The following is a 128,026-nucleotide window of genomic DNA, read 5'->3' on the forward strand; positions in this document are numbered from 1 at the left end:
TGATCGGCAAGCCCAAGAGGCTCAGTGGTTTTGACCACAGCTCTACCCACATCTCTTCCTAGGAGGTAGAAGAGAGTGGGAAATCTGAGGTGGAAAGAACCAATGACCCCTTTTCCTTTTAATGCATTTCTTACAGAGCTGCGAAAAGTCCATTTTTAAAAGTTGATTTATTGCACTTTAATTGCACATGCCTAAAGTTTCAGCATGTATTTGAAACCCTTCCACAAAATACTGACAGCCTTATACCTTTTGTTGCTATGCAGATTTATTTTTGTAAAGAGAAAGGCACTGTATACGTTTGAGAGGAAAGAAAGTGTATCACTTTTTATCTCTGAAGCCATGTTGCTAGTACAATTTGAATTGAGTTTGCCCTGTTCACGCATCACCAGGAGAGGTAAGAGACATTGTCTCGTTGCTTAGCAATCACAGGACACACTCCCTATTCACTCAGAAACTTTATTGGAAGTCTCTTCAAAAAAATATGCACAAGAAACTGCAAAAACTACAAAACCACAAAGAAAACAGCAAAAACCACTCTTTTCCTTGTATCAATGCCACTGCAAAATTTCTTTGGACAGTTAAAACTGTGATAGAAAAAATATATTTTATTATGAGTGTGTATTTAGTTAATTAAAAAGCATTTGTAAACTGGTTTGGTGCTTAGAATTTCTAAGCAGTGTGCACAAAAGTACAAACATAAAAACGGTAAAACAGTATCAGAAAAAGAGATTAAAAAATCAAATCTAATAACAGGATCCAGTCTTACAGATCAAGGAAAGCCTGGAGGAAAAGATAAGTATTGTAATTAAGGCTGCAGTCCAATGATCCCTGGGGCCGTAGGATTCTCAGGATTGCACTTTCCAAGGTTGCATACACACCATACCTTTAAATCACATCCCTGCCTCCCAAGCATCCTGGGATCTGCAGTTTGGTAAGGGTGCTGGGAATTGTAGCCCTATGAAGTGTAAACAACAGTTCCCAAAATTCTTGGGGAATGTGTGTGTGTGCTTCAAATGTGTGGCATGGGTGAAGTCCAATAGAGAGGCGCCCAGCCTTGGAGAGGCAGAACCAGCTTCATACATTTCCTCTGTGAAGCTGAGTTAGTGCCCCTCCAATGCTATTGGGTTCTGATGTTGAGAGGGCAAAACAAAGCATTCTGGGAGCATGATGGGAGAGAGCTGCTGAATCTGGCAGTTTCTTCCCCCTCTACACAAACACCCCAAAATGCATTCCCCCACTTTCTGTCTTGCTGGTGTCAGCCTTCTGTTCTCTCCCCACCACACTCTGCTCATAGATCACCCTGTAAGCGATTGTTAACCAAAGAATTAATGACAGAGGATAAATTTAGATGGAAACAGCTAATGCAGAGGATCCAAGTACAACTTTCTTAAGCATTCAGCCTTGAATTGGAAGCTATGCTGTACGACACAGTTATAGTTAAAGACTTTTTCAGAAGGGGACAATCTTTTACCAAGTCAGGTCATCCCGATATTATTCATTGCCTTTTTGAACTTCTCTTACCTGAAAAGTAACGAGATTCATTCTAGAAACCGGTTTTCAATCTCAGCTCCAGTACTACAGATGTTTTATGTACACACTCAGCTTCAATAACATGAAGCCCACATGGAAATCCACCAGGTATTCAAAGAAAAGACAGGCTTTGATTAAAATTTAGGACTTTTCTCTTCATAAGCTGATTTCTAGAGGTATGAGAGATGTCACACAGCCCAGCTGTATAGTTGTTTACTCAGACATAAGTCTCGCTGTGCTCAGTGGGACTTACTCCCTAGTAAGTGGTTTGTTTGTTTGTTTTTTAGGACTGCAGCCGAAGTAACTTCTGAAAAGTTTTCTATAGTCATTTGTATACTATGAGTGGTACCCAACTAATTTATCCAACTAAGTCATATTCAGAGAAGACCCATTGAAACCAGTGGATTTACCTTAGTCAGGACTAACTTAAACCTATTGATTGCAGTGGGATTACTCTGAATATGATTTAGATGGATATCATCCTAGATGACCTGTAACTTTCCAAATTTTGTAGGACTAACTCCCATCACCCCTTTCCATTTGCCATGATGACGGAGTTTGATGGGGGTGAGTCCAGCATCTAGAGAGTCAGAGGTTCTCCATCAATGATCTATAGATAAGGTGAATCAAGGTCTTTTTACTTTCCTTAAAAGAAGGTCTGTATTGCCTTCGGTGTTTTTGAGGTTGTGCTGTTGCCTTAAAATGATTATATTGCAGAGGCTAACACTTGCCTTTCACAGTGGGAAAAAGCAATTAGAACTAGCCCTGTTTGCTAAAGCAGGCAAGGTGCCAGGTATCTCGAAAAAGGTTAGAATTCAGTTTGCTAACAAACAAAGCAGCTTAAGTTATGACTTTCAACCTCCAATAATGTCATTTTGCAGAAAAGATAATGGCATATATAAATTTTGTAGATGCTCTAGAGACTCAGTTAATCTGCAGTTCTATACTTAGGGATAAGTCCCACTCAACGTGAGGCTTTCTGATTAACAAGGTTGCACTAAGTGAGAAATAGTTGCCAGCACCCATTGACAATGAAGTTACAAACTTTATTATGTTGTGCAACGAAGCACTTTCTTCTGTGCCTGCTGATCCTACTACCTATCATTTTTTTTAATAGGACAACACCTAAAGTTCTACTATTTTCAGACATAATAGCTGTGGAACATGTTTTTGTGCCTTCAGTTGCATCCATACTATACATTTGATGATAAATGAATATGGGTGAATTACAGTTCCCAAAGAAACATAGGAACTGTAGTTCACCTCTCACAGAGCTATAGTCCCCAGCACCCTTAAACTACAGTTGTGGGATTCTTTGGTGGAAGTCATGTGCTTTTAAATGCATGGTGTGGATGTAACATTCATTGTGTTTTTTGGTATAAGATTGGGTTTCTTTGTGATAGCATCATACACTATTGATTTCACATATGTGCAGATACTACCACAGCATCTTCCAGTATGTACCAAAAAGCAAACTACAGTCATACCTCAGGTTAAATGTGCTTGAGGTTGAGCATTTTCAGGTTACGTTCCGCAGCGACCCGGAAGTAACGGAGCGCGTGCATGCGCGGAAGCGGTGAATCGCAACCCGCAGACGCAGGTTGCTTTCGCTTCAGGATGCGAATGGGGAATGGATCCCGTTCGCATCCAGAGGTACCACTGTATTCTCATTTAGCCCTATAATGCCAGCTCCCAAGAGACTGCGATCTACTTTCAGAATTAAAAACTGGCAGTGATCTACCAGCTCAAAGTTGTTGACCTTTTTTGGGGAAGGAAAGCCCCATTTTGGGTTTTGTGAGGGTTCATTTCAAACCCCCATTTTTTAGGGGTTAAAGAAAAAGCTTTTGGGGGGAGTTCTGTTTTTTTTTGGGAGGGGTTAAGGGCAAGGAACAAAGGGGTAAAGTCACTCACAAAAAAGATCAATATGGATGAAAACAGCAGCACAGAGTAAGCTCCGTCTTCCCTTCCAGAGATCAAACAACATTGGAGGGCTGGGTGAGGGGGCGGAGCAGGAGTCAGTTTTACCAATGCTAAGGAAAGGGAGCCAGAGATCGACCATGATCTACCAAAACCTCATGGGGATCTACCAGTAGATTGTGATTGACCTGTTGAACATCCCTTACTTATAGGAACCTGCAGAGTGGTACAGTTTGTACTGAGTAATCTGCACCATCTCCTACGTTGTGGTTCCAGTCCAAATTGGACCTATCCTGTGGTTGCTTTTAGCCACATACTCACAAAAGTTGGGCGATGCATTCATATATCTTTGGTGTCATATATAGCTTGGCCCTTAAGAATACTGCATTTGTTTCTTTAGAGCTGGGGCACTTGATTTGGACCCTTGACACACTTGCAAACTGGAGAAACTATTGTGAGCTCCCGTCCCCCTACCAATTCTATTGGCTATATCATAATAGGCCTAATTTCAAAGGGGAGAGGGGACCCTGTGGGTACCAGGGGAGTTTTCTCCATGCCCATCTGCATTTACAGGCCTCATGCTGGCAACCGCTGCCTTGGAATGACAGAAGCTGGGAGTGAGGCATGAGGAAGATTTACTATATGTATTTTCTCTTTTATATCTGTTTAGCAATCTTTCCGATGTTTGACCTCTACAAGCAGGGTTAACTTGCACTATATATGGAATGCACTTCAAAATTCATTAAGCATGAAAAAGATGTGGACCACAGCTTAGGTACAGAAGTGATTATTTTTCTAAGTGACTGTTTTTTATGCCTTCGTAAAAAAATAAGTAAGCTGGTGTCAGCCCAGCCCTAGTGAACTTGTTCACCTCTTTGTCTGGTTATACAAGGAACATGATTTCATTACACAGTAGAAAAGGCATAATGGCAGTGTAAGACTTACAATTTCCATTCTTAACCATTCTGGGGTAGATTTAAAGAGGAGGCCTGGAAAGATAAAGCGAAAAGAAGGTGTTGGAAGGTGAGGCAGGAGGGCAATAAAAGGTAGCATGAGAGCAGTGATAGGATGGTCCCGATTTTCCTTTACATTTAACAAGACAGTGATTCAACTCTGCCTCATTATAGGAACCTTTATTATCTCCCTGCCACAACAGTTTCGTTCCAGCACATTGTATGCAGGCAATGTGTCAGTTAATTGAGGATTTTTGTTGTTGAATAATCTGCCTATTAAACCAAACACAACTCTAGTTGCATTCTAAATTGCAACCAAAGCATATGTAAAATGGGGTGTTTTCCTTCATTTCTTCAACCTTAAGCAAAAACCAAGCAACCCAGAATCATCTAGAATGATCGCAGTTATTACCCATGACAGATAAAGTATTCAGTTCAGTATAACTATGATTAGGAGTAATAGATTTGAAGTGACCCAGCTTTTCCTGTGTTACAAATCAGAGTTCAAGGGAAGACAACACATTCACTGTTGTCATTTCAGAACAGTGTGCCGCCAGTAGTTGTACCAATGCCAACAACAAGTAAGATGACAGGAGAAACTGGTTCAGTGCTGATTTTCCACTAGGACATGCTGCTAGAAGATGAAATTCTGCACTGTACTGGGAAATTCAATATACTTGGCTGATATAAAAGGTCACCTCACTGGAAGGGGCCTGTTTCATACAAAAATGATGGAAATGCCAACTCTGTCATTCTTTCTCACCTTCCAGTACCTTCTTTCACCCCTCTAACTTTTCGCTGTCTTTTAGGCACACTGATTGGTCCCAGAAAGCCTGCTGCCAAACTCAATTCCATTCTTGCATTGCAAGTGTCCTTCTCTTGGGCACTTGGAGCAGATGATTGTTATACTACCCTTCCTCCCCGCTCCTCTATGAGATTTAACATACTTTTAAGCCAGTAAACATGCGGCGAGACATCCTTAAGCCAGCTATGGACTCAAACCCTTACCCACCAGCCTTTTCCTTATGGTTTTATTATCACATGCCCGAAAGTGGCCAGGAGAATTTCCTGCGCTGAGAGAACTTTGCAATTAATAGAAATATCCATTCCTTAGCACAGTGCAGTACCAGCATGAAACCTTTCAGAGACATTGCTTTAGGCTTACGGTGGAGAGCGTTGTGTTGGTGTCAAACAAAATTACTTGCAGATTCTTTGTGACTGCAGCCAACAGTGAAGCTTCAGCTACTGCTTTTAACAATGTGCTGTGTGCTTTATGGTACACAGAAGTACCAGCCTTGAGTTCTTCTTCAGAAATTAGACTTGAGGGTGCACACATGAGATCATGAACCTTCTGTATTGATGAATTCAGTATAACTGCTCCTTCCTGGTTCTACATCAGTGGTCTCCAATATGACACCCATGGGCATTACGGTGCCCTCAGATTACTGGATCTAATTTTTACCCAGATTTCCTGTAAAAATGAAGTATGTGTGCCCCTTTTCTCTTTCTGACTCAGGATCGGGGGGAGTGTGACTCAAATGTGCCCACAAGCCTTTGGGGGGAGGCAAACTCTGTTCTACATATACGACCAGTAACACCAATTATAATCCCTTATCTGTTATCAATATTCATAGAAGAGTAGCAAGAAATCAAATCCACCTTTCACTGCTTCAATTATGAGTACCCCAAAGTGGTTTAAATGTGTTAAAAGGTAGTTAATATGCGCTCAGCTGTTTCAAGTAGGCACCCTAATTTTATACAGGCATTAGTCAGAACTGCTAAATATAATGGGAAATAAAAAAGCTATGAGATGCAGGCATGTGATGCACAAAGCTCTGAGACAGAATTCAATAATCACTTATCAATTGTGCAGATGGTTTTCTCCAGTATGTCAACATACTAGCCACAAAAGCCATCAAGGTGTTTTCCAAAACAAACTGCCCCTTTGAATTAATATTGCCTTCTCATATTCTCCAGAGTCCTTTTCATTAGCCAGTGCCTGCCTACTTCTAATTTCATCCATTTTTGTGATATCAGATGTTTCAAGGAACGTTGTGGACAGCTGCTATTATTATTATTATTATTATTATTATTATTATTATTATTATTATTTGCAACAGTTTGAACAGTTGGCTAAATCTACCAGAGAGACGAAAAAATTAAAGATTCTGCTTCACATGCTATCGGAAGTTGTCTAACAGGGTAACCTTCCTTTGAAAGGACTAATGGATGTGCAAGTCATAAAAGATTTTTGAGGAGACAAAAAGCATGTACACCAACCAAGACAGAACATGCCCACCAGTGAAGATGGTAGGCAAGAACACAATGTTTATTAGATGCATAGCTCACCTACTCATCAAGGTTTGGTGTGGATAAAGGTTTGGTGCAGATATACTTTTCGTTCACCTTCATAACAGCTCTGTACTGTGGGCCACTGTTACTCCAGATTCACAGGTAAGTAGTTGAGGCAGACAGTTGGTCTCCCTAAGAATTTACAGAGTCCTCAAGTGTACATGATTTGGATGTCTTCAAAAGATGCCTTTGCAGAGAGGAAGTCTATCAATGGCCAATGGCTATTGGCCATAGCGGCTATACAGAACCTCCAAGTTCAGTGGCAATATACCACAGGCTTCCTCTTCCTGGGGTGCAGAATAGGAAGGCTGTTTTTCTATTCTGCTGGTGGTCATCTCACTAGTTAACACAGCAAACAGGATGCTGGTCCAGATCAGAGGTAGCCAACGTGGTGCCCTTCAGATACTAACGGAAACCCCCATCATCCTTGACCGGTGGCTGTGCTGGCTAAGACTGAAGGAGTCAGAGTCCAACAATACCGGACGACACTGCATTGGCTACCCTGGTCTAGCTGGACCTTTGGCCTAGACCAGAACTGGTAAGCAGAGAGGAAGGGAAAAACTGAATTGGGCCATCCTTATCACTTTCCACCCAACACCTCCATGATGTCACCGGTGTAATTATTAACACTTTGGGGTCCCTAGTGGTGTGTGGGGGGAGGGGCAGGCTGCCTCCTCTCCTTTTGTGAACGGGGAAGAGCAACCGAGGTGGAACAATGCGAGGAGATAGCAAGGGGGAGGGAGCGCTCCGGAGGCGTGGCTCGGCGAGTGGAGCACTGGATAAATAGAGCGCGCTCAGCGGAGATCGCCCAGGAGTGACTAGCCCGGGCGGAGAGTCAGCACCGCGGACAGCGACATCTCCAGCAGCTGCAGCAGCACCACCGCCACCACCAGTCGCCGCCTTTTCTCCTTCCTCCACCCAAAGGTGCACGCCATGGCCGCGGAGACTTACCTACAAGGCGTGGAGATCTCAGCAAGCCAGTTTTTCGAGATCTGGCGTCATTACGACGCTGATGGTGACTACAACCCCCCCCACCCCTTCTTCTCAACCTGTCCCACCTTGGCACCCAAGAGCGGGTGGAGAGGGGCTCCGAGGGCTCAGCTGGGCAGGGGACACAGAGGCCCCCCGGGGGGAAGAGGACTTTCCTCGCCACTCCTCTGCCGCGCGCAGGAAAACTTTGCCCCGCGCGCGTGCCAGAACTTTTGCCTGCGAGCTGCAACGACCGGGAAGCGTTTGCGAAGACTTAACTGCACCGTTCGTCTCTCTCTCTCTCTCTCTCTCTGTCTCCCTCCCTCCCTCTCTCTGTCTGTCTGTCTCTGGGTGCCTTGGGAGCAGGGTTCCTCGTTTTCCTCTCTGGAGGCACCTCAAAAGTTCAAGCGCACTCACTCAATAAAGAATGCATAGCCTTAGAAGTTACCTGGCGATGTTGCTTTTCTTGGGGACAGAGAGAGATGAAAGTTCTGTAAACACGTTGAAAGGCACCGCTGTTTTTCAACGCGCAAATGCCCCCCCTACCCCCCACCTTTTCCAGCTGGTAAGGGAGAGTGAGCTAAACCTCCGCAGCTGTAACGAGCGATGCTCTCCCTTTTCTTTGTGTTGCAGGCAATGGGTACCTGGATGGAAAGGAGCTGCAGTGTTTTATCCAGGAATTGCAGCAGGCGCGAAAGAAAGCGGGCTTGGTAGGTTAAGATTTCTTTCCTCCCATTGCTTTATCTCATCTTCATTAAAGTAGAGGAACTATCCTCAGGTGAACTCCAGCAATGAGGCGGCACCCGTTTTGGGTGCATACCTCTCGTGTTAAGTGCAGGTGAATATGACCTAGCAATTATCAAAGGAAAAGTGACTTTGGGAAATCTGGGTGAGATGGAAACTAGATAAGAAAGTTTCTTGGGTCCTTCTACAAGAGCAATCCAGGTGATGCTGGAGTTCTTAAAGTGATGTACAAAAATGTTCAAGGAAACGATTGTTCTGTTGCTTCCTCAGTTTTCCCCACCCCAGTGGTTAAGAAGAAATTCAGAATTAGCTGGATGCATTGTTAATACTTTGGTTGAAATACATTTCTGCCCCTTGGTGGCCAATAAACAGATCTGCAGATTAGTTGTAACTAGAACTAACTAGATATTAGATAATAGTTTGGTTTTAGGATAGTGGAATATTAGCACAAAACAGGGATATCTGACTGTTGTAGGTGATGAACATGTTTACTGGGAAAAATGGGGGGCATTAAAATGGTAATCATTGATGTGTTATTTGGCGTTAAAGGTAGGAGATGTTTGGGAATTTTAAGCAAAAAGTTTTTAAATAATGCAAAACATATTAACTGCTATCCCTATTTGAAATAAGAAACTATCTCTTATCGGAAAAGGAAATGGGGAAAATAGACTTGCTAGTTAATGAATATATCATTCAGAGAAATAAGAAAAATGAAGTATTGAGAGTCAGGCTTAAGATTATGTGCCAAATACAATGAAAATCCAATTAAGAGAGCTCAGCTCTGAAAGATAGTCAGTGTCCCTTGAAATAAAGCTGAAGTTATCCAGTGATATCTGACCAAGTCACACTTGGAATAGACTGACTGAAATAAATGAATTTAAGATCATTGAATTCAACTGATCAGTGTACTTCAAATTTGACTGATGTTGTGTATTACCAATGATGTGTATTTGTAAAATATTTACACAGTTCCTGTAAGATTATTCCAACATTAAAATACATTTGAGCTGTCCTTTAATGATTGCGAGTTGACTGCATAAGTGAAAGTTTGAGTCTATCTACAAGTTTACAATTTATGTGCGTACAGTTGAGGCTGCCTACAAAAATTGTAATCAAGCATTATAAAATACATATTTATGATTGCTATCAAGGACCTGAAGATGTGATGCAAAAATGGATTTGTAATAACTTCAATTATTTTTCAAATGAAGTGATGGCTGGTCCCTATCACATACTTTTTTATTTTTGAGGTTTCTGCACTGTTTTCACTTTTGGCTTTGCAATATGAGTCATTGTCTACATCTCCAGAAGAGAAAAATAGATTCATAATTTATTTTCCGAAGCAATCACTATTAAGTCTACTCTCTGTTTAATAAGTTCTTCATTCAACTGAAAATATTGCATTTTTTATAAGGCATTCATCCCATTTCCCCCCAGGTCTGAAAATGGTGTCAGACTCCTATTAACAAATTCAAGTGCTCTCAAAGTGATATATAAAATCTCTGTAGGCACTTTCTTTTGTGCCACCCACAGTGTTATATTTCCCTTTTTATGCCTGCTTTGAAAGTGCTCAGGTGTTCTTGTTCAGTTTTCCATTGACATTGCTTCTGGGCAAGACTATTTCTGGAATTTTCTGAAAAGAACAGCACCAAAAGTTCAGTTCACTCATTGGATCATTCTTAGCTTCTTGATCCTTGAAGCTTTTCTTTTTTTCTGGACTAATGCATGTCAGACTATCGTGGTTTCAAATCTAAGCTGATTCTTGGATTTAAAAGGCTTGTTTTGCAGAGATTTCTTTAGTTCACACATCTTGTTTCACTGGATACAATTTCAAGCAGCTTTTGAGTTTCGTGTCCCTTCTGAAAAGCGATGTGTGGCAGAATTAATGTATGTTCTAAGCAATTTTTGTGGTTTTACCATTCTTTTCGTACACACGCAACAAAAACTTCGATTTTGCTTGCATTTCAGAAAGCTATTGTTCCTTTCCCTTAACGACAGTACTTAATGTATTTTTTACAACTTCAATTTAAATCTTTTTCACCTTGCATATCTTGTCTATATTTCCAGTTTTTTGTTTCTTTGTTTCAAAAAGACTGCTTAATTCTCTTTCCTCCCAATATTTATGACTTGTAATATGTTTGTCTTAATTATGTTTTGGCATAGACTTGGTGGGTAGGATTAATGGGTGAAAATGAATACTCCCCTGTAGGATATGCAGCATATATTCTGTAGGTCTGCCAAAGTCGCCTCCCCCCCCCCCCCCGGGAAGAACTTCTTTCCTTCTGCAATTCTTAACCCCTAATAAATTAAAGAAAAGAAGGCTTCTACAATCCTATGTATGTTTGCTTGTGAGTATGTAAGTAAGTCTCACAGAGTTTGGTGAGTCTTAAGTATTTATAACAGTCATAGGACTGGACTGTATGCATAGTAAAGGAAGGTGTTTCAGAAGCTTCAAAAATCTATATAGTTAATCTTCCATACTTCAAATTTACCTCATCAATAAATTCTGAAAATGCATTGCTTTGTGCATCATCTTGCTGCCCAGAAACAATTGCCAAAGACATCTGGGGAAGATTTGTCTTAAGATCTGCTTTCAGTTGTGCTTTATGCCTGACTGACAAGTGCCCAGTACAATGAAGTGTGAACACAGCTGCTTAGTAACAACTTGATGCTTAATCATTAACTAGTTGTTGCTTGGATATAATACTCATAATGTTTCTCTTAAGCCCTGCTTGGGCATTCAAAGAATGTATGGAGGAATAAAGCATGGAGTATTGGGGTGGCAGCTCCTCAGGGGCTCCTCTTTAACCTCTCAACATTGAACAGGAAGGCCTGAAGGAAGGGATCTTCATGCACTCATGAACTCCCTTAGAATCCTCCCTGAAATCATGGTTCTGATTGCTTAGAGTCCCTGATCTGGGAGGCGATTCCAAGCATGTTCAAATGTACACATGAAGAATCTTTCCTTCAGACGTTTGGCCTCACTATGTGGACATCAGGGAGGAGGTGGAGATGGAGATGGAGATGTTGGAGCTGACCCAATGGCCTTTCTGGGCTTTAATGCCTCTGCGGTATAGGTGCCTGAACTCCATGTGGAACATTCCATTCCTCCCAAATAATATGAAAAGTGGTAGAGGTCCCCTTGCCGAGTTACCCACCTTTCTGTACTTGCTTGACTTTTCAGTACAATGCATGCAAGGATACAAACACATCTTTCTTATGGGGGTGGGACACACACATTAAAAACTCAAACTGCTCACCACAGAATTGGGAAATAGACCATAGCGAAGTGTGTATTGTTCAGGGATCTATTATTCATGGCAAATAAGATCTAAGAAAATATTTCAGCGGCGCCTGTAGATGCCTTCCATAGTTGTGCTAATTTTATACCTGCCAATAGCAATCTTTTTCACTTCAGTATCTTTGAGAATACAACGTTATATGTTTTCACTGCACATTTGAAATAACTAGTGTGGATTTCTGGTAGGAAAATGGAAGTGAATTCAACGGTGCAGGACATCTAGCAGCTTGGTCCTATGCAAGTTTCTCAAGAGGAAGTGCCCCTGATTTCAGTGGTACTGACTTCCAAAAAAAGCATCCTTAGGCTCTGAGTCCAAAGGCTGCAGTCTCATGCACAGTTGCTTGGGAAGAGGTCCCTGTGAATTTAGTGGGACTCACTTTTGAGTCCATACACAGGCTCAGACTGTACAGACATTGACACTCAGCTGACAATGAACCACTGTCTCATATATGTGATTCATCTTAGATATGTGATTCATTTCATAGCCAGGTAGTGGAACTGTGGAAGGGAGGTTTTTGTTTATTAAACTGAAGAAAACACTGATGGTTATTGTGAACAAACTCCTTTTGAATGAAATTTGTAGTGATGATGAGAGACAGTGTATGCTACTGTGAGTGTCCACAATTTGATCAATGTTAACAGTGACAAGTGAACGTGGACAAGCCCAGACAAATTTCATAAACGTCAAAAGACTCAGAGATACATCTGTCAGAGTTGACAGTCGGTTCAATGTGATTGTCAACATTCACTGCTATATGTTCATAAAATGGCATTCTACATACATTTATTAAATTTGTCTGAGGTGGTCAGAATTCATGCATGAATGTAAAATCAGGACAAATTTTGGACATTGACTATAACATAAAATGAATTATACTGATGTTTTATGAGTTAAGAAACTTAATGCTCTAGAAACTTAATAGTTTTTATATATTTACTTGCTTGGAAATAGTTTTAACCATCTCTGTGTTAGCAGGGTGGAGAGAGAGAGAGCAACTGCATGTTTAAATTGGGCTGAATTTTTGTGAGGTTGAATTTTTGTAAGGAAAAACAGCTGTTCTAAGGCAAGTGAAACTGTGAGTGGAAAACCTCTACCTTTTCCTCTTTTGCACATTTCCTCCAGCCTGTTTGTGTCCTTTGTGTTCTTTGTCAGCTAGTGCTGATTTTTGTTTTTACTGGAAAAGTCCTCTTCATTGCATGATTCTCGTCTTGGAGATACTGTCAAGAACATGGTGGCATCATGGGGCTATGTAGCCAATCAGATTTTACTGTGTGACAATATCACTGAGTGCAAATGGAACCCTCCCACTGCCCACACTCTCAATGGGGAAGCAAAAGGGACTCTGCCCACATTGCCCATCTGGGGTAGAATGAATGATAGAGATGCATATTCAGATGAGGATGTATTCCGTACTGACTGCATCATTTCCAAAGGAATATTCATTTGGATATGAATCCAAATGCACATGTTGGTCCATATCCTGTCCCAACTAGTCAAGTAGGAAGGACTGAAGGAGTGCTCACCTGGTTGCCTCAGCAACATGGCTGTGGCCTGTTTTTCATGCCCTTTTGCAAAGTGATGCAAATAACACCAAGAAAAGGGGGGAAACTTTAAATAGCGGGAAAGCACAATAGTCAATGTTTTTGCATTCATTGCTGGATATAATATTTTTTTATATATGCCACTGATAGATAGATAGATAGATAGATTCTTTATTGTCATTACACAAGTGCAACATTGCACAAGTGCAACGAAATTGGATGCCATCCCTTAAAAACAACAAAAGCAAAACAACAACAACAACCAAACAAACCACATTGCAGCCACACCCACACCCACACCCATCAAACTCCCAGGTCACACTATCGAGTTACTGCATTTAAGAAGGCCACAGCTCTTGGATAGAAACTATTTTTCAGTCTATTTGTCCTTGACTTGATGTTTCTGTATCTCCTGCCAGAAGGCAGTAGTACAAACAGACTGTGTCCCGGGTGAGATGCATCCTGCAGGATATTGTTTGCTTTCCTAAGACAACGGGAACCGTACAGTTCTTCCAAAGATGGGAGGGGATGACCAATAATCCTTTGGGCTGTGGTTATAACCTTCTGGAGCACCTTCCTCTTCCTAGCTGTACAGCTGGAGAACCAGGCACAAATACAGTATGTGAGAATGCTCTCTATGGAGCCTCGGTAGAAGGACACCAGCAGTCTCTCACTCAGATTGTTCTTCTTTAAAAGTCTGAGGAAATAAATTCTCTGCTGGGCCTTCTTCACCAGAGCAGTGGTATTTGCGCTCCAAGTCATGCCCTGATCGATAGTCACTCCCAAAAACCTGAATTCCGCCACCCTCTCCACCCGTTCCCCGTTGATATACAAGGGCTGAATGTCCGCCTTTTTTTTTCTGTAATCCACCACCAATTCCTTGGTCTTAGCCGTATTAAGAGCCAGATTGTTCTCTCCACACCAAGCACAAAGCCGCTCCACCTCGTCCCGATAGGCGGACTCATCCCCTCCTGAAATGAGCCCCACCACCGTAGTGTCATCAGCAAACTTGATGATTTTGTTGCTGGAATAAATGGCTGTACAATCATACGTATAGAGAGTATAGAGCAGGGGACTCAACACACAACCCTGTGGTGAGCCGGTGTTAAGGCTAAGGGCTGTGGACATATGTGACCCTACTCTAACCCTCTGAGAACGTTCTGACAAAAAGTCCAAAACCCAGAGACAGGTGGAGTTGGAGAGTCCAATCGCCTCTAGCTTGGACACCAGTCTATGGGGGAGGATAGAGTTAAAAGCAGAGCTAAAATCCACAAACAGCAGCCTCACATAACTCCCCGGCTGCTCCAGATGGAACAGAGCAGCATGGAGAGTGGTAGTGATAGCGTCTTCCGTGGATCTATTTGCCCTGTATGCAAACTGGTAGTTGTCAAAAGTTGATGGAAGACAGGAAATAATGTGACGGCGCACCAGTTTCTCAAAACACTTCATGATGATTGGAGTCAGTGCAACTGGTCTGTAGTCGTTCAGACTACTGATTGTGGATTTTTTAGGCAGAGGAACAATAGTTGACGACTTCAGGCAGGGTGGGACAATAGACTGGTGTAAGGACTTGTTGAAGATCTTAGTAAAGACCCTCGCCTGTGTATAACTTTACATTTAACAACATTCTGGAAAATCTGAAAGAAGAAATTCTGCAGCTTAGTGTTTAATTTTGGAGCAGTTAAAGCCCTTAAGGCACATGGTTTTAGGCTCAGGATATTACTAGACGTGGCAGAACCATCAGGGTAGGTTCTTAATTAATTATATGACTCCTTAGTTTTAAGAAACTGCATAGGGTACAACCTACTGGGAAGCTCCTTTAGCACCATTCATTTCTGTGGAAATTGTGCAGGAGACATTCCTGCAATGGACTGTGTCTTTGGCTTTCTTTTAAGTAATAATCATTGTGTTGCACATTTATAGGACCTGACCCCAGAAATGAAAAAATTTGTGGACCAGTTTTCAAGTTCTGATGGAAAGATAGGAATTGTAGAGGTAAGCTAACTGGTTTACTTACTGCTATTTAATGAATTTGTTTATTCATGTTGGTCATAGCTCTGCAGTGATATAGGCCTGTCTGCAAATATTTGTATTATTTGCTTTTGATGTTTCTTGGGAAATGGTTTTCTTCATTTTATTATCTTTTATTATGAAATTTATGAACTTATCATCATTTTAATACGAAAACATTTCAGTGTTTTCATTCTGAAGTTATCCATGTAAACAACAACAACCCAGTTCTTGATGGCATTTAATCTTGAGACTGTTTTGCATAACAACAACAACATAAATGCAAAATCAAGCATAAACAAACTCATCACAGAAAACAAACACAGAAATATCAAAGCAGAGACAAAAAGGGGGCATCTCTTTTTAAGAAATTCAAATTGCCAAAAATGTTTAGCTGCTTGAATAAAATTTGGTTTAGGCTGACATTTTCTAAAACTGCTTTTCAATGGAAACCTCACAGCAAAAACCTTTCTGGTCTGGACTTAATTTGAGTAAACAATGATATGAAGAATGATATTGTTTCATTTTTGGAGTTTGCTGCATATTGTTCAGTGAGGCCTAAACATGCTTAGGTATGGTTAAATCATGCCCAGTGTGTTGGATATGGTTTTGTATAGCAGCTTCAGCCATTGACTGGTTATATAATGCCCTTTTAAAATGTTCATTGAAACTGAAGTATAGAAAACAGTAGATCTTGCTTTGCAAACCAGCTTAGCTTGATCTTGAAACTTACTCCTGTTGTTTAAAATAATTGTAAAAATACAATCTTCATCCGAGAAAGATGTTGGTCATTGTGATAATAGGCAAGAAATGAGAGTTCTTGTTTCTAATTCTTCTCCAATAACTTATCACTGGACACTAGTAAAACCATACAAGGTTGATTCTCGAACGATGTGATTATCTCACTTGTGAATGCTCTCAATAGCCATTGCTGTCAGTAAGAAAGGTTAATAGGGACCAAGTATCTGATTGCTGATATAAATCTGAATATTAGAATAGCCATTCATTGAGAACTAAGATGTAGACTGTAAATAAATGTGGACTTTTGTCCAAGTAGACGTGCATAGAATGAAGCTTCACAAGAGTTGTGTATGTGAAGTCCTATAAATACATTCATAGAGTGATGTATTTATTTTTATTGATTCAACAGTGAATTATGAATCCAAAAGTTCAAGGCAGATTCAATAGCTTATGGTACAGATATTTAAAAAGACATCTCTAGTTGCAAAGCCTCATCCTTTGAAAAAGGACGAAGGGAACTGGAGAGTCAAAGGGAAGAGATTCTATGAAAGATGGAGGCAATGAATCTTCAGGCAAAAAGAACCACCCATCAGAACTACTAAAAACAATGTCAGAAGAAGATTAATTTAAAGAAAACCATACAGCAGGATAAAAGCAGTAAATAGCATTAAGAATCACTTCTTTAGGAGTAAGACCACTTGAACTCACTGAGACTTACCTCAGTGGGACTTACCTCTGAGAAAATATAATGATGTAGAATTATGTAATCTTTAGTACAACCATCATTCTTGATTAGTAAATAGAAAATGAGACTGGCATAATTTATTTCCTAGCATAAATCACCTAAATGCAGTTTTAGGAGGGTGTGGGTTGTAGTTTGCTTTGCTTTGTTTTAATTTAAAGGAGCATTTAAGAATGCAGGCTGGCTCACCCCTCACTTTCTGTGATTTTTCTCCTCCTCCAAGGTGGCCCAAGATACCTTCTGTTTCCAAAATATGTTTTCTTGTGAGACAATATTTAACCTTCTTAAAAGTCAAGCTGAATAGTTTAAGGCATTTTCAGCACTGCTGCTGCTGCTCAAGTTAAAGGAAATTCTGGGAGCATCTTCAGGAGCCTGCATTAGTGTGTTTCCTCCCTGAGCTTTTATCCATTGCCCTCGGGCTAATGTGTAGAATTTGACAAGCCACTTGTTCTTCTAAAAGGCTCCCCCTCCCAGCACTCCAGCTTATTTGTTCAAGTCACTGCCTGCACCAAGATGAGGTTTCAAAAGCCCATCCTTTAACATTATCAGCCTGCAATCATTCCATGTTTGAATGATTCAATAGCTTTTTTTCTGCTAGGGAAAGGTGGTTGGGTGGTAGGAGGAAGGGATGTAATGTTGGAAATACACCTTTTCCTTGTTTTGCTTTTCTTTTCTTTTTAAAAGCGTGTACACAAGCACTATTTATCTATCTAATCATTTCATGACAGAACAGAATGCAAACTAGAGGTTCATTTAGTAATCCACATAAGAAGTAATTTTTAAAAACTGTTTCACTACAGAACAGAATAAATTCCTCTCTAGAAATAGCATTTTTTTCACAGCACTTTCACTCCTAAAGGCAGACCTGCATAATCTGTAGCCCATTAGTCATCCATGGTACCTATGTGGTGCTTGGAAACCCTGTCATTTTTCAGATACAACCACACGGCAAAGCCATGAGATTTACTGATTCCCTACTAGGCTGCCGTGTGGCTAGTTGATTGCGTATGGCTTGATGTGGGTCATAAGGCGCTAATAATCAGTGTCCTGATTTTTTTCTGGGACTGCAGAAATGAGTGGTAATTTGTTGATCTGTAATGCATGTGTTGGTGGAAGAACTGTTCTACCAAGTGTACCCTTCCATAATATAGGAAGTTGGGTTGTTGTTTTTGTTTTAAACCAGTTCTGTTTATCCATCTCGCGTAATATTCTGAGTAGCAGTATCTCTCCAGCTCTCAGATGCCTTTCCAGTTGCCAAAATACAGAATCCTATAGACTGGGTATACTGTAGCTCAGTATACCCTGTAGCTCAGTAGAATACCTGTTTTGCATGCAGAAATACCTGTTTTGCAGCAGAATACCAGTAGAATACCAGTTTTGCATTGCATTCAATCCCTGGCATCTCCAGCAGGGCTGGGAAAGAATCCTGCCTGAAACTCTGGAGAGCTGCTGGCAATCAGCGTAGACAATATTGTGCTATATGGGCCAATGGCCTGATTTGGTATGAGGCAGCTTACTAGGTTCCTATGTAATGAGGATTGAACCAGAAACCTCCTCCATGTGAAATACGTGCTATGATCCATGCCCAGTAATTGATTGGCCCAGTTCTCTACATTAGAATCTTAATTCTGTCGTTCCCTCCATCTTTTCTTACTAGTCACCAGTTTGAATCTAGGCTGGGATGCAGCTATTTCCAGAGCAGATCCAGGACTCAACAGGTTTTGGAATTTTGGAGTAATAGCACAGTAACTGAGAATATAATACCCAGAGGCACAACAGGCAACAATATATTGGTGGTGTTTTGGAGACTTTAAAGGCATACTGTAGTTCCATTTGGTTCCCTATCTTCCCCAGTGCCATTTGGGCCAGTCTCAGTGCCAGCCCCACCATTAGACAGAGTGAGGCAGCTGGTGCTAAGGAGTGATGAGTGGACAGAGCTGGGAGCGCAACTCTGTGCTAGCCTGCTGCTCTCTGGTGCAGTGTAGGATGCTGTGCCATTGGCAATGTACAAATAAGATTCAAATGTACATCTTCTGTACATTGGATGTGCATGGATGTGCATGAGTGTGGCATTTTCCTGTATTTGACTTGGGCAACACACTGTCTTGAGCGGACCTGGCCAGCTTGTGTCCAGAGCGGCAAAGGGGTGTTGTTGTTACTCAGAAGATTCAGGCTGTACAAAGCGTAATTAACTTCCTGTCACACTGAAATCTGAGCCATGATGAATCCATTCTGGATTATATAATCCACTCCAGCATTTTGGCTCTACCAAAACTTCGCACAAGGACTCATTTCAATCTTTGAAACATACAAAAGTTAACATTCAGAGAGACAAATTAAAATGCTGAAAGTAAGAGATACACAAGACTGCATTGGCAGCAGTTTATTTCCAGTTATACTAAGGCAGATTCTCTTAATTATTGCTATTATATTTCAGCTGGAGTTTTGCACTGTAGCTTGGTAAATGGGGGTGGTCAGAATCCTGTAATCTCCAGTAAAAGGTAGAGACTGTTTCTTAAAAGTAATCTTGGCTGCTAGATCCATCTTTCTCAAGCAGAATTCCAAGAAAGACTGTATAAAGAGAATTTTTAAAAATTCATATCCATACCAATTTCTAAAGCTGCTTCCTTACTGATGGCAAAATTGTTGCAGTTGCTGCATTTTCATATATAATCACTGTTGCAGGCTGAGAGAGACGTAAAGACAGGTGACTTAATTAGCATGGTTTGTCATCTGTATTCATATATTACTGAACTCTGTGCAGCTTCTGTGCAAGAACACATACACAGCAGTATAGTGTTTGGACTAGGGTCACTTGCAGTAGCACAGAAGCCCCAATAAACTTTGCAATATGTCTGTCTCTCGATCTATTTCATAAACAATACTGAATAAGTCAACCCAGGAAGATTCATTTCTTTAAAACAGGTGTGGGGAACCTTTAGCCACCCAAAAATGCCATAACTCCCTTCATCCCCTCTTGGGCTGGTGGGAGTTGGAGTTCAGTAATATCTGGATGGCGAAAGGTTCCCCACACCTGATTTTAAACCTCCAGAACTGTGAGGGGTGGATGCATTTGGATGTTGTCTTGCGCTTTTCTGCTAGTTCCAGATTTTGTGGGACCTTTGCTTTGGGGAGCCGCCCTCCTCCTTTCCTGTGTTGCCACTGGCCATTTGCTTGCTTCTCCATGGGGGCCCAATGGGGGCCACCTCCCAGAGAGAGAACCATGTGTGCAGAGGTTGCTGCTCCTTCTCCTCGCTCCTTTCACTATTTGCTCAGAGAGGGCAGGTGAACATGAAGAAATCACAAGGTGGAGCAGCAACAGGGCCAAGAGGCTCCATGGGCTGGCAGCAGGGCAGCTGACTTCAGGGATGGAGTATGTGACAGACGCCCATCATCCTTGGTCATTGGCCAGGCTAGCTGGGATTGAAGTAGAACTGGAATTCAGAAACGTTGGAAGGTCCACGGATTCCCCATCCCTACTGGGTGAGGGGCTCAGCAGGTGCCCAATGATGCCAAGCTCTGATAGCTTTGGTGGGGTTTCCTCTGTTCCCATTAATTGAATAGAAGGAGAAAACAGATCTTTTCAGCGACATCTCTCCAATTGTGAAATGCTCTCCCTGTGGAAGTTCAACCAGCACAAACAATGTCAACTTTTAATCACTAGGCAAAGACATTTCCTGTTCTCCCAGGTTTTTAAGATTGTTATATGAGATTATTTATGGCCTGTTTTGGTGCTCATCTTTTAGTAGGGTGGGGAATGATACTTCTCTACGTTGGTGGATGAGCACTTTTAGCATTTCTATGTTTTTATTGTTTTGTGTGTGTGTATGTGTGTACTTTATTATTTTTGTATTTTAAATATTTTTGTCACCCCCCCAAGAAAAGGTGAAAAAAAAGATTGCCATCTCATTGCCAAGCAGCATTCTTTAAAAATACAGATAGAAAGTTGGGCCTTGATATCAACCACTGAAAATGTTCTTAATATATATCAATATATTTGAAGGAAAATCATTAGATCAGTGTTTCCCAACCTTTTTTGGGCAAAGGCACACTTGTTTCATGAAAAAAATCTCGAGGCACACCACCATTAGAAAATGTTTAAAAAATTAACTCTGTGCCTATATTGACTATATATAAAGTAACTCTCTTTAATAGGAATCAAATAAACACAAAGAAAGTATTTTATAATTACTTTATTATGAAATAGTAAGTACCGTATTTTTCGTCCCATAGGACGCTCCGTCCCATAGGACGCACCTACTTTTTTGAGGGGGGAAATAAAGGAAAATTTTTTTTCCTTTATTTCCCCCCAAAAAAACCAGGTCGGGGAACAGTGGGATGGCGGTGCTGCGCCTCCCCGCTGTCCCCCGAGCTTGTGGGGCTGGCCCATGTCTGCCTGGCGCGAGGGGCGCTCTGCTTCAGGGCGCCCCGCGCGTCTGGCGGCAGGCTACAGTCCGCAGCATGGGGAACCCTCTGTTTCAGGGCGCCCCATGCGCCCCCCGGGTGCGCAAGGCTTGCCAACACGAGCGCGGAGCACGGGGCGTCCTCCGAAGGGCGCCCCGTGCTCCGCGCTGCCAGCTGCCGCCCGCAAGCCTTGCGCTCCTGGGGGGAGATCCCCCGGGTGCGCAAGGCTGGCCAACACCAGCGCGGAGCACGGGGCGTCCTCCGAAGGGTGCCCCGTGCCCCGTGCTGCCAGCTGCCGCCCGCAAGCCTTGCGCTCCCGGGGGGAGACCCCCCGGGTGCGCAAGGCTTGCGGACACCTGCGTGGAGCACGGGGCGTCCTCTGGAGGGCGCCCCGTGCTCCGCGCTGCCAGCTGACGCCCGCAAGCCTTGCGCTCCCAGGGGGAGACCCCCCGGGTGCGCAAGGCTTGCGGACACCTGCGTGGAGCACGGGGCGTCCTCTGGAGGGCGCCCCGTGCTCCGCGCTGCAGGCTGCTGCCCGCAAGCCTTGCGCTCCCGGAGGGAGATCCCCCGGGTGCGCAAGGCTGGCCGACACCAGCGCGGAGCACGGGGCGTCCTCCGAAGGGCGCCCCGTGCTCCGCGCTGCCAGCTGACGCCCGCAAGCCTTGCGCTCCCGGGGGGAGACCCCCCGGGTGCGCAAGGCTTGCGGACACCTGCGTGGAGCACGGGGCGTCCTCTGGAGGGCGCCCCGTGCTCCGCGCTGCAGGCTGCTGCCCGCAAGCCTTGCGCTCCCGGAGGGAGATCCCCCGGGTGCGCAAGGCTGGCCGACACCAGCGCGGAGCACGGGGCGTCCTCCGAAGGGCGCCCCGTGCTCTGCGCTGCCAGCTGACGCCCGCAAGCCTTGCGCTCCCGGGGGGAGATCCCCCGGGTGCGCAAGGCTTGCGGACACCTGCGTGGAGCACGGGGCGTCCTCCGAAGGGCGCCCCGTGCTCCGCGCTGCAGGCTGCTGCCCGCAAGCCTTGCGCTCCCGGGGGGAGATCCCCCGGGTGCGCAAGGCTGGCCGACACCAGCGCGGAGCACGGGGCGTCCTCCGAAGGGCGCCCCGTGCTCCGCGCTGCCAGCTGCCGCCCGCAAGCCTTGCGCTCCCGGGGGGAGATCCCCCGGGTGCGCAAGGCTTGCGGACACCTGCGTGGAGCACGGGGCGTCCTCCGAAGGGCGCCCCGTGCTCCGCGCTGCCAGCTGACGCCCGCAAGCCTTGCGCTCTCGGGGGGAGGTCCCCCGGGTGCGCAGGGCTGGCCTACAACAGCGCGGAGCACGGGGCGATGGGATGTGGGAGGGAGCTCGCTCCCCGCCCCGTGTGTGCTCGCCGCCGCCGCCCCGCCTCTCGCCGCCCGACTCGCCCGCCTCCCTCCCACGGCACACCAGGCAACGTCTCGCGGCACACTAGTGTGCCGCGGAACACCGGTTGGGAAACACTGCATTAGATAAAGTGACATATTGATTTGGAAGTATCCCGAGTTAGCTTATGCATTGATTTTACTAAAACATTGGTTCACCAGTCTAATTTGAAGCAGAAAATTAAATATTTTGAATTCCAGTGTGGCATTAGAAGGTTGTCAGCTGCCATTATGTTCGTTTGCCTGTTTAGTTCTCTCAAACCTCATGTGAAAAGTCAGCATCCATTTCAAGTATTCTTTTATGTGAAATAAAACCTTGAGTTTACTTTTTTTAAAAAATAATCTAAATACCAAACATTGCAATTCAATACTTGGCTTTCAGTGTTTCCCATTGGTCTGGGCAACTTGAATAGTTCCTTTCTGAAATACTTAGAAAAGCATGAGGATATTGAGGTTATGCTTTGAGAACTGTGCTTATAAGAAACCCTTTGCAAAGACAACCCTCCAGACAAAGGCATTCTATTTCTAGCTCATCTAAATGTGTTAAAGCAAGAGCCTGTGGATTAGGAGACGGGAGCTGGGGACAACTAAGGTCCCAGTGTACTGCAGCCATGTAGCTCAAGTAAAGGCAATAAGCGAGGAACTGAACTTGGGGTTGGGACAAGGGAGAAGGTCAAAAGTGACATAATTTTAAGTCCAAATCTCAGAAGTCACTGAAGGACAGTTTTGGACATGGCACTGATGTGAGGGAGGAAGGAACAGGAAGCACGGCGGTCTTGTACTTCCTGTTCCCTTTCATGTCCATCCTGTCTGAAATAGAACATTCACACCCTGCAGTCCTGGTGATGCAGAAAGGAGCTCTCGATTTAGGAACAGTTTGCTGGATGTGAAATGTGAATATTATGTTTATGAGACAGCAGTGGAAGAACTACATGGTACTTCCTTTTCCTCCATATCTGTATCCCATCAAAAACTGTAATTTAAAGGGATTCTTGGAATGCAGTGAAGATTCTCCCAAATATCACTTTGATATGGATATCTGAAGCTGGTTGAAACCATTAGACCATTTCAAAAGAAAGTTTTTGATCAGGGCTGGCCCACTCCTGAGGCAAGGCAAGGCAACTGCCTCAGGCAGCAGGATCCATGGGGCAGCAGATCCCAATGTAGATATTTATTTCTCCCCCACCTTTTTCCTGATAAAGATCTTCATTCGCCCCTTCTTCCCTGGAGGAGAGAGGGAGGCACCATTTTGTGGGTCCTCTTCAAATACAAAAATGTATTGGGCTGGCCTTGTTTTTGATTGCGCATCAAACACCATCACCACCCCTGCATAATTGAATGCAAACTATATTTTTTATGCCTTTTCAGCCATGAAAATTATATAGCTCTGAACAGAAGTTACAGGGGGTTAACAGCAGAAGGGGCCTATTGTATTCATGTCCTGCTTGTGGGTTTTTCCTAGATATTTGGCTGGTCACTGGGGGAGCAAAATGTTGGACTAGATATATTCTTCATATACTCTTACATTATTTGAAAAAAATATGACTATTGTGACAAAATTCAGGTTTATTAAAGGAAAACATGCAGCAGTTTTAAAGTTCTGCAGCAGCTTGGAGCCAAAAGTGGAATGGAATAATGTCTTCCACTGAAGACTCTGTCCGCAAATATTATAGATTGAACTTCTGCTTCCTTCCTTTGGCAGCATAATTACATAGAATATTTCAAAGTTTCAGTTTATCGTGCCACAGTTTGTTTCAATGTGGTATGCACAGAAAATCCTGGTGGGATTGTACTTGGTATTTACAGACCATTGATAAATATGCAAGTTATTTGAATTTTCAAAACATTTTTTTCTCTCCTAAAGCCTTAGTATGTATTATATTTATTTGACAAACAATTGATTTAATTCGGTCTTAAATATTTTACAGCTTGCTCAGATATTACCAACAGAAGAAAACTTCCTCTTATTCTTTAGGTGCCAGCAGCTGAAATCAAGTGAAGACTTCATGCAGGTAATCTATATAAATGTTTGCATTTTGTAAAATTAAATTGCCAGGTTGAAAGAAGTGTTTTTGGTTGTGCTTGATTTAGTTTTAATGGCTAACTTCTCAATTCCAGACATGGAGAAAATACGATAGTGACCACAGTGGCTATATTGATGCTGAAGAACTTAAGGTAAGAAGCTATCTATGTTTATTTATTAATATGCTTTTCCTGCCCCTACTCCAAATGCTTTTTACCTGGGGTGGCAGCAGAATAAATTGCAAGAACAAAAAGACATAGTAAAACATACAATATATTAAAGAAATTTGGTGTGGTTTTTTTAAAACCCTTTCCTGACTTAACTGTTGAGCCCCTCAAAATGGCCCTGGCTGTCTTGCAGTGTTCCTTAAGGCACTCAGGGTCTGGGCAATTCTGCAGAGAGTTCAAGTTCCCCTATTGTGGTGATTGTGGTGGGGACCCACAAAGCATGCATCTTTTTGTATCTTTGCTGTTGTAACGTGATGTATGGCTGGTGTCATTGATAAGAGGCACTTTCAGAAGATCTGAAAGATGCCTGGGAAGAAGCTGTCTCCAAGGCATTTTGGGTCGAAGCTATTCAAATTAGAGGGCTGCACAACCCAATGCAGTCTTAATACTGTGCTCTTCGCATTCCAGTGATACAAAACCGTGAATGTTTAAAGACGACAGGATTCTTCAATGTTCCAAAACAATAACTCACATACCTCTGTATCATTTTTTTAAGCATTGTGGTTTTTGTCAGTTTACTCCCTTCCTCCTGGTATCCAGAGCTGTCTTTCCCATTGGGTTTACTGGTGCGTTGCGCCAGGGCGCCGGCCTCTCAGGGGCGCCCCAGTGAGTGGGGGAGCTGCGCGGCTTTGCTGGCAGCCTCCCCTTTCCCTCCTGCATGCCCATCAGCTGCGCCCCGTCAACCATATAGCTGGTGGGTGGGCAGCTTGCCTCCCAAGCCTCCGCGGGAGGAGAGCAATCCCCGCAGAGGCCTGGGAAAAGGCTGACAACTCTGGGAAACGAGGGGTGGGGTACCGGAGGAATCTTTGCACCACTGTGCCAGATATGCTTAAAACAGCTCTGCTGGTATCATCATCATTAACTGTTCTGGATTATCCCACTGCAGACCACAGATGGGGATTATATGATTGAGTAGTCACCACCGCAGAGGTGGGTGGGTAGTAGCTAACTAGAAAGCTAAACACTGTGCTAGCCTTCTCTCTGCCTGGCTAGTTTCTATGCATAGGGAAATCATTTAATCATGTCATATGACAAATTAGGGATGCAGGTGGCATTGTGGTCTAAACCACTAAGCCTCTTGGGCTTGCCAATCAGAAGGTCGGTGGTTTGAATCTGCACAATGCAGTGAGCTCCCATTGCTCTGTACCAGGTCCTGCCTAACCTAGCAGTTCGAAAGCACACCAGTGCAAGTAGATTAAATAGGTACCGCTACAGTGGGAAGGTAAACGGCATTTCTGTGTGCTCTGGCTTCTGTCATGGTGTTCCATTGCATCAGAAGCAGTTTAGTCATGCTGGTCACATGACCCAGAAAGCTGTGTCTGGATAAATGCCGGCTCCCTTGGCCTGAAAACTAGATGAGTGCCGCAACCCCATAGTCACCTTTGACTGGACTTAACCATCCAGGGTTCCTTTACATTTACCTTACCTATAATGACAAATTGACAAAATGATTCCTCTAGCTAGCAGGATCATTGGCCAGGGATGATGGGAGTTGTAGTCCAAAAACGTCTGGGGACCCAAGGTTGAGAAAGGCTGATCTAGAGAGTCTTGAGCTACAAGCTGGTTGGCTGGCTGGCCAATATTTGGAAAGTTATTCACTGATGGTCTAGGAAAATCCCTGTTGATTATCCCAGAGTTTTCTGGATATTTTGATACAAACCAAAGTGGATTGCATAGTTGTCAGAAGGCGGCGAAGGCCTATAGCTCACTATGAAGCACCTGCTGTGTGTGTGTGTGTGTGTGTGTGTGTGTACAAGGTCCCTGGCAACTCCAGTTGAAAGGCTCTTGGGAAGCAGTGCTAAGGGCTTGAGATGTGGGAAGTACTGCTGTAAGGCCAACAGTCTTGGACTAATAGTTAAGCTTGACCAAGGGAAACTTTATATATCTGCCAAGGTTGCCTACAGGCTGCTTGGTGCAGCTCAAGGCCTGGGAAACTACTCTGGCTTGGTGCTAGTGTGGGCTTAATGCTTCCCTAACCAGCTACTCTCAAGATGTTTTGAGCTATAGCCACCCTTGTCCATTGTCTATGTCCCTGGGAGCTGACATCTAAACCATCTGGAAGACTGCAGATTGGGGAATGCTGGCACAAAATTTCGAAAGGGTAGTTGCCAGAAGAGCACAAATCAGCTGTTCGATGGGTAAATTCTGCACTCACTGAATGCTCTTAAAGCTCTAGATTTAAATCTGCCTGCCCCGCCTCCACTGAGTGGCCTGGTTTTAAAACTGTTATTAGACTGGCTGCTCTTTTTCTCTTGTGAAGAAGAAAGCAGCTGGAACATGGCAGTGAAGCAAATCCACGCTGACAAGCCTTTCTTGAAAAATGGCTTTGTGGGAATCACTGCTTACTTGTTCCACCAGCTTTGTGCTACAACGTGGGCCTTGTACCCCCCCCCCCCAATCAATCTCTGCTCCATTTTGTGCAAGACTCTCCACCCCCAACTATCAGAACAATCAGAAGATCTTGTCTGAAATAGGAAAAGTAGCAATACTCCAAAGACTAATATTAAGAGGTTAGAACAGGTGTGTGTGCTTGAGAGATGCTTCCAGGCAATAGGCATTTGCAATTCCCAAGCTCTCTAGACTTCTTGCTTAATAAGGATTTTAAATGTCATTATGAACTAGGACAATTGACTGGTCTCTTGGGAAAACAAGTGTCGTTTCCTAGATGAAAAACAGTATTTTTTCAAAGGTCAGCAAAGCAACTTACTGCCTTCCTTCGGTTTTATTGTCTTTTTTTACACTTACCACTCATGTTTGTTTTCTTTCAGAGTTTTTTGAAAGACCTATTGCAGAAAGCAAACAAGCAGATTGAGGATACAAAGCTGTCAGAATATACAGACATCATGGTAAGAGTAGGAAGCTATTTCGTTCGGGGAACTTAGCTCCCTGTCTACATATTAAGGTGTATCTGTTCGAGAAGCTAGGATCTTCTCTAATTACTGTATTTTCCCCATCCCTTATTTGAATTGTGACCTAGCTTGCTGCATAGGCTTCATAGATACCAAGTAGCAAAAGGAGACTCTGATAGATATACCATAATTCGAAGGAACATAACAGGTATGGCTGCAATGTAGCCTTAATTCATTTCAACGAAGTGTGTGCAAGTTCTCATACACAAAATCACAATACATCTCTTGCTATGGAAAACCAGTGCATGTGAATGCCTGGCTGGTTTTGTTACAAAGACAAAAAAAAGGCAAATTTAATAGATTTATTAAATTGGCAAATTATTGTTTGACTGTGATATTTATGTTCTCTGTCCCTTCTTTTATTGCATATGAAATGTTTTGACATGTGCTTAAGGTGTCTCAGTTTTTTAAAAAATGGTAAGACAATGAAGATGGACTATTCCAAATCAAAATACGGTGGACCCTCCAGATACGATCTTAATTTGTTCCAGGGGTCCATCTGCAACCTGAAAAGTCTGTATCTGGAGGTACTGCTTCTGCGTGCGGCGCAATAGAGCGCTTCTGCGAATGCGCATGTGGCGAAACCCGGAAGTATACACTTCCAGGTTTGCCGCATTCGCAACTCTAAGTTTATGCATCCAGAGGGATACATAAGTAGAGGTACAACTGTAATAGATTGCACCCAGAAGTGCCCTTCTGTGAACCAAATGGCTTTGGAGGCAGCAGAGGCTTCCATTAATGGTGGAGGGGAAACATAGGGAATCTGTTTGTATACCAAGTCAGATCACTGGTCCATCCAGCTCAGTATTGTCTACAATGATTGGTAGTGGCTCTCCAATGAGCTACAATCCTTCCCCAGATAGTAGATACCTGCCACTTCCTTTTGTTGCTCACTCCACCATCTTCCATGCTTTTCTGGAGGACTCATCAACCTTTCAAAACAGATTTTCTGGGGACACAGGCAGAAGCCAAGAGCAGGACTTTACTCAATGAACTTTGGGTGCAGCCCAATGAAAAGAGTTATAAAAGCAGCCATAGGGTGAAAGCACGTTTGAGGAAACCTAACTGTAAAATGACCACAGAAACAAGGCATTTTTTAAAATAGCCACCTGTCTCTTAGAGGCCAATTCACTTGCACTAAACAGGCATTAAGAGACAGGTGACGATGTTAACTGTTTTTGGTTGTTGTTTATTGCTGTTATTGGAGAGAAAAAAATGTTCACACAACCCCTCCCTTTTCAGCTCAAGATGTTTGATGAAAACAATGATGGGAAACTGGAACTGACTGAAATGGCCAGGTATGTATTCTTCTAAGAGGGTGAGGGAATGAAATGAGCACCAATCAGCAGATGAAACATGAGAGGGGGAAATGGCCATATGTGGTTGAGAAACAGTTTCTATGAACTGCAAAAATTTGGGCTAGAAACCTCTCTTCTTCTCAGTGTTCAACTCTTTCATTACAAAGACGAATCCTATATTGTAGAAAGAAAATGTGCTGAATATATATATATATATATTTGTTGTATGTTGCTTATCAAAGCAGTTTACAAAGCATATTGCACCCCCCCCCCTTAAAATACAATCCACAAGTGAATTAAATAAATAAAATTTAAGGGAAAGTTTGAATGGGACAAGCAGCCTACAAAGAAGGATTTTACGGTGGTACCTCGGGTTAAGTACTTAATTCGTTCCGGAGGTCCGTTCTTAACCTGAAACTGTTCTTAACCTAAAGCACCACTTTAGCTAATGGGGCCTCCTGCTGCCGCCGTGCCACCAGAGCCCGATTTCTGTTCTTATCCTGAAGCAAAGTTCTTAACCTGAAGCACTATTTCTGGGTTAGCGGAGTCTGTAACCTGAAGTGTATGTAACCCGAGGTACCACTGTACATGAAAAAATGTACTGGGGTTTTGCAGCTCATTTTAGTAAACCATTTCCCAGTCAGCTGTCAAGGTCATCTCCTCTCTCGTTTCTTGAAAAGGTTTGCCTTTATACATTTTCCAGATATGCAGTTCAAGTTCCTACTGTAACCACTCAGCAATTGTTCTGACTTCTGCTTGTGTTTTTCTCCAAAGATTACTCCCAGTACAGGAAAACTTTCTCCTTAAATTTCAGGTATGTAACACGATACTCCTAAAAGTTTGAACATGCATAATATAAACTATATGTGTGAGTAGTGATCCAAACCACTACTGTTCTAATACCTGTTTTCTTTTTTAAAATTAGGGTGTCAAAATGTGTGGGAAGGAATTTAATAAAGCCTTTGATACATTTGATTCAGTAAGTAGACTGCCTACAATATTTATAACTCATTTTTATTTTTAAAAGATCTCTGACCTTACGTGTTCTGCAAGAAAAAACAATGTAGCTGAAAGCAGCTGAAAGCAAAGTTATAATTGCCTTTTGTTTTCAGGATGGGAACGGCTACATAGATGAACAAGAATTAGATGCTTTGCTGAAAGATCTCTGTGAAAAGAACAAAACGGTAATTCTAATTTTATTTCCATTAAAAGTGCACTTAAACTCTGCCCTCCCCCATCTAGTCAGTTAAGGTAGTTGCTCTGAATTCAATATATTTCAGTTTCTGGATACAACAGGAAGATAGGGTTGCCATATTTCAAAAAGATAAAACCAAGAAAACCCCAAGTCACTGAGAAATCAAGAAAACATGATTTTTCAATTAGCTTATCTAAAATTCAGGACAAAGCACCACCTTTCAGAGACACCCCCCCCCCCAGATATCAATTCCCCCTTTGAAATCCTGGTAATATCCTGGAAAATCCAGACGTATGGCAGTCCTACAGGAAGGTGTACAGATAACTCTAATTTCACTTACCTGCCATGTCCTCTGGAAAAAAATACACTTTCTGTTTTTTTGGCACAAGATCAAGGCAGCCATTTTGAGTGCCACGCAAGATCTCACCCTGAAAAAAATGTTTGGGGGGTGAGAGCGAGGCGTAGGTCATGTGACTCACCCAGGGTTTCAAAAGTTGGATGGTATGATATCATGACTTTCTGCTGAGTCAGGCCATTAGCTCAGCCTTGTATACACTGACTAGCCATGGCTTCCCAGGATCTCAGCCATACCTGGAGACACCAACAACTGGCTGGGACCTTATGGATGCAAAACAGATGCTCTATCTCTGAGTTACAGCCCTTTCTCCTATCAAACAGCAGTAGTTTTACTCCCAAGTTATTTCCCATTTCTGTATAGTTCATACTACCACTTCAGTGGGCAAGTGTTGTCAATTCTCTGACCTTTGTCTGCAGGCGGAGTAGAAAAACACTACTTGTCTTATGCCTTTCTTTGTATTAAGTGGGCACTGATGATACTGCTTCAAAAAAAGGGACACTTTACTACCTGGTTTTGCTCAGTACAGAATTAGTTCCCCTTCTCCCAAACCACTGGCACCATCTCTTTCAAACAGCTCAGAGGATACAGCACATGAGTGGATTACTGTATAGCAACGAACAAGCTTACAGTTCAAATATTTTCAGGCAGCGTAATGCAGTCCTTAACGACAGGACTCCAAGTTGATCTTCACACCTGCATGCTTACAGAGGAGCAGATTTTCCAGAGTGTGACTCCATAGTGCTGTGGAGCGATACCTCAGCCGTATGGATTGGGGCTGCTGTATGGGATTTCCCCCCTTGATTGGCACTTTGCTGAAAGAAAGGACACCAGTTGTGGGAGGCGGGGAGGCAGATACCATTGGCCTTGCATAGGTGGTTGCATAATTTACTCATGTGTGCAGATCATCCGTAGAACCAATCTAGCCAACACTCTCAAAACCATTTGTGTTCTCCACCATACTGAAAGTGCATGTGCTTGGGCTCGGCTGTCTTTTCTCGTGTAGCAATAACACTTTGTGTACCCACGTTAGTAACTGAACTGGGTTATAAAGCATTCTCTCTCTCTCTCTCTCTCTCTCTCTCTCTCTCTCTCTCTCTCTCAAAAACCCCTCACAGGAATTAGACATTAACCACATTGCAACATACAAGAAAAACATCATGGCCTTGTCCGACGGAGGAAAGCTTTACCGAACAGAACTTGCTCTCATTCTCTCTGCTGATGGGAATTAGAGCCCTCTGATTACTTCCACTTAACTAGTGATATATTATATCTTTAAAAAAATGACGACAACAACCCAACAACAATAACTGTGCACTATAAGAGGGTAGGCTTTACTTTCTTTTATATCTTGTAAATTTAACACTGCATATAGATAATTAGCCAGGATATGTGGCACATTCTTTTCAGCTTGTTTCTATACTGTTTGTAATGTACAGTTTTTTGTAACTACAAGGTTGATAAAGAGGATGTCTATGTTTGGGCCAGTCCGATTCATTTAAAGTAATAATAATAATAATGACTCTTAAGACAGAGAAGAGTGGGAGATTTCAACACTCAGATTTCACGGAGACTGTTTTTGGCTTGTTATGTACTTTGACATTTGAGGCTGCAGCAGCAATAATGATCTCCATTCATGAAATGGTTCTTCTCACTGTGGTGGAGAGAAACTCTGGGGTGGGAAAACTAAAAGTTGTCGGATTGCAACTCCCACCAGCCCCAGCCAGCATGACTAGGCATGATGGGAGTTGTAGTTCAAAAACTTCCAGAGGACTACAGCTGCCCCACCTGTGGCTTATACTCATACCCACCTCTCCAGAGCTGCCCTGCTGCCTGTCAGCTCAAGTCAGTGGACCATAAGGAAAACCACTCTTAAGACTTGGAAGGGCTACTTATTATAAGCTGTCCTGGAGTGGCAATCATGCCCACTTCAGACTTGTCCCGTGGCACACTTGCTGAAAAGTTTGGCCCTGACTTTGGAGTTACTGGAAGCTATAAAGTAATGATCAAGAAAGCAAGTCTGTTCCTTGCAAACGATGCTAGACGCAGTGTTTCAACTGGGTGGCGGGGGGAGGTCCAAGGCTCCTGGCAAACAAGCAGTGATATTAGAGAATGTAGCAGCGCTGTAGTTAATTGCGTTAATTCCCAACGAGTCTTGCAGCTTTCCATTCCCCCCTGACTTCGGATCCCAAGGCCACAAGTACCTTGGGACACTGAGGAATTTAACTTCATGAGAAGCCTTTAAGCTACCTTGGTAGCCTAACAGGTACAACGATGTCTTATTGTATAAACTGCAAGCTTGGCAAGAAAAGTGTACAACAGAGGAAAGGCAGGCAGAAAAGGTACCACAAGCCGGCCTCTTTATAACTTTTAACGTTTAATGATTGCTGCTGTGTCAGAGAATATAACAATCCATTTTCTAAAAACTATTTCCACTTGCAGAATATTATAATTCTAGCAAACTGCTGTTTTTACATCATTCTGTGTAATCTATAATTAAATTTAATATACTAAGACTGCTGGTGTCTAGTCTGTCTACTTCCTATGTTCTGTTACTTTGGCAGGTGATAAAAGAAATAACTTGCACTTTTATACAGCTAGAATCCACAACACTGTTAAGCTTGCATTTTGCCCAGGTTAATCTCAGTCGTCACAATCTAGCCCAAACTCTTGTTTCCATGACAGAGATAATCAGGGATAGTCCTTTCATTTCAACATTGCATAGCACCATTCCACTGAAATTCATATTACTTACTAAGTTATGAAAATCCTATGGATCTTTATATGAGCACGGCTAATTTTGTTCATGAGCTGGGCATCCCATTCAATTATCAGCACTGGAACTTAAACCACCTTTCATTTCCCCCCCTGGATTATGTCCATTGGTTGCAAAAGGAGATACAATGGCTGATATCCAAGTACTATCGCCCTGAACGTTTTGAAAAAGTGCATCCTGTAAGATTTCTGGACTACGTTAACAATTGTATGAGCATTTAAAATTGCATTACTTCTAGAACTCCCATGTGTGCAATGCGTTCAGATCTTTGGTTTAAAATGTGGGCCCAATTTTAGAAAGTTAAAGAGGCGGTGGCTGTACATCCCAGTTAAATCTATGTAATTTCTCCAGAAATCTAGAAATGAGAGGGATATGAAATCATGCATATTTGCGTTAATTAAATGGGGTTGTCGCTGCTTATGAACAGGTCTGGGCTAAATTTACTCCATTTAAAATGCTTACAAATATATATATATATATATATATATATATATATATATATATATATATTTGAAGGGTGCTGATTTTATCCTTTCACCACCGGATAGCTCAGTTGATTAGAGCATGGTGATGATAACACCAAGGCTGCAGGTTCAATCCCTTAATGGGACAGCTGAATATTCCAGCATTGCTGGGGGGTTGGACTAGATGATCCTCAGGGTCCCTTCCGACTCTACGATTCTTTGAAAGCTAGAAGTCATTTCGCAAAGATACAATATGGCCTCCAATGAGCAAGTGCCTTGTTTCATTTCTGAAAATATGTACTAAATTAGGAGTGTCTCTAGGTGAAAAAAAGGCTTAACACATTAAGAGGCTTAGTTAAGTTCGGTGGCCTATTTTGACAATTCTGCTACAAGCCGAGTGAGCTAATTCTTCACCTTCTCACTCACCTCTAACTTCTCTATGCAATGTAAAATATGACTGTATTCTGAAAGAGATACAATGATTTGAATATCTGCCTAGAGGCATGATTATGAATGGCAAAATGATTAAACTTAGATTGACAATTAAACCATTGATTTGTCTCTTCATGCTCAACTGAAAAGGGGAAACCTGTGAATGTGTATGACGCAAGACCGATCAGAGCAGTGCTGGGCTTAACTTTTTCCCAAATGAAAAGCATTGGAAATAGGATTCCATCTTTCTTTGCAAAGGATATTTTGGACCCCACTGTCTCCCTGGGATATAAAAAACTATTAGGGTGCTACCTTATTATGCCAAAAGCAAAGTATTGCAAATAGACGTCACCGTAAGAAAACACGAGAAGTCTGAACATGGAGGAAAGTGTGCAAGACACCCACCTTATTTTCATTGATGACTCTGGCTCCTTTTAAGGATCATGTTCTATAAAGTTAGCCTAGGCTTCCAGAGGCTGACTCTTATTGTGACTGTATTAAGGCAGAAAGGTGTTGTTGGTGGGGAAGGTCTGAATTATCACCCCAAGTAGTTGCCACAAAAATTAAGGGCTTCCATCTTCAATTTGTTCTTTGCTGTCCTTCAAGCACTGACCAGTGGCGGTTATCTCACTGGGTTGAAGTGTGGTGCTGAAAATGCCAAGGTTGTGGGTTCAATCCCAGTATGGGCCAGCTGCATATTCCTGCCATGCAGAGAGTTGGACTCGATTATCCTTGGGGTGAAGGGACGCGGGTGGTGCTGTGGGTTAAACCACAGAGCCTAGGACTTTCCGATCAGAAGGTCGGCGGTTCAAATCCCCGCGATGGGGTGAGCTCCCGTTGCTCAGTCCCTGCTCCTGCCAATTTAGCAGTTCGAAAGCACGTCAAAGTGCAAGTAGATAAATAGGTACCACTCTGGCAGGAAGGTAAACAGCGTTTCCGTGCGCTGCTCTGGTTCGCCAGAAGCGGCTTAGTCATGCTGGCCACATGACCCAGAAGCTGTTCTCCGGCTCCCTTGGCTAATAAAGCAAGATGAGCGCCGCAACCCCAGTTGGCCACGACTGGACCTAATGGTCAGGGGTCCCTTTACCCTTTACCTATCCTTGGGGTCCCCTCCAACTCTACAATTCTAATTCTTGGGCTGCATAGCCTGCCAGCCAGAGCAGATAGTATTTGGCTTAATGAAACAATAGTCTGAAAGCAGCTCAGTGTGTTCACCCAGCTGTTGGAGCTGCATAATGGGAGTAGACCAGGCTTCCACAACCTCGGCCTTCCAGATGTTTTGAGACTACAATTCCTATCACTGGTCCTGCTAGCTAGGGATCATGGGAGTTGTAGGCCAAAAACATCTGGAGGGCCGAGGTTGAGGAAGCTTGGAGTAAACCAACATCTGGAGAGCCACAGGTCCCCCACTGCTGCAGATGGCCTGGTATCTTAACAGCCTCTGCTTAAATGCTTCCAGCAAACGTCCATCATATGTCTATGGTGAAACTTTTCTGCTGGCTGATAAATTACACAAAACATAAGCAAGAAGACTGAAAAGCTGCATATGCGGATGTCATTGGGTGAAGCAAAATCTCGCTTGCATTTTCATCACCTGCGCTATTAAAAAATTATATATTGCCATCTAACATTTAGCAATCACAACCGGCATCAATATTCATGCCGATCAGAACTATCAGTTCTAGATGAGCAACATGTTGTTCAGCAATCCATAATTAAGCACCTAAATATAAGTGCCCCATTTTTCCCAGCTGCTGCGTGGCTGCAAATCCCACCGGCATCAAATGGGAGCAGCCAGTGCTGTGAATCTCTGTAAATCAGGCCAAGGCAGATCATTTACCATTTTCTTTTACTGCATTTTATGGCTACAAGTTAAACTATAAGGATGCAAGTCACACTACGCTTAGTAGTTAAGTCCAACTTACATTCATACGAAAAAGTAGAAATTCCACAAGAACTCAGAAAGCCACCCCCTCCTCATTTGAAACATCAAATGAAGTTTTTCTTTTGTCCAGTCCAGGAAAATAGGGTTTCACTTACCCACACTGATGTGGTGGGTAGTTGCAAGCCCCATATAACGCCAGTGTGTCAGTTGCCTCCGGTCAATTTCATTCCATTTATCTTGACTCTTGGTAGCTCTCAACTATATCAAAGTTTGCCCCTTCCTGCATAGCCGTTAAAGCACACATTGGCCACTGCAAGGTACGAATTGTGCCTCATCTCCCAGTTGCCAACCTGGAGGCAATAGGAGTAAATGAACATTGTGGTGACAATGGGACTTACTGGCTGTTTTCTTTTCTAGAAGGGAGGTTTAGCTTTTCAAAGTGGTCCTCCCATATATCTAACTGCTGGACAACACATTTAAGTGCCTGTTTTGTGTTTCTACGAGGTTTTTTTTTTTTTAAAAAAAACTCATTTCAAATATTCTACACATTTTCAGTACCATGGAATTATGCTGGTGCCAGCTCAAGATGCCCCCTACGTTTTACTGGGCTCATTTCCCTACAGCAATTCAGCTTGCATAGGTAGGGAGGCTGAAAATCGCACAGGTTGTGTAAGACCTTTATGAGTTTTCATAACCTGAAATGTGCTTCTGGAGGTTTTCCTTCCTGTCTTATGGTTCCACCTAGTGGCCACTTTTAACTCGGAAGACCAAGAAGAAATCCTTAGCATCTCTGGTTCAAAAGACCGTCTTAAGAAAAACAGAACTGGGAAAAGCTTGAGATTATGGGAAGCTACTGTCAGAGCGGACAATCCTGGGTCTAGAATGACCAATGGCCTCAACTCTAAATAAAAGAAGTTTCATATGAATACAGCTGGTCCCAAAGAAGAACAATCCCTACCAATCTCTAGGGCAGAGGTGGGAAACCCGTTTCAGCTGAAGGTGCATATTCCCTGTGGAAGACACATACCTTGTGGGTAGGCATAGCCACAGACAAAAGCAGGAGCAGCAATGCATGTAAAATGTACCTTAGTGCAGTAGGCTAGTTTCTACAAACATCCCTCTATATCAGGCATAGGCAAACTCTGCCCTCCAGACTACAACTCCCATCATCTCTAGCTAACAGGGCCAGTGGTCAGGGATGATGGGTATTGTAGTCTCAAAACATCTGGAGGGCAGAGTTTGCCTATGCCTGCTCTATATCCTCTCTCCTGGTAAGCAAGGGGCATTGTCACAGTTCAAACGTACATTCTGCAATAAAGCTGCTAGGCATATTTGCAAAGCTAAGAAGGGTCCAGTACAGTTTCATAGTGGATGGGGGAACATGTATTGGGATTCCTTCATTGCAAGGGGGGTGGACTGGATGACCCTCAGGGTCCCTTCCAATTCCACGATTTGAGAAGAGAAGAGTGCAAAAGCAGGACTGGTGAGGGGTGTGACCCAGGAAGATTTCTGAAGGGCAGATACAGAGGTCTGGAGGGTTGTGTTTGGCTCCTGCCCATCTGTCAAATTTTGTGGAAAGATTAAGGATCTGGTCTGCCAACTAGAAAAGGTTCCACCTCCTTGTTCTATTGGTATAGCTGCTCCAGCTCTTGTGTGAGTTTCCCCCCAATCAAATTCACACTTTTTTTCACAGAAGCTGTTTGGTTTTGTCAACATTTGATTACTGATGCAGTCACCTCAACAATCGTTCCATGATATCACTGCATCTCAGGGTCACAGATCAGATGATGACCATATTCTCACGATATTGCCATATTGCCACAAATATAGGGAGTTGGGGAGGGATGAAGTGTTGTCTCTCTCCTACTCATATACGTAGTTGCCTGATAATAACTGAAGTTTCTCCTGAGATGCAGAACTGCTTGACATAAATGCTTGACTTCAAACTCTATAACCAAAACTCAGGCAAGATACAAGGCCTCATTCTAAACTGGCATGCTAAACAAAGTTGGTTTTTTTTATAATATCACATACCAAACCAGCCCCCCAAATGAAACCACACATTACTGATCAATTTCTGTTACGATGCTTGTTTAAAAAGCATTTAATATTGTGCTGTATGTAAATTAAAATTGTTCAGCCTTGAAAATGTATAAAAGTCAGTCAATTAATACCAACATTAGTGCTTGGATTTCTATATAAAAATATAGTTTGAAAGAAAGTTATGAGCCTTTTGTTTTCCTTATCATTTCTTCCATCTTATTCCATTCTTCACTGGTAACCTAGCATAGAAAATAAAACATTTTAGATGAGATACTAACTTCAGGTTTTTCCGTCTTTGAGTTTTATGCAGACATAATGGGCACAATCAAGCATCTTTCCCCATTGAAATGAATGTGATTAAAAGCTTACTTTTGGCGGGACTGAACTCTAAACATATAATTTTCTACATTTCTGATGTTCAGGTGTGAGTGCCAGTGCTTACATTGCCAAAACATCATTATCCATGCACAAGAGGGAGGTATTAGAAGGGGGGGGGGCTTACAAACTTCGTTAAAGGGGGGGAAAATAGTGAAGACATAAACACCCTGAAAAAACTGCCCAATGAAAACTGAGCATTGTTTGGTGACATTGGAAGACAGAGTGACGATTTCAAAAAGGCACAGAGCATGCTGCGACATTTTCTTTGCCGATCCGACTTGCAAATTATTACCTTGGTTAGGTGATTAAACTCTCCAGCCATAGAGACGTATTCACCACCATCCATTCTAATGACCTGCAAGATTAAAGCACATTTTCCCCCATTAAGCCACTCCCAACAATAATTTGAACTGGTTTCAGTTGAACCAATATGCTAAGGAAACCTAGTACGGCCAAATAAAGCACTTTTAAGTCATTAATGTTTTCTATTTAGTAAAAACATAATGGAAAGCATCATTCAACAGAACTAGTTATGCTAGAATATCCACAAACTGCTTTTTCCATCAACTAAAGCCGCAAATAATTTTAAAGAAGTCAAATTCCCAATGAATTTGCATGGAGCTTGTCTAGCCCCAAAGAAAGCATTTAGCCCCCTCTAATGGGACCAGGTGGAAATGGCTTCTGGATCACAATATTCTAGCATCAGTAGCAATGAGATTCGGGCACCCCTAGCAACTAGAATGATAACTTACTGCTCCGTTAATCCAACTTGCATAATCACTGCAGAGGTAGGTGGCAAGATTGGCAATCTCTTCTATTGTTCCCAGACGCCCACAAGGAATTCTCTTGAGCATTTCTTTCTCAAACACACCTTCTGGGTCCAAACGGCTGAAAGCTCCCTGAAGAAAATTATCGAGAGAAACTATTGCTTTCGGAACTCTGCTAGAGGCCATCTGAAAAAGTTTTATACTTAACAATCATGGGTAAAAGTAAACGGACTGTGTAGCACAGATCAAGCAAGTGTCAACTGGGGATATAATGTGGGTAACTCTAGTAGAGTTGTATCTACTGAAACACTAAATGTCATACATTTCGCCCAGGCAACCATATCACGCAGAAAAATACTCCTTAACAAGCCAGAAAAACAACAACACAAAAAACCTATGTTAGATATGTATAACGTGTAAGTTAGATAATAACTGGGGTAAGTAGATAATAATTTATGCCATGAGATTATCTATGTTAATAAGTATTTATTATTATAAATTGCATCTATAGGATAATTTTATTTTTTGAATTGTAAATATGTTATATTACTTATTGACATATATTGTTTATCATGTTCTATTTCGGGACGTGGGTGCCGCTGTGGTCTAAACCACTGAGCCTCTTGGGCTTTCTGATCAAAAGGTTGGCGGTTCAAATCCCCGCGACGGGGTGAGCTCCCATTGCTTTGCACCAACTCCTGACAACTTAGCAGTTCAAAAGCACACCAGTGCAAGTAGATAAACAGGTACCACTGTGGTGGGAAGGTAAATGATGTTTCCGTGTACTCTGGTTTCCGTCATGGTGTTCTGTTGCACCAGAAGCAGTTTAGTCATGCTGACCACATGACCCAGAAAGCTGTCTGTGGACAAATGCCGGCTCCCTCGGCCTGAAAGCGAGATGAGCGCTGCGACCCCATAGTCACCTTTGACTGGACTTAACCGTCCAAGGGTCCTTTACCTTTTTTTAACCTATTATGTTTTATTTATTATGCTACATTGTAAACTGTCCTGTGGCTTTTGATGAAGTGGTATATAATTTTACAAAGTTGTTTTTTTTTAAGAGAGAATGAAGGTGGATAATGATTATATGTGCTTCCAAGTTCTATTTAAACCAGTATTTATTTGCACCTCTCCTTTTCACAAAATGGTGCTCAAGGCAGCTATGAGATCTCTCTCAAGCAGAACTTAAATTAGGCTCAGAGACCCAGTCACTAAAGTCAATCTGATGTCTCGGCCAATTCTTTAATGGCTACAAAACATGATCATGTACCTTAGTCTTTATTGGGCCTGGTTGAATCACATTGAATCTCATGCCATATTTACCCCATTCCGCTGCAAGAGACCTAGAAATTCATTAAGAGACTTTGTAAGTATTCGGCATATAAAGAGGATTAGAAGTAAAAATAAAAATGCATCTGGGCTTACAGGTTTTCTGTTCATAGGTCCCTTCCCAATGGAGAAGAACTACACACAGAGGGAGAAAACACTTTCCCAAAAATCGGGGGGAAATAAGGAGGAAGTGAATAGGAAAGAAGGAACTCTGATGGGATAGACAAATGAAGCAGCTTCAGCAGGTGTTGGGCTAACATGAAGTGAGGTTGCCCCTAGGGCAAAGGTTGCCCTTCTGTGCTGTAACCCTACCCTGTTTGTGGGCTACGTCCACTGAGGATAATGCAGGAATTCCTGTAGGTTATGAATCACGTGGATCTGTTTTAATCATAGTTCAAGCAGAGGCAGATTTAAGACTGGTTCTGCTACTGGCTGCTGAGCCAAAGGGGCGCTGCTGGGCAACACAGCTATGGTCTGGTGAACTGAGCAGAACAAGAGGCAGGGGGAACCAAATTTTGTTCTTGCACAGGGCACTGAAAGGCCAAAGTCCACCTCTGATTCAAGCACAGTTTGGGGAATGCATTCGACAGCTGGAATGCGACTCTGGTCATTTCGATACCTTTGATCAAGTATCCTCTTGGACTGCCTAGGCAGAATGGGTATTGGGGTTAATATTTTATCCTGCCCCCATAGGTAGGGGCCATGTCCAGAAAGCAATAATGGGAGACTGTTGCAGCACCACGGTCCTTGTACTATGGTCTACAGCAGGATACAATCTTGTCCACAATACTGTTTAACATCTATATGAAGTCATTCAGATTTGAACTTCCGGCACCTGCTGAATAATTTGTTTACTCCAGCAGGCATTTTATCTGAAGCCTGATTTTATAGTTCTAACCACTGTTAGCCTTTTTTGTATTGTATTCCTTGTAAAACATTTTGAGGTTACTGTGGTTAAATAGTATATGATTTGTTAAAATAAAATAAAAACCCAATGAAAATGAATTTGTTGAACCCACCACAATGGCAAACAGCCACTTCTCACTCCAATTCTAAGCTGTCTCTTTTGGGTTGGTCTATTTCAGCCTTAAGAGGGAGTGTTTTTAAAAAATAAAAATAAAAAAATGAGGGGGACGGTTGCTAAAAGATTACTTACTTGCACAGGCCTTCAACGCCAGCTTTGGCAGAAGCACTTGGCGACACAAACCCTGACCCACTTTCTGCATAAATTGTGGTGATGGCTAGAAAGGCTGCTCCTGGAAGATGCAAGATTTTTTAAAAATTAATTATATGTATTGCTCTTGCTCTCCTTTCCAAATTATCAGTTTCCTAAAACAGGTCAAATCAACGAAGGAGAGAGACAGAGAGACAGTGGAGGCTGGACTCTACAATTCTATAATTCTATGAAAATAAAGCTTGAGGTTTTCAGGGTTCTAAGAAGGCTCCACCTCCCAAAAAATCTATTTCTTGTCCAAAATGGTATTCAGTAAGAAAAGGACAAGCTCTGTCAGTCTCAATTTACCTTTTCGTGCTTTAATCAGTTCTTTTCCAATTCCCAGAGTTATATAGGCAGTACCGTTAAGAACAATATCTGTGATTGTCCTCCATGCATTTGGGGAAAGACGTTCAGAAGGAGATACAAAATTTCCAGCTGCATTATTTATTATAACCTGAAAGGGAGAAAGAAAGCTTAAATATTTGCCGAAATCAGTCTTCTGCACATTTAAGATACTCGGTGGTGGTTTCAGAAATTCCAGGAGAATTTTTACAGAAAAACAGAGTGGCCCAGTTCACACATGGTTTAGCACAAATACAAGAGTGCAGGTTCCTGGAGGGAAAATCAGAGCCATCCTGCTCATTCCCTGGTCCTGCTGCCACCCCACTGCTTGGGGCTAAGGCATGGTTTGCCTCTGGCTAGAACTGAACCAGGGCTCGTGGTTTGTCTGGAGCAAGACAAACTACAAGCCTGGGTTCAGACGTAATGCTAATCCAAATTGTGGCTTAACATCAGCTAGGGAGGCAGCAGCAGGACAGTGTTTCAGGTGACAATTTCAGTCCAGGAAACCACATCTTGGTTCATGTGTGCTGAGCCATGGTTTGGCTTAAAGGTACACACACTCCGAGTCAGTATAACCTACCAGCACCTTTTGCAACAGCAAAAGATCAGCAGCGCAGAGAAAAACCAAGTAACCATTTTGGTTTTAAAAGCTTTTGCATCAATTCCAGTATGCGTTCCAACCAAGCAAGCAACGCCAGTCAACCACACTTGTCCTCTTGAGTTTAACTCACAAGACACGAACATAGAGATGGTGACTTTATCTAACTGCCTTTTGGCCAGTAAAAAGTATCTGAGAGCAGTGGAACCCTCCATTAACAAAAAATAAATCTCCTATCCACAGCTTTCAAAACTTTTAACAAGCTAATTCCGACAGGTTTGTGATGCAAGTTGGAGCTGCAGCAAAATGTTGAAGCCGTGAGTGCTGTCATGTGGAGCTTCAGGCAATCAGCCATACCTTCTTCCAGGATAGTCCAATCTATTTGCCTTCACAACTGTCAGTAAGCACTGTGTGGCCACTGAGCATGCTCAGTCCTCACTGGGATGTGGGAGAAGCTGGGGGTTCATGTGTACACACTGGTGCCCATCCCAGTTACATCAAGGTCATGTCGACACCAGGCAGTTAAAAGTCCACAGCTTCCTCAAAATACTGCTGTGACCTATTCCCATGGATTTTGTTATATGGGTAGATTCAACTGAACATTACTTTTGAAAATATTAAAATCTTTCAGAATCCTTTTCAATTCATTAGCTTGCTTACATTTAGAAGGTTGGTTTTTTTTTAAATGCACACTGAGTTGGATTTTTCCAGTAATGATTAATTAAAGTTTTGAATTAGGATACTCACACTTGGATGTCCAGCCACTTCAATTAATTGAGAAATTGCACTGCTAACAGATGCTGGATCTCTCACATCGCACTGAACTGCGTGGACCTGTATAATAAACTATTATCAATATATCCACTACCAATAGCAGAAGAGAAAAAGAAATAATTAAATATATTCTTACATACATAAAATCCCATAACTGAATATACCATTAATAACATTTGTTATTTAACAATACCTTATTTCCTGTTTTAGAAGAAATTTCTTCTGCTGTTTGTTTCAATACATCAAGTTTCCTATAAATAATTACACGTTACGGTTGAGTTTCCATTACAGCCATATACTGTACATCAAACTTCTGGGGTTTCTCTCTTAGCGTTTTGGTAAAAGCTTAGCAGTGATTTCATGTGTGATGTGGCAGACTGACAATGAAGAGCTTTGTCCAATGCTTGTCCCATTCACAGCAGATTGACTGAGATTAATGGATCTAAGTTATTAATGTTCATTCATTTCAGTGGGTTTACTCTGAGTAGGACTAGCATTGGACACAACGCAGTAAATTCTATTTCAGACTGAAGTTGCTGTTGTGGAAACATCTTATTAAATACAAACAGAGGTTTCTCATTGGGGAGGCAGATATTCTTAGTGCTTGCTCATTTATTTCTGAGGCTCAAAATTCATGTCCCCACTCCCCCTGCTCAATTTAAACCCCATAGGATGTGTTACACTTTGGGAAGAATATTACCTGCACCCTTAAAGGAGTAAAAAGTTACTTACATTCCACTATATCCCAGGAGCATTTAATGAAGATTTTACGATTTTCAAAATAATTTTTATTCCTTTTTGTTCCTTCAAATAAAAGTTCATGTTTGGATGAAGATGAGTGTTTTGCCTCTCTCAATATTATACCATTAAACAGCAACAATAAGTATTGTTTAATAATATTTTCCTATACAGTGGTACCTCAGATTACATATGCTTCAGGTTACAGACTCCGCTAACCCAGAAATAGTACCTCGGGTTAAGAACTTTGCTTCAGGATTAGAACAGAAATCGGGTTCCGGCGGCGCGGCAGCAGCTGGAGGCCCCATTAGCTAAAGTGATGCTTCAGGTTAAGAACAGTTTCAGGTTAAGAACGGTCCTCCGGAACGAATTAATTACTTAACCCGAGGTACCACTGTACATATAAACATGTAAGGATGTCATTGCACAGCCCTTATCGGAGGATTTGTATTGCCTAATGGATTTGTATGAAGTTAGAGTGGGAGCCAAAGAGAAGGCAGGTTGCACAATCAAGAAGGGGAAAAGTGGTAGTTTAAAATGATGGCATGAATTTGAATCAAGCAGGGATGGAGATAACAGAGAGGAAAATGGTGGTTTCAAACAACAGCAGAGGATTCAGTAAACTAGCTTCAAACAATGGAATATCTGAGGGCTTTGCATCCTTTATCTTTCTCACATGAGGCAGCTGAGGAACGGGAGAGAGAGACAAGTTTGACAAAAGCAAGAATGGAGAAACATTGAAAGCAGAAAAGTGGGTGTTTAAAAACAACAGCAGAAATTTGAGTAAAGCACACTGAGAGGAAAATTTTCAGTTTTGAACAACATAAGAAGATGCAGGTCACCATGGGGTGAGGTGGGGTTGTGGCACAAAAAGAGAGGGGAGGAAGCGTTGACATGGCGGTGAAGGTTAAAACAGGGGAGAAAAATGGAGCTAACTCATTCTTATGAATTTAGTTCAGTCGTGTTTTTGGGCACAGTCACACTTATTTAGGTAAACAAACGGCGCCCCCAAAAGGACCCCACAGAACAAAAATCCGCTACTGAGTGTTGGTGTGGTTGTCTGAATGGTCCTTCAGTGTCAATTCACAACACACTGCTCAGTGAACTTGGATTTCTCAAATATTGCCTGACTGCTTAAAAAAACCAGAAGAATCCATTGTGCAATCCTAGGGTTGCATCCCACGAAGTTAAAATGAATACGCCTAAGTTACCTTAGCGTCATTGAGTAGGACTAACATGTCTACCCTAAACGTGTTTGCTTCCTCCCTGTGCTCAGCGGGTCTTAGTGCCAAGTAGGTGTGCAGAGGACTCCATACTGAGAAGTGTACTCTCCATTTTAAAAGACTACATCATGCAAAATGGAATAGATGCTCTTACCGGCTTGCTATAACACACTCTGCTCCCAAAGCAGAAAGAGCAGCTGTCATCCCTTTGCCAATGCCAGTGCCACCTCCTGTGATAAAGGCCACTTTGCCATGAAACGTATCTGATGGCAGCATCACTTTCTGAAGTGGTGCGAAGGCACGATCAGCTTGATACATTACTTTTGTTCCATGGCTTAAAAGCTGAAAAAGGGAAAGAAGATAATTTACTATGTTTTACAGGTTAATAAAACCTAGATAATTCTCAGCTATAAAGCTACTGTGGATATAGTTATTTTTTTAAAAAAACACCATTGCTGTGAATACCAATAGCAATACTTAACATCTGTGTATATAACTTACAAGTTGAAAACTTTATGTCATGGGTAGGCAAACTAAGGCCCAGGGGCCGGATCTGGCCCAATCGCCTTCTAAATCTGGCCCGCGGACAGTCCGGGAATCAGTGTGTTTTTACATGAGTAGAATATGTGCTTTTATTTAAAATGCATCTCTGGGTTATTTGTGGGGCATGTACAGTGGTACCTCAGGTTAAGTACTTAATTCGTTCCAGAGGTCCGTACTTAACCTGAAACTGTTCTTAACCTGAACCACTTTAACTAATGGGGCCTCCTGCTGCCGCTGCGCCGCCAGAGCATGATTTCTGTTCTTATCCTGAAGCAAAGTTCTTAACCTGAAGCACTATTTCTGGGTTAGCGGAGTCTGTAACCTGAAGTGTATGTAACCTGAAGTGTATGTAACTCGAGGTACCACTGTATAATATATATAATATAGTCCAGCCCACCACATGGTCTGAGGGACGGTGGACCGGCCCACAGCTGAAAAAGGTTGCTGACCCCTGCTTTATGTGCATTATCTAATTGTAAACCTAACAGCATGAGTGAAGAATTGGCTCTGGCCAGCAGACCAGATCCTTAACTTTCCCCACTGTCACCCCACCCATGGGATAAGTTTGAAGTGTGTGGGGAGAATTGACCTGTGTGGGGAGAATTGACCTGAGAGTTGCTTGCCTAATGAGCTTCTCTCTTAACCATATATCAACTCTCTATGAACAAATACAAAAAATCTTCCCTAGCCCATTTGAATGAGTGCTGGACATTCATGCCATCTCACATTTGATAACAGCTTAAGAAAACAACTTTTAAAAGAAAACTGTCATTCTCAAACACCAGGTTCAAAGTTCACATTCCTGCAGCCTGATCTTATCTCCATTTAGAGCACAGGCTTCAAACAAATAGCTCTAGATTGGCCATTGAGCCTCTTAACTGAGCTCAGTAAACTGTTCAAATGCTGTGGACTTCAGTATTGATACAATTCCCACTGAAACCAATGGAGATCATTAAAATGAGTTCCAGACTCTGGAAAAGTACTGAGCAAATGCCAGTTAAGGAACCTCTTATTTACACACAATGCGGGGGGAGGGGGGAGTGTCCCAAAAAGCTGCTTCAGCCTGCATAAGGAGCTTTTTCTACTTTGGAATTTTGGAATGAAAATCTGAGCAGGTGATACCCCACCCCATAAACACTGCAGAATGGCAGTGGTGGCGTTAGATTCTCTGCTGCTGGTACATCTTTTGATAAGTGGATTAATCTTGGCATGATCCTGCAAATGAACATATTTTTCAGCACCTTTAAAGGCTGTCCTATTTTATGCTGTGCTACCCGGGGTTTTTTTACATTTCACCTTTAGTTAAATAATTAAGATACAGATATATAGATATACACATAGGAGTCAATTCCTAGGGGCAGAAATCTGAGGGTAATTCCTATTTAAGAGTGTGTGTGTGTGTGTGTGTGTGTGTGTGTGTGTAATGTCATGTGATTGATCATACGGGGTGGGGCTTACCTGCCCCCTCCCCCCCTATTTTATTGAAGTTGGCACCCCTGCATATACACACACACAGCGCCTTGCAAACAGAAAACTAGCAGAGCCAGGGAGAGGAGTGGTCTTTCTATGTACGGGGAAGATTTGCTCCTCCACCCGATACATAAACAAATTTATACATAGCTTAAAGGAAGATGTTTCGCAAATTTACACCACTTATTCCCGTCGGGAGGTGCGGCAAATTTCCAGCGTATGCATATCCAGGCGGAACACATAGCACCTTACCCGTACAGGTGAAGGAAGCAGCCGCGGGACTAGCCTGGCCCGCACTCCGCACGACACACACAGCACCGCCGCCAACGCCATCTTTCCCTACTTCTGAGTCCTCCGCGAACAGGGAGTTCCTCTAAGCCCCGCCCCTCCTGCCCCGCCCCCTCAAAGTCCAATCAGAGATGGAAGGAGAAGCTGAAGGGCGGGGCTCGATGGAACGCGCACGCTTCGGCCACGCCCCCTTTGGCAGAGAGGCCACGCCCCACCTCTCGGAAAACTTGAATGACCACTGCGCCGATGTATTCATTGCCTGCAGATTTATCAATGAGCTTGAATTGATCTAGAGCTGCCAGTCCCCGAGTCAGCAATCCAACCTTTTCAAGCAAGCAGGCGCAGAAGTGGAGTCATATGGAGAGCAGGAGTGCCTTTGACCACGTGCGGAAAGCTGTCTTTCTTGGCCGCTGAGTAACCTTCATCTGCCTGCGTTGCCACCTGTCCTGTATTCATCCAAGATTGTCCCGTATTTCAATGTAAAATGTTACATCCTGTAATGATACAGTTCTGTCTTGTATTTCAGGTCCTCTCTCTCTCTCTCTCTCTCTCTCTCTCTGCCAAGTTAGGGATCCTCTCCAAATGCACGTGTTTGAAAGAGTGTGTGAAAGGTCATGTATTTAAGGTAGCCAAGCACAGACAGATTTACAAATTCATGTGTACGCGTGTGCGCGACAAATGTCAGAGGGGCCATCCTGTTAGGCTGCAATAAATTGAAGTGGATTGCTTTGAAGTCACTTCACTACCAGATGGGGGGGGGGGGAAATCGTCCACCAACCGCCCTGCCCTTACCCCCCCCCCTTCCCCGCTTAGCTATCCCATATCTAGGGACAGACTTGCAATATTTCAGATTGAGACACAGGTCTGGTTTCAACATTCCGGGAAAACGAAGGGAATCGGGAAACCGCGTCCCAACTATTTTCCTACTTCTGCTCCCTTAAGAACTAGCCTACTACTAAACTTGCTTAAAAAAAAAAAAAAATAGAGAAAAGGTGGCGCATGCGCTCAATTGTCGGAGGGCTTCCCTCCGCTCTCTGTAGGAGGCGCTGTTCTCTCAGTCTGGGCTCTCGCGATGTCGTCGCTGTGCCAGCCTCCTCGACAGGCGCATGCGCGGTGTGCAGAGAAGAGGTGCGTCGCCTCGGGCAGCTGCTCTGAGGTGGAGAAGAGGGGCTGGGGAAGCTGGGGAAGATACAAAGGCGAGACGAGACGGGCCGGGCCTTCCGGCTTCTTTCCGGCTCAGGATGTGGAAGCTGAGCCCAGCTGACGAGTCCGGGCCAGGTGAGGAGCGGAGCCTGAGGGGGAGGAGGCGTGTCCTGGGCAACTGGTCTCACTCCGGTTTGACGCCTGTTGGTTGTACCGCCTTCCGGCTTCTGCCTGTTGATTGGTTGGTTCAGCCTGTCCTGGCTCGCCGCGTTTGGGCGGGTTGGAGAAGCGGCAGTTAGCCAATTAGCCGATGTTTACTTTGGAAAACTTGGGGGGGGAGGGGAGGTGGGCTTCGCATTGAGAGCAGGTGTGGGGAGCTATTGCTGAAGCACGACTCCCATCAGCCCCAGCAAGCATCGCCAAGAGCAAGGAATGATGGGAGTTGTAGTCCATGGGGGGGCAGGTTTTCCACATCCTTGCTGTAAGGTGGAAGGGGTGGCTAAAGTCCTGTCTCCAACTCTCCATCCACATGAATAAAGATTAAAATCAGCGTTATACCATCAGAGGTTAATTAAAATTTGGTTGTGTTTTTCCCATTTCAGGACAGTCATACCACCTTTTAATTGGTGTCGAGTATGTTGTCGGACGTAGAAATTGTGCCATTTTAATTCAAGCGGATCAGTCCATCAGCCGAAGCCATGCAGTCCTTTCAGTTAGTCACCCTCAAGTGAACCTTGTAAGTACCAAATGTACAGCATTATGAATAGGGGAGTGGTTTGGGGTCAACCACACCCATCATGCAATTTTTATCGTACTTTATGCAGTTATAGAATGTACAGCACCGCCTCAGTCAAGTCACAGATAAATTTCTTACTGCTCCCAGATTTTTAGACCTCATCTAACAAGATTATGTTTTGAATGTGTTTTACTCAATATGTTTACCAAGTAAAAAACGTAGCTACCAGATATAGGAGCCTTCATTAGCTTGGCATCCTCCTGGTATTTGGGGCTAAGACTCCTGTGCTGGCTGTCACTTAGGAAAACTATAGTCCAAAACACCTGTAGGGCACCAGGTTGAGGAAGGCTGAGATAGAGGGTTAATGCTAGAAACAAAAAACACAATGACCCAGTTTGCATATCACAATAAACTATAGATAATTGTTTGCCATCAACCTCTCTGCCTGAGTGAAACATAGGGAAAACATTTGATCCCTTGCTTAGTGTTACATTCAAACCAATAATTATGTTTTGGTTTGCTTCAACAAACCTCAATCAGTAAGCCAAGAGTAAATATTGCCTATAGATTGTTACACTCCTAACAAACCATGATGTGTGGTTTGGCTAAAATGAACCCAGTTGCTATTGTTGGTACCTGAAATGTTATTTTTATTTTCAGAGCCAGTCTTCTACATTTCCTGTGTTAACTTTAAAAGACACTTCTAAATATGGTACCTTTGTTAATGAAGAAAAACTAGCAAATGGTACTACTAGAACTTTGAGGTCCGGTGACAGAGTCACTTTCGGAGTCTTTGGAAGCAAGTATAGGTAAGATCAATTTGTTCTCATCTTAAAATGTTCATGGCTATACAGTGGTACCTTGGGTTACATACGCTTCAGGTTACAGACTCTGCTAACCCAGAAATATTACCTTGGGTTAAGAACTTTGCTACAGGATGAGAACAGAAATTGTGCAGCGGCAGCAGGAGGCCCCATTAGCTAAAGTGGTGCTTCAGGCTAAGAACAGTTTCAGGTTAAGAACAGACCTCCAGAATGGATTAAGTTCTTAACCAGAGGTACTACTGTACTTTTTTGAAAGTCATGGAATATGTCTGAGGACTAATTAGAAATGGACAAAAATAGTCATTCTCAGCTGTGAATCTTACAAAGGGTGTGAGATCCCTTGCAAATGTCTCTACTCTTAGATCATGATACATTCCTGCCATAATCTTTGCTTCTGTAGCTCTGCCTCCCTCCTCTGTCTGAAGGCCTTCTGTTCCTTCAAATATTCCACCTTAGCTCTTCTGTACTGTTAAAACTGCCTCCTAGAACACTGCCATGGTGCCAACTCTTACTTCTTTCAAAATCCACCTTTTCTATGAGACCTTTGCCACAGCCCCTTAGATGGTATTCTTCACTGTAGATTCACCTGTAATTGAGCTTAAGTACATGCAACTGAGGGACGCAGGTGGCACTGTGGGTTAAACCACAGAGCCTAGGGCTTGCCGATCAGAAGGTCGGCGGTTCGAATCCCCGTGATGGGGTGAGCTCCCGTTGCTCGGTCCCTGCTCCTGCCAACCTAGCAGTTGAAAAGCATGTCAGAGTGCAAGTAGATAAATAGGCGGGAAGGTAAACGGCATTTCTGTGCACTTCTCTGGTTCGCCAGAAGTGGCTTAGTCATGCTGGCCACATGACCCGGAAGCGGAGATGAGTGTTGCAACCCCAGAGTCAGTCACGACTGGACCTAATGGTCAGGGGTCCCTTTACCTTTTACATGCAACTGAAACCACTGTATTGCTTCCCCTGTGTCAAATTTAGATTGATAAGCTCCTCAGGGCAGGGACCTCTCCCTGTAAAGGACCACACACAGTTGCTATTATTTAACTAAATAAAGTAATAATATTGTGTGTTTCTTTTAACACTGCTTTCCAGAATATTCTATGAGCCTTTGGTAGTGTGCTCTTCATGCTTAGCTGTTTCACAGAAAAATGCTTTAAGTAAAAATATTCTACAGCTGGGCGGCCATGTAGTGAATGAGTGGAAAGAAGGATGTACTCATCTTGTTATGGACTCAGTCAAACTTACAGTTAAGGTGAGTTGTGACTTTTCAAGTGCATCTGATATGCAAGCATAATACTGATTTTTCTGAACTGTGCATTGCAGTAAAATGGTTTGTAGTCTGATATGCTGCAAACCGTTCCTTCGTATTCCCTTTCCTGTCAATTCACTTTAATATTTCATTGGAAAATTGAGACTTCCTGGCAGCAGGCACAGGAGTGTTGTGACATTTTTTGTGAGGCATCTTTGTATATGAAAGATGCTTTAACAATGCAGTCATGCACATAATTACTTGGAAGTCCCAATATGTTCCATGGGGTTTACTCTTATATGTGTGTAGTGGATTACAAATAGCCATTATGGAGTCAAATAAGAGGGAGTGTATTTTTGGCATTCCAGAAGATGTGGAGCTGACACTGATGGCCATGCAGGAACAATTTAATAGAAAGATAATCACAATGAAGTTAGGATATAGGAGGGTGTGGATTTGGCATAAATCTTTGGATTCGAGTGTAGGAGTGAGAAGAGAAGTTGAATTGTAGAGAGTTAGCAAGAAAGCTTCTGTAAAGCATATGAGTAAAGGAGATGAGTGATTTGGAGGTACTTAGAAGTTGAGTGTAATTCAGGCTTCCTCAACCTCGGCCCTTCAGATGCTTTTTCAGACTACAATTCCCATCATCCCTGACCACTGGTCCTGCTAGCTAGGGATCATGGGAGTTGTAGGCCAAAAACATCTAGAGGACCGAGGTTGAGGAAGCCTGGTATAATTTATGGGGCTCAGTTTGGTAGTGATGTGTTTGGGAGTGATGGGAAGGTAACTATCCTGGCAGAGTTCGTTGTTATATGGGAAGCATTAAGGTATGCTGCTGCTGGGAGTAATTGAGAAGGCAGTGAGAATGGTGTCCACAGACAATGGCAGCAAAAGGGTTGTAGTTTTCTGTTTTAAGAGGGTACCACTAACCAGAGGGTACCACTAACCAGTGGGTTGCGAGACTGGGGTGGAGAGATGTGAGTGAAAGGCTGGGAATGAGGACAGGCTAGAGAGAGCGTGTAGTGTTTTTGTACTATTGTAAATTATGGTAGTGATGATCTGCTTTATCTTTAGGCAATATGTGCCTTGATCTGTGGTCGACCAATTGTGAAGCCAGAGTATTTTGATGAATTAATCAAAGCAATTCAGGCGAAGCAGCAGTTACCAACACCTGAAAGGTAATAAGTTATAATACACGCCCTAGATTTAAAAAGGATTTGATAATTATAATTTGAACTATTATGTTCTTCTATGTAGCACTTGGCTTTAAAAACTCCTGGAGTATGCCCTGCTTAGATATAACCAGTGCTTTTTTCTGGGGGTACGCAGGGGTACGCATACCCCTAAACATTTTGTGAATCTAAGTTTGGCCTCATTGAGGGGCAGTATTCCAATACTGTATGAGTAGGAAAATGAGAGTACCCTTTAACATTTTTTTTTAGGAAAAAAAAGCACTGGATATAACCATATTCAAGTCATGTACGCTCATGAATTGAATATGATGCATAACATACATGCTATAGTTATCTATGCCATAGTGTAATTTTATACGTCATCAGATTAAATCATATGTTTACACACATTCAAAATTATATGGAAGTATAGCAGAAACATTTCTGACCCACTGTTGTCTACTGAGTGGTAGCAATTCTTCATGCATCTGTATACTTCTTTAAGTAGAGAGTATCCAGAATAGACACTTTCACAACTTCTTAGACCCATGTAGAACTCCACAAGAAAGCTCCCATAACAAATAATAGCATAGACTTGTGTGGAACTCAATAAGGAAAAATATCTGTCTCCCAGCACCACCTTCTGTAATCTTCTAGTGGAGAAGTAGGGGATCATTGGCTTTCCACATGTTGCTGTACTCCAGGCATGGCCAAACTTGGCCCTCCAGCTGTTTTGGGACTACAGCTCCCATCATCCCTAGCTAACAGATCAGTCATCAGGGATGATGGGAATTGTAGTCCCAAAACAGCTGGAGGGCCAAGTTTGGCCATGCCTGCTGTACTCCAACTCTCACCATGCTATTTCTGGTTATATGTGCAAATCATTTTGAAAGTGATTGTATTGTGCAAATCTTTTATATATGCCATTTTGAGAGCCTTTTGGTGGAATGCAAGTATTCTAATCAAATAAATAAAACACCACCCTGGGGTATCTGGAGCTGCTTAGGCAATTCCTATTTATTTGTCTAGGAAAGGAGGATTCTGTACTGGTTTGTAACTTCCCAATTCATGTCGATCCAGTGAAGACTTCCTCAGCTATGGTCTTTAACTATTCCTTCTTTCAGACTAGGTGAAGCAAAGTCTTTCCACGGTGAGGAAGATTAAGTATAATTATATTTAATTGGCAAAGTGTTGTACTGCTGACTCGTTGCTATGGGGAAATGACAGGATATTTTTGGATGTTATGCGAGTTGAATCCTCTTCATTTTCACAGGTTGCTATAGAGATCTCTTTGGTAATATCTTTTGAAGTGGTGCAAATACTCTTGGGAATATGAACATTAACAAAACATTGCTTTAAAAATAAATTATATAGTTAATAATTGCCTTGGTAAAATACATCTCAATTCACAATCTGAGATCAGGTTCATGTTAAATTATTTCTGCTGATGAATAAGATTAACAGTTTAGTGATGCTTTGATCTTCAATTAAAACTAAAATTTATATTGCCTTTAGAGAGGACCTACTGTCCATATAAACTGTATGGAACAGCTTTTATTTTTTATGTAATTTGAATTCACAACTTTTATTTAAACCTTTGAACGTTTTTTGCAGACAGGTTATACACAGTGGGCATGTCATAAAAACGTGCCTATGGAGTTTTCAGATTTTTGTTAATCAAATAGATAATCAAATAGGTAATCAAATATTAGGGTGCATGGTTGTGGTCTTTGCCTTTGTCCAAGATCGACTTCAAGATTGCGTTCAGCAAAGGGGGGTGGGCTGGATAGAGAAAAAAATGAACATGTGTTCAGTGATTCCTGGGCTCTAGGACTACATGCTACATGGGTGCAGAAGAAGCAGACCTTTATTGTTGAGCCTGTGTGCAAATGGATAATGCCTCAAGATTACTGTGTGCAAGATTGTGTACAACATAGTAAACTAGCTAGATGTTGGATAGAAAAACAGATGTACTCAAACTAGGTAAGCAATGTAGAAATGAATGACAGTTAATAGTAGTGTAAAATGTAAGCTACATTTTTACAATCATTTCTTCCATTCACAGATTTTACCCTCCTATTGATGAGCTGAGTGTTAAGAATAACAAATTAGATCTGACAACCTCTCCCATAAGAAGAACAATATTCAAAGGAAAAACGTTTGTGTTTCTAACTGCTAAGCAGGTAACTGGCACTGTTCAAAGCTTGACAAAAGTAATTTAAAATACTTTTATCTACAGAGATTATGTTAATAGCACAGGTTTTGTGTACTCATTAGCCCTCCTTAAATTTTGTACACATGCAATAATGAGAAGGAGGTTTGCACTGCTTGGCCTACTGATGGCCTTCTCAGTATTGGCTGTGGAACACCCTCCCTTCAGATGTCAAGGAAATAAACAACTCTCTGACTTTTAGAAGACACCTGAAGGCAGGTTTTAATGTTTGATGTTTTAGTACATTCTGATATATTCTGTGAGCTGCCCAGAGTGGCTGGGGAAACCCAGCCAGATGGGTGGGGTATATATAATAAAATTATTATTATTATTCATGACATCCATGGACATCGAGTGTGTGAATGCACACAGGGATCTCCATTCACATGGATTACATATGCATGTCAAGCTACTCTTTCATAGGTGCCGTTTTGCAGATGTCCATGCTCAGTGTGCAGATGTTGAGATTATGTCCTTGGGGTTGTGATGTTGTGAGTGGAGCCACTGATGTGTCCATACTTTTTCTTATAAAAACTTGAGCCCCTACTATTTATTTGTCAAAAAAATGTTTTCACTCAAGTGCCTCAAAGTAACTTGAGCAGTGAAAAATAAAAGTAACAAAGACATTTAAATTAGATTATTTGATATATGAACATTTGTAACCCAAGTTAAGGACTTTTGTACTCATTGGAGCTCAGAACTTGACTTTTCAGTCAATTTTCTACTTGTCTTTATTCAGAGTCATCTATTGAGCTGCATTCATGTTAACAAAAGGCACATTGAACATGCAGCTTTTAAAAGTGAGCAGAGAACTGGCTGAAAGACCACCAAGGGCTTGTTCTCTGATTGGAAGAAGGTCTTGGGCTTGCCCACTTCCTCCCATGTCTTCGCCCATTGCATTGCATGCACCCACATGCATTACTGTGTGTACAATGTAGTGTCCAAAGTGGGTACTCTGGCATTTTTTAAGAATGCAGAACCTGCCTGACTCTTTACTATCTTTCTAAAGGAACTCAAGTTGTATGATATAAATCAGGGATGGGGAACCTGTCACTCCAGATGTTGCTGAACTATAATTTCCATCAACCCCAGCTAGAAATAGCCAGCAGCATTTGTAGTCCAGCGACATTTGGAGGATCACAGGTTGCATATTGCAGTTGATAGTCTTTGTAGACAAGGTAATATGATAAAATGGTAATAAAGAAGAAACCTTTGAAATAGTAATAAACACACCTGTAACATTCTCTGTATATACCATTGCATTTATTGTCACTTGTAGAGTCCTCATATTGGTTACATTACTTCTTAAGTTATGAAATGGTATGCTTATTATAGAAATGTGTCATATTAATGCTCTGTTCTTTGAACCTTTGGGCTTTGTATTTAATTTTAGTTTGCAAAACTGAGTGCAGCAATTAAACTTGGAGGAGGAGAAGCGAAACTGATAACGGAGGAAGCACAGATTGTTTCTTCTTTGGTAGCACCTGATATTTGTGTCATTGAAGTAGGGTTGACAAACTCTCAAGGATCCATTTCTGACTTGGACAGGAAATGGATGGATAGAATCACAGCTGTCTTCCAAAGGTAGGATTGCTGAAATATTAGTAATTGAGTACTGAGGTTGTTTTTTTTGTTGTTGGAGGGGCTTTAAAACCATAACGGATACAAATAGGGTCTGTAAAATATGTGTGCATATCTAATGTTAAAGTAAGTCCATAGATTTCTATCACATGCAAGAAACGATTGTAGCTGAATAAAAAAAAAGCTCAACAGCTTTGGTTGGCCCCCACGGTTCTTCACTTCATCAAATCTGGCCCTCTTTGAAAAAAGTTTGGACACCACTGGACGGTGGTCCTCCAGATGATGTGAATTACAGCTCCTATTACCACTAGCGCTTATGCTGGGGTTTGATGGCAAACTGGGTTCAGTCACCTTGAGATGCTTCAATAAAATGCAGTATATACATAGTGATTATAAATTAACAACATCTGGAGTGTCTTCCAGACTTGTTATACATGTGCAGTCTGAATATGAATGAATGTAGGCAGGAAACTTCAGGTTAATAGAATTAAATGTTTCACTGGCAATTTCCCTTGGGCCATTTTATTTATTTAAAATATTGTTAGCTCACCCTTCATTATAACCCAGCCCAGAGTCTTGTTACAATGCCATTTATTTTTTGAACAAACACTGATATCCATCCCTTGCCGATTCACATGTTGCATCCTGCATGATAGTCTGTTCCTTTGCTGTAATGTTTTAGCATTATTTTCCAAGGATGTTATTTGGTGAATGACTTCCTGTGGGAGTCATCCATGGCTCCGACAACTTCCAGTTGTTTTTCTGACAGTGTGTTTTATTTCTAATAGGAAGCAATGGAGGACAATAGCAGAGGCAGAAATTGGTCTAGCAGTTATTTTTTCATCCACAAAAACATACTGTAATCCTCAAACTCCACTAGATGCAGGTAATTTTTAAAATCTATTTTTAAAAATCTTTGTTCAGCATTTTTTACTTTTAAGGAACTGAATTCAGCAGACAGCTTGAAAGAGGGAGCATATTATTTAAGAGTGCTTTGTTTTAGGATTACAGATAGCCTTATGTTACTGATGACCCTACATTTTTTTGCTTGCGGATTTAACAGATTTTAGATAGCTTTCAATTGGAAAAGTAAAAAGCACCAGTTTTAGTATCCAGTTTTGACAGCAAATAAGCTGAATCTCACTTTCATTCACTTCCATTTTTTTTCTGCAGCATAACTCTAACTTCTTTTTCTAATTAATTTGCTTATATGGGAGAGGCCAGAGACTTGCTCCCAATTCATTAGGTATGTTTGACCACTGGATAGTATTAGTTCTGGACTAGCCCTTAGTTTTAGGATGCTCAGATGCCTCATGCAATAGAATTTTAAGTAAGAGGATATACTAGATTTTAGGTTTTGGTATTAAATAGGTCAAGTTTTTAAATTATATGACGTGTTTAATGTCTTCAGTTTGAACTTTTTTTTTTGGCATGGGATTTGATGAAAATATAACTTGATGCTGAATGTGTTCATGGTGATCTTAATGGCAATATGCTTGTTTTTTTTTTTTATAGCAACAATAAAAAGTCAGAACCTGCATAGAAAACCAAAGGTTTTTAAGTTGCATTGTAAAAATACTAGTACGGTGGAACCTCAGTTGTTGAACGTAATCCATTCTGGAAGACCATTCAATGTCTGAAATGTTCGACAACCGATGTGCAATGGGCGGTTGGAGAATTCAATTGAAAAAAATGAGAAATGCGCCTAGGAAGCTGTTTGACTTCTGAGGCATGTTTGAAAACAGAAGCAGTTACTTCTGGGTTTTTGGCGTTCAGGTTCCGAAATGTTCGGCTTCCGAGACACTTGAAAACTGAGGTTCCACTGTATTGAAGAAGCAAGATGGGGAGATAAATGGACACTTCTTAATAGGAAGAGTTGCACAAAAATATATTTTTGAATAATATTTGTCTGAAATGGCATGATTTATATAGTTTTAAAATGTTAATATTTATTCTTCTTTGCTGCTTTTAAACTGCAGGTGTAAAACCCACATCAGCATCACTTGTTACAGGACCAAACCTTTCTCAAAGTGTAGTAGATGAAACGGTAATGCCCACCATTGCAGCATACGTAGCTGACACAGAAATGGACCAACTGATGGACACATGGTAATGTACCAGCAGGAGCTCTTTTGATTTGCTCTTTCCAAATATGGCTTCATGATGAAGCCACAGTTAGTCTGACTGTGATGCCTTTATTTTCACTTGAAAATTTTCAACATATGCCAAAAACTGCATGGGTAGATTCTTGAGTTTCTAATCTTCTGAAGTTATGAAAGAAGGGACTCCTAGTTTATGGAGCGTAACTTTCAGTACTGCATCTGTCTTTTGTTAAAAAAAAAAAAAGCCTGCTGGAGTTTTTAAGGCAGGAAAAAACCTGAAACATTTCATGTAAACACACTTCAGTCATTTTATTTGTATACTGTTTTTCTGTGTACATGCACTCAACAAACCAGTGTTATTTATTTCATTCATATTCCACCTTCTTCCAAACAGTTCAGAGGAGTGCAGCCCACACTCTAGCCACTGTCCAAGGCCAGCCCAGGGTCTTGTCCAGTCAAGTGTTAGTGGAACCCTTGACATATAACTTCAGGGTATATTATGTACACACAATTGGGAAATAGAGCAAGACTATCACTAGCCACGTTGTGCAAAATGTGGTATGTTTATTACACATGAAATGTGGGTGAGGGGAGAATTGCAGATGGTGGGAAAATCAGAACCAAAGGTAGCCATTACTCAGCATTACAGAATTAAAACAATCCTATGTGTTTGCTCAGAAATGCATCCTGTTGTATTTACTTGCTGCTACATAAGTACAGTGGTATCTCAGTTCTTGAACGTAATGAGTTCCAGAAGACCGTTCGAGTTCCAAAATGTTCAAAAACCGAGGCAAAAAGGCTGTTGGCAAATTCAGTTGAGAAAATTGAAAAATACACAGCGAAAGCCATTCGACTTCTGAGGTGTGTTCAAAAACGGAAGCATTTACTTCTGGGGTTTTGGCATTTGGGTTCCGAAATGTTTGTCAACAGAGACGTTCGAGAACTGAGGTACCACTGTATGCATATTTAGTATGGTGTGTATCTGCTGAAATCCTTGACATCAGTGAGAATGCATTCTAAAATAATATTAACAGTATAATCTTATGCATGTTTACTCAGAAGTCACATTTAGGGCTGCATTTTAGATTTAGAATACAGTGGTGCCTCGCAAGGCGAAAAGAATCCGTTCCGCGAGTCTCTTCGTCTTGCGGTTTTTTCATCTTGTGAAGCAACCCTATTAGCGGATTAACGCTATTAGCGGCTAAGCGGCTACAGTGGTGCCTCGCAAGACGAAATTAATCCGTTACGCGAGTCTCTTCGTCTAGCGGTTTTTCGTCTTGCGAAGCAAGCCCATTGACGGCTTAGCGGATTAGCGCTATTAGCAGCTTTTAGCGGCTTATCGGCTTAGCGGATAAGCAGATAAGCGGCTTAGCGGCTTAGAAAAGGGGGGGGGGGAACCTGCAGGAACTCGCAAGACATTTTCGTCTTGCGAAGCAAGCCCATAGGGAAATTCGTTTTGCAAAGCGCCTCCAAAACAGAAAACCCTTTTGTCTAGCGGGTTTTCCGTCTTGCGAGGCATTCGTCTTGCGGGGCACCACTGTATTTAGGCTGCATTCCTACATACACTTGTCTAGAAGTAACCTCTATTGAACTCAATGAGGCTTCACTCTGAGTAAGCATTTATAGCATTGCACTATAAATCCAGGAAGATTTACAAGTGACATGGAAGCTGCTTTGGTGACAGAACTGTTTGCATCTTCCAAACAATGAACAAAGGAATGTTTTTGATGACTGAAGGGTGACATATTAGGATCTTATTTCTGCTCTTAAAAAAAAGTCAGCCAAAGTCGCAACAAACTTACAGGAGGCATCTTGATAGGGCTCAACATGCAGAGGCAGTGTTGAACTCTCTGTAGTCAGCTGTAGCTTTGGAATCTTTCATCCGCACCATTTAGGAACTAATGGTTTGCTGATCGGAAGGTGGAATTTGCTGGTGCACTTAAGCCCTGATACCTCTCTTTTATCTCCCAAAATTAAGCAGGGTGTTCTGTACAGACTGTTATTGGTGAGGTCCTCAGGTGCTTAAGCTGCAATCCTAATTCCACTTACTGGGGAGCGCTCTTGTGTTGACATGGTTAGGACTGCAGCTTTAGTCACAGTGATATTAGCATTTCCAGTGATATTAGCATTTCCAGTGATATTACTGAGTTCCACTTATTATTGACACAGCCAGCTGTTTTCAAAAAAGAAGAGAGTCATTGAAGCTGCTGCTGGAGGGGAGCATAGGAAGCTCGAGGGAGGAGAAAGGTGGGCAGAGGGACAGGTGGAGAAAAGCAAGAAAGTTTAAATAGGATAGAAAGGAATCAATCAATCAATCAGAAGGAAAGCAAACTAGTTGGTATGTACCAGATGGAATAAAAAAATAGCGTCTGGAAGCATTATTAGAGTGTGTGCAGGTGTGTGCTGCTGCGCTTTTGAATTTGTTCCAGCAATCCCTACTGATACTGGTAGGTAACATCTGCTTTGCAAAGGAGCAGATTTTTCTTCCTCAGGCCCTGCCCTTCTCCTGCAGTTTTTTCTTGCCACTGCAATTTCGGTGGGCAAGTTGAGGAAGAGGGTGGACGAAAGCAAGCAAACAATGGAAAGGGAAGAAATGGTTTTCCTTTTCCTTTCACTTGCTAAGTGTGTAACCCACCCAGGATTAGCAGAGCAAACTCATAGATATGCAACACCAGTGGCCATGCCCTTTGTTTGCAAGCATACTTAATAGTGCTTTGTACCCAAGTCCCTTTAAGGAACTAACAAAGATGCATGCATGTAGGGGGGAGCTCAGCAGCTACCATTCTAAAATGTAGTTACTACTATGCCTCCATTTCAGGGTCCTGGTAGGGAGGTGGGTGGCCAAGTGAGGATGAGATTAATGAGAGGCCCATCTGAGCTCATGGACCCTCAGCCAATGCCTGATTATATCAGTCGCTGCCATCAGGCCTGTTACTACTCCTATAGCAGATGATGATAGAGAAATTTCAAATTCCTCGTAGCTGGCAAAAAAAGAGAGAAAGAAATTCATTTGCTTCAATCTAGCAAGAAATTCTCATCTTTAGGTGCAACACATGCATGGACCTTACAGATACCTCACATTTCTAGGGATCAGCAGAATAACCAGAAATTTGAGAAACGGATTATAGATCATGTAATGTATGGTACAGGCTTTGGTCATTGACTTAGTATTTCCTGCTCTGACCTATTACTTTTTTCCTTGTTTACACAGCATGGAAGTGTCAGGAGAGAACAGAAAGAGAGCAACAACTCCTATCAGGGAACAAAGGAAAAAAGCTTACCCACTGGATATAACTACTGTTAATGAGACTCCAGCAGGAACTGGCACTGTGAATGTTGGGGCTACATTACCCGGGTTGAATGCAAGGCCCGAGACTAACCAGAGTAGCCTTTCGCCCTCTCCCTCTAAAACGTCAGGGAATAGGAGAAACAAAGAGGGCGATTCACAGCAACAATTGAATTCAATTAAAAACTACTTCCAGACAGTTACCAAAAAAAGGTATGTTCACATAAATTTCTTGCAGTCAGGCTAGTTCTAATATTTATTCCCTAATTTTTGGTCTTAGCTTTCAAAGATCTCAGATGTTTCAGTTCCATAGTTAACTGAAAATATGTGAAATCCTCACAAACAATGCATATTGATAACATGCTGGCTCCAAGAAGCTTTGCCTGAATAATGCTAATCAGTGCTACATTTTGATTTTAAGTTTGCTTATGAGTAAGCTACCTTTTGCTGATTGCTCCTAAGGATGCCATCACGATGAATCCCATTTGAAATTAGTGACACTACAGTGCACAGTTAAATGCTTGCTATGATTATGACAAGTGCCATCTGAGTTGTACTTGATTAGATTCAGTCTGTCTGGGTTCATATCTAATCATCATAAAGATGAGAACAAGTGTGTGTTTGTGATCTGTCTGTGTATATCCATTTGTGATGTTCTGCTTGTGCAAATAGGAACTAAGTGTCCCTTTCCTCCCTCCTTTGCACCAGCAACATTTGCTCTAGAGGGTTGGGAGACCAATCATGTTCACTGGCACGATGTTAGGTTCTCCCTCAATCTGAAGAGAAAGTCTAAAATGCTTTTTTTTTCTATTCAAGGGAAAGGGATGAGGTTGAAGAAACATCACAGTCTAAATATGCAAAGATAGAGGAGAAGTCCTCACTGGCTTCTAGTTATACTCAGCCTGTAACTTCTTGGCTGTGGGAAAGCAAGGCAGGAGGATCTCAAAAAGGGTCATGTACCTTGGACCAGGACACAAACAAGTCCTGTATAGGTGGAAGTAGAAAGTCTATTGCGGAGACTAGCCAGTTAAAAAATAATAATAATGAAAGCATTGTTGCATCAAAAAAGAGAAAAGAATTGGAAGACTCAATAGAAGACGAAGCATCGTTAGAACTTGTCTTTGCAAGCCAAGAACTGGATTGGGAAGACGATAAAGGAAATAATGGTGAAGGCAGTACTCAAGGTGCAAAGAAGAAAAGGAAATTGGAAATGAAAGAAGAGAATTCAGATATGGAGACTGGGAGACTTCAGGTAGTGACATTTTTTTCTGTCTCGTACACACATAAACACAAACACAAACACAAACACACACACACACACAGAGAGAGAGAAAGAGAAAGAGAAAGAGAGAAAGAGAGATATGCCATAAACCACAATTTTAGACTATTAGCATAAAGATAAAATTATTTTGAATTTGTATCAATAAAAGAAGGAAGAATATAAATGCTTTATATCATTTTACAGGAGGGATAACAAGGTGGGTATATATTGTACTCAGACCTCTGGAATTTTAGAGGGTGGGCTTCATAGAACTACTCTTCAGATCTGCCAAAGTGGGGGGACATTTAGAACAGGGCCAAGCCACTGATGGATTAAAAATATATTTGGTAAAGTGATTAGCTAAATATTCTGTAACATGGTAAAATATTTAAATCATTGATTTAGAGCATCGGGCATTATCAGTAACTATCCCCTTCAGGTTGAGATTCCTTTTTGTTGTTTTCACCATTTTTTGTGTAGTTCGCATTTCTTCCTCCCCAGCCCCCAAATGTGTGCATATCCATTCTAGCATACTCAGATTTCCCCATGTGCTTCACTTGAGGGGCAGCTTCATGTACTTCATGTTTTTGCACACGCTTTCTTGTTGTAAGGATGGAAGCCACTGGGCACAGAAACTCCATGTGCTCATTGAACATGAAACAGATTTTTCGATGCAATGTGCCTGTTTCTGCTAGTATTGGCATTTGGTATACTCACACTCACAGTGGAGAGAGAGGTTTGTTTTCCTTTAAAGCTTTTGTTTTCCTTTACAACTTTTACATGGAAGAACTGTGGTCGTCTAGTACACCTAAGGTTCAAAAACAAAACTAGTCACAATCCACTGCACAATTAAAAGCATTTACGTCCCATTGAAACCACAGGTTTATGTATGTTGAAGTCTATATTGAATTATGCTGGAAATCACAAGTGTAGAGAATGGTTGCCCTCAAGTCCTGCTTGCAGGACCTCCCATAGGAATCTAGTTGATCACTGTGATAACTAGATTGTGGACTGTATGAGCCCCTGGCATGATCCAGCTGGGTTTTTCTTACATTACTATCTAAAATAGCTTTTATCCATTTTTTTTTTTAATGACCTGTCGTGAAAACCTACTTTTGTTGGGTCGGAATTGTTTTCCTGAATAACTTCACACTATTCTCCTAGATATTTTTTTGTGAGTATGTACTGACTCTTTTACATCCATCTTTTATTGTGCTGCCACAGTAAATCAGCCACACTGCTCTGCACAACAGCAATTTTAAAGTTGCTCATTAATGAAAGCGATTATTTCTTCTTTTATACTTTAAAGCTGTGAAAGTATTTCACTTGGAAACCCAATAACTAGGTAACAAGTCAAGTTCTGTTTTTGCAAGCTGTGACCATAAATAAATTCTGCTGAATAGAGGCTTCTTTAGCTTGGGAGAAACCATGCTGAAGAACTCTTTCATTCAGAGTAATTTATTTCAGCTCTCTCGTGTGGGAGCTACCACACACTTTGACAGAAGAACCATTTGTTATTTCCTCTCTTTGAGGAGTAGTCAGAGACAGATGAGTTCAGCATTTGCTAGCTAGAGTTCAAGCAAGTAGCTTTTAACCTACAGTTTTCAGCCTCATTTTACTGTAGTGGTATAGAGTATATGTTAGACACTTAACAATACCTTTTGTTAAACAGCAAGAAAAGAAGCAGTCGCTTCCAGTTTTAAACCAGAAACAAGAGAAAGAAGAATCACCAAGCTCTGCAAAGAATGACTCCAATGTAAGGAATATCTTCATGTTAATGTTTTTTAATGTGTATTTAATTTTTGCAATAGGTAATGTGGTAGGAAATGCATTATTTTAAATTAAAAAGATATTCCAACATTGAGGCTAGTGACATTTAGTTTTTTGAAAATCTATCTGAAAAAAATAGCATCAGGTAACTTGTAAAGTTGTCTTTGAACTATTTTGTTAGCATTCTATTTGTTCCCTTCCCTCCCAGTTATTAATTGAAACTATCAAACTTTCACTGTTTTGCCGGTGAACTAGGAAATAGACCCATTTTCCTGTCCTACTTTGTAGGAGGAACAGGCAATTTTGTTGTCATGTAGAAAATGAGTGAAAGGTGTGAAGATATTGAATGTATAAATTGATGCAGATATTTCATAGCTCATTAAATGGCTATAGGGAGATTTTGGTTTTCCTTGAAGAAACTGATTTAGTCAGAAAAAGTTTGGAAATGTTTTCAAATACCATCTCAGAAAATAGATGACTAAGTACAGTACCTACAATCTTATGATGAAGAATAAATGTTTATTGTAATAAACAATCTTGATTAGAATAACCTCAGTAATTGCTCTAATTCTTTCCCCCCTCCTAAATAAGAATCCTGATAGATGTGCGAATGACTCTAGCAATCTGCCCAGCAGGCTTCTACTGACTGAATTTAGATCATTGGTTGTTAGTCAGCCAAGGAAAGATGGTCGTTGCACTGCAAAAATAGATTATGGACATCTGAACAACTTTAAAAAGTTCAAAAAGGTTGGTACATGCTTTTAAACTCACAAGAAGATATTACTTAGAACATACAGAAAAGGTGTAAAAATACAGTCGTACCTCGCCTCCCGAACACCTTGGGAACTGAATGTTCCAGTTTTTGAACATTTTTTTGGAAACCGAATGTCTGGTGCAGCTTCTGCTATTGTTTCCGGCATGCCTGTGCAATCAGGAGTCGCACCTTCGTTTCCAAACTTTTTGGAAGTCAAATGGACTTCCGGAACAGATTCCGTTCGACTTTCAAGGTACGTCTGTATTAGCTAAATCTGACCATCTTCTGGTTTTGGTTGGCTGGGTGTGTCTTTTAATCTAGAGGTTTGCAGTACAGTGTGGGGGAATAGAGGACTGAATTACAGTGGTGCCTCGCAAGACGAAAAGAATCCGTTCCGCGATTCTCTTCGTCTAGCGGTTTTTTCGTCTTACGAAGCAAGCCCATTGACAGCTTAGCGGATTAGCGCTATTAGCGGTCTAGCGGCTTTTAGCGATCAGCTGAGAAGCGGTTTATCAGTGGATCAGCTGTTAAGCAGCTTAGCGGGTTAGGAAAAGGGCGGAAAAAGCGGGGAAAAACCCGCGGGAACTCGCAAGATTTTTTCGTCTTGCGAAGCAACCCCATAGAGAAATTCGTTTAGCGAAGCGCCTCCAAAACGGAAAACCCTTTCGTCTAGCGGGTTTTCCGTCTTGCGAGGCGTTCGTCTTGCGGGGCACCACTGTAAATGTAGTCCTAAAAGCTATTGCAAGGGTATCTTGAAGCAGAATGCTTCTATGTTTAAATTATATTGCACTCTTTGGGAATGATCAGAAATTGGTATTGTTATTGTAAAAGGACAAACTTAGAGCAGATCAGTCAGGATCCATTTGTAATGTTGTTAAGCTTGAATAGAAACATTAAAGATATACACTTTTAAGTGGATAATTGTATTTATAACTGTATTATATTATTCCTGTAAAGTATCTGAAACCTGCATAGATTGTATAGTGCCTCCTGCTCTACAGCCCAAACCTAGAATGAAAGACTAATATTCAACAACTGTATTTAATGTATTCTGAGTTTTCTTCAAATGATAGAATGCAATAATGACAAAGGGCATCCTTGTCTGCTTCTTTGCAGCTGAATTGAGTAAGTAGCTGTCTTGGATTCCATCTTTGCATAGTGAGACTTGTAAATGCATTGAAGCCCCAGTTTGAAACCTGAGTTAAATAGAGTTGAGATTAATACATCTTTCCGTTTGACAGGTAGCTTATCCTGGAGCAGGACAACTTCCATACATTATTGGGGGATCGGATCTGATAGCTCATCATGCTAGAAAGAATTCTGAGATGGAAGAATGGTTGAGGCAAGAAATGGAGGTGAGGAGCATGAAGTAGTTAAAAGCAAATAACCTGCAACCTTGGCATTATCAGCACCATGCTGTAAACCAACTGAGCTATCACAGTCATGATTATGAGCTGTAGGTCAGTGTTTCATACACTGGCTGGGTGAGGGGCTGCACTGGGAGTGGAAGATCATGGAAAATTGGATGGAGACCACTTGTAAGCGGCCTCTTCCCACTTTCCCCACTCCCACTGCAGCCCCACCATCCTCCCATCCCTGGCCTTTTTGTAGGATCTTCAGAAGAGACCTTTCAGCACAGGGCAGGGAGTATGCAGTGGGGCGGAGACGGTAGGGAAAATCCCTTGTTTCCTTGTGCTCATGCAGTATTGGATACCACCCATTGTATTTATGTGTAAATGCCTGACAGCACTCAAATCATGCTGGTTCAGAGCAGTTCATATTTGGCAGAATTTCTCAAAGAATCATTTATTTTTCTAGGAACAGAGTCGCCAAGCAAAAGAAGATTCGCTTGCAGATGATCTCTTCAGGTGAGGGTTCCCCTCCTCCCCATAATGGACTCAAGGGTGGAATCTACACACATACAAAAATGTTCTGAAAATCCTTTTTTTAAAAATGTTTTAAAAAACACATTGGATTTTCCATAAGGCTCTCCATTGCCATCTAGTGTCACATTGTGCTGTATATTGCACTTAAAACGTTTTATTTGCAGCTATATAGCTGAGTCCAAGGACTCATTGTATGTTTGCTCAAACTGCATGTGACTGTCTGTTCTTCCCTCCAAACAAATAACAAACTATGGACTGGACATAGCTAGCTTTTCACTATATAAATAAATACACCAAATCAATACTTGGTTCATCAGAGCAGACCAAAATCAGAATTAAGAAGCAAGGACAACCTTCTGCCCCATTTATGCTTCTGGAAGGAAAACCCAAAGATGAGAATTTTTAATTAACATTTTTTAGTGACACATTTGATAAGTGACAATAATTTTTGCTGCCAGTTGAAACTGCTCTTGCTGTTGGATGATAATAGGCAGGAAGCCTCTGATCATATGGTGGAAACTTCTACACTCAGTCTACTGGAAATCTGAAGAAGCAGTGTGCATGATAATGCATGGCTCACTGTGCAGCAATAGACTGCCCAGAAAGTATCGAAGTAAAGTAAAATGTTAATTCACCCTGGATTAGTCTGTTTCCATTTGTGTGTTCCTTGGCAAAGGCCACTCTGCTTGGGGAATATGTCATATCATAAGTATTTAGAGACCCTTGGGTCAGTCAGTCCCAAATTCCCGCTGGGCATGTCGGCACCCATTTTGGGTCTGAGACTTAATGACAGAATAAATGTCTCTGATACTATCTGCACATGTGCTCACATCACCATCAGAGACCCTGTTCTGTGTTCTGCCATCAGAGGTATGTGGGCCTTTTCGGTCAGTCTGATACTTAAGCTGTAGACTGGCCTCCCACACTGGCCCCATGTGGCCTCATGACTGCTTAATATTCAACAAGAAATATGACTGTTTCAGCAGTGGGTTGCATTGTTGCTAATGGATTTGAGATTCAACTGCTCCTTAATGGTTTTATTTATTTATGTTCCAGCTTCCTTCCAAGCTCAGGTTGTTGTGACCCTGCAACAACCCTATGAGGCAGGTTGGGCCAAGAAGCAATGACTGGTCTATTGACTCAGTCAGCTTCATGGACAAGTTGCAGGTCATGTGACTGTGTTTTCAGTTTTACTGGATTTCAGAATCAGGCTTTTATGCATTTTTTGTTCCATTTAGATATGATCCCCATGTAAAAAGAAGATAAGGTGTGCCTTGAATCAGACCTACAGCAGAAGAAAAGGTTGCCTGGCCCGCTGGCAATAAATTGCAACATCAGAGTTAATTTTACGCTGATCATACTTCCTGAAAACCTGCTTTTCATATTGAAGAAAGGATGCAAGACTTTGAACGGTTCTTCAAACATGTTACAGCTAGTGGTGGATCCATGCATTATCTGCCCACAGCGTGAAAGACTGGTCTAGGCCGACTTTGTAATGCTCAATACAAAGATAGCATTAAAATTCAAACTAGAGTAGAACTGAAGCCATTTAGCCCCCCTCCTAGGTTTTGCTGCTCTGGCAGTGAATAAAAGAAGTATCTCTTCCATCCCTGACATTACAGTGGCTTCATGCTTTAATGGCCATTGACTCATGTTAGCAACACTTGGGAAATGACATTATTCAACAGTACTTCTGGCATCCAGCCTTAGCAGCATGCCAGATATTAGGAAACTGAGAGGAGACCTCCCTCACTTGTCCTGCCATCACTGCCCCTTTTGGAGCAGCAACAAAGACAAGTGTAGGGGACAGAAACATGGGAGGACACAGAAAGGTGGTTGAAGGAGCATTGGATATCATTGGGAAAGTTGCAGGAAGGATCAAACCTTGTTGTACTACCAATGAAATCAAGACAAAATAGGATCAGAACTGGATTTGAAAGGGCCCAAGTTATTTTCAGAGTTTGAGAGGTAGGGTGCAGAGACTTACTAAGGGGAGTTTGCCCATCAATAGTTATAGCACACAAAGCCTTTGAAATTCTTTTTCAACTTGCATTCTCTATCCAAAACTTTGTTTTTATCAAAGCAAATAGGTTTCTTTTTTTAAAAAAACCACACATTTGTTTTAACCTATTTTTTGTATGGTATGATGACTATCAGAATTGTCAAATGGCAACACGGGATTTGTAACATGAGTATTGCTCACTTCTGTGCCGTTTTGCATCTCTCAACCTGGCTTTGATCCTTTTAGTAAATTATTAGTCTCCGTATTGATGGGAAATCTTTTCTTTGCTTCTCAGAATTTTGATGCTTACAAAGACTTGTGCCTCAAATTAGTTTATTTTGCCTAAGTGGTGTTACATCTGTTTGGTGCCTTACATGAGACAGGGTGCTATAGGCCCAAATCTGCCATACTTCTGTTAAAACAGAGGAAAGTAAAACGGATACTTCTCCTCAGATGTGTCCCATAAACTCCTTAGATTTAGGAAAGTTAAGTATCAGTTTGACCATCTCTAGCATATACTGCATGTCTGCTCCCATGCATGGCTTAGCCAAGCTGGTTGAAAAAGGTAATGCCTTTTAAAAGTCTAAAGCAGGCATCTCTCCACCCAATGCTGTCCAGATGTTTTGGACTACTATACCTATCTGCCTCAGCCAGCATGGCCAATGGTCTGGAATGATGGAAGTTGAAGTCTGAAGCATCTAGCAGACAGCAGGTTGGGGAAGGCTCTTCTAAAGAATGCTTATGAAGACTAAACATTTGCTCCATGCTTCTAGTCAGTCCATGCGTGCAGTCTAAGCAGTAAGCCTTTTCTGGGGATAATTTTTGTGCTTAAGTAGCCATACAGAGCACTTTCCCTTGGATCGAAGGGCGGGGGGGGGGGATCTATTTGGGTTGCAGCTGCTTGGTGATTTCCCTTAAGAATAACTTCCCAGAAACACAGGTAAGAATGACTGGTAAATGCTAATAAAGTATTCTGTACACACATTAATTGCTTGGTTTGCAGACTGTATACCAACCCGTAGAAAAAGATATATGGCTGCTAATGATGTCAAATATTTATTAGTCAATTTATTTCATAATCATGAACTTCGAGCCCCCCCCCCCTCTGATTGGCAAGCCCTAGGGCTCTGTGGTTTAGACTGTGGTTTATACCACAGTGCCACCTGCATCCGGGTAACTCTTAGCAGCACCCTTAAAGTGGCTACCAAGTTTTTGTACAAGTAGATCAAGTCTGTAGCCATAGACACATTTGAAAAGAACTGGGTTTATCAATCTGTATTTCTCTAGCCTTAAAGTAATAACTGATAGTTTCCCAGATCCTGTGCATGCAAATTTTTGTATGTAGTAAAACCTATTAAAAATAAATACAGTGGTACCTCTGGATACGAACGGCATCCGTTCTGTTACTTCCGGGTCGTTGCGGAGCGCAACCCGAAAACGCTCAACCTGAAGCAACTTCAACCTGAGGTATGACTGTGATAAATTTCAACGTCTAGTCCTTGTTTTGGAGATAACCTGAAATACACACACAGTATAGGCACTGGCAATAACAATTATAGTTGCTAAGCACTGGAGTTCAATGTTTACCACCCCCTCCCTATTGCCTTTAGAAATATTACACCACCCCAATTTCTACCACACCCCTTGGCAGCCATTATCTCACTTGCCACCATGGTACAGTGGTACCTCGCAAGACGAAAAACGCGCAAGACGAAAGAGTTTTCCGTTTTTTGAGTCGTTCCACAAGACGAATTTCCCTATGGGCTTGCTTCGCAAGATGAAACGTCTTGCGAGTTCTTGCGAGTTTGTTTCCTTTTTCTTAAAGCTGCTAAGCCGTTAATAGCCGCTAAGCCACTAAGAGCCGTGCTTCGCAAGACGAAAAAACCGCAAGACGAAGAGACTCGCAGAACGGATTAATTTCGTCTTGCGAGGCACCACTGTACAAAACAAGGGAGATTAGTTTAATGAGTTGCATATTTTATTAGCACAGCATTCCTTGCAGGTGTGGCTAAATCACTTCCATTTGATCAACACTGAATTGTGGCCAGCACAGTGTGCCAGTTGCTAGCCTTAATAACTCAAGTGTAGAAAGGCTACATTTGCCAGTTTAAATGACTAGGCCATTTCCAAAATATTGTGGCAGCTAGCACATTTTAAACATTTGGAAAATAAATTATTAAAAGCAGATCTCCACAGAAAACCCACAGCCAGCTATCCAACTTGTCTGAGTCTATTTGACCAGGAAGTATATGACAGTCCTCTCTGCAACTCTATACACTTCCTGTATGCTTGACTTGGTTCTTGCTAGCTCAAATGCTTACACATTTACCTACTCCATTTTAGTAAGTTCCCTCAAATTACTTAGTAAGTCCCTGTTATTGATTGGTGGCACATTAGAATTTTCCACTAAGCATGTTATGTCTAGATTTTGTGTTTTGCAAGATGTCTAAATTTATTAACCTGTAACTAAAATGTTTTTTTTTTCTGCTTTAGCAGCAAGTCTGTTTTGAAATAAGTTGAACTAAAGTCAGTTCTGTCATCATGCCTCTTATATTTGAATTAGAACTGCCACTAATAGCTGGAAAGAGGATTCCATCTTTTTAATCAGATGAAGCCATTATAGTGAAACTACTTTAGCCACCTCTACACAAAATCTGTAGAACAGTGAACTAGAAATTTAGAACAGTATTGGGGATGCTGCTCTTGGTGTTGAGCCTAACTCAAACTGACGCATAAGCAGGTGCAAAAGAAAGTCTTCCCTCATTCCTGGGTGAAAATAGGCCATTTGGAGGTACTATACTGTGTGGGAGAAAGTGCTGATCATTGCCTCAGTTCTGAGAGACCTGTATGTCTAATTTCAGAAACTTCCTACACTACAGATGTGGGGGATTCTTGAACCAGTACACGCATGGATGGGAAATATTATGTTCTGTAAAAAAAGAAGCAAATTACATACAACCATGACACATTTTGAATTAGATAACCTCTAAATGCTCTATTAAAAGAAGTAAGTAGAATAACCTTCATTACCAGAGACATGTAGCTTTCCATTCACAATTCTCTGACCTAGGGAGTTTAAAGATGTCATGTCCTTCTACATTAATTGGGTCTTGAGTCACACATGTGACTTCCATTATTACAATTAATTATAAATTATTGCCTCCAAGGATTTAAAATAAGGACTGTCAATTTACAAAACCAAATCCTTCTAAAAATATCAGCAACTGACAGCTTTTCCTGCCCTAAGTTAATTTCCACTTACATAAAAATGGATCATTTCTTGGTATCACTTCAGCCAATAAAAAAAAATTCACAATCTAGAGGCTTATTTTGAAAATTACCACCAATTTAACAACCTGCAATCCGTATTTAATTTCATAACAAAGTACCTTTGCAAAGAGAAGCTTAACATTAGTATCTGGGTGGTTGAGAACTATCGACTTAAGAGGCTAACGAGACTCATGTAACTTGTTCAGCTGCGTCATGTGTTGCAAAACAGCACATGCTTGGTTGTTTATATTGCTTTCATTAGTGAATCTTACCCTTTTCATTCCACTTGTGGTTTTATCAAAGAGCCCTTCTCTTCCTGGCAATAATAAACTGAGAACACTACAATGAGTGCAACACCACAGACAATATTACACCAATATTATAGGGAGATTGTCATGGGCACAGCCAGGATTTAATGGGGGGGGTGCTTTATTCCAGGGGGCAGAACCTCATTTAAGTATTTTTATTGGTTTATTTGATTTAGAAACATTTGCAAGATCCTAAAACTTTCTGCAGTACCAAAGGCTTGGAAGAGGGAATATTAACCTGTATAATGCTGTATTCTAGCAGAGCAGATAAAAGTACTCCAATGAATTAGCTTTGGGTAGTCCTTATTCTTTTGCATTTATTGAATTATTTCACAATTCTTTTCAAAGGTAGTTTGTAACAAAATACACAGCAGCTATAATTCAGATGCATAAATGCATTTGGGCTTATTGGCCCATTTTTCCATAAACGTAAGACAAAAAACTACCAAATCTCCAATCTGCTTTATAAACTGCCCAGGCTTAAAAAGTGATTTGCTGCTCAGAAAGGGATCTCTACAGAAAACAAAATGCCCCCAATTTATCCCAGTATAATCACAAGCTCTATCAAGAACAGTGTGTGTTGCCTCTTTGCCTTACAATAACTTAACTTGTACAGTGGTGCCCCGCAAGACGAATGCCTCGCAAGACGAAAAACTCGCTAGACGAAAGAGTTTTCCGTCTTTTGAGTCATTCCGCAAGACGAATTTCCCTATGGGCTTGCTTCACAAGACGAAACGTCTTGAGAGTTCTTGCGAGTTTTTTTCCTTTTTCTTAAAGCCGCTAAGCCTTTAATAGCCGCTAAGCCGCTAATAGCCGTGCTTCGCAAGACGAAAAAACCGCAAGACGAAGGCGGAACGCATTAATTTCGTCTTGCGAGGCACCACTGTATGTGCCTCTGAAGCCTCAAAGCCTGAGTTCCAAGTCCAAGTGCTAGTAGGCTTTGTGTGTGTAAGAGAGAAAAGGCAGCTTAGTTTTTTTTTTAAAAAAAAAAAACAAACAAACCCTGAAGTTCTCCATATACATTTGGATTTTAGTTTACTGTTCAACTCCCAAAATGGTAAACTGGCAGATTTGCAAAAAAGGAAAAGGAAATTTGAACTTAATTTTGTACAACCGTTTAGGCTCCTCGTGCAACATGAACCCAGAAATACCAACGTATACTGCAGAGCACATAAGAGAATAATCTGAATTACCGCAAATATTTTCCCTTGCTAGGAGTGATTGATAACCTTCATAGTTGTAGAGCAATCCCAGTCCCCAAAATTAAACACATTACTGTTAAATTATATTTTGATCACATTTTTTCATGTTTCCTCCACTGTGAGCAAACATAGGTTTAAAAGTTCTCTTTAATGAATCAAACCCCAACAGTTAAACAGTATGCATGGGGAAGCTGGCTAAGGAAACTACTGAAGGCAGGCAGGTGTGATTTGTGTGTTGAAGGTGAGGGAAAACTGCTTACATGCAGAACTGACACATATACACAGGGAATGCAGCTAACAGGCAAATCCAAAGAAAGTATGCTTAATACCCTTTGAAATAAGTTTTAGAACTTAAGGTATTCATAATTCACATAATTTAGTAGTGTGTAAGGAACCACATCCTTTTTCTTGTGGTTTTTATTGCTGCAATTCTTTTAATCAAGCTACTTTTATTTCATCATTGTTGATCTGCAGTAATGAAAACTACAGGTGTTCCCCTGTCTTTACATACAACATTGGAACATGATGTGCATGGTAAAAAGCAATTTCAAAGGGACCTAAAGACGAGTTTAGTCATCTCTCGACTGGGCTGTATGTGTCCAATCAACACCAGTTCTGTTTGAGACCAGAGAGATCAGGCACATCTTGAATGTTGAGAATCCTGTGATGCTCAAACTGAACAAGACTTCCATGCTGAGCTGTTATGAAAATACCTTTTACAAATAAAAGTCCTGCGACAGAGCAGGTTATTAATATAAAATACTTGTTTCCAAGGCATTAATGTTTTTACTACAGCAGTAAATCCATTACGTGATCCCTCATAACGATGTTACATAAGCAGTACTTCATTTTACACCACTGTAGAAGAGGCTAGTGTGCTACATTTCATATGGCATGCCTGCATACTTATGACAACTGCTTCCAACTACCAACTGTGCTGGAATATCAATCTGGAGTATCATTTAACTGTTTCCGTTCGCAACTATATTTTACAGGCCATTTTAAAAGTTATAAATACTTCCCACAACAACCAAGGGTAAAATAAAGTACTTGCTGCAAATCAACTGCTGAATATTTTTTTTTTTTTTGCTTTGTCTTAAAGAAAAGCTTCTATATTTCAACCATGGTCTAGTTTTATATAGCAAAACTATTAGTTCATGAGCAGAAACCATTTTTCTCTAGAGTGGTAAATATTTTCTCATCAGCGTACAAAACCAAATAAAATCTGCACGACTTATAATCATTTACTGTTTCTTTTAACTGGAAGCAATTCCAGTAAAAACAATTTTTGTACAGGCTGGAATACTGTAGTCTCATTCTCTACAAGGCAATGAAAGTATGAAGAACACTTATGGATAACAAAAACAAGGCTGCCAATGACTAGATGTTATGGGTCAGTTATTAGCATATGCCTGTAGTTCCTTAGATGATGTCTATGGCTCTTTTGGTTTAGGGAACTCCATCTCCTTCTCTTTCAGCTATGAGTTGATGCTTCTGCTTCGTGACCAAATGCCGTGTAATGCCCAGTGCCCCCCCTTTTAAAAAACGTACAAAATTGTCTCCAATCAGTGGACCTACTGCAAAAAGATTGGGTTCCTTTGTGCACTCATATGTATATGGATCAATTTCAATAGGGTTACCCTTGCACGTAATTGGTTCATTTGGATTATGGCCTATACCCTGGCCTTGGCCCTTCAGGAAGCATAGGTTAGGATGAGAACCTATTAACACTAAGGCTACAGAGAACTTTAAGATCTTCTTCAATCCAGAGGCACTCTGCAGGACACATTTCATATCTGGCTGAAATGAAAGGACCCGATGTTCTGGAAAACTGGTATAAGCATGGTGCAAATTATAGTCTGTAGTGACTGACTGAGTGCACATCATATGGTAGACCTTATGGTATTCGGGATAAAGCTTTTTAGGCAACTGTTTGAAAATCAAACTTGGATCAGTAACCCTCCTACGGAATGCATGAATTACAGGGATGTTGTTGTTATAAGCACACAGAACTGCATCAGCCGCTGTAAGTCCACCACCTATGATCAAGACTGGATCTGCTTTCCCACATAATATTCCTTTGTCGACAGCAGCACCAAACTCAGATATGGAATGCAGAACAAAAGGAAAGTCTTCACCTTCTACTTGGAGTCTGCCAGGAGAATCAAAAGTTCCAGTGGCAAGAACAACATTCTCAGCAAACAAACAGAATGGCACGTGAGAGCCATCCGCTGCTCTCTGATAACCTCTGATTTCCCAGTTTCTCTTGATCAGTATAGTCTGTCCACCTTGCTCTTCCAGTTGCAAATGCTGTGGCAAAACATCTTCACTCACTTCACTTTCATCTTCATGTTCCTGTTCTCGGTAAAGCCTTGAGACAGACGTTATGTACGTGTTTTCCCTGAAGTTTTTTTGAAGGCCCATGACTTTAACATAGTGCTTGTAATAGCTAGCAATTTGTTCTGGCAGAACTCTGTCACACTTTATATTTCTGAAAAAGATAAAGATAAAATCTGATTATTCACATTTAGTTTACTGTTCACCACCTCCTTAAACTTGTAATGTGACTATACGGCCATATTCAGGTCAGATTGCTACAGAAAGAATTTTCAGCTTTTGTATTAGATCAGTACATTTGTTCTTTCTTTTTGGCATGATTTATTTTTTAAAATGTTTTCACTGCTTAAACTGGATTTGTTTTGCCCCAACAAGCCAGGATGATTAACCAGCATTAATGTATGCTTTGTTGTTGAGATATGAATCCTGGCTTTTTAAGGCAAAATAAACCTATGAACACGAGTTTGGACATAATGCTAAGCTATCACCTTCCTGGTTTGTTTCCCTGCTCACACAGGGGAGAAGTGAAGCAGGAGAAATGGTGGTCCTGCATCTGTCTTCAGTCTAGTATAGTATGGGTTGTTAAGCAAAGATTCTTGGCTTTCTGTTATACGCAGATGCAGACAGTGGCTCTCAAAGCATGACGTTCCAAGCAAGACACAGACATTTGTGAGTGATGGCTCAAACTCTTTTCTGACTTTTGCATATGCACCTGTCAACCCCATATTGCAATTAAATAAAATAGTATTTACATTTCCAGCCCCGGTATTGTTTGGAAGAGCTGTAGATCATATGGAATACAGTGGTACCTCGGGTTACATATGCTTCAGGTTACAGACTCTGCTAACCCAGAAATAGTGCTTCAGGTTAAGAACTTTGCTTCAGGATGAGAACAGAAATCGTGCTCTGGCGGCACGGTGGCAGCAGGAGGCCCCATTAGCTAAAGTGGTGCTTTAGGTTAAGAACAGTTTCAGGTTAAGTACAGACCTCCAGAACAAATTAAGTACTTAACCTGAGGTACCACTGTATATATAACAATGTGAGGCCATATACCTGAGGTCCTACCCCAGGAACCCCAAAAAGCTAGTTTATTATTTTTACTTAGCTCTTTAAACATACAAGTCTGAAAACCACTGGCAGTACACTCAATCTAGCTATGAATGCAAGCATCAAACATATTTAAAGAATCATGTAGTAACAGAAGATTTGGTCTCAGGGAAATTATGATATACCAGTAGTTTTCCCAGAAAAAAACAAATGAGTCTATAGAACAACAAAGGAAAAAAATCCTAAATTTGCTGCCCAAGAGGGAATTTTTAAATCATGAGCAGCTAAGTTCAGCTTTAAATTCTGAAATCGTGGATTTTTACCACATTCAGCGGAACCCACTGACACTCCTTTGCTCACAGCTACGAGAAGTACTTAAATTGAGCCAAAACATGCTAGGCTAAGTTGATCACTGAATTCTCAAAAACACAGAGGTCAATGCCGAGACTATGTGAGCTTTTCAAAAATAGGGGAGGTAGAAAATTTGGCAGTCGGTTCTTCTGTGTCCCATCTCATCCAGCAGCCCTGGTTATCTAATTTATGAATTAAATTAAATTAAATCACATTAAATCAAATCAAATGTCTTAAGCTTAAGTGTCAGAATGGTAGCCCATTGTTTACAAGTTGTTAGCATTATTAAATTACATGTATAAGAGCTTCTTGTACTTTTGAAAAATAGATCACAGAAACATTGAAACTTTTGATTCTCTATCCACTGACAGAAGCAATTTCCCCTCCATCAGTCATTACAAGAATGTTACAGTCCTCACCTTCGCTTGGTAGCAGTCCAGTCTTTAAATGTATATCCAGGTAATTCCATCCAATCTCCAAAACTGATAGTCAGCATGGAACCTTCCATATTCTATGGAAAAGAAAATAATACCAGGACAAAATATTTAAATTTTGCTTAAGGTCATCTCATTCCACCTACCTAGGAGCAAAGTGAAATTGTTAGGCTTCATTTCATAACAAACAGGAAAAAAGATCCCATGAATCATGTTCTACAGGACCAGTCTATGTGCTATATTATCTGCTTTGCAAAAAGCTTCAACTTGGCAACTCTTCTTATTCCAGTTGTAATGTTTGGGACAGCTTGCCATGCACATCTTCAGGACAGCATGGTGTTTCAACTCCCAACATCTGCTGCTGGTATGAGAACTCCCCGAGTGATCCAGAGGATCCCGACAGCAAATTACACTAGACATTACAGCTAAGGAAATAAAGTCAGGAGGAAATCTCCTATAGCAGGTAGCCTACATCCTTTGGCCTCATTTCTAGCCTTCCATGGTCTATTTTGCCAATTATGCAGCCCCACAATATTCACAAAAAAATATTACTAAAAATGCCCTCAGTTAATTGTGCAGGATGATAGTTCTTGGGGGGTGGGAAGGTGATAAATGGTCTGTGCTATGTTATCATTGTATTGGCCCAAATAATCAAGTGATGTAACTTCACTCTTAGGGTGTAACTAAGAGTTGATCCTTTTAGAAACATATATACCTCCATAAAATCTAATACAAGGAGTGTAATACATACCTAGTTTTCTACAAAAGGCAAGCACAAAAATGTAAGCCTTTGGAAGTGAGAACAAAGATCATTTACAAAATAGGCATGTAGTATGTGAAGCTTTTGGGAATTCTTTACACATTGGTTTATTCATTTAAAATATTAAGACACTCCCCATGATGCAGCGCCAAAACATGAACCTCTTGAAATGGGTACATGCCACAGGACTTACAACCAATCAGGAACAATGTGTGGTAGGTACCCATTGTTCCCATAGCCAACATGTAAGCTGAAGTTCTCTGATCAAGTGTGGTTCCAACAGCAAAATGGAAAAAGTTCTCACATGCCAAGCACCACCAGGTGGTCCTTTGCCAAGCACCATATGAGGGATATAGTGCTCTGGTTCCAGTTTCCAGTCAAGAACAGGTGGATAGTTAAATCCAAAGTCAGCATCAGGATGAAGCAGTGTGTCAAAGAGAACTGCAACAGGATTCGAAGAGCGTCCTTCTAGACCTTCTGCCAAGTACTCCAACTCCTAATGTGAGAAGACAGTTTTAAACGGCAATGTAACTTTCCCTTAGAATATAAAATAATGGGCAGTAAAAGAGCTTTAACTCTCTATACCATGTTTCTCAGGCCTGGCTATATATAGATATCAGATGTACCAAACTTGTACTAGTTGTTTGCTTTTATCCCTTGGTTTCCTGATCACAATGAGTGCAAACAAGCTTCATTATGTCATCTGGCTTCTCCCCACGGATTACACACTTAAACCCTTGGGAATGATTTTAATGGAATCAAGTTTGAGCTGCAATTGATTCAAGGAATTGATAGAATGTTTTCTGTATGTCATATGATTAGTCTCTTTTTAGCTGATGAAAAGAGACTAATCATTTGGGGAAGTCCAAGTGGGCTTCATGATGCCTAAAACCATTTTCAGCTATAGCTCATCTCTGTCATATCACTCATTAGAGTGATGTATACTGAACCCCATCAGCTAAGTTCACAACCTGTGGCCTTGCAGGTGTTATTGGACTCTTGTCAGAGTTCAATAGGCAAGGCCAATTGTCAGGGATGATGGGAGTTGTAGTCCAGGAACACCTGGAAGGTCACAGATCTCCCTTTTCTGGGCTCCTGCAAAAATAAATCTGTTAGTTTTTAAGGTGATAAAAGTCTGTTGTTCATGGAACACAGGTATATTAATAATAATAATAATAATAATAATAATAATAATAATAATAATATTTATATCCCGCCCTCCCCGGCCGAAGCTGGGCTCAGGGCGGCTAACAATAATAAAACAGTACAACAGTACAACACAACACAACACTCTAAAATCATTCATTATAAAATTAATTCAAATCAAGCCACTGGCAACCATTGGGCCATAGCTCCGCGAAGATTGCCGAGGGAGTCAGGCTGTGCCCTGGCCCATGCCTGGTGGAACAGCTCTGTCTTGCAGGCCCTGCGGAAAGATGTCAGAGTGCCAAACAAGATACATTTTGGAGGCAGCTCTTACAGCTCTTATATTTTAAATACACAGGATTGTCATAAAAAAAAATTGGCATTTTGGATCCCCAAGTCCTATTTGACACTGAAAAACCTGAGAAAAGCAGAATACTTTGCTTCTACCATGATGCACAACAGAAATATGAACTAATTTTTCTAAGCCAAGAGTATGTAATTGTATATTATATATGTAATGCACTTTTCTTCCAGTCCTGATATGCAATTAAATGTGTAATTTCATAATTGGTAGCTTACCTGATCAACAATAGAAAGATGACTAGATTCTTTTAATTTATTATGCAAAATTGGATTTGGATGTTCTGTTGCAGGAGACAAATATGGCCTGTATCCAGACAGCATGTATGAGAGGCAAATTCCCGATGGTCCATTACCTAATGGTATTTTAAAAATGACATAAGATTTACTAAAGTTTAAAATTGTATCTTGTAATCTGGACCAAGATAATGACCAAGATAAAGACTTTAAGGCATGAAAGTCAAAGACATGCTTATCTCCCCCTCATTGCAATCAAGGAATTTAAAAGAGCTCAGCTTTTGCTATAGGATGCCTAGTATTTTTGCAGATATAGTCTAGAATATTATTTGCCAAGTTTATTACCTCAATTCTGATCAATGAATTTCTGACTCTACCAACACTGATCTGCTTATTGGTTGCTAACTTTCTGAATAGTGACAGAAGAGCTAAAAGTCCCTTGTGTCCACACATATTTAACTAGATAATCAGACATGTAAAATAAAATTTTACTTTTACTGTTAAAGTGGAGCCAGATTACTTTTTCATTTAATGTGAAGTTTCTTGGCTTTTTGACAGCTTTTTGGGCTGATATACAAATTTATTTCGCAATATAATATAGTTTTAATTAGTTTATAGGTTAGTTGCTGATAATGTAATTGCTTTGAACCTGTATTTGATTACAAATCTGTGTTACTATTTATTTTGTTACTTTTTACAAAACAAGTTTGTTGCTATTGTAAATTGAAGGAGTGTTATGGGTGGGTGGGGAAGACTCTTTTCCTAGCAACGAGATACCTTGTGTTGTGAAAAGGCAGAAAAACCATCTGCAGCACTTTAGAACAATATTTGCATAGCATCATGTCACCGAAACTGATCCTAGGGCAGCATAGAGCCTCAGCTATCGTAAAATAATAGTACTTCCTCCTTCAACAGTATAATCCAAACCACTTTCACTTCTAGGTTAACATCTAATATAAAACAGCCAACATTTTTGCAGGCTACATATTTTATTCCAATTACTGTATAACAAGAAATTTGTTTCATTGTTTCATGGTTTTAATAAGTCCCAATTACGGATATACTTCCAGTCACTAAATATGGAGACAAAGCTATTTTGCCATTCAAAAACTGGCCTCCCAAGTTATTTCCTCCCTGACCTGAAGTAGGAGGGGCGGCCAACTGGAAACAGAAAAACAGCTAAGGATGAAACACTCTACTCTCCCTAAAAAATGGAGGTGCTTGAGTCCTCTCATTTTGATGACATGAGTTTCTATGTTCTTGTTGTTAGATACTTTTAAAAAAGGGCTTAATTTTTGTTGAAGTGCTGTTCAGATACAAAAAGATAAAGCACAGGTAAAGGTAAAGGACCCCTGGACAGTTAAGTCCAGTCAAAGGTGACTATGAAGTTGTGGTGCTCATCTCGCTTTGAGGCCGGGGGAGCTGGCATTTGTCCGCAGACAGCTTTCTGGATCATGTGGCCAGCATGACTAAACCGCTTCTGGCACAACGGAACACCGTGACAGAAACCAGAGCACACGGAAACACCGTTTATCTTCCTGCCACAGGAGTACCTATTTATCTACTTGCACTGGCGTGTTTTTCAACCGCTAGACTCAAAATCAAATAGACATGATACAAAAGGAAAAAGAAATGGGGAGGGGAGAGGAAAGCGAGCATTAGAGCAGCTGCTCCTTCACAGACATGACCAGGTTGCATGTAACGGGTATATAGGGCCCCAAAGGGCTAGATTCAGTGACAAGGAGGTACACTTTGGCAATTCCTATTCTACTATACAACATTATCTTTTTGCCAGTTATGGAGGAAACCATTATAGCTCAAATATTTTTTCCAACAGCATCAAATCACAATATACCTGTACAAAAGGATAACTAGAACTCTCAATTATATCACAACTTAATAAGCAGCCCATGATAAGGCAAGGTTGTTAAATAATAATTAATAAATTTCAAACACATTCAATATTTTAGATTCTTATTCATATACTGAAATTCTGAGAATAACTCACCTATTACTACCACTGGCAAACTTAGTGGTGGGTCCACAGGTAGAGTAGCTTCTTCTAGTAAGGGCATTGTTTTAACATTTGTCCCAAAGCTGTCACCAAAATACTGCACTAAGGAATTCAAAAAGTGTCCTTCAGTTTCAGGGCTGCAGTAGTTTCTATTTAAAAGGAAATAAATCAGTTCATCACTACAACACATTCTTAATAAAATAAACTTAAGTTAATATAAAGTCATTGACCTGATGATATATAAGCAAAAGAAAGTCTGTCAGCATTTAGGAAAATTTCAGAGTTGCAAATCCACTTTTCCTTTTCTTAAACTGATACTGCTATTTTGGAATCCTACAAGGAAAAAGTAGGGGGTTTTACCCATATATGTTTACAAAAGGACAGAGGAGTGTGCATGTTGAGTGACACAGATTTATTTTACAATAAATTGTCTGATACAATTTCTATAACTAATAATCAGAGGTAACTGGTCATATGAACCTATATTAATATTTTGATATATTAACTAATGCTTGTGACTTGGATCCTTACTTTCTCTTCTACAGAAGGCTCCTTCTATTTGTGTTTTGAACCCAGAGGACACACCCACTGGTAGAAGGGAGGAGGTGTTCTTTGTTGACTTCCCCTTCCCCCCCACCTTCCAGATGGTTCCTGAATCCTCCAGGGCACATTTTGGTGGGGCACCTGCAACGGGAATCAGCAAAAAATTGCCTTCTCCCTTCCACCAGAGAGAGTATCCCATGAACTGAGTGCCACTCAAAGGATCTTTGGATCAAAACCAAAATATTTATTAAGAAGAATGTATGAATTGGTTCCAAAATAGCTTCTAAGAATAAGTCATTGCATAATCTAAGTGCAATGCAAGCGCTTCCTCAAGAATTTGAATGGAAATGTAGAGTTCTGCAGTTGGTTCCCTCCCTCCTCCTACAATCCAGGAATCTGCCAACTCTGACACTAATTGTATTTCCCATCAAATCCACCTCTAAGCTAATATTTAAGTAGGCACTGTTGGCTCTAGGGCTGCTTTTGCACAGTCCTACAGTCGTACATGTCAGCCTCAAGCATTTTCCTTTCCTTGGTAAAGCTCATGTAACCTCATCCAGAATACAGTTGTCTGCCTCCCTGCAACCAAAAATCACACAGGACATTCATGCATGTAAACATGCAGCTAAAGATACAGATTAAGCTTAGGACAAACCCTGCTGTGCCATACATGTGGCAAATTCAAGGTTAAAATAATAGAAACCATGGATAATTGGAACCAATTCAGTGTTGCCATCAGGTCATTTAAATGGCTTAAATATAGGCGCCTATGGTACTCTACTGCAGAATATATCTCAATAAAGCTTAATAGGTTCCCCACATCTCTGTTGTGGCTACAAACTAAAGGAAACTATGTTGTTTTGCAAAACCACAATGTCTGCACGCTGACAAGTGTACCTTTTACTGCTGTCCTCCCTTGTAATCTATGGAGTTTTACATTAAAGGCTAAAGGAAAAAAGTATTTATGGGCTTTTTACAGGCATCTGTGGACAAAAGGATGCACAACTAGATGGGCCCCAGGTCTGCTCCAGCAGCACTCTCATTCTGTTCTTACACCAGTAAAAACCAGCATCAATAACACCTTTTCTACACTATACCAGTCTATTACAGTTACACATTCATCTTCACAGGAAATATGTTCAGATATTTAAAATACAGGATATGACATAACACAACATCTGTTTAAAAGAGTTTGTTAAATATATGACAGTTAAGTTATGCTTGCTTATCCCAAGAAAACAATTAGCATGATAGCACTAGCAAATATTCCAGCCAGCCACCTTACACCAAACACCACCAGAAATTACAGCAGAAACTAAAATGCAAATGCTGCACTGTAACCCACAAAACAAATGACTGCATACCCTTTTTTGGGTAGTGTCAGCTACTATAACTAACAGATCCCTAGGAAATATCCCTATGAAATTTGTCAAAAATCTGAAAACCATTATGCGGTATTCAACACCCTTTCAGAGTTGACCTACTATTTACCTATCAATTTAAATTTCCAGAGATACAGGCTATGAGTTATGGGCATTGGGTAAAATTATTTATGGCTCTACAATAGTCTGGGTCTTGAAGTCTAGGATAGCCTAACTTTCTGAAGACATTCTTTTACCAGTTGACTACCAGAAAGTATCATTTTGCTCCATTCTATATCCATAAATTTAGCCTGCAACTGTAATATTTAATCAAAATCCAAAATCCAAAGTGAAGCAGCAATGGGGATGATCAGTGCCTAAACAATGGTAGACCTGCAAAAAATCTTACATACAACTAGTTTCATCATGGAAGAATCTCCAGAAGTGAAGCATACCTTCGTCTCTAAAAGCTTACACCATACTGAACCTGTTAAGTCTTTTTAAGTGCCCCAAGCCTCTTTTGCTCTTTTATTCATGGAAGATAGAATAAAAATATACTATATACGCAAACAAGTGAGGTGGCATGTGTGTGTTTATATAAAGGACCCCTGGACGGTTAAGTCCAGTCAAAGGCGACTATGGGGTTGCGGCGCTCATCTCGCTTTCAGGCCGAGGGAGCTGGTGTTTGTCCACAGACAGCTTTCTGGGTCACGTGGCCAGCATGACTAAACCTCTGGCACAACGGGACACCATGATGAGTGCCAGAGCACACGGAAACACCATTTACCTTCCCACCGCTGCGCTACCTATTTATCTACTTGCACTGGTATCCTTTTGAACTGCTAGGATGGCAGGAGCTGGGACAGAGCAACGGGAGTTCACCCCGTCGTGTGGATTCGAACCACTGACCTTCCAGTGGTTTAGACCACAGCGCCACCCACGTCCCCCTACACACACACACAAAAAACCACGTGTGCACATAAATGCCATGTGTGTTGCAGAGAGGCGATTTCCAAGCCTACCTGCTCGTCATGCAACAACATTTCAAATCACGACCCATCTTGGCCATTCAGAAATCTTCCACCGCTGCTGCCATCATCATCATCATCATCATCATCATCATCATCATCATCATCATCATCTATGGAAAGGCGGTGTTCCTTTTCATGTGGCTCATTTGGGTGGGCCTTTGCTTTGCCTCCTCCCTTCCCTCCGTCCTTAGCATCCTCAGCCAGCAACACACCTTACCTTGCACACCTTCGCCTCTCCCTCCCTCCCTCCCTCCTCAGCACCACCACCCAAGTCCCCGCGCGCCTCCAGGATGCTCTTCAAAGCACCTCACCTTCTCCCTTCCTCCGCTTACAGAGTGCGGGCACGCGCGCGCGGCCCCGGCCGACCCCGTGACCTTCCTCCTCCGCTCCTCCATCTCCTCCTCAGTGAAGCGCAGGCCGGCCGGCCGGCCAGCTGAGGAGGAGCAGCAGCAGCAGCAGCGGGCGGGAAGGCATCCCGCGCGGACTCCCACATCGCGTCACCCGCCGGCTCTGAGAGGAGAGGGAGGAGCCGGAAGAGAAAGGGGAGGATGGAAGGCGCCTTTTCTTTCTCTCTCTGCCCCCCCCCCGCCGTTCTCGTCCCCCCTCCTTGACCCACAAACCTATTTCCCTCGGCCGGCCTGGCGAATAAGCGTTACCTGAAGTGACCGGCCAGGGAACACCGGCAGCACCAAACCGTCATGAGGGATTAACGGGGGTGGGGAGGGGGAGGGGGAAGAGAAGAAGCGTCGAGGCGGCGGGTCACCCGGCGGCCGATGGGGGATGTGGCCGTTGCTGCTGCTCTTCCCTCCGCCGCCTCTTGTTCTCCCTCCCGCCGCCGCACTGGGGGCCGCTGTCGGCCGGGCGCCTCTCCTCCTCCTCCTCCTCCCTCCCGCCTTCTTGCCTCACATGCGGCACTAGGCCAGTCACACGGGAGCGAGGGAGGAGCCTCCGCCTGGCACCGGCGGGAGGGAAGCGCCTCAGCCCCCCGCCAGCGCCTTCCTCACGGTCCTCCGCGGAGGAGCCGCTACTCCGAGGGGGGCGGGGAAAGGAGCCCCGCTGTCCCCAACAACGGCCGCTGCTGCTGCTTGACGGCGACACCGTGTGATAAGAGATGAAAGTCGGCGGCGAGCGGGAAATGATGGGGGTTGCGCAGTAGATACGCCGCGCACATAACGAGGTTATGGGGGGGGGGAGGAATGAATCGGGGTTTATCGACGCCTCGTTGGTTGCCATAAGTGGCACAGTTTCCTTAGCTTCTGTCCTTCCCAAAATAAACTCGACCGGATGTCACCGTCTCTCTACACGCTTCTTCTCTTCAACACCATCTTCCCCATTTCCGAACAACATTCTCACGTGTAGCCACGCGGAGCCTGAGGGAGCCGGTGCAAATACTGCTGCTGCTGCTATAGTTTTACAGCTGAAATGGTGGTCCTTATTATTTATGATTTTCAGTTTCATACATGTCAATAATTTTACAGTCATTTTGACATTTCAAAACTCGACTTCCTTCCCCCTCTTTCTGCGGTTACTTAATCCCCCCCCCCCGCATATTCCAAATTAACATTTACTCATTTATTCATTTGCTTTAAATGTATATTATAAAAACTGCAGGTTATTACAATAATCCTGCCAATGTTCTTTTCTGTTTACAATTTATTTGTAAACATTCAATAAATCATTTCCATTCTATAAAAAGTTTGTTATCTTGATTTCTCATTTTTCCGGTAAGTTTCGTCATTTTTGCATATTCCATAAACTTTTTTGTATCCATTCTTCTTTCCCTGGGACTTTCCATTTTGGGGCAAGTAAAATTCTTGCTGCTGTAGTCACGTACATGGATAAATTTATATACTGTTTGAGTAGTGCTGTCCCTATACTGTAATTCCCAAAAGGATCTTTTTAAGCACCTTTATCTCTTTTGCATTGTCCTGTGCAGGTGGGCTTCTGGGTCCTGAATGTCCCCTGCCTGACATCTTGTGCCTCATTCCCAGCTATTAAGTGCTGGGGTGGGGGGTGGACATCAGCTGAAGTATCATTAACAGATAACAGTCAGTGCTTTTCCACTAAGTAATTTGGGTTGTCAGTGGGGCTTCGTCCCACATGTGTCAGATGATACTTAGTGGAACCTTTGAGAGAGGAAACAGCATTTAAGGTGAAGGTTGTGTTCCCCACCAACTCTCACCATTTCTGACTCCACCACTTCCTGCAGGATGTGTGGGTCAAAGACACTGGGCTGCTGCGAATTCCTCAGCTGTCTTGCACGTATTAGTGCAGAGATAATCACAAAAGTATACCCATTACAGAAGCTTTAACTATTCTGCCAAATGCCAAACCTATGATCAGAGAACTTCTAGAACATCCCACTGCTGGTAATGGCTCCCCACCCCCCAAATTTTTTAATCCTGATCTCCCTAACTTTTTTCCTTCTTGGAGCGATGCAATCACCCAATCACAAGGTGGTTGTGTAAAATTTAGCATTGATTGTGAGCTTTTTAAATAAATTGTATCCTAGTGGGGAAAAATCTGTTAGATGCACAATTATTTAGGAACCAGCACCAGTTCTTGACCAAAACTATTAACACCACCGAAGAATATCACATTTGCATATTCCCTGGATCATCTGGATATCAGTGACAAAATAACGAACCAATTGTATTAGCATTTTACAAGCAAGAGGGTAGCCCTGCCTGACAAAGCATCTCAGATGTCATGGACTGGTTGGATGCAGAGGAATGGTGGGAGGAACCAGCTGAGGAACCTCCAAGGGAAGAAGGCTCAAAGCCTAGGGAGTGGTGGTGGGATGGCAATGAGTGATCAGAGGAAGAAGACAGGGAAGAAGGTGTCGGAAGCTGCAGAGGTAACTGAGCTGGGAAAGTCTTGTGTCAGAAGTCCAGAAGAAGCAGGGGAGGAGTGAGGCCAAGAGGTAGAGATAAGTCAGGCTGGTATAGAAGCACACATCTCCGCCTCCTGTAACATGCTCCCCTCCTCCCCCAGTCTCCTAGGACCAAGAGAGGCATGAAGTGAAAGGAGCAAAGGCACACAGGCGCAGTCTTAGATTGCTTGGAGAAAACCCTGGAGAGGAGGGGACTTAGGCAGAGTTGCTGTGCTCATTAGGCCTGGCACCTCTGTGAAGATCCTGTTTTTTCTCTCATAAAGAGCTGACTTCACTTATTCTGATTACTGCTGGCTCACTCCTGACATCAGCTGCAGAGGCAAATAAGGTAAAAAGCAAGTTAGGCAGTTGTGTGATTTCGGCAGCAGGGCAAGGAGGTCAAGGTAACCAAAATTTGTATGTTGTAGTGACCAGCATAGGAGGGTAGCTGAATGAACCACAGCTGCACAATGGAAATGACCATAATCTGTTTTATTTTAAAAAATAAAGATTGATGGAATTAAAAGAGTTTTTACAAACCTATATTCAGGAAGATTAAATGCAAATAAGTCATGGGAATATAAATGCTTCCCTGGTGAAGAATAATTCCATTATTCTACTATCCCTTGTAGTACAGTTTATCCTTTTTTCTAAAATTCTCTGTGTATTTGATTTCCTGGCACATGTACTGGGGGATTATTAGATTCAATGTCTAATTGTTCCTTTCCCAATGCTGTAAACAGAACAGCAGTGTTTTAGTCTGCCATGCAAGTTCCTGAGGGATATGCTGTGTTCAGTGAATTCCTCTGCATTTGTTCATCTTTATATCACACGGAATATAAGCGACAAAGCGATGGGACTTAAAAGTATTAAGATTAGGGCATTAAAAAAAAAACCTAAAGGGCTATGAACGTTATCCATTACTGTTTTTCAGTAAAATTTGTAGCCTACTCTTTAAACACAAATGCTAGCACAAATAGTCAAATACTATGGTTGATCAGTCCTAAAAAAACAGAACCTTTAACATATTTTCTTCTAAGTTTTGTTTCAAGATAATAATTTGGATTGAATGAATCCTAATGGAATCTTAATTGAGCAATTTATGAAAAATAAGGACTTACTAGTTTGCTCTTACAGCTTCCTGTTCAAATCGAAGGGTTAATAGGGTCATCTTCACATATATTTTAGACTGGCGAATAGGGTTCAACAAGTTGGACCTGTAATAAAATGTTGACACAGTGGAGTGCTTCTGTGTTCAAGCCATGCCATTTTCCAGGGCATTCTATTCTATCCCTTATTTCCCAGCCTCTTTCTTCTCTCCAATAGTGAGCCAACATTCTGTTTTGGCTACCAATGTTTTGGCTCTGGGAGAATACATTTGATAGCCAGCATAGAGGACTTGTCAGCGTCAGGACTGGCTCTTTGCACTGGACTTTTGGATCAGGATGATGTTTAAATAACTTGGCTTCAAGGCTCCCTCCTCCCAAGTGGGAAGCCAGAAGTGATGCAGAGGTTGTATTACATTAAATAATGTAAAAGGTGACCGATACCAATGTGAAAAGTAAATTAAGTAGTCCAGGCTCTTCTGCAATAGATTGGTTTGTTGAGTAGAGATTGCACAATAACATAGTATTGTAGATTTGCTGCTTAGGAAAGGTGTTAATACTTGTATCTTGCACTAACAAAGCAGATTTGTTGTGTAAATAATATGGTTGTGTGGCAAGGATTCATGTTTAATTAAAAATAAATTATTAAATAACCCCCAAAGCAATTGCAGGAATTGGCCCTTTAGTTACATAAAAACAAGCAGCCTGGTTAAAAATAGAAATGAACACTGTCTGTCATTCCATAAACAAATCCCTTCCACTACAGACGAGACATTTTTCTAGCTCCAACAATAGATGCCTTTATTTACCATTCAATAACGGTAGAAAGGTCAAAACCATTGCTTTCTTTCCATAGACACTATTTTTAATTGGTAAGCACTTTTGATTTTCCCCCCCAAAGGATCACTTTCTATTAAATTAACACAATATAAATGGCTGAATAATTGCATCTTCCTAAGGATCAAAGGTCTGTTCATCGAAAACCACCATGAGCGAAAACTTATGCAGCTAAGCCTGCAGTCCCAAACACATTTACTTAGGGAGTAAGCTTCACTGAACATGGTGGGTTCAGCTTCTAGTATTATTGTGTGTTGATTTTGTGTTTGCGTTGCTCTAAGCCAGACAAGGATTCAGCGACGCTTGCATAAATCACTGCCACTTTCTTTCCTTCAATTTTCCTTTTCCCAACGATGGAAGGAAACCTCTAATATACCAATAGAGGCGTGGGTTAATAATATCTGGAGTATTGCTCTATCAGAACGCCACACATACCATTGGTCACTAATCAAGCGCATCTCCCAAAAAGATAGCTTTGATACTATCTGGTCTCCCCTTTTCTCTTTTAGTGAAGAACAACAGGATATTTTAATACTGTCATCATCACAGAGGTGTCTGTGGAGGGGATATATTCACTGAAAATTTTAGCTGTGCCCCCTTTTCTTTTTCAAAAAAGGAACCTACCTGTTTGTTAAGTCTGGTACCAGAGGTCATTCTCTATATATCCTTGCCACTCTGTAGGCTTTCTTAATAATAATTACTATTATTTACAAGCTGCTATGTGACTGGGCTGCCCGGAGAGCCACGTTTTAGACATTAAAAAAAAATGCCCATGATTTTAACTGATTTTCTATCTACTGCTTTTTGTATTTTTACTGTTGCTATGATAATTGCCATTGTTTCTGATGTTTTTGATCTGTTTCATATTTGTTTTATGGTTCTCTTTTGCAGGCTATCTTGAAAATCTAGATTAATAAAATTCCAGAAGAAGAAGAGGAAGAGGAAGAGGAAGAGGAAGAGGAAGAAGAAGTTCTCCACCTAGCAATTACTTCTGCTGCTGAGGAGGTTTCCCCAAACTCAGAATACTCCTTTGTTGCTAGCGGGCTGGCATCACATTTTTTATAAGCAATATGAAAGCTTTCTGCAAGAGATAAAGGACAGCTCATAAAAACATAATATGCATTTCCCCCTAATAAAAGTTGTTTCATTCCAGTGGTGGCAGGTTTTATTCCAATAGCAGTTTGAACTTGTATGCCCTGTTGCTAGGTTTTCATCCACCGACACCATTAGAAGAAGCAAATTGGTGATCTGGCCCCCTAAAAATAGCAAAGAACATTTATGGGCTTCAAAGGGTGTTTAATAGGTTACAATAAAAAGAAATTCAACCTTGATTGGTTTTTTTTAACTGCTATTTTCTGTCTGCAGCTACCCAACTAGAATAGTAGATAGCTGTCTTTTGCAAATGGACTTTTTATTACAAGCGGGAAATGGGTGGTAATGGATAATAAGACATTTTCACACCTCTCCTGTCCTGGACCTGTTGTTGTTCAAGGTTTTTATAAATGACTTGGATGAAGGAATTGAGAGGATGCTCATCAAATCTGCAAACTAGGAGGGGTAGCTAATGCTGCAGAAGACAGAATTGGGATACAATATGACCTTAACAGTTTGGAGAACTGGGCCCAAGCTAATTTAAATAGGAACAAATGTCAGGTTTTGCACTTAGGTATGAAGAACAAGCAGCACAAATATAAGATGGGGGGCACCTGGCTTGCTAGTAGTATATGTGAAAAGAATCTAGGGGTCTTAGTAGACCACAAGCTTACCATGAGTCAATAGTGTGATGCAGCACCAAAAAAGGCTAATGCTATTCTAGGCTGCACCCACAGAAGTATAGTGCCCTGATCAAGGGAAGTAATAGTACCAGTCTATTCTGCCTTGGTAAGACTACACCTGGAATACTGTGTTCAGTTCTGGGTACCACAGTTTAAGGATATTGACAAGCTGGAACATGTGCAGAGGAGGGTGACCAAGATGATCAAGGGTCCGGAAACCAAGCCCTGTGAGGAATGGTTGAGTGAGCTGGGTTTGTTTAACCTGGTAAAGAGAATAGCCATCTTCAAATACTGTATCTAAAAGGCTGTCACGTGGAAGATGGAGCAAGCTTGATTTCTCCTGCTGTAAAAGATTGGACCCAAACCAATGGCTTCCTTCAAGTTAAAAGAAAGGAGATTCCGACTAAACATCAGTAAGAGCTGTTTTGACAATGGAACTGATTCCCTTGGAAGGTAGTGGACTCTCCTTTTAAGCTCATATTGCACATATGCAATCAATCAATCAATCAATCAGTCAATCAATCTTAGAATGCTAACTATATTTTGTGTAAACAAAAAAATTCCTTCCAGTAGCACCTTAAAGACCAACTAAGTCAGTTCTTGGTATGAGCTTTCGTGTGCATGCACACTTCTTCAGATACACTGATGTATATTTTGTGTAAGTACTAATATATAATTGTTTACCAGTCAGTCTCCATTGGATGCAAGCCATTTCTGAACCCTCTTTTTTGCAACAAAATGATCTCCCAGTTCTACTCCACAATGTCACTAATCTGAACTTGTGCCGCTCTGCATTTGATTCTGCCACTGTCAGTTATTACCCTGCCAACATTTGCCTTTCATCTTTTCCCAAAAGTCAACTTAACTTCTATTACAAAGGAAATGAAATGTTCTCCATGCTTGCCAACATTCTGAGAGAACGGCTTTCTCTAAGAATGACTCAAAGTTCCCTATTCCCACACCCTGGTGTTACTCTGAGAACAACTAAAGTAAACTTTTCAGCAGCAGTTATTTGTTTTAACACCTTCCCCCATTGTAAAATGTTTGGCACTAGGTAAAGAACAACAGTGCTAATTTTATCTAGATTTCACATATCCCCTGGCCACATAAGCAGGGCCTATTTGTTCTTTAAAACCTGAGGACAAAAAACAAATGATGCTGTGTCAACCTTTCTCTCCCTCATCCTCTTGCCAGAGGAAAAAGTGGAGTTAAGTAGCTTCAGGGCATTCAGACAGTACAAGAATAATGGGGGGTGAAGCAGCTTCAAGGGGGGATATTTTGGGGGGGGGGAAGCAGTGAGCTTTCTTAAGAAGTCAGTCAAATATGCTATTAGATGAGGACTAATCTGGAGTCCAGGGACGCGGGTGGTGCTTTGGGTAAAACCTCAGTGCCTAGGACTTGCTGATCGCATGGACGGCGGTTCGAATCCCCGCGGCAGGGTGAGCTCCTGTCGTTTGGTCCCAGCTCCTGCCCACCTATCAGTTCGAAAGCACCCTTAAGTGCAAGTAGATAAATAGGTACCGCTTTATAGCAGGAAGGTAAACGGTGTTTCCGTGTGCTGTGCTGGTGCTGGCTCGCCAGCTGTAGCTTCGTTACGCTAGCCACGTGACCCGGAAGTGTCTTCGGACAGCGCCGGCTCACGGCCTCTTGAGCGAGATGAGCACACAACCCTAGAGTCGGACATGACTGGTCCGTACGGGCAGGGGTACCTTTACCTTTACCTTTAATCTGGAGTCCAGTCTATATTGTTCCCACAAAGACTGACAGTATATCAGGTAGTGATTGTTTTAAGTAGGTTCCTGCTGGGACTGATTTAACTGCTGTGGGATTCCATACTCTACTGATTTATTTTAGCCTCTGTTTGGGAGACACAGAAGCAATTGGCTTAGAAGGATTGCACCATTCATTATGAACCTGAGGCACTGAAATTCTCTTTGATCTAACCTGATCTATGAACCGCAGGTACCAAAGTACCCTTCTGAAGCAGGGTTAGTGGACGAGCTAGGATTACATACATATCAAATATGACTGGATGTCATATTGATGTCAAATAGCAAATATTCTCTGAACATGCAGGTATTCAAGGAACATTCATCAACATAGTTATAATTTTGAAGTGAGTTGGGGTTATTGTGTTTTTGGTGGGATGGGGAAAGAAATTACTTTTAGTTACAATTTTTGATTCTTTAAGAAAAAAAGATACAACACAAAGATTGCACGTGCTTTGGCACAACTATTTCTGACATCTCTAGACAACATTCACACCATTTTTTAACCCAAGTTTATTCAAAACAGAAGCATATTTAACAGGCAGTCACCCTCTGCTGCAAATACCACATGCGTTGCTTGTAATATAAAATGCTTTGGCTGGAAGGGGGGAAAGTTGATCAGTTTATGCTTTGTGTTCATTCTATTCAGTCAATTGCATATTCAGAAGGAAAAAGCGGTAGTTGTTCGGCACTGATAATTATCACTGGCAGCACAATTTGCTCCTTTAGCTGTGGTAGTATAGAGACATCTAGCAAAAGAAGAATCCTAAGCATGGCATGTGGGAAAGACATCAAGCTCAGCTCAGCCACACTCAGAATAAAAAAAAATGTCAAGGAGGATTATAAATCCTGAGTACAGAATTGTATCCATAACAGAACACCTGTGCTTCTCCAACAATGCTTTGCATTCTGCTGAAGACACTGCCGGGATCGTCGCTGAACATGCCTTCCTTTGTAGCACAATGGTGTCCTGCAAGGGGTTAAAGCAGAAGTCACCAGTGTGGTGGCCTCCAGTCGTTGCCTGACGAGAGCCCTGACCATGGACCATAAGGGATGTGGGGCTGATGGGACTTGATGGGGGCCACCACACTGGCTACTGCTGCAGTAAGGCAATGTACTAGGTGCAACACAGCCAATGGCAGGTGCTGCACTGGTGCTGAACCTGAAGATCAGGTGTACAAAGATCAGTTCAAGAGCACAGGGCAACTCCTTGCTGTATCATTGATAGCCTTCCACCGATTTTGATAGTCCATTGCCGCAATGCAGTTCCCCACAGATTCAGACTGAAGTTACTACTTTGATTTAACCAGCACTGAATGAAATGCATTTGCACGTTCTCTGTGTAAAAGTCCTACAGCAAAATCCTGTGCAGGTCTGTTCAGAAGTCCCATTGAGTTCAGTTGGGTTCCTGGGCATAGGTTTACAGCCCTGCAGCACCTTAGAACTAAAAAATTAATACATGGATGCTTTTTCCTATGCCCTTTTGGGGAAAAGGTTGAGGTTGGAAATGCATTTATTTTTAGTTCCTCCTCTTCACATCATTTTACGTTTTCCTTCCCAGATCTCTACTTTCAATTGGCAACCTGAAGACATCTATAATGAGCTCCTTAAAGAAATCCTAGCACTTATTGCTTGTTCCTATATAGTGTACCTTCTGTTTTTTAAATAGTGTATAATTACCAGCTATTGAATCAGCATGGAGACATCCTCATGAACTGGTCATCAGACAAAGGAAAGACTAAGAGTGCAGTACAGATTAAGGAACATCAAAATGATGTACAATACAGTTGTGCATGGCTTGGCACGGCCCAGGAAGACAAAGGGAACATGTCCCAGTGACGCCGGAGTCTTCAGGTGGAGAAAACAGTCCAATTTGTTCTACTTGGCTTTGGTTTCCGATGTCTCCGTTTCAATATCCAGGTCAGTCAGACAGCAACAAAACAGTATCTGGGCATACTTAGTGGCTGTAGCTACAAGATAAAACAATTATATGAAATTATGAAATTAAGAACTTCACTGATGTAGGGTGTTTCTGCCTAATATCAAAAACCTAGTGAGCATGGCAGTCCTTCCCGTCATTAGGCCATTGCAAAGGGGGCTGCGATATTGCAGGGATAGCCAATGTAGTGCACTCTGGATACTGTTGAACTACAACTCCCATCATTCTTGACCATTGACCATGTTGGCTGGATCATATGGGAACTGCAGTCCAAATGCATCAGGAGAAAACCAGGTCTGCTACCCCTGGGATAATGAGTGATATGACTATTAGATAACAGTTGACATAAATACTTTAAAATCCACTAAAAGCCATAATGTATTGCTGCCTAAATAGCAGTTCAGCATGCATTGAAGTACTTCCAGACAGAAATTACATAACAAAACCGCCATTTTAAATACAATAAACATTTCTTACCTGAAAGCCTTCGCAGGTACCAAGGTCTCTTTTCTACGGGTAAATAGACTCCCAAAAAGTAAGCAGGAATTCCAGAGAGTGCTATACCAATTCCAATAATGGAATTGATTGTGTCGCTGAAGAGTGGGACTATGACTAGGAAAAGGGTGCACAGGCAATACACAATGGGGAAGAAGAGGCTGAGCTGCAGGTACAAAAAGAGGAATGCAAGTTATAGGAAAGGCTGTGGGGCAATTGCAGCATGACACCACATCATATAATAACATCACCTAGTTCAGCCTCCTGTTCTCACAGTGGCCAACCAGATGCCTGTAATCCTGCAAGCTGGATGACTGCAACAGCACTCTCTCCGCCAGTGATTGCCAGCAACAGCCCCGCCATTTTATGTAAGCATTTCTATAGCTGCTAACATTGCAATATACTAGGTGTTAGAATTCCTGCTCCATGATTGCAGTCATAGGATTGTTGTCTTTCACATGACAGTATATGCTTTGACTCCACAGAGTGGGAAGTGACGGAGACAGGATGTTTGTGTTACTGTGTTCCGTGACATGGAGCTATTGTCCTTTGTCCTTTTTCTCTTTGCTGTCTGATGCTAGAGAGAGAGGGAGCCATGTTGCAGTGCTCCGTGTGTGTTTATATGTAAATAAAGTAGATTAGCCAAAATGCTGAGTTCTGTCACGTGAAATGTGCAAACTGTGGATCCCTAAGTGTGCTGGTGTCAGCTGTGTGATGTTTGGGCTGAAGAAAGCTTATGAAGCTCTCGAACGATTGACCAGGAGGGAGGGAACATGCCAGTTGTACATGTGTCTCTGCCAGAGACCTACTCGAGGGTAGGCTGAACTCCTGACACTAAGTTCTAGTATACACATGAAATACTGTTAAGTTAAGGATACAGCTGTCTAGAGCGACCTTCCACAGCCTGATGTTTGGGACTATGGCTTCCATCAGCTTCCCCCAGTACATAGGGAACCAGGTTGAGGGAGGCTGTCCTGGGGTATGAATACTCAGGCAGGATAACTCAGGAGAGTAGCCATGATAACTAAAAATGGAATCTCCATAGCATGCCTGATCACAACTGTGTCACTGCTGAACATAAGAAGAGCCCGCTGGATCAGGCCAATGGTCCTTCTTGCCCAGCATCCTGTTTTCACAATAGCCAACCAGATGCCAGAGGGAATCCTGCAAGCAGAAGAGCGAAAGAGCATTCTCCCCTCCTACCATTTCTAGTCACTGGTATTCAGAAGCACTTTTGCCTCTGATAGTGGAAGTAGACTGTAGCCATCATGCCTAGAAGCCATCAATCGCCTTTTCCTCCATGAGATGCTGGCAGCACTATTTTCAGAGCAGCTTCCAAAAGAGAAATAACTGTACTTGATGCTCAGAATATTTCTAGGTCATGGTCTGACCAGGAATTTTCTCTCTCACCTCAATGCTATCAGGAGAAGATGGGTATCAAGGACCAATTTAGTTTGCACCACAGTTTAAAGGGGTTTTAAGCAGGAGAAAATGTGATTCTACACGTTCTTGATAGCAAAGCTGCAACACACTCACACCTATGCGCACATTTTGAAGCTTCTGCTCTGCTATTTACTTACTTTAATGGGTCTTGGCCTGTCTGGCTGGGTATATCTTAAGTATATTAACCCTGCAATGGATAACCCAACAAAGAACCAATAGCTGAAGCAATAGTAATTAATCAGCAGAAAGACATCTTCCACAAGGAGATAAATCAAAGTCATTAAACCCTACAAAGAGATAACAAAAAGAAAAGAGAGAGATATATAATTTCCTAAACACCACATTCTAAACACAGACTTGATAGCACACTACACACAATGTTCTTTGCTTAAAGCCTGACAAAAACATTTTGCATCCTTTTTGAGATTTTGGGAATCTTCTGCAAAAGCACATGCAGTTTCTTAAATCCTTCCAAGGGTTTGTCCTTGATTATTATTTTTTAAATCCTTTGACAGTTTGTTTTCTTTTTCTATGGTTGCATGATATTTTGTGATGTGGGCAGTGCTTTTTTCTGGGGGGACGCATACCACTAAACAATTTGTGAATCTTTGTACTTTTGTCCATTTATTGTATTTATTTCCCCCGATTTGAACTATAAAATGGTGATTTTCTTGAGTCAAAATGAGAGTACCTCTAAACATTTTTTTTAGAAAACGAGCACTGGAAATGGTCACAGGTGCCCCTGATCCAACAAGAAAGCAGATCAGAGTCCTCCTGCACATCTGATCACTGCATAAACAGATCCCTTGGCCAGATGCTTGCATCCAGCAATCAAGACTGCATGCAGAGTGATCAGGATCTGCATATACAACTGATGATGTGGTCCCCTTTGGAATTGTATAATAGGGATGGGAATATCCAAAAGTCACTGCACTTAGCTATTACCATGAGTGTGTTCTTAGTTGTGAGGATGACAACAAGGAACTGGCCTGGTAAGAACAGAGTGAGTTTGCTTGGCTGAGTTCATGCAGTACTGGTAGGATTGAGAATGCACTGAATGTAGATTTCAGAACAAAACAAATATACAGTGGTACCTTGGTTTTCAAACATAATCCACTCCAGAAGACCATTCGACTTCCAGAATGTTCAAAAACTGAGGTGCAAAGGGCGGTCTGCAAATTTCATTGAGAAAATTGAGAAACATGCAAAGGAAGCCATTTGACTTCTGAGGCGTGTTCAAAAACTGAAATGTTCAGCAACGGAGATGTCCGAAAACTGAGGTACCACTGTAAATGAAAATGAGTTTTTCTTTCTTACACTTTGTAATCACTTACATTAAAAACGAGGGCAGGAACAGGTGTGAAACATTTTATATGAATCAAGCTCAGGCTATCTGGGAGTTGTCCTTCTCTGGCTCCAACGTAGAAAAGCCTGCCACAAGGTTTAAAAAAGTCTTATCAGTGCACAGTCCTATTATATTCTAAGGCGACACATGACATGGCTCTCTAAAGAAATATTAAAAAACAGTATTACACAATATTAGGAACAGTTCAAAATAAAATTTACAGACATGAGGTGGGTTCTAAAAATATACATCTCGATAAAGAGGCGCATCTTCAGCATTTGCCAAAAGCTGTGTGATGAAGCAGTGGCAGACTTTGGGCTCTCAAATTTCAGCAGTGCCCCACGCGATGCTAAAATCTGTCCCCCCACCTCTCATGCTCCAGTCTATAGCATTGTTGTGGTGTCCCCTGCAGCATGGGGACCCAGTGCCACCGCACTGGCTGTGCCACCCTAAAACCGCCTCTGGTGCCAGATACTTTCCTCTGTTGGAAAGTGGTTACTCCACAATTGCTGTGCTAAGGTGAGAGATCCATTTCATCCGTTCCATGTAATTCCTGTTACTGGACTCGGTCATAGGGAAATGACAACTTCACCAGACTCGCAACTTCTGAATCAGCCTATAGTCACTGCTATCTGCAAGGAATGGCTAAATGCGCCCTCAAAATCAGCGTAGGATCTCATTGCACCAGTGTAACATGAGCAGGGTAAAGGAATAAGGGTACATGTTCATGTGTCTCAGTCCAGGCCGGCCCTGCTATTAGACTGTAGGAGGCAGAAAATGCAGAGGGCAGGAATTGGTGGCAAGGTGTTGGATGGAAGAGTTCTGTGTGTGCCATGCATGGCCTGTCCTACTCCCCCCGCCTCCCCGCTAAGCTGCTGCCCTCAGATGTGGCAGAGGGTGTTGCCCTGTTGGCAGTGTTGAAGGGAAATTCAGTTGCCCGTCTCCAGGCAGAACTGGCCATCTTTTCCTTTGCTTCAGGCGGCAAAATGCCTTGCACCAGCCCTGGTATCAGTAATACAAGGCAGCTGTGAGGAACCCCTGGGCCTCCAGATGATGCTGGACTTCAACTCCTGTGAGTTGCAGCAAGCATGGTCAATGGCCAGGGATGATGGGAACTGTAGTTCAGAAAAGGGCCAAAGGTTCTCCATACCTGCTGCCAGGTGACAAGGGGGACTCGCATCCCACAGCTTGTTACGCCAGCAGAACTCTTTGCAGAACTCCTGAATTATTTGTCACAAAGAGTGTTGAAAAGGCAAGAGTTTATACGGCTTATGAGAGAATATTTGCTTGGTGCTGTATGCTTGGCCTAAGTGGAATTAGGCATGGCAATACAGTGGTACCTCGGGTTAAGTACTTAATTCGTTCCAGAGGTCCGTTCATAACCTGAAACTGTTCTTAACCTGAAGCGCCACTTTAGCTAATGGGGCCTCCCGCTGCTGCCACACCGCCGGAGCACGATTTCTGTTCTTATCCTGAAGCAAAGTTCTTAACCTGAAGCACTATTTCTGGGTTAGCGGAGTCTGTAACCTGAAGCGTATGTAACCTGAAGCGTATGTAACCCGAGGTACCACTGTAAAAGGTTTCTGCATTCCTAAAGTAGACCACCAGGTGGCAGTGTGCTTTCGAGGTCCTTTTCAGTCTCATGTCATTTCCATGCTGCTGAGTTACCAGTGTATGTAGAATTACCATTAATTTGTATTTTTTTAAAAAAAAATGCAATGAACAGTAGTCTAAGCTCTTCAGCTTTCAGTGGAATGAGGATCTGGAGTTCTGAACAGCTTTAAAAAAAAATTCACATAGGAAATTCAAAAAGAAAAACAGAATACACGTTGCTATGTATCCTCTTATAATTTATTATTGTACAATTGAATTAAACCCAATTAATCCTTGTTATTAAATGCCTAAAACTGACTAGCTCTGCACAGCAGAATCTCAGATGTAAGAGCTGACTCTGTTAACTGACATTCAATTGTATTTTACAGCCGTTTTACTGCTGGATTTTTCTTGGGGCGGGAGCAAAATCCATTTAGTTTATAAGAGAAAAAGTGACAGAAGCTTTGCTAAGTTGTAGCAGTATGATACTCTATTCAGTAAAATCATTTCTGGCAGAATGCTACTGGCTCCATCTGCACAGTGCTAGTTTCTGAATTCCACATACCTGGAAGCTGCAATAATTGATGAGTTTAATCCTCCATAACAAGACATCGCCACTGCAATAGGGATGATCCACTTAGCATGGCTAAGAGTCTCATTACCAAAAGTCTGCAAAAGAAAAAGAAAGAAAGAAAAGAAAATAGGCTCACTCAGCTAGTTTCACAATGCCAGCCAACTGTCACGGAAATTTACAGCTGAAGCACAAAGTCGGGCGAGCTCATTTTTGACAACAATGCCCCACCATAATCTTGGAACAGCTTTTTAAAAGCCACACTAATAATATTTCAGTTATCTGTCACACACAGCCAAATTGCCAGTGAGTGGATGGTTAAACAACATGAGAAAGTGAAACTAATATGTATTTAAAAGATTGATCACAACCCAGTGGTGGGATTTAATCACCACTGTGGGATTTTGTGAACTACTAAATTGTGTACAAGGGAGCAGAGGAGATTATTACATAAACTGTACATTCTGCAGTATGCTCTGCAATATACTTATAAGATGCAAGGAAGGGTTCCTTCTTCACCCCTCTGGAAGCAGACAACAGGGAAAATCAGCTACACGTGCATTCAGTCAACAAGTACAGATGTATGGGCCCAGATTTATTATTCTGCAACAGCTTTGCATATTAGGCTTGCTTGCAACCAAATCTTCATGTACCATACTTTCCATGTATAATTGCCTGAACGTTTTGAAGTCTCCCACTATTTCAAGAACTGGATATGAGCTGGTCACACAATCCAGGATATTAGGATCTGATGGATCTGATGGATCAACAGTTATGGGTTTCAGACAACAGCTGAACACAAAAATATTGTTGAGTTGGCCCCCCCCATTGACTCCTTAAATCCTATAGTAGTTTTAAGAAGTGGGCATAAAATGTACAGTAATCTAATTTGGTTAAGAGATGCTTTCCTAAAGCCTAGGACACTTGGAATGACAGTTTAATGCATATGCCAATGCATGCTTTCAAGATATGTAATTTGTGATTATAATTTTCAACTAAAATTGCCAGTTTGCACTAATGGAGTCAGTTATGCTAATAAGACATGTTTTCCTGGCTGCTGAAGTTTGAGTGCACAGGAGAGAGAATGATAGATAGATAGATAGATAGATAGATAGATAGATAGATAGATAATAGATAGAGAAAGAAAGAAAGAAAGAAAGAAAGAAAGAAAGAAAGAAAGAAAGAAAGTAAGTAAGTTTGGGCAGAATTTGACATTTTTGTCAGGTACTCGTGGGCAGTGTGTCAGGAGTTTTCCCATTCTAATTAATTCAAGAGGGTTCTGGAAGCTTCTCTGTGTGAAAGAAACAGGCAGAAGGTTCCAGATGTTTGGGTTATTCCTTCAGAGAAGCTGAGTACAGCTGGCTTAAACTGGTTCTGTTATTTCTTTCTGTCATAGTCATGCTGACTATAATAATAGGCAAGGAGGAGTCTTGGATTCATTTTCTCTTTTCCTTCTGGTGTGGTGTTCTGTACATAGTATACGTAGTGTTAAGGTTTAGACTTATTATAAGTTATGGTAAGTTTAAGTTGGGAAACACGGGTGGCGCTGTGGTGTAAACCACTCAGCCTTGGGCTTGCTAATCAGAAGTTCGGTGGTTCGAATCCCCGTGACGGGGTGAACTCCCATTGCTCGGTCCCTGCTCCTGTCAACCTATCAGTTCAAAAGCACGTCAAAGTGCAAGTAGATAAATAGGTACTGCTCCGGCGGGAAGGTAAACATCATTTCCATGCGCTGCTCTGGTTTCACCAGAAGTGGCTTAGTCATGCTGGCCACATGACCTGGAAAAACTGTCTGCGGACAAACGTCAGCTCCCTCAGCCAGTAAAGTGAGATGAGCGCTGCAACCCCAGAGTCGTTCACAACTGGACATAACTGTCAGGGGTCCTTTACCTTTTTAAAGTTTAAGTTTAGTCTGCTTCAACTGAATTTCTTATGGACAGTGCCAATCCTGAATGGATTTGTGACCATTATGCTCATTTGCTTTCAGTAGCAGTAAAGCTCTGCTGGATGGAACATTAATTGCCTCTGGTTTATTTTTGGGCAATTCCTGCAACGTGTTTAAGTTTTAACTCTGCTAACTATACGTTGGAATCTGCCCCGGATCAATACTGAGTAGAATTACATGACACAGTGGAAGGCAAGAACCAGCCTTCCACAACCTGGACCCTGCAGATGATGTAAACTACAACTTCTTTGAGCCTTGAGCCCATGGTGAGCCCATGGTGGACTTTCTTTCATTAGAGGTTTTAAAGCAGAGGCTGGATGGCCACCTATCAAGGATGTTATAGCAGTGAATCTCCCGTATTGGCAGGGGCTGAACAAGATGTCCTTTGAGATCCCTTCCCGCTCTGTGATTCTACAAACTCATGATTTGTGACGTACCACGGCCACAGCATCACTCCCTAACAGGGCAGGCATGTCCAGCACAACATAGTAGGCCACATTTGTCAGCAGGTAAATGATGGTCACGATGGGCATTGAGATTGCAATGGAGAGGGGCAAGTTCCTGCAAAAGGAAATGAAACAGTTATTTGCAACCAACTGAAGGGTAAACCAAAGGGGAGGCACATTAGAAAAACAATAACAATGACCTGCTTGAAATATGCATAAAACTTTGGCACCTAATGCAAGAATGCTATGACCCAAGACAGGCATGTATACCTTTCCGGGTTTTTCATTTCTTCCGTGACGAAATTCAGTGTATCCCATCCAGAGTAGGAGAAAAGAGCTGAGTAAAGGGCAAGTGCAATGAATCCTGCGTCTGCTGTGGAGCCTTCAAATGGCTCCTTGAGGTTATCAGTTTCTCCTGTGGAAACATCAGAAGCCTGTGGTTATTTATTATTATTATTTACATCTACATGCCTACACACAACCAATATGTAGCTTATAGGAAACAGGGGCAGAATCAGAATGTTCCCTACATGAAAATGCTGAACGAAAGTAGCTTCATATCACCTTTACCGTGTGTCATGGCATCCACAAACCTTCCAGCATTGACTATAGGGTGTGTATATTCCTGCTTCATGTAGCAACTTCTCACTTGATACTTGGGATACTTGGTTCAAGTGTGAAGAACATAACAGTAATAATAATAATAATAATAATAATAATAATAATAATAGCCCATAATTAAAGTATGAGCTAGACCAGAGTCTATATGCTGTTCAGTTTTGCTATCATATTTACACACAGAAAGTAAGTTCTTACCTTGGGTGATTTTATAAAGACCCACAGCTATTACCACAATAAGGGCCATGACTTTGGCATATGTGAAAAGGTCTTGCACTCTGGTTCCCCACTTCACATTGACACAGTTAATAAAGGTCAGGGAGCCTAATAAGAGAACAGGATACAAATTAGATAAACCCAGTTAGCTGTACTTCATTAGAATACTGATGACTTGGACGTTTTTCAATTAACATAACAGCAGCAGAGATCAACTGGCTATGATAAGGACTTAAAGGGGGGGGGACGACCCAAAACAAACAGTCATTTGAATCAGGATCTGACCATGGGCTATGCTGGCTGGGCCAGATAGGAGTTAATACTTGGAGAGCCACCGATTAAGCACTGTAGCCTCCCAGATGGAAGGCAGGATTGGAGAGACATTGGAATGAAGTCAGTTTTTCAGTAAGGAAACAATGGATCTGCATATTATCTGTTTTATAGTGTTGCATTTTCTAAGCATGCCTCAACAGACTCAACAAGAATAGGGAGAAAAGAAAAATGAAAGAAAAGAAAAATAATAGAATCATAGAATTGTAGCATTGGAAGGGACCCTGAGGTTCATCTAGTGTAACTAATGCAGGAATCTCAACTAGATAATACATGACATATGGCTATCCAACTTCTGCTTAAAAACTTTCAAGGACGGAAAGTCCAACACCTCTTCTGGGAGTCTGTTCCACTGCTGAACAGCTCTTACTGTCAGAAAGTTTTTCCTGATCTTTAGTCAGAATCTCCTTTCTTGTAACTTGAATCCATTGGTTTGGGTCCTACCCTCTGGAGAAGGAGAAAACAAGCTTGCTCCATCTTCCATGTGACAGCCCTTTAGATATTTGAAGATGGTCATCATATCTCCTCTTAGCCTCCTCTTTTCCAGGCTAAACATACCCAGCTCCTTCAACTGTTCCTCATAGGGCTTGTTTTCCAGAACCTTGATCATCTTGGATTCCCTCCTGTGCCAGGATGTCAATGTACAGATACCCAGTACAGCTCCAGTTGATAGAACAGTGAGCATAGTGGAATTTTTTTTGGAATAAACATGAATAGGATTGTGCTTGTTGGGTTTAAGTCCTACCTGTGACACTGACTTGGTTTTGGTCAAGTCACTCAGCCTCAGTTCCCAATCTTTAAAATAGACATAATAAATGACCTACCTTAAAAGACTGTTATGAAGATGAACAAAGGGTTTATTCACATTTTTAAAAAAATGTATGCCTAAAAATATAAATTAAGGGTACGACAAACAGGCATCTGAAAACCCCACATATTTTGTAGGTATACTCTTCAGAAAGCTAAGATTGATGCATGGTCAGTTTTTGGTTGGCAATCCAAGTAAAATCTTAAAACATCAAACAGTGCTGTCAATATGAGTGCAAAACAAATAACCCGAAACTGTTTTCAGGAGGGGGAGGGTGTTATTTTTACAACTCCAACTATTTCACTAACAAGATAAGAGCACGGTGAGAACATTCTTTTAGTGCCCTCTAGCATTCAGAGACAAAGTTGCAGTTTGCTATGAAAAATATACTGTATTGGCTTCTGGGGATATGCAGCTAGGGTTGCCCTGTTTCAAACAGTGAAAATCCAGACAGAAACGTTGTTGAGCTTTTTACAGATTTCTGCCTGGACCCTGCTAGAGACAGCAGCATTCCGGATATGTCTGGGAAATTCCGGTCTCAGATTATGAGGGGTCTCTTAAAAAGCTTTTGAGAACAAAAGTTTAAGTTTTTCATAATTGGTAAAATAATAAAAGGACAAAGAAAACAGATTCCCAAACTGTCATATCCGGTGACAAAAAATATACCCTTCCCAAATAGCATTTTTGGGCTAATGCTTTGGGAACTGTTCAACCTGAGTGCCTTAGCATGTTTCACATCATATATTTAAAGAACTGTGATACCATTTTAAGCAGCATGGCTTCTTCCAATGAATTCTGGGAGCTGTAGTTTTTTTAGGGTGCTGAGCTTTTCTTTAAGGAGATCTTTATTCTCCTCCCAAAGCTGTAGTTCCCAGAGTAAGCAGTTAGACTACACACACAGTATGAGAATATCATCCTCCCACCATCACCTCAAAATGATGTCTTACTGGATCACACTGCTGTCTGTCTCAGGGATGGGGAAACAGATGGTTTTGCTCCAGGTGTCCTCAGCCCCAGCTAGCCTGGTCAGTGGGGTCAAGGATGATGGGAGTAGTTGTGGTCCACTAACATCTTGCGGGCCATAGGCTCCCCATTCCTGACTTCTCTATCCCAGCATTCTGTTATTAACAATAGATGTTTATTCCTCAGAAAAAGGTGGTGAATACAGTGGTACCTCGGGTTAAGTACTTAATTCGTTCTGGAGGTCTGTTCTTAACCTGAATCTGTTCTTAACCTGAAGCGCCACTTTAGCTAATGGGGCTCCCGCTGCCGTTGTGCAATTTCTGTTATCAACCTGAAGCGAAGTTCTTAATCTGAAGCACTATTTCTGGGTTAGCGGAGTGTGTAACCTGAAGCATATGTAACCTGAAGCGTATGTAACCTGAAGCGTATGTAACCCGATGCACCATTATACTGTTGTTTATCTCTAATATCTGAGAAGCACAAGAAAAACCCTGGAAAACTAGGAGCTTTCTGATCCATGCTGCCTACAATGTATGACTCTCTAGGGTCTTGGGCAAAAATCTTTGTTTCTTTCATAGCCCTGTAATTAACAGATGGCTACTAAACAGCCTTAATATTTAACACACACACATCCCATTTTCCTATCAAGTCTGTCGGAATCCAGACTTTTTCCTCTGATTCAGTGGCAAGAGCCTAGGTGTTTTGTAAGCAACCTTCCCTCAGAAGGCACATGAAACTGTTAGTTTGTGGCCTGTGTTGTGTATTGAGTCAAAGGATTTTATATCTGTATTATTATTGTCTGTATTTGCATTAGGGTAAAGTCTTTTGGTTCCAGAGGGTACAGCTACTATTGGTTCATTTAAGCTGCTGTATTTGGATCCTCTGTCTTATTGGTTGCCTCCAAAAGGCAGGACTGTGATTGCCTGATATTGTTCCCTCCAAAATGTATCCTTTCTAGCTGGTTCCCTGTCCCTATAAATGTAGCTCTCCCCTCCTCAGTCTTTAGTCTTGTTGCTTTTAATAAAGAAGTGTTACTAGAGAACTGTCTCCAGCATATTATGTCAAGAGAGCTGAAATCACAAACCCCACGTCACAACAGCCTGAACTTGCATAATCAAAATAAATTGTTGCATTGACGAACTAGAATTTTACTTACAGATGCAGGCAGCTGCAATCAACCTAACTGCTCCATAGGGTGGCTCACAGAAGGGAAATATCGGCTGAACAATATAATTCGCAAAAGTAATGGCAATGACGGCCTGAGTTGTTGGCTCAATAATAAGCAAGGAAGACCATAGTCTGATAAAGGCTATAAAACCTCCGAAAGCTTCTAGAATGTAGGCATAGCTTGCTCCTGATTTAATAATGGATGTCCCCAGTTCAGCATAACACAGTGCTCCAAACAAGGAAAAGATCCCACCAAGGGCCCAGAGGAGGAGCGAGAGTCCATACGAGCCACTGTACATCAAAACACCCTTGGGAGCCACAAAAATCCCCGAGCCGATCATGTTCCCTACTATCAAAGAAATGCCATTAAGCAAGGTGATCTCTTGCTTCATCTGCATTTTTTCCTTCTTGTTCTCTGCCACTGAATCCAATTCATGCAGTCCATTCTTGGGTATGCTCTTTTTATTGCAACACGTTGTCCAGGAGCCTGTCATGATCTTCAGTTAATCATTACCTGGAAGCAAGGAGAAGAAGAGAATGTTTTGTCTGCAAAGTTGGCAGGAACCAGGAATAGAGAACCAGGAATCGTATTGTAGCTGTTTTAACTGCATAGTGGTGTAAGGGGAAATTTGATTTGAGTCGCATTTTAATGCGAACCGAAATACAACTGTTCTATCCAAATTTTGCGAGCAGTTCTCTACTCATATCGTGCACATTAAAAATGCATATATTTGGGGAAAGTTTGCATGAAAACAAATATAATATTAGTGAAATTAGCATACAGAAATGCTGTTGGTCGAAAAAGGCTGACAACCCTGATCTAAAGAGTGCTTGGGCCAATGGGGCAGTGAGCCACCTACCTCAGTCTGCCCTCAAGCAGACCTCAAATGCCTTGCCTTCTTACTCACCACCAGTTCAGAAGTCGTACTGCCTGTCAGCTTCCTCCTTCGTCTCAGTGTTGTCCTTGTCAAACAGAGCTAGAATGGGGATGGAAGCAAAGCCAGAACTACTTGGCTCTGCCTCTCATTGGCTATGGTTCCTTGTGCTGTTTGAACTCCCTGCCTTCCGCCCCACCACTCCCAATGGCCACCAGCTACTACTGTTGACTTCATCAAATCCAGGGGTGAGAAAACTGTTCGCAGCCTGAGGGCCACACCTGAACAGCCTGAACAGCCTTCTGAGGGCCACATGGCTGTGGTGGATGGGGCCACAGGCAAATGTGGGCAAATCAACTAATGAAAAAATTGCCTTCGTACCGTAAGCTAGTTTCTACACACACAACACTCCATCCTTGCTCCATATGAACAAGAGGCATTATCGGAGCGCAAGGATAAATTTCCTGTAAGGCAAAGCCACTCAAGGCAGGAAGCAAGACCAGTGAAGGGTGTGGTCTGGGGAGAGTTCTGAGGGCCAGGTATGGAGGCCTAGAGGGCCGCATATAGTCCCTGTGCTCGAGGTTGCTCACCATAGCTGTCAACTTTTCCCTTTTCTTGCGAGGAATCCTATTTGGAATAAGGGAATTTCCCTTAAAGAAGGGAAACGTTGACAGCTATGTTGCTCACCCCTAATCGAACACCTCCTCTTGGTGTTGCCTGCAACAGTGGGCTCTGCATGGATAACATTTCAGCCATTGCAGAACCATATCGGCTAGATTTGTTCACTTACTATCTCACCCTCCCCTTTCTCCTGCAAAATCCTCCATTACTCCATTTGGCGTGAATGTAACTGGAAAGTTGTGCAGCTGCCATCGATTACGTCATAATTTAACACAGCCACATGGAGCAAGGAAAAAGACTATCCCCGCTCCCAGAGTTTGTTTATAGCCTTGTAAACTTAGGGGTGTTGTAGAGGAATGGCTCACTGACCAATCTGGTTACTGATCACTGTTCTATCTTGCATCAAAATACAATTTTGAAAGAAACCCAGTAGCACAATATTACATAGGGCTTGTTCACACAATCAGAGATGACCCCAGGTTGTTTCCAGATGGTTGCCCCCGAGGTTGTTCATGTGAATCAGACTTGTTATTTCAACTGAACTGTCATGGATTGAACAGGGAGCAGTTTTCTGCTGCCACAAATGTCTGCCAGACACGCTGTGTGCTTTCTGCAAATTGGCAGTGCCAAGCTTTAGTTCATCCGAGGTAACTGCTGCTTTCTCCACTTATAGCACATCCCTTACTTTAAGATCAAGGGAAGTTGAATCATCAACTAGGGATTCTTTCCACCTCATTCATTCACCTCATCCAAAGCAAAAGAAAGTACTCTAGATTAACTTACCTTGGGTTTCTGGTTTTTGTTTTGTTTTCAATGCCCTTAATCATTGATGCAATACAGTAATTGATTGGTAAATGTTTGTTAAAAACAGCTGTTGTGAGCCAGGCATGGCGTCAGCCCTCGTGCTGGAAAGCCAGTTGTGCTTGCTTGTATCAAACTTCAAAACACAGCTATTGAGCATGTCCAAATGCAAGCTGGGAAGTGAAATGTTTCTTGTATGGACACAGGCCAAGCTGGGAAGAAGCCAAGTGTGCAAAACAAGGCTTGGTGTCATAAAGAGATAACACCCCCCCCCCCCAAGACATATCATAAGCTGCCCATCCAGAAAGCAAATTGCAGTCTGGACTTACATTTATTATCCAGTGTAAAAAGCTGAACACCCCCCTCCACGACTGGAAAATAAAAAGACCTGGTTTTCCAGCTTGTCTACAATTTTTAGAAGTAAACTCTAAATCGACACATGCTCTACCCTTCAAACGCCCCATCTCCCGTATCAAAAGGGGGCTATTGTTCTGATCTACAGCTGGTAAATAAATATCAGAGGACGGTTAATGCTTACCCATGGATCACTGATGTCCTGCCCTGTTTAACAAGAGGATGGCTGTAACTTCAGGAACTTAAGAGTGAGCTAAGGCTGAAAGTAAGCAAGCAGCTGCCTAGCAGGAAGGGTAAGTGATATGAATATGAATGCCCCCTTCTCTGTGTGCTGCTATTTGTATCCCCACAGCAGGGTAACCAAAATCAGCAGCAGCAGCAGCAGCAGCGTATCAAGGAAACTGCTTTCCCCCAAGTAGCTCAAGTTCGCTAATGAACAACAACTGCCAGGGCTACAGCCAAGTCCTTTCCGCCCAGAATTTCTAGGAAATTCACTGATGTTTGCTGAAGACAAAGGAAACTGCCAAGTCGATTATGTTTCCCCTCCTCTACATTCTTAGAATCTTTTTTCATGACCACCTTTGATGGTACTGTGGCTCATTGTATTTTGCAGAGGGTGCTGGTGTAAACATCCATTTCCAGAGCAAGTGGAAGTAAGACTATGTGTGGGCAGGAGGCAGAAAAGCGTTTGTGTGTCCTTACTTCAGACTCAAATCAGCAGAAGTAGGTAGAGAGGCCAGGAATTGGCAAATTTTGTGGCACAGTAAACCAGGTTACAATGGAAGTGTGACACTAATTCAAAATATATCACATGGAAAACCCCATTTAAATCAATGGGATTCAGTTCTGTGAAAGAATCATGATCCACTTTCAGAGCCACTTTCACATTCAAGCATACTTTCCAGCTGCTTTATTGATCTATAGGTGTCTATTCCATCACAAAGGAACATCCTGAAACTTCCTAAGGACAGCACACAGCCTAGGGAAAACAAAAGAACCTGAGATATATTGTGATGTCTTTGGGTGGGGGGTGACCACAGACACAGCTGCAGGCAAATTCAGGAGAAAAGAACTACATGACTTAAATCAGGGACAATATTCAAGAAAAATAAGGGAGAGGTCTAAAAGGAATGGGTCAAAACGAGTCACTTGAGAGATGATGAATAAAGAAAAGGATCTCACACCAAGCCTGAACAACATGTGTGAGAATGTCCCGACATGCTCATAACAACTTACTCAGCAAAAGGGTATATGCTTCTTTTACTCTGTACATTTTATATATTTAAGTCCAGCTGTACCAGGGTGGTGGAGGCTGGCAGAAGTCAGCCCATTCCAGAGCAGACTTGGAGTGCTCCTGTGGACTCCAGGGAGATTACACTAAAGCCTGCTTCCCACTTAATTGTTTATAGTCAGCTAGAAGATGAGCAGCCCCATCAATTGTGAATATGGTGCACAGGTTCAAATGTCCATGTTCCCTTGCAATAAAAATAGAAATGGCAGTGGGCAAAATCTCTGTCCCCTCCACTTTAGTTCTTATTGCAGGGAAATCCAGCCATTGAAATGTGCACACGTACTTGGATATTTTCTTTCTAAGTCAGAGATCGTAGAGTAAGGTTGTAATGGGTGTAAAACGTTCCAATTCCAGTGGAATTGTATGGGAATTCATACATATTTGGGTACTTTTTATCCCCAAGTCCAAAAAAAAGTAACACAAGACTTGGCCCTAGGATGGGTTAAATTGGTTGCTAGGTTGCTGGCGGCTGCATTGCTGAAAATGTTGTTCCCAGTAGGGAATCTAGATTCAAATCCCTGCTCAAGTATGAAGCTTGCTCAGTAACCTTGGGGACGTCAGTTTCACTCAGACTAATCTCCTTTACAGGTTGAAAACATGGGGTTCCACAAGAGAGGGGCACAAAAGAAATTTATCAAGAAGTGACAAATGGGGAAGCCCACTCAATGTAACTAAATTAAGCTGGTGGAACCTCCCTCTTCTCTTGGGTCAATTTGATCTGCTGGTGTGGAACAGTGGTGGAATGGTCACTGCACCCACTTCCCAATGTTCACCGTGTCCTCTTCTGAAGACAAGCAGATGGGAGGAAAATGTTGGGGCATTGGGAGAAGATCTCTATCCCTGGTTGGTCCACATATATGATATAAGAATGCAAGAAGAGCCTGTCGATCACGCCAATGGCTCATCTGCTCCAGCATCTTGTTCTCACAGTGGCCAACCAGAGGCCACTGGGAAACCAGCAAGCAGGATTCAAGCCCAAGTGTACTCTCTCCTGTTGTGGCTTCCAGCAACTGGTATTCAGAAACATCACTGCCCCCAACAGTGGAGGTAGAACATAGCCATTGCAAAGCCTTCTCCATGAATTTGTCCAGTCCTCTTTTAAAGCCACCCAAGTTGGTGGCCATCGCTGCCTCTTGTGCGAGTGGACTCTACAGTTTAGTTATGCACTTTGTGAATTAGTACTTAATTTTATCTTTCCTGAATCCGTCAATATTCAGCTTTGCTGGATGCCCACAAACTCTTGTGTTATGAAGAGGGAGGGGAAAACATTCTCTATCTGCTTTCTCCACGCAGCGCATCATTTTATAAGCATCTATCATGTCACCTCTTACTCTACTTTTCTCTAAACTAAGAAGTTTCAAATGCCACAACTTTTCCTCATGGTCTGTTGCTCCAGGACAAAAATCCCATGCAACCTTTGCAGTACTGAAAGCTTACTTTCCCCTGCCTTTTGTTGGAACACTTCCATGTGCATGTTACATTTCAACACTGGTGTCTGAGCACAGGAACACAGAAAGCTGCAGATCAATGGTCTATCTTGCTCAGTATTGTCTACATTGAATGACAGTGACTCTCCAGGGTTTCAGGCAAGGGACACTCCAAGCCTTGCCTGGAAGTACTGAGGACCAGCTCTGAGACCTTCTGCCCTCAAAACAGATGCTCCACCAGAGAAATCTTACAATTTTCTTTTTAATGCTCTATGATTTTTTTACACACACACATGCACACAAAAGAAAGAGAGACTTACCAAGGTTTCCTGACCTGTTGTCCTCCAAAACGATAAAGGCTCCTCTTTGGAACTGATGTGATGGAAGCCAAGGCCCAGAATGAAGCAAAGTGCAATGCAGTCGAAGAAACCGAACAGAAAAACAGCCCTGGCCAGTGTCTTGCAAGCAGCAGCTTAGGAAGTTAATGAGTGTAGGAGAGCTATGAGGCAGTCAAAACAAAGGGGCCAGGGTCAAGGAATGCATTTGTGTTCCTAAAGTCAAAGAGCAGCTGGAAGGAGCTTACTGAGCAGCCTGTAGCCATGGGGATATGACCCAGGCCAGTCAGGCCCTGCCTTGGTTATTTTTTCCCCAAGCGTCTGCTGGTTATTTTCCCAGCGCTTTTTGCTCTCCCTCCCCAACTTCCACCTTCTCCTTCATGCATACTGGCTGCCAGGATTTAACATCAACCCAGCAGTAATCAAGGACAGATCAGACAGCTCGTATCTGGGATATAAAGCCATGCTTTGTTGGTGCTTCTAATTCCCACTAGGTACCACATCCCAGGCTGCTCTCCTTCCACCGGTGCTGGTCCCCAGAGGTAACAGCCGTCACGGCTCTCTAGTTTGGTGTGCATGGCCACAATTCAGTGGCAGAGTTAGGGAGGGGCTAGCCTGTGTGTGCAACCTGGAGAGTTGCTTCCAGTCAGGGCAGACAGTACTGAACTAGATGGACCAATGATCTGTCTCAGTTTAAGGCGGCTTCCTCTGTGCCCTTGCTGGTGTGTTTTTACTGAGATGATTTCAGCTATTGTCTAGCCAACTCTTGCATCACGCCCAACTTTTAATAGCCTATGAGTCAAGAGAGAAATTGAGCCACTCCAGGCACAATGGAAAATGCCAACCCTGCTTCCTCTTTCTCTACAATCGCTGGGAGGTGGCCTTGCGGGAAAAGAAAGGAAGCCAGGGATGGGCGTGAGGGTATGCAAAAATGTGGCGCCAATGCCTGCCATCACCCCTCTCACCTGTCCAGAGTCTGTGGTCCTGAGACAACCGCTTCATCATGCCTCATGGGCGCACTGGACTTGCTGTGTATATGGTGCAATTTGCAAAAATAAATAAATGAACCAACACAGCCCAGCCATTTAAAGCAGAGTTTCCCAGCTGTTTTTGGACTACAACTCCCATCACCCCTAGCTAGCAGGACCAGTGCTCAGGGATGATGGGAACTGTAGTCCAAAAGCAACTGGAGACCCAAGACTGGGAAACACTGATTTAGAGTAAATGCTGAAAATCGCAAAGTCACGATAAACATCCTGAAAGTTCCAAAAACTCCATGTTGGAGAAAAGCTGCCATATTGGAAAATCACAAATATCTATTTGTAAGGGCTCACTCACACTTCTGCTTGTCCCAATGCTTAGAAAGCACAGGTTCAAGCAGTTTTCCACTTGCTTTCTAAGCATGGGTCCGGGTGGTTTTGCCTCTGCCCTGCTTTCCCCCAGAAAACCTGCTCTTTAGCGCTTGATTGGAACAAATGGCAGTCTGCGAAAAAGCCAGTTGCTGCTTGTTCTGATTCAGCACTAAACCTCAGGTTTTCTCCAGGGGAAAGTGGCAGAGGTCTGAATAAGCCCCAAAGGTAGTCATATCTCAGAAATTTACATGAAATATCTGAATCTAACAACTGAAGGGAATGTTCTTGCATTCAAAATGGCCTCAAGTTCTCAGAGAAGAATTTGGGATATGAGTTTGGTGGACTTTCCAAATGTTTATTACCACACATGCCTTTTTATTTTAAATACCTGGGTCATATACTAGTTTGACTGGACTGCAAAGCTTCAGCAACAAAATTACAAGAGAATATATATATATATATATAGAGAGAGAGAGAGAGAGAGAGAGAGAGCGCCACAATAATATGGAATACTTAGAAAAAATTAAAAGGAAAAAGAAGGCAATTGCAAAATAGTAATTTGAGAGGGCTCATTGCTGTAAACCTATTTCTAGGCCTGAGAAATTCTATTCCTCCTGTATCACCATAATGGCTGTCCTATTTTAAGCAAGAAGGGGGAGAGGGAAAGAATGAAAGTAAAATGATACCATGTATTGCACCTGCTTTGGCTGGCAAATGTGTGCTAGGAATCAAGTTTCAGAAAGCTTTTCCCACCCAAAAAACAGGGTGTCCCCCATCTACACAGACATGTATTGAGCAGGAAAAGAAACTGTGAATCCTGCTTGCCTGTGGGGGCACTTCTTGCTAAGTATGAGCTGCAAAACACCTCACATATGATGCTGCTGGCCCAGCAGAAAGCAGTGATGATCTTCTCCTCTTCAAGCATTGCAGGGGAGAGTTACTCTAGTTATGTTTCTCTCTACAGTGAATGATCAGCAGATGGTTGTCTGATCACCGTCCTTCCCTGCATACAACAAGGAAGCTGGGTGGGTTCTTTTGCTGAAGTTTGTGAACTTGGGTGACCTACTTATACAATTCATCCTGATTTGCTGCACAAAGCTTACCTGGAGGTTAGAGGATGCTTAGTCTTTATAGAGCACTCATTCTCAGGAGTGCAACTTGAATAAAATATTGACGGGGCAGGTAAGCCCCACCCTGCATAATCAATCATATGATGTGGTGTGCACACTCCATCTGAATGGCAATGTTCATCAACTTGGGGGGGAGGCCCCATCAAATATTTTATTGGGGGGCTGAAGAGACCTTGGACCTGAGGTGATGGCTCCTATGCTCATTCTTATTTGTTTGTGGGACTGTCACATGACAGGGAGCATCCAACCTGATTCCACCTTGATTTGCTTTCACACTGGTTCACACTTCCTGTTAATTAAATGTTTATCCCACACATTGTAGTGCATTTCCCCATTGCTTTCTTAACAACAAAAGTCATTTTGTAAAAAAAAAAAAGGGGGGGGATTTGTTGTGTCAGAACAACAGATAACTTTAGTCGACTTTAATTGCTTGGAGCAAAATTTCCAGTTTGTGACTGAATTCTGTAGGTCTGGAGGTGACTTAGATATATCTAAGACCCGGACATAGGTGGGTGCACATATTGGAAGTACTGATTTCTTGGGTGATTTTCCTTATTTTATAACTAGCTTAAAGATTACATTATTTGCAAAAAGCAAAAAAGCAAAAAAGCAAAAAAAAAAGAAAAAAAGCTCAACAACTTTTGTGTCCGGATTTTCACTTTTTGAAATAAGGTAACCCTGGTTTACTAAGCATAATACATGTGCACTTTTTCAGTTCTTTTCTCTAGTTCCTACAGTCCAGCCATCTAGCTCATTACATTTTTTAAAAAATAAATAAATTATTTTTTATTAGTTTTCAAAATTATTGCAAACCAAACCAAATCACTTTAATTTAATACAATCTCTTAAAAATAATCATTTCCTCCTGTAGCCACATCATCTCTTCTTTAATATCCACTTGACCCTTCACTTGCTGTAAGTCCATTCTTGCAGCTGACCATCATTCTCTTCTTACATACAGTGCCTCTGTTACTTCTTATAAATATAAAAGCTCATTCCTGGTCCTCTTGAAAACAGCAGCCAATGCTGCTGACAAAAAAACTGGGGTTCAATATGACCTTAACAGGTTGGAAAACTGGGCCAAAGCTAACAAAATGAATTTCAATCAGAACAAATGAAAGGTTCTGCACTTAGGCAGGAAAAATCTGCTGCACAAATATGAGATGGGAGACACATGTGAAAACGATCTAGGAGTCTTAGTTGTTGTTTAGTTGTGTCCAACTCTTCGTGACCCCTTGAACCAGAGCACGCCAGGCACTCCTGTCTTCCACTGCCTCCTGCAGTTTGGTCAGACTCATGCTGGTAGCTTCGAGAACACTGTCCAACCATCTTGTCCTCTGTTGTCCCCTTCTCCTTTTGCCCTCAATCTTTCGCAGCATCAGGGTCTTTTCCAGGGAGTCTTCTCTTCTCATGATGTGGCCAAAGTATTGGAGCCTCAGCTTCAGGATCTCCTTCATGGATCACTGCCTTGCCGTGGCAAAGGGGCTTGAATAACTCAGAGAAGCTATGAGCTATGCTATGCAGGGCCACCCAAGATGGACAGGTCATAGTGGAGAGTTTTGACTAAATGTGATCCACCTGGAGCAGGAGCCGGCAAGCCACTCCAGTATCCCTGCCAAGAAAACCCCATGGACAAAGACAACAGGCATATAAAAGGAGTCTTAGTAGACCACCAGCTTAACATAAATCAACAATGTGATGCAGGAAACAAAAAATGCTAATGCTATTCTAGGCTGCAACAACCGAAGTATAGTGTCCCAATCAAGGGAATTAATAGCATTGCTACTTTCTTCCTTGGTCAGACCACATCTGGAGTACTGTGTCCAGCTCTGGGCTCCACCATTTAAGAATGATATGGACAAGAATGGTTGCAGGGGAGAGCGAACAAGATTACCAGGGTCTGGAAACCAAGTCTTATAAGGAACAATTGAGAGAGTTGGGTATGTTGGGTATGTTGGGTATGTTGGGTACAGGGGCGCCGACTTATAAAAAATATTGGGGGGGCGGGGGCCCATACCGACTTATAAAAAATATTGGGGGGGCCCAAGACCTCCAAACCGCTGCTGCTGGGGGAAAGAAAGGGGCGAGCCCCGGGCTGCCCCGACCTTAAGTGAACCTGTGAGGGCACGCCCTTTGCGGCAGCCGATTGGGTGCCGCCGTGGGCGGTGAATATTAATGAGCTAGGGGGAATCCCCACGAGATTGTTGATGGGTCGAGAGCCCGCAACCCCACCCCCTCTCTAGATCGGGAGTGGCTTTGTTTTAACTCATTACTGAATGTAATTTAAAAGGTAACTATTGTCAAACAAGGAAAATAAAAAATACCAACATAATTTTGTGATTTTACAAAGCATAATATAACTAATAATTTTCTTAAATTATTGGGGGGGCAGAGCCCCCCCAAACGAATTTTTGAGGGGGCTCGGGCCCCCTCAGGCCCCATGGAGTCAGCGCCTATGGTTGGGTACCTGGTAAAGAGAAGAGAAGGACTGTCAGGTGGAAGATGGACGGCTGCGCCCCCCCTGAGGCTCGCCCCCTGGGACATTCGTTCCACCCCCTGGGACACTAGCCCCGCCCCTTGGGACACTAGCCCCACCCCCAGGTGCATGCTGCTCTGGGTGCCGGAGCAGTTAACTCCGTCTCTGCTGCTTTGCGTATGTACTGATCTGATTTATGCATTAAAGTCTTGGGCAGAAACCAAGCTGGGAGTTTGAGTTCTTCGTCTAGCAGTGAGTTCCAGGATACATTGTATCATGGGAACCACACTTTGGTGACCCCATAATTGAGCCAAAGCCTCACTTCACTCAGCCAAACTCTGTATTCCATTTACGTCACAAGAGACTGCTGTTGTCAAAACCTTTGCCCTCTACAGCTTCCTGCATTCTTGCACTGTACATCAGGCCTACCACGCTTGTGACTCACCAAACTTTCCAAAACTTCTTATAAATCCTGCTACTGCTGCTGTTGCTGCTGCTAGATTTATTCTGTTACATTATTTCAAGGAATAGAGAACACAAATGAAAGCAATAAAGAATACTAATGGGAAAAGGAAAAGTGATGAAGCATATGGTCATGTAAAAATTGGGGTTTGGCTTTTGCTGCTCAACTCCCCATGGGACTCTGAGTTCCCTAAGTCCATGATGGGTCAGAGCAGAATGGATGGAGGCAGGATCCAGTGGAAAGCAAGGCAGATCTCTATTTCTCTGTTCAGAGTTCCCTCCCCTCATTGCAAGGAGGTAAGAGAGACCCAGAACAATGGTGTGCAAGCCCCTATAAAGACATTTTAAATTTCACACTCCTTAGCCCAATACCACTCCAAAAGCATCATATAAACATCACAGGAGGCAGTGTCCCACAGAAATTTGAGCATGACGCTTCTCTCCTGTCTGCCAGGATAACTGATATTGCATTTCCTGGGCAGCCAGGGCATTGCTTTTAGTTTCTAAATTCTTTATTTACAAACTAATATCTATTGACAGCTTAACAGAAACTTGCCAGACTGGGTTTGCAGGGAGGGGTAAGGCCCTGCATCCCAGGCAGTTTTATTAACAGGATTTGAACAGGATTTGCAGGTGAAAAGACAAGGGGGAAGCTGCCCCCATTTCCTTCCCCCAACCGCAGAGGAATATTTGAGGTCATTTTGGGAGATTGTTCTGTGTGCTAAAATAAAGTGTCATTTCTCTCAAGGAATTTTCCTACATGTGCACCCTAAATTTTACAGCAATGGAATGGGGGAGAATGGAGAAACAAAATGGTGAGGAAATCAAACTAGCTTTCCATACCTTGATTCCCCCCCCCCCCACAACTATAACTGTTCATTTCAGAATTCTCTCAGAGCAGACAGGCAATTGTGAAGGCAGACAACTCCCCTGACTTTTAGGCATCAACAACCCAGGACACTCACTGAGCTGTGCTTCACAATTCTCTTCATTCCTTCAGGAAGCACTGCAGTCTACCATCTTCTAATGAAGCAGGCCAAAACCTTACTTTTCTATAACTCAAAAGATCATTCACTCCTTGTTCATAACATAGAGGTCCCGGGAAGATTTCCAGAGGATATGAGGATAGGCCCTCTGCCCCATTCACAAAAGGGGAGTCAATGGCCTTAGCTTTAGATCTGATTGGGCATTCTGGTACATTCTCTCCCTTCAAAATAGCTCAACAGTAAAAAACGCTAACAGTAAATACATTTTCATCTGACTTCATGCTGGCACTTGCCATGACCCAAAGCAGTTGACATTGACACTGAATCTGCTACCGTTGCTCGTTTTGGCCTCTTCATCGTGACCTGGTCCTGTAATAAATCTATCCTTAAATTAGCCAGACCAAATGTTGGCAGGCTTACCAAGTACATAACAAGAGTCAGCTGGCCCATCTAGTCTTAGAATTAGAGAATCACAGAATTGTAGAGTTGGAAGAGACCCTGAGGATCATCTAATCCAACCCTCTGCATTGCAGGAATATGCAGCTGTCCCATACAGGGATCAAACCTGCAACCTGGGCGTTATCAGCACGATGCTCTAACCAACTGAGGCCAGCATCCTGTTCTCATAAGGATCATCTGGATACTTTGGGAAACCCTCAAGCACCTGAGCACCAAGGCCGTTTTGGAACTTCTCAGGCCTCTCCTTGTTTCCCTATCCCCAAAGTGTGGCTCCCTAAACTGAGCCAGCTGCTGAAAGAATTGTAAATTTCTGCTCCACTTGCCAATGATGCCTGTGGCTATCCAAGACGACTCAGGATAAGGCAGCTCCTTATGTTCCTATCATGGATGTGGAATTACATTAATATGTTTCATTTGCAGCCTAGACGTGGAAATCTAGGCAGTCACTGTAATGTGCATGTTCAGTATGCTCATGCAAAAGCTTTTCTGTTCCTTTAATGGGAAAACAAAGCTTCCCATGGGAAAACAAATTTTATGTGCATGTACGCGCACAGGGCATGGAAGAGAACAGGAAGCTCCTGCATTTGGAAGTTTTGGATCATGACCCGGTTGACTTAGGGGGTGAAAGCACTATGGCTTATTTATTTTTTACATATTTACAATCAGCTGAAAATATGTAATAAGAAGTCCTGTATTATTTATATACCATCGCCACAGTAGAAAGACACCATAAAGAATCAAAATCTAATTTAGAAAAGAATGTAACTGGAGGCTGTGATCAAGGAAAAATATCCCAGAACTTTAGGAGGAAAGTACACAAACTGGATAAACCAGATTTCTCAGATTCATGCACTTTGGTTTCACTGAGATCTATAAGATCAAGATGACTAAAAAAAAATCAAGCACTCATTCCAGTTTTAATGGTTTGTGAAATATTGTTAAAACATTTGTTGTGTTAGCCATATATGAATTGTACAAGTATGTCTCTGGTAAATTTACCAGGATCCAGAGTGGAGTGCCCATTCCTGTATTTAAATTTTATGTTTCCATGATTTAGATATGTGATTTTGAAACAGTAGTTCAGGGGAGCCTTAGGTTCTTTAGAAACTTATCAGAGGCTCTGACTGACAGCATTGACCGATAACCTTTTCTGAAATACAACTTGCACACCTCCCACCGCAGAGAGAACTTTGTTGAATAGGCAGTATTTAAATTCCTGCCTGGCTAAATAAATACATCTTCCCCTGTAACCCACAGCTATAAGGAAGTGATGGGTTTTTGAAAGTGCACTCTCAGTTCACGTAGGCTGATAGGGAGCCCCATCACACGTGATCTGAGCATTGCAACTCAGGATGCTCCTCAGTAATGAGCAGGAGCTTCTTGGTAGATGAATCACTTTCCTGTGAAAATATGTCATTCTTAAACCACTAGCTTTGATCACTAGCTATGTTCCATGGAACATAGCCTTTCCATGGAAGAGGCAGCCACATGTTGTTGTTTTTTAAAAAATAATATTTATTGCTTTTTAAAAAGGAAAAAGAAAGAAAAGAGAGAAACAAAAAAAGAACAAGAACAAGAAAAAATAAAACAATACAATACAATATACAAAACACAACCTCAATACCTCACCCAACATAATAAACAAAACAAAACAAAACAAAAACAATTCAAAAACACACATCATTCCTCCTCCATATTCTAACCTTCATTCCCTTATATCATCAACCTCCTCTCACCTCCCTCTTTGTATTCCACTTCCATTAATTGTTTTAGCAATTCCTTTCCATCTCTCTCCATTTGCTATCATATAAATGTCTTAACATATTTTTAATCTTATTTCCATTAAAATTGGTATACTTATTTAAACTTAACTCCTTATAGCATTTCTACTAAGGCCATAAAAATTCATTCCAACATTTTCCTGTCACTCATTAATTTTACAATATTTCTATATATAGACTTTAAATCTTCCAATCTTCTTCCACCATCTCCTCTCCCCGGTCTCGGGCTCTGACAGACACTTCCGTCCACTCCATACAGTCCATCAACCTGGAGATCTTATGTCCGAGGCTCTTAACTCTTTTCCACATCCCTTCTGCAGTTCTTCTTCATATTCTTTGATGCTAAAGAGCAGTTCTCGAGGAAACTCCAATCCAACAATACCTCCACTCCCTCTCGACAGGTCAGCCAAATTTCCACAATTAAAGCTAGGATCCATAAAGTATTTCAGGGCATATTTCAAAGTTCCTCCAACTCCAAAGGCCCCCCGAGCTCCAATCTCCTCCTGACCCAAGTCCATATTCCAAGAGTCAGTTAATCCCTGCATAGAGGGATCTTTCCAACTTTCCTTTTCCAGTCCAGGCCAGGCTCCAATCTTCAAAGTCTGACTTTCTCTAGTTTCAATCATAAAGGGCCTCAACTTATAGTCTTCGATTTGCCTCTGTAAGACTAAAGCTCCCCCTTGTATTGCTTTAGGTTCGACAACAGCAACTTTCTCCTTCTCCTTTTCAGCAATTTGTCCTGCTAAAATAGATTCCCGTGTCAAATCCTGAGTAATTTCTGTATTGGTGCTCACTTTTGGTCCCAAAATGTCAGTTTTAGTAATCATAACATCCAATTTTTTATGAAGCTGTTCCAGCAGATAATTTGTCTTGCAAAATGCAGTTACTAAGGCTTCTCCTGTCGACATTCTCAAATGTCCAAAGTCAATCTCTAGTTCCCACACTTCTTATCAAGCAGCTGGAGATTTCCCAGCTCCACTCTTGTAACAGTTTCAAAAGCTCCCTCTAGAGGGAAACAGTCTCCACTTGTATCAATCCTTTCAAAGAAAGTTCAAAAAGCAAAGTTGGTTTCAATTTCCAGTTACTTTTCCTCCCTTTTAAACGCAGAAGCGGACAATGGAAACAATATATTTCTCTTATTCAACCGACTGTCAACATCCGTTCTCTTCGCTGTCAATGAACTCTCCCAAAACGTCAATCACTGTCAGTCCGTTCCCAGGTTCAGAGCAGTGGGAATTTAATTCTAATTACTCTCTCCTGCAGGATACACGGTCCAAAATTCCCCCCCTCTTCTCCTGCTTCCAAGGGGGGTCTAATAATTTCAATCGATGGAAGTTTAATCCTTTACATAAGGTTTTCCAAGACCTTAACTTGTAAGCTCTTTGCTTCAGTCTATTTACAAAAGGGGAAGGCGGACTTCCTGTTTTGGACCTTCCCCGTTCGGTGTCAAATTAAGGTATTTAAAAATCCAATTTTCTGTACTACTCACGGGTTGTTGTTTAGAGTGCAATTGTCCACAGGAAAAAGTCAGCGCTCTCCGGCAGCAGCAATGCGGCTTCACTCCGTGAAAGAAGCGGTCGATTCAAAGCACCGCACCGCTCACCCCACGTCGCTCCGGATCCCAAGAACAGGGTTTCCCCGTGAGTAGGGGAGGCGCAAAGGGTGCCAGCCGAATCCCAAGTTCACAGGCTTCTTCCGCCTGTGATTTCAGTGGGTCTCCGCCTTCGCCGTGGTGGTTCAGACCCTACTTTTCACGGAGCAAGTTCCTCCCGTTCAGAGGAGCTCCGCCATTGCCGGAGGCGCTAACCCGGAAGTCCGAGGCAGCCACATGTTGGTCAACAGCCAGCTTATGTCAAGTGGAGGACCTCTGGCTCTCCAGATGTTGCTGAACTTCAGCTGCCACCATCTGGGCCATGCTTGCTGGGGCTAGTGGGAGCTGTAGTTCAGCAACACCCCTGGACCTACCTGGCAGCAAGCCAGCATGCCAAGTCCTCAGTTCAGGATCAATCCACATGTCCAAACTGAAGCCCAGTGCCACCAAGATCTTGGAGCATCCAAGCTGAGGTCCTTCAACATGGGCAGCTGAGCAGACACAGCACCTCAGCTCTGCTTTGCTTTTGTACTTTGCCTGTTGATTGCAGCATCTGGGCTTAATGAGGCATCTGACCCTCACCTGCTCCAAGCCTACTCCAGCTGAGGAATCACACATCTGCTTCCAGAGCTAGGAAGCCCCTCTTGGCTAGCTAGTGAGCTGGGTTGTTGCCTACATCCTAGAGCACCCCGCCCGCTGCTCCCTATGCCTCAGAGCCTTCCATGTTTGTGGAGATGGTTCCTCTGGTTCTGATGATGGGTCCTGCTGCTCTGGTTCATGTGCACTGACCCCCATCCCCTCTCCATCCTCCGTCACCCTGTGAGTACTTCCTTCCCCACCCCCTGCCTGTCCCGGTGTGTCCCAGTCCAAGTTACACACCTCGCAAGGATCCTCTGCCTCCTCCCCATTGTCCTACCAGTTCATGACAGATGATTTGTTAGTTTATTTTGGTGGCCCTCCAGGTGTTGATGGATGACAACTTCCATTATCCTTAACCATGTGCTATGCTGATGGGAATGAGAGTTTGTTGACATGTGGAGGACCAGAGTTTCCTTGCCCCTGTTTTAGTGAGAAGTGTTGCTTTAAACATACAGCCTTCTGTGGTTCTACAGAGGAGTGCAAAAAATGGGTAAAGCCATACCTTGGTTTTCAAAAGCCTTGGAAGTCGAACATTTTAACAAAAACTGGAAGTGATTGTTCTGGTTTCCTAATGTTCTTTGGAACCCAAACATCTGATACGACTTCTGTAGCTTCCAATTGGCTGCAGGAACTCCCTGCAGCCAATCGGAAGCCGCGCCTTGGTTCCCGAATGTTTTGGAAGTCGAATGGACTTCCGAAACAGATTCAGTTTGACATCCAAGGTACCACTGTATTTGGAATGTGTGTAGTGATCTGTGCTCCCATATATTGGGCGTCACAGAAGCTGGCATGCCTGACATCATAGCAGACCAACAGGGCACAAGAGAGGAATATTTTGTCCTCATTCATATATTTTTAATCAGATGCGCCCCCCTGCTTAACTTCACCTGGCTTCGGGGGGTTTCCAGGGTCTCTTCACTGCTGAGATGATGGGGTAAAGCAGCTGCTTTGGCTCAAGGCCAGTGTGCAAGGAAAGCGCTCTGCCCTTACAAAGATTGGGAGGAAGTGAGCAGGTTGAGGAAGGCAGCTCTGGGTCAAATTTGGCCCACCAACAGGAGTAGGAAATAAGGAAGTAGCAGGGGCAGGCGAGAAGCTGCAACTCTCAAGGCAGTGAAATAGCAAAGTCTGGGCTGGGAGACCAGATGTCTGCAGAGCAGCCTTCCCCCTAACTTGATGTCCTCTCGATACTTTGGACTACAACTGCCATTATCCTCAGCTAGCGTGTACGACTCATGCTGCATGCCACTAATATTTGTGTGGTATTTATTTTACAAGGTTTATATCCCCTCTGGTTGCAATGGGAGTTTTAAGTGGTTTACAAAACTAGCAAACCAAGAAAACCAACAGCAGGAACAGGTTTAAAGCAACGATTTAAATAAAAAATAGTTAAAATCAACAGTACACTGAAAAGCAGATGTCGACATTCTACATATCTAGATAGGCTTGCCTAAACAAAAATGCTATTAGCTGGTGCCAAAAAGAGTACAGTAAAAGCCCCTGCACTCTCTGTCTTATTCTTGTTAAATAAAATTAAAGCAAAAACAGTTTTCCTGTCAGACAAGCACCACAGTTAAAACCTCATAGTTTGGGCAGGGAATACCATAATGGGTTTAACACAACTTACCACATGTGATATTTATTCCTCTGCTCCAGATGATTTTCTGCGGAGTACTTACCAATTCCAAGAACTCATTCAAGTTTATGTTGCTTCCACTTTCTCACCCAGTCAGCTAATGCTATTGATAGATGCAGTTGTAAAATGTTTCACAGCAGATCATAACACATTAGAAGAAGAAAAAACCAATCACATAGACTGAATTTCCAGTGCTTCATTGAAAAGACTTGCTCTGATTAAAGTGCTGGTAAAAATACACCCTGTAGGGACCCACTTTCAGTCAATAGGACATATATCCTATGTTTTATCTATCTAGCCCAGTATTATCCACTCCAGGCATAGGCAAACTCAGCCCTCCAGATGTTTTGGGACTACAGTTCCCATCATCCCTGACCACTGGACCTGGTAGCTAGGGATCATGGAAGTTGTAGGCCAAAAACACCTGGAGGGCCAAGTTTGCCTATGCCTGATCCACTCTGACTTGCAGGTTCTCTAGGGTCTCAGGCAGAAAAGGATCTTTCTCAAGAGCGACAATCTGATCCTTTTTAAATAGGAGATGGCAAGGACTGAAGTGTAGACCTTCTGCATATGAACACTGAGTGTCACCCCTGACTGAGCTGTGCCCCCTCCCAAACACAAAGTGCTAATAATTGGTCCCATCATTGCTATTATACATTTAAAGCAGCATCATATCACTTTTAGAAGTCATGGCCTCACCCCCAAAGAATCCTGGGAAGTGTAGTTTAAGCGGGCCGAGAGTTGTTAGATGACCCCTTCCCCCCTGCACAGAACTACAATTCCCAGAATTCCCTGGGAAGAGGGGAAGGATTGCCAGTTAGACCACTCAAGAGGACAGTAAATATGTACAGCAGTCCTATGACACATTCTTTCCATAAAGAGCATGGTCAGTGAGCAACAGGAAGATGAGTTTTTCTCTGCTCTGCTGTTTAAAGGAGTTGCCTTCTTTCAGTGGAAAACAGCCTCATAACTGTGAAACAATTCTCTTGAACCAACCAGAAGCTGCGGTAAGAATGTTTCTTAACAGTGATTATACTCCTGCTCCATCATCCATGTGTCAGTTAAGGCTCACCCACACCTGCTTACCCCATGAAAACCCACACGTCACTTCTGAATTGGAGCAAACATCTACCAGGTTTTCTCTGGATTGCTGTTTTAAAGAGCAGGTTTTTTTGGGGAAAGTGGTGGAACAAAGGCAAAACTGCTTAGACTCATGCCTAGAAAACGTGGGACAAACAGAAAGAAGTGTGGAAAAGATATTACTCGTAAATTGTAATCCAATTTGAAATGCTTGGTTGTTAATGTTTGTATTACAGTGTTGGCTTTT

At 42.1% G+C, this 128,026-nt stretch overlaps 5 protein-coding genes and 1 long non-coding RNA gene across 15 annotated transcripts; 3 read left to right on the forward strand and 3 right to left on the reverse strand.

The window, feature by feature from the left end:
* Positions 1–7,570: 7,570 nt before the first annotated feature.
* CALB1 (calbindin 1) lies at positions 7,571–33,344 on the forward strand. The gene is made up of 11 exons (XM_081874754.1): positions 7,571–7,767; positions 8,355–8,431; positions 15,232–15,303; positions 24,528–24,611; positions 24,718–24,774; positions 27,618–27,695; positions 29,001–29,056; positions 29,831–29,870; positions 29,982–30,035; positions 30,169–30,240; positions 31,725–33,344. The coding sequence occupies exons 1-11, from the start codon at positions 7,686–7,688 to the stop codon at positions 31,836–31,838; spliced, it is 786 nt and encodes a 261-aa protein (XP_081730880.1). The 5' UTR covers positions 7,571–7,685; the 3' UTR covers positions 31,839–33,344.
* A 129-nt stretch (positions 33,345–33,473) lies between these two features.
* DECR1 (2,4-dienoyl-CoA reductase 1) lies at positions 33,474–47,966 on the reverse strand. Of its 2 annotated transcripts, XR_014159568.1 has the most exons (11): positions 47,837–47,966; positions 45,726–45,913; positions 43,804–43,861; positions 43,584–43,670; positions 42,203–42,350; positions 41,837–41,936; positions 40,622–40,694; positions 39,337–39,483; positions 38,877–38,939; positions 36,319–38,445; positions 33,474–34,979 (listed from the first exon to the last, which is right to left on the reverse strand). XR_014159568.1 is itself a non-coding variant. In XM_081874618.1 (10 exons), the coding sequence occupies exons 1-10, from the start codon at positions 47,915–47,917 to the stop codon at positions 38,386–38,388; spliced, it is 1,005 nt and encodes a 334-aa protein (XP_081730744.1). In that variant the 5' UTR covers positions 47,918–47,966; the 3' UTR covers positions 33,474–38,385. The 2 variants fall into 2 exon arrangements, 1 of the variants encoding a protein (XP_081730744.1); XM_081874618.1 differs by having other exon boundaries at positions 33,474–38,445.
* Positions 47,967–48,940: 974 nt separating this feature from the next.
* On the forward strand, positions 48,941–70,112 carry NBN (nibrin). 3 transcript variants are annotated; one of them, XM_081874166.1, is made up of 16 exons: positions 48,955–49,150; positions 49,618–49,751; positions 50,412–50,560; positions 51,665–51,824; positions 52,896–52,999; positions 55,059–55,176; positions 56,599–56,789; positions 57,575–57,672; positions 58,766–58,895; positions 62,100–62,387; positions 62,991–63,426; positions 65,108–65,191; positions 65,797–65,952; positions 67,201–67,314; positions 67,778–67,827; positions 69,084–70,112. In XM_081874166.1, exons 1-16 carry the CDS (start codon positions 48,979–48,981, stop codon positions 69,109–69,111), a joined length of 2,412 nt encoding a protein of 803 aa, XP_081730292.1. In that variant the 5' UTR covers positions 48,955–48,978; the 3' UTR covers positions 69,112–70,112. The 3 variants fall into 3 exon arrangements, with proteins under 3 accessions (XP_081730293.1, XP_081730294.1, XP_081730292.1); XM_081874167.1 differs by lacking the exons at positions 65,108–65,191; positions 65,797–65,952; positions 67,201–67,314; positions 67,778–67,827; positions 69,084–70,112 and adding an exon at positions 63,506–63,572 and having other exon boundaries at positions 48,941–49,150; positions 62,991–63,449; XM_081874168.1 differs by lacking the exons at positions 65,108–65,191; positions 65,797–65,952; positions 67,201–67,314; positions 67,778–67,827; positions 69,084–70,112 and adding an exon at positions 63,518–64,354 and having other exon boundaries at positions 48,942–49,150; positions 62,991–63,449.
* Positions 70,113–74,411: 4,299 nt separating this feature from the next.
* On the reverse strand, positions 74,412–87,401 carry OSGIN2 (oxidative stress induced growth inhibitor family member 2). Of its 4 annotated transcripts, none has more exons than XM_081874360.1 (6): positions 86,905–87,401; positions 83,308–83,462; positions 81,282–81,418; positions 79,861–80,052; positions 78,782–78,873; positions 74,412–77,118 (listed from the first exon to the last, which is right to left on the reverse strand). In XM_081874360.1, exons 1-6 carry the CDS (start codon positions 86,946–86,948, stop codon positions 76,077–76,079), a joined length of 1,662 nt encoding a protein of 553 aa, XP_081730486.1. In that variant the 5' UTR covers positions 86,949–87,401; the 3' UTR covers positions 74,412–76,076. The 4 variants fall into 4 exon arrangements, with proteins under 4 accessions (XP_081730486.1, XP_081730488.1, XP_081730485.1 ...); XM_081874362.1 differs by lacking the exon at positions 86,905–87,401 and adding an exon at positions 86,560–86,821; XM_081874359.1 differs by lacking the exon at positions 86,905–87,401 and adding an exon at positions 86,240–86,323.
* A 785-nt stretch (positions 87,402–88,186) lies between these two features.
* Positions 88,187–92,394, forward strand: LOC309349106. The gene is made up of 2 exons (XR_014159713.1): positions 88,187–89,469; positions 91,955–92,394. It is a non-coding gene; the product is annotated as an uncharacterized lncRNA (long non-coding RNA).
* Positions 92,395–95,103: 2,709 nt separating this feature from the next.
* Positions 95,104–114,318, reverse strand: LOC309348729 (Y+L amino acid transporter 2-like). 4 transcript variants are annotated; one of them, XM_081874400.1, is made up of 10 exons: positions 114,176–114,318; positions 108,476–109,000; positions 105,201–105,326; positions 104,655–104,799; positions 104,376–104,499; positions 101,988–102,091; positions 99,819–99,915; positions 98,622–98,771; positions 97,024–97,207; positions 95,104–96,577 (listed from the first exon to the last, which is right to left on the reverse strand). In XM_081874400.1, exons 2-10 carry the CDS (start codon positions 108,978–108,980, stop codon positions 96,486–96,488), a joined length of 1,527 nt encoding a protein of 508 aa, XP_081730526.1. In that variant the 5' UTR covers positions 108,981–109,000; positions 114,176–114,318; the 3' UTR covers positions 95,104–96,485. The 4 variants fall into 4 exon arrangements, with proteins under 4 accessions (XP_081730526.1, XP_081730523.1, XP_081730525.1 ...); XM_081874397.1 differs by lacking the exon at positions 114,176–114,318 and adding an exon at positions 111,322–111,536; XM_081874399.1 differs by lacking the exon at positions 114,176–114,318 and adding an exon at positions 109,395–109,536.
* Between the last annotated feature and the right edge of the window lie 13,708 nt (positions 114,319–128,026).

This window comes from Podarcis erhardii, assembly GCF_964252035.2.
Source record: "Podarcis erhardii genome assembly, chromosome: 8".
In the NCBI taxonomy this organism is placed as follows: Eukaryota; Metazoa; Chordata; class Lepidosauria; order Squamata; family Lacertidae; genus Podarcis; species Podarcis erhardii.

Coding starts and splice junctions, on each gene's coding strand:
- DECR1 (XM_081874618.1), bottom strand. CDS start 47,917: ATGGCGTTGGCGGCGGTGCTGTGTGTGTCGTGCGGAGTGCGGGCCAGG. Junction 42,351..43,583: donor AAGTGGCTGGACATCCAAGT/GTGAGTATCCTA, acceptor TCTCCCTTTCAG/GTTATAATAAATAATGCAGC. Junction 41,937..42,202: donor ACTGATTAAAGCACGAAAAG/GTAAATTGAGAC, acceptor TGCATCTTCCAG/GAGCAGCCTTTCTAGCCATC.
- LOC309348729 (XM_081874400.1), bottom strand. CDS start 108,980: ATGACAGGCTCCTGGACAACGTGTTGCAATAAAAAGAGCATACCCAAG. Junction 104,800..105,200: donor TCTTTATAAAATCACCCAAG/GTAAGAACTTAC, acceptor ATGTTTCCACAG/GAGAAACTGATAACCTCAAG. Junction 104,500..104,654: donor GAAATGAAAAACCCGGAAAG/GTATACATGCCT, acceptor TTCCTTTTGCAG/GAACTTGCCCCTCTCCATTG.
- OSGIN2 (XM_081874359.1), bottom strand. CDS start 86,286: ATGGCCAAGATGGGTCGTGATTTGAAATGTTGTTGCATGACGAGCAG. Junction 80,053..81,281: donor ATCTTTCTATTGTTGATCAG/GTAAGCTACCAA, acceptor TTCTCACATTAG/GAGTTGGAGTACTTGGCAGA. Junction 78,874..79,860: donor CACCTGGTGGTGCTTGGCAT/GTGAGAACTTTT, acceptor TCTTTTCCATAG/AATATGGAAGGTTCCATGCT.
- NBN (XM_081874166.1), top strand. CDS start 48,979: ATGCGCGGTGTGCAGAGAAGAGGTGCGTCGCCTCGGGCAGCTGCTCTG. Junction 49,151..49,617: donor AGCTGACGAGTCCGGGCCAG/GTGAGGAGCGGA, acceptor TTCCCATTTCAG/GACAGTCATACCACCTTTTA. Junction 67,828..69,083: donor CTTGCAGATGATCTCTTCAG/GTGAGGGTTCCC, acceptor TGTTCCATTTAG/ATATGATCCCCATGTAAAAA.
- CALB1 (XM_081874754.1), top strand. CDS start 7,686: ATGGCCGCGGAGACTTACCTACAAGGCGTGGAGATCTCAGCAAGCCAG. Junction 7,768..8,354: donor GCGTCATTACGACGCTGATG/GTGACTACAACC, acceptor TTTGTGTTGCAG/GCAATGGGTACCTGGATGGA. Junction 8,432..15,231: donor CGCGAAAGAAAGCGGGCTTG/GTAGGTTAAGAT, acceptor GCACATTTATAG/GACCTGACCCCAGAAATGAA.